The 144,179-nt window shown below is 36.1% G+C and overlaps 1 protein-coding gene across 3 annotated transcripts; it reads left to right on the top strand.

Moving 5' to 3' along the window:
• The first annotated feature begins 35,200 nt into the window (after window positions 1-35,200).
• LOC131049407 (receptor-like protein 4) lies at window positions 35,201-121,161 on the top strand. 3 transcript variants are annotated; one of them, XM_057983456.2, is made up of 9 exons: window positions 35,202-35,637; window positions 38,628-39,671; window positions 39,985-40,135; window positions 58,046-58,117; window positions 61,114-61,182; window positions 62,231-62,299; window positions 74,152-74,229; window positions 97,778-97,872; window positions 120,400-121,161. In XM_057983456.2, the coding sequence occupies exons 1-9, from the start codon at window positions 35,571-35,573 to the stop codon at window positions 120,513-120,515; spliced, it is 1,761 nt and encodes a 586-aa protein (XP_057839439.2). In that variant the 5' UTR covers window positions 35,202-35,570; the 3' UTR covers window positions 120,516-121,161. The 3 variants fall into 3 exon arrangements, with proteins under 3 accessions (XP_057839440.2, XP_057839439.2, XP_057839438.2); XM_057983455.2 differs by having other exon boundaries at window positions 35,203-35,637; window positions 97,778-97,992; XM_057983457.2 differs by lacking the exons at window positions 97,778-97,872; window positions 120,400-121,161 and adding an exon at window positions 74,530-74,951 and having other exon boundaries at window positions 35,201-35,637.
• Window positions 121,162-144,179: the final 23,018 nt, after the last annotated feature.

Raw genomic sequence — 144,179 nt, 5'->3', positions numbered from 1 at the left:
TCTGCAAAACACCGATAGTCTAAAGACTATAATACATAATACCGGTTGGAACAAATACCAGTTGAGCATAACTCATACATAAAGAAAGTGATCTCAAAACAAGTATGTATCCATCAATGATAATCACATCATCATCAAAATGCCAACAATCTCCCCCTTTGGCATTGATGACAACACTTAGGAAAAATTTTGACATCTAAGTGTTTTTGCAAAAAATATGCCATAATCAAAATTAGTCCCCCTAAGCATATACACTATCCCTTTTGCAGAAATGACAATGTATACTACTTCCTTAAAAAAGGTAACATAAAAGTATACATAACATTCACCAAAATTTCAAATACTACTCCCCCTTTGCCAACAATGACAAAGTAATGCAGAATAACCCCTGTTTCTCATTAACATTAAAATAAGTAAATGTTTATGACAATAATGAGTGAAACTTATCAAAAATAGATTTGAAATCTTGCACAAAAGTATTCATGGCTAATGACCGTGACTCAAGTAAGGAGGTAGCAACCTCATTTTCTGTCTGCATCTGTGATACATGTTCTTCCATGGCATCAATTGTACTCATCTCTTGAGTTACCGTTAAAGCTTCTAGATTGAGAAAGCACTTCTAAAGAATTTGCAGTCTGGGTAATAAAACCAGTTGAAGCTCCTGCAAATCTCTTGTCTGGTTGCTAATCTCCAATTCTATCCTGGAAGACTGAAGCTGATACCCGTGAACAGTTTGCCCATATATAGTGAAAGAATCATACGATGTCTTAAAGTTGCTTATGTATTCCTGCAAATTAGATTGCAGTTTATCCTTTTGTGCAAGCACATCATCACAAAATAGATGGGGTTGGATTATTTTTCTCAACAGTAGTTTTCCCTCGTCCATAGCATATCTTATATCCTTCTCCTATTTCTGAAGTTGAGACCGGAGCTCATTCAGTTTCTTTACTAAGGCAGTGTTTAGTGCCTTTTGATGCTTCTTCTGTGCATTAGCTTCAGCAACTTCTTCCAAACTTTGTACCTGGTCCTCTACAATTGTACATAGAAGTTTTAGTTTGGCCAGAGAGGAATCAGTACCGGGGAGGTTGGTACTTGGAATCAAACTGGTAAGGGTGTCAATCACAATGTGAATGAAATCCTGATCCTTTTTCCTCCTCAATGTTTCCAGTCTTTCTTGTGCTAGATTTATACCTTGCAGCAGCTCTAATTCATCTGCAGATTGGAGGTCAATAGGACTGGTGATGTCAGCTGATTTGGCTTGACCACCAATTATCTTTGGAGTCTCAGCTTGTTTGTTCTTTTCTGCTTCCTTCTTCTCTTCCGCTCTTTTCTTTTCCTCTTCTGGATTAGTGCAGGATCAAGGGGGGGCAAAAAGTGGCGATGTGAAAAAAATAGCCTTCTTCACTCGCCTAAAAACGCGAAAATCCGTGTTGACTTTTTGCATGGTCTGGGTGTCAGTACACCTTGGCTTGGTAATTACCTATGCAAATCGGATATCCGATTTTTATTTGTAATTTTAATTTAAAAAATATATTATATGTTACGTATTATATAATACAATATTATATTATATTATATATAATATTATATTATATTATATTATATAATATTATATTATATTATATGTTATATAATATTGTATTATTATATAATATATAATATTATATATAATATAATATAATATAATATAATATAATATAATATAATATATATAATATAATATAATACGTATTATATAATACAATATTATATTATATATAATATTATATTATATTATATATAATATAACATAATATTATATTATATTATATTATATATTATAATATATATAATATAATACAATACGTATTATATAATATATTATTATATTATATATGTTATTTAAAAATAATAGTGTTGAAATTGGATATCCGATAAAATCGGATATCCGATTTTTTGAGACTTTTCTATTTCGACAGTGACAGTCCCGTGAGTCATTTTTAACTCATGGGTCGCGCGAATTCGTCAAAATTTGATATCCGCTCCATCCGATATCTGGTGTTTTGACAAAAAAATGCTAAAAAATAGATTTAGAGGTAAGAATTTTGTCGTTTTGAATCATTTTCATTCATTTTTTGTATTTTTTGTGAATGTTTATTTAATTTTTCATTGAAAATAAGGTTTTTTTTCATGAAAACTAGGTTTTTTTAAAATCAAATACCTGATTGTTTAAATTTGTTAACTAAATTTAATTGTTTACATTCAATTAGGTTAAAAATGGGGGATAATAATGAAAACATTGACCAACCACAACTACAACAACCAAACCCTCATTTGCCAAAACCCCCTCAATTCAAGATTTGATTGCACAAAATTTGAATGAATTGAGGGGGATTGGAGAAGTATATCGTAGGATCCCTCATCTAAACCCATTGTTTGATCCTCTCACGTCGATCGTAAAAAGTATGGAAACCATAAATGAGGAGCACGATGCCGCCCTTTTGTGGTGAGATTCTATGAAGGAAAAATATGCAGATGGCTTGTCGTATAAGGATATCAAGGATCTTGAGATATCCAAAGCCGAAATCGCCTCATTATTTGTCAATCCCCGTACTGGTCAGCCCGTAGATCCCCAAAAAATAAAACTTTATATCAAATGGTGCACAAATGATGGGATTGTGAAAAACTTTTGGGATCGTTGGTGGATGGTTTTCGACAAACCACCCAACAACAATCTTGATATCCCCTTCTATTTCATAAAAAAATTGTATGTTGATTTTGTTTTACACAAACATGTGAACTACTTTGACATCCAACCTTTCCAGGGTGTAGGTTTAGGTATGCCCCAAAATAGACCTGGGGCAATCAGAGTAGTCCAGGGCCCATATGTCCCCCCTCCTCCTATTGATCCCCCATCTGCAGTTCAACATCCTGATATCATTTGTGAGGCGGCTTCACGAACCATATCGGCTATTCACTCTTTGAGTAGCCTTTTGGTTTCTCAGGCTGCATCAGTAGCTCAGCCTACTCTTGATGGTAGTGGGGCATCCGGTGCCAGTGACACGTCATCCTCAGCTCCACACATATGCGTGCCCCATAGTTGTGTCATGTGTGGGCACGTATGCTTGGGTCCAGTTGGACAGCCCGTTGATCCTGTTGTGGACAGTGCAAATTACGAGGTGCATGAGATGTATGATGCACCAGAGGTTATTACACAGACTGGAGGATACCCTAGGGATTCCTCACATGCTAGAGGCGAGGAGGCACCGTCATCATACATTGATGATGTATTGGTAAGATTTGTGTTTTCATAGTTCATGTTATATTTTAATTAAATATTTATAAATTAGATAATATTAAGTACTAATTTTTATTTACATGGTCTATTTAACAGTTGATGATCGAGGATGAGTTGAGATAGATTCAAGAGGGCACCTTGTCGGCCATTTCATTTGGCCTTGATAGCTTGACGGTACATATATTATTGCACCTAGTCGTTTGTATTTTATTGTACATACATGCTCATCATTTATATTTGTATTAATTAGATTATGTAGTAACTTGCATGTATATCTTATTTTACTCTTGTAGGGGACAAGCAGCACGAGTGCGATGTAGTGTGATCTAGGATCTGGTAGTGCAATTGGAGACAAGGGAAAGGTAATTGAATGCAAATATGATTGAATGAATAGTTTAAATAACTTATAGTGATTATACATGTCTAGACATAGATTGATAGTTTCATATACTTGTTGTGTATATATACAGAGAACTCTTGGCTTCACATCCTTGATGACTACACCCAGTATAACTGAAGAAGAAGAAGAGATGCCTCGAGTAGATGTGTGTCTATTTTAATATTTGATTAGTAGATATAATTTGTTATTATCAGTGACAATTATATGCTAACTTGTATCAATCTCATGTTTCTGAACATATGTACGTTGTGTATCAAAATATTCAAAACATACCTCCTCTACCAAAGACATACATCAAGAGTCCTGCAAAGCTGAAGAGAAAACGTGGAGATGAGGTAAACATGAATAGTTCAATTAAATAGTTCATTTTTATGTTAACTTTTCGAATGTGAACTATATAATATAACTAATATTAATTGTGGTTTGTTTTTCTTGTGCAGGATCCTTCAGAGCCGAGCAGTGCAGCGAAGAGGATCGATTTTGATGATCCATCAGCAACCTAGGATGTTATAGATAGTTTTGGGATGCTTACATGTCTAGTTGGCATGTATATTTTATATATGGACATACATTCACGTATTTAGACATATTTAGACATACATTTTGTTTCAGTTGGCGTTTATGCCATATTTGTGTATGGACATACATTTGTAATCATTCGACATTTTTATATATACAGAAGTTGATATTCGATCATATAAATTGTTGCTCATCTGTGTGTGGTGTTATCATGGAAATCTTTAATCTTCATTCCAATAATTAACAATGGTTAATAATGGCTATTTAATGAACAATACAATTCATTTCATTTCATCGTAAGTGTTGTTTTTATAATGAACAATATAATTCATTTAATGAACAATATAATTCATTTAATGAACAATACAATACAATGTATTTAATGAACAATACAATTCATTTAATCAACAATACAATACAATTCATTCAATGAACAATACAATTCATTCAATGAACAATACCCTACGCATGCTCCTATTTTGCACCCCCACTCGATCGAACACTCGGGGTCATACCCTACCGGCGTCATCCCTTGAGTGCCCTAAGTGCTCAAAATTGTCAAACTTTGATGGGCCCTAACTCGGAATTCGTGGCACCTGTGAATGATCCGTTTGAACCTACGGCGCCATGAGAGGGGTCCCTAAAAAAGCCTATCTCGATATTTCAAGTTTCCCTACGGTTTTATTAGGGCAACAATTTTTCGGTTGGCGAAAAAATCATTAGTATCACTCAATGGAATGTTGTCGCATGGTCGATTTCTCGTTCAGCTCATCGTGATAACGAATTGTTGGCTCTGACATGTGGAGTTAGGCATTATTACCCTATGTATACTCCTATTTTTCCCCCCCACTCGATCGAACGCTCGGGGTCATACCCTACCGGCATCGTCCCTTGAGTGCCCTAAGTGCTCAAAATTGTCAAACTTTGACGGGCCCTAACTCGAAATCCGTGGCACCTGCAAATGATCCATTTGAACCTACGAGGCCACGAGAGAGGTCCCTACAAAATCCTATCTTAGTTTTTCAAGTTGCCCTACAGTTTTATTAGGGCATCAATTTTTCAGTTGGTGAAAAAATCATCAGTCTCACTCAATGGAATGTTGTCGCATGGCTGATTTCTTGTTCAGCTCATCGTGATGATGAACCGTCATCTCTGACATGTCCAGTTAGGCATTATTACCCTACGCATGCTCCTATTTTGCCCCCCCACTCGATCGAACGCTCGGGGTCATACCCTACCGATGTCGTCCCTTGAGCGCCCTAAGTGCTCAAAATTGTCAAACTTTGATGGGCCCTAACTCAGAATCCGTGGCACCTACGAATGATCCATTTGAACCTACGGGGCCATGAGATAGGTCCCTACAAAAGCCTATCTCAGTTTTTCAAGTTGCCCTACAGTTTTATTAGGACAACAATTTTTCGGTTAGCGAAAAAATCGTCAGTCTCACTTAATGGAATGTTGTCACGTGGTCGATTTCTCATTCTGCTCATCGCGATGACGAACCGTCGGCTCTGACATGTCTAGTTAGGCATTATTACCCTATGCATGCTCCTGTTTTGCCCCCCCACTCGATCGAACGCTTGGGGTCATACCCTACCGATGTCGTCCCTTGAGCGCCCTAAGTGCTCAAAATTGTCAAACTTTGACGGGCCCTAACTCGAAATCCGTGGCACCTGCAAATGATCCGTTTGAACCTATGGGGCCATGAGAGAGGTCCATACAAAAGCCTATCTCGGTTTTTCAAGTTTCCCTACGGTTTAATTAGGGCAGCAATTTTTCAGTTGGCGAAAAAATTATCAGTCTCACTCAATGGAATGTTGTCGCGTGGCCGATTTCTCGTTGAGCTTGTCGCGATGATGAACCGTTGGCTCTGACATGTCTAGTTAGGCATTATTACCCTACGCATGCTCCTTTTTTTCCCTCCCACTCGATCAAATGCTCGGGGTCATACCCTCCCGGCGTCGTCCCTTGAGTGCCCTAAGTGCTCAAAATTGTCAAACTTTGACGAGCCCTAAATCGAAATCTGTGGCACCTGAGAACAATCCATTTGAACCTATGGGGCCATGAGAGAGGTCCCTACAAAAGCCTATCTTGGTTTTTCAAGTTGCCCTATGGTTTTATTAGGGCAGCAATTTTTCGGTTGGCGAAAAAATCGTCAGTCTCACTCAATGGAATGTTGTCGTGTGGCCGATTTCTCGTTCTGCTCATCGCAACGACGAACCGTCAGCTTTGACATGTCCAATTAGGCATTATTACCCTACGCATGCTCTTGTTTTGCCCTCCCACTCGATCGAACGCTCGGGGTCATACCCTACCGGCATCGTCCCTTGAGCGCCCTAAGTACTCAAAATTGTCAAACTTTGACGGGCCCTAACTCAGAATCCATGGCACCTGCGAATAATCTGTTTGAACCTATGGGACCATGAGATAGGTCTATACAAAAGCCTATCTCGGTTTTTCAATTTGCCCTACAGTTTTATTAGGGCAGCAATTTTTCGGTTGGCGAAAAAATCGTCAGTCTCACTCAATGGAATGTTGTTGCGTGGCCGATTTCTCGTTCTGCTCATCGCGATGACGAACCGTCGACTCTGACATGTCTAGTTAGTCATTATTACCCTACGCATGCTCCTATTTTTCCCCCCTACTCTATCGAACGCTCAAGGTCATACCCTACGCATGTGACATTCATGAGAGAAAAGCTTCATATGAGAGAAAAGCTTCATTTTATCTCAATATAGTTGTACCTATTTCATTATTAGAAAAAATAAATATACAAAGATCTGTTATTAGTATCCTCTATATTATGGATTTGAATTGATGTTCTCAATTAGTTATTATCTGTTCAGCTTTTCTTCATAAGGCACAACCATGTGGTGGTTATCATATTAGGACAACCATCCATGACTTTCCAAGTAATTGATATTTATTCCTACACCTCACACTCACAAGATTAATAATGAAATGACATTTACGATTCATCAAATGCTGACAAAGCCTAATCAAATTTCAACTTCAAGATGTATACAACATATCATATTCAACTTCAAGATGCATACAACTTACCATATTCAAGCTCATGCCAACCACCACTTGGATATTGTTATATGTCGATTAAAGTACAATTCATTTGTAACATGGCACACTCACAATCTGAAGTTGCAAAGCCCTGTGGGAAGCATCAAATTAGAAATTTACTAATCTAACTCATACTACTGTCAAAAGCATCAAAGATGCTACTGCTAGAGAACACCATGCTCCATTGTGGAGAGAATATTAGGTGCATCTGATGTCAGCGTCTGAAAATGAAACAATGTTATTCAATTGCTAAAATCTAACTGACTTTATTTTATAAACCATTAATGAATAAAAATAGACAATTTTACCTGAGTGAAAGTTCGATGACCACCTTGACTAGTAGGTGTTGATGTTGAAGGCCCAACATTAACAAATGTCAAATGTCAAATGTTTGATTCAACAGACCACCTTGACCATCAATGTCAAATGTTTGATTCAATAGATCATCTGTCATGACAATTTGATCCACTACAGATGTGTCCGGGCCACATGCATTTGAATCATCTTCATGATAATAAACACAACAAGACCCACAATTTAATCTCATTAATGCACAAAGGAATATGTACCATCACCAAGAGAGGGTCTTGTCAATGATGAATGATCTAGCATGAACCTGTATTTTTAAGAATTGTTAGTCTACACATAAAATGCATAGATGAACATAAAGGATTTATGACAATCACTTCAACTGAAATGCATGATAATAAATGAAAAGGTGGGATTATATACCATAAAAATACGTCCCTGCGAATTATATCAATAGAACCCACTATGTTGACGCAAAAATCGTAATGTGATACTGTTGTATATCATCAAAAAAGACCTTCATGAGCATAAAGGTTATGTGATAATTATATCACAAAAAATTATCAAATAATGTTGTCTAATAACAAAAATTGTAAAGCTCATCAAATGCATGATAATAAGATGTGTTGTAAAAATATGTCCCTTCCAATTATATCGAGTGTACTCGCTATGTGCATGCAAAAACCGTGTTGCCAAAAAAAAACGTTCATCAATAGACCTGTATTTTGAACACATCCTTAATATACACGTAACAAACTTGAACATTAAGGTTTAATGATCATTGTTTGAATTGAAATGCATGATAAAAAAAATAAGGTACCATTAAAGACCTACTACTCAAGTGTGCCTGAAGGGTCATTTCTTTGTTTAAGAGTATCTAGTATTGCTTCATGATCAGCAGTAGTCACTGTCCATAGCTCTTTGGTCTTCGGTTTCGCTTGATGCTTCAACAACTTGACATTTGTAGCTATAATAAGGTGTGAATACATTATAATGGTTTTGTGTCTCTCATAGTCTTCAAATGCAGGTATGCCATTCTTTCTAATCATGTATGTTCTCAACCAAGTTCCCACAACAACAACTGAACCTGTAGGATATGTGAACCCATCATCATCTGTCACTGGTTGTGTTAGCTTTTGTTTTCCCTGTACACATTGTGCCAACCAATATTCTGATCTCTCTTCATTCCCTTGCGGTGCAACAACTACAAAAACATGTCCTGGCTATACAAGATCTGATAGACGATCATACTCAAGTGAACTTTCCATGTCATCGTTTGACAAGGATATTGTTTGAGATAAAGGAGTTGGATAGTGGGTAACCCACGTATCAACCCACTCACTTGACTCGCACTGATCCCAATCACACCAAACACAACTCTAACAAAAACAAGCCAACGCTCGTGTCCAAATGGTCCATGTACTTGCATCTGAGCTAAGAAATGAATGCATCTTTGAAGAATCTTTAATTGTTTGACAATCCAATCTATCTCCCATTGTTCCCTCCTCAACCAACCAAAAGAATCTACTCACTGTTGAATAAATAGTACCTCCATGTGACAATGCTGAACTACACCAATCAACAATAGAACGTGCATCAGAGAAATTTGCACCTGAAATCCTCAATTGCTCCTTAACTAGAGCTCTCTTCAAACATGCACCTGCTCCATCATGCTCTCCCTTCCCATGCCCCGCCTAAAAAAAACACCAAATATGAGGTATATTCCTCTCCACATGCATTCTACTCAACCAATAAAACATACAGGCATTCTTGAATTGACCCGTACAGTTATCTAACCATATTATATGTCGGTCAATTGCAATATCTTTCTCATGCAAGAACTCAAAAAAATTCTTGAAAGAATGTTGCACATACTCGGAGGAGTGTGATCTATCATCACTCATATAAAAATGATACTTCCTGATTATCTTCCTATCCTCTTCTGTACTATCAGGAGCATGTCTATATGTAATGTGAACAAAAATAGCAATCTAGACTGAATTGTAGTACTGAGATTGTACCTCATTATGTGGTTGCAATGTATAGTTCTCTGCAAAATCAACCATCGATACAATAGTGCCAATCGCGAAAGAGTTCTTACGCATCTTGAATTGTCAATCCAACCACTGAGACCTATGGGTGTGCCTTGCATACTTGTAGAAAAGATTTTCCTTAAAATCCAAAATAAAATCAGCAATACTCACTTCTCTTGAGACTAATTCGCATCTAGAACCTTCACCTCCACTCTTCAAAGTATATTTCATTGTCTCGTATCTTTTTTTCTCAACATAATTATTTCCAAACTTGTGTTTGCTGCCCTCATGAAAACATGAAACAAACTTTGACAACCCACCGCATTCTGAGCACTTCTCATTCAAACAATCATTTCTATAGAAATAGCAGCCATCATCTCTAGGGCATAAAAATAGATCTTGCAAGTCTCTCGATGATCTTGGAAATAGCATTGCACCACACTCCTGCAACATCTCATTAGTATGCATTGTAGAATGAATATGACATAAAAGTTCATGGTACATTGAAAACTCCACATGGTACTTGCAACAACAGGTATTGCGAATCTTAAGAGGAACACAATAAAATGGTTTCAAAGATTCAAAGGCCCTTTGTGATATTTGCAAAGTTGGATGTAATTCACAAAAAAAATTGTACAACATTGTTTGGCTTGATTCCAAGAAATGTTTGGGATGCGGTGTGCGCTCCCGGTTGTCGATTCTTAATTTCAAAACGTCCTTTACATTGGGTGACACTCTAGAATTAGAGTGCCAAAATTGTTGAATCTCTTCCTTCACATTGTCAGTAAACTTTCTATCAACACGTGGAAGCCTCCCACCAAATGCCCATGTATCTTGTTGAAGTGGATCGCCAAGTCTTTGTCTTCGTGCAAGTGCTCTATCCAAAGTTTTACGGTTTATGTTAAAATCAACACAAGTTTGTCTCATTTGACGAGCCTTCCTCAATTGATGGCTTACTAAGGAGGTTGTAATCACTCTTCGAGCGGCTCTCTTATCTCTTTCTTTGGTATTCTTTCCAATAGAATTGAGAGCGTCAAATAAATTTTTTGCAATAATAGAATTTCTCTCTGTCTTCTTGTTCATACGAATCTTCAATTTATTTAGCAATGGTCTCATCTTTATCATCTTTAGCAATTGAACAAAGAGTTGGCATTGCTCGGTCAATGTCTTATTGCTAAAATTTTGGTTGAAAAGCTTTGTAGCCCACAACCGAATGGTTCTTGTTGACCTCTTGCCTTCAAGATTTGCAATAATGTTCTCATCGATTTCAAATAACCATTTTGGGGTTCTTGAAGGTCTTGGATTTGGAATTTGTCTTTCATCCATGAGAGGGTCTTCATTTCTAAAGTAATTAGGTGTTACATATGGTTCACTTGGTGAGGCAATTCCACCTTCAATGTTAAAGTTTTCCACATTTTCACCTCATATGTCAAAATTTTCCACATTTTGAGCATTTTCATTATCACTTTCAACATTTTCAAAATTTTCAATATTTTCACTTTCAAAATTTACATTTTCATTTTCAATAACTTGTGGCACATTTTCAATTTCAATTTCCTCTTCAGTTGAAGTAACATTAGCAATATTTAACATACCTTGTCTTCTCCTCCTATGACATTCTCTATCTCTTTCTCTATACACTTCAACTTGGTCATTTGAAAGTTTTCTTTTGCATTTAGACTTCCGATGACTACTACTCCCCATTTGCCTCCACACATATGCTCCTTCATGATTGACAATGTAAGTTTTCACTTTAAGAATCTCCCAAAAGCACAAATTTGTCTCTAGTTGTCTGAAACCTCGTGATCCTCGACAGAAAACATAGGACCCAGACTGTCGGTCGTTGGAATCTACAAAATGGCCCACAAACCCTTTTTTTTTTTGGATTTTAGTACTAAAATCGGATATCGAATTTTATCCGATATCCAATTTTTGTACAAAAATATGTGGTCCCCAGAAAAAATTCCCGTTGCCACCATTTATGAACTGTTGCTGCTATTTATGAACTAAACTGCCACATGGCAGAAATCCGATATCCGATTAAATCGGATATCAGATTTTATTGGTCATATTTTAGAGAGAGAGAGGGATAGAAGGAGAGGGAGGGGGAGAGAGAGAGAGGGAGAGAGAGCGAGAGAGAGAGAGAGAGAGAGAGACACACACACACACACACAATATGACACCTAACGACATGATTTGGTGTCTTAAGGGGTCCTATGGTGTCGTTAGGGGTCATATGGTGTCCATAGGGGTTATATGGTGTCCCATGAACCCTTATGACCTCTTAGGACACCATATGACCCCTAATGACACCATATTGTTGTGTCCTAAGGGGTCATATTATGTCTTAAGGGGTTTTATGGTGTAAATATGACCCCTAACGACATGATTTGGTGTCTTTAGGGGTCCTATGGTGTCACAAGACACCATATGACCCCTAACGACACCATAGGACCCCTTAAGACACCAAATCATGTCATTAGGGGTCATCTTGTGTCTTATGGGGTCATAGGACACAATATGACCCCTAACAACATGATTTGGTGTCATTAGGGGTCATTTGGTGTCCTGGGACACCATAGGACCCCTTAAGACACAATATGACCCCTTAGGACACAATATGACCCAAAGAGACCCAATATGGTGTCACTAGGGGTTGTATGGTGTCCTAAGAGGTCAAAAGGGTTCATGGGACACCATATGACACCATATGACCCCTTAAGACACCAAATCATGTCGTTAGGGGTCATATTGTGTCTTAAGGGGTCGTAGGACACAATATGACCCCTAACGACACAATTTGGTGTCTTAAGGGGTCTTATGGTGTCACAAGACACCATATGACCCCTAACGACACCAATCGACCCCTTAAGACACCAAATCATAACATTAGGGGTCAAATTGTGTCTTACAGGGTCATAGGACACAATATGACCCCTAATGACATGATTTGGTGTCTTAAGGGGTCCTATGGTGTCGTTAGGGGTCATATGTTGTCCATAGGGGTCATATGGTGTCCCATGAACCCTTATGACCTCTAAGGAAACCATATGACCCCTAATGACACCATATTGTCGTGTCCTAAGGGGTCATATTATGTCTTAAGGGGTCTTATGGTGTAAATATGACCCCTAACGACATGATTTGGTGTCTTAAGGGGTCCTATGGTGTCACAAGATACCATATGACCCCTAACGACATGATTTGGTGTCTTAAGGGGTCCTATGGTATCACAAGACACCATATGACCCCTAATGACACCATAGAACCCCTTAAGACACCAAATCATGTCATTAGGGGTCATATTGTGTCTTACAGGGTCGTAGGACACAATATGACCCCTAATGAAATGATTTGGTGTCGTTAGGGGTCATATGGTGTCTTAGGACACCATAGGACCCCTTAAGACACAATATGACCCCTTAGGACACAATATGACCCAAAGCGACCCAATATGGTGTCATTAGGGGTCATATGGTGTCCTAAGAGGTCATAAGGGTTCATGGGACACCATATGACACCATATGACCCCTTAAGACACCAAATCATGTTGTTAGGGGTCATATTGTGTCTTAAGGGGTCGTAGGACACAATATGACCCCTAACGACATAATTTGGTGTCTTAAGGGGTCTTATGGTGTCACAAGACACCATATGACCCCTAACGACACCAATAAACCCCTTAAGACACCAAATCATAACATTAGGGGTCATATTGTGTCTTACGAGGTCGTAGGACACAATATGACCCCTAATGACATGATTTGGTGTCTTAAGGGGTTCGATGGTGTTGTTAGGGGTCATATGTTGTCCATAGGGATCATATGGTGTCCCATGAACCCTTATGACCTCTTAGGACACCATATGACCCCTAATGACACCATATCATTGTGTCCTAAGGGGTCATATTGTGTCTTAAGGGGTCCTATGGTGTAAATATGACCCCTAACGACATGATTTGGTGTCTTAAGGGGTCCTATGGTGTCACAAGACACCATATGACCCCTAATGACACCATAGAACCCCTTAAGACACCAAATCATGTCAATAAGGGGTCATATTGTGTCTTATAAGGTCGTAGGACACAATATGACCCCTAACAACATGATTTGGTGTTGTTAGGGGTCATATGGTGTCCATAGGGGTCATATGGTGTCTTGGGACACCATAGGACCCCTTAAGACACAATATGACCCCTTAGGACACAATATGACCCAAAGCGACCCAATATGGTGTCACTAGGGGTTATATGGTGTCCTAAGAGGTCATAAGGGTTTGTGGGACACCATATGACACCATAGGACCCCTTAAGACACCAAATCATGTCGTTAGGGGTCATATTGTGTCTTACAGGGTCGTAGGACACAATATGACCCCTAACGACACAATTTGGTGTCTTAAGGGGTCTTATGGTGTCACAAGACACCATATGACCCCTAACGACATCAATCGACCCCTTAAGACACCAAATCATAACATTAGGGGTCATATTGTGTCTTACGGGGTCGTAGGACATAATATGACCCCTAATGACATGATTTGGTGTCTTAAGGGGTCCAATGGTGTCCTTAGGGGTCATATGTTGTCCATAGAGGTCATATGGTGTCCCATGAACCCTTATGACCTCTTAGGACACCATATGACCCCTAATGACACCATATTGGGTCGCTTTGGGTCATATTGTGTCCTAAGGGGTCCTATGGTCTCTCTCTCTCTCTCTCTCTCTCTCTCTCTCTCTCTCTCTCTCTCTCTCTCTCTCTCTCTCCTTCCTTCTCTCTCTCTCTCCCTCTCTCTCTCTCTCCCTCTCTCCCTCCCCTCCCTCTCCCTCTCTCCCTCTCCTCCCTCTACCTCTCTCCCTCCCTCTCTCTCTCCCTCTCTCCCTCTCCTCCTCTCTCTCTCTCCCTCTCCTCCTCTCTCTCTCCCTCTCTCCCTCTCCTCTCTCTCTCTCTCCCTCTCCTCTCTCTCTCTCTCCCTCCCTCTCCTCCTCCTCTCTCCCTCTCTCTCTCTCTCTCTCTCTCTCTCTCTCTCTCTCTCTCTCCTCCTCTCTCTCTCTCTCTCTCTCTCTCTCTCTCTCTCTCTCTCTCTCTCTCTCTCTCTCTCTCTTTCTCCCTCTCTCCCTCTCCTTCTCTTTCTCTCTAAAATATGACCAATAAAATCCGATATCCGATTTAATCAGATATCGGATTTCTGCCATGTGGCAGTTTACTTCATAAATGGCGTCAAAGGGAAATTCTTTGGGGACCACAAATTTTTGTACTCAAATTTTTAAATTTCAAATTTCGGCTCGGGAATGCTTTGGTAATAGGCTTGGAAGTGACAAGCCTAGAAAGTCAACTGAAAAAACGTGTTTTTCAATATTCCTTGATTTTCCAGACTTTACACTGGTGGCTAACGACTTTTTTGGTAGCCAAAATTGACAAAATGAAAAGGGTTTTTTAAGGACGTTCCTAGCTTTCCAACAATATAAGGCTTGTCTTATTTCGACTTTAGTAAATAATTATTGATGCCCTCCTAAATGGCACAAGATTAGTCCAAGATCAATCAACACAAAAACACACAAACCATTAGTGTTAGTCAATCGAAAACTAATCTAAAAAGGCATACCAAAAGAGAGACTAAAAGCATGCAAGCATATTTAACTATCAAAGCAAACATGATGAGGCATCTCCAAATACCTCCTAACATACTCCTAGCTTCTTCTCCCTTGTTCCTCTCCTCTCCAAGTTCCAAAATAGTGTAGCTCTCAGCAGCTTTTTGCACTATGGATGCTTATGGAGGATTGAGATTTATAGAATAGCTCTAATATGTGAAATAAAAAGCTATTTTAATGCTAAAATGAAGTATTTTACCAAAAAGACAAGATTTAGATTGTTTATGCTAAAATGCTCTCTAAAATGTCTATAGTCTAAATGCATACAAGTTTTCAGGATCTGGATTATGAAGGAATGGGCTCTATTTATAGGAAAAATGGAGCAATGGATGGTTGAGATTGAAAGGTTTAATCAAGGGTCAAGCTTGAAAGTTGGGGATCCATGTGCACAACTGGCACCAATAAAATAGTGACAAGTGTCAACACAGGATTGGGTTGAAAGAAAGGGGTTGGAGGCATTAAAGGCCTGAGAAGACCTCATGGTTATCTAAAGGCTAAGAGTCAAGCCTAAATTAGGATTACCCACTGGATTAGGAGTTAATCCAAGGATAAACCTTTGTGCAAATGATTAAGAGATAATCATGGTCAAAGCATTAATGGCCTGATGAGACCCCTGGGTTGGGTAGAGGTTGAGTCAAAACAAATGTTTTAACCATGTGGGAGAGTTGAATTAACCATTAATGGTTATTGAAGACTTTGGGGGTTAAGTGGTTGAAAGTTGGAAGCCTTTAATGGTTTTCAAAGACTTTGGGGTTTTTGGTGGTTGAAGGTTGAAAACCTTCAATGGTTATCCAAGACTTTGGGCCATTTGAGAAGTGACTCCATTTTGCTTAGGAATGTGACAATATTTAGGAAATGGTTTAGGCTAATTAGGAAGGGGTTAGAAGAATCTAGAAGGTGATTAGATTTTGCAAGTGGATTTGGTGGGTGAGGGAAAATAGGATTTTATTTAAAATAAAAATTCATTTATTTCAAAATGTATGCAAGTTGCATTTGTAGGAAAATGCAAGTGGGGTGGGGATAATGATTTAAATAAATGTTTTATTTAATTTATTTAAAAGAGGAATAGGGGGATTTAATTAAATAAATTGATTTTATTTATTTAATTGATGGGAATTTGATTTAATGAATTAATTAAAATAAATTGAATAATTTATTTAATTAATAGAAGAATGTTTGGGGATAAATTAATTAAATATTAATTTAATTAATTGATGGCTAGTGGATTTTTAATCAAATAAATACAAAATATTCATTTAATTAAAATGGACAGATTTATGTGACTACAATTATTATTTATTTTCTAATTGAATTTTGACAATAGTCCTGATTGATATACTAATTGAAAAACACTCATAACTTTCAAACAGTACAACATTTTTTGAAACCGAAACATGCATCACATCCTATGCTTCGTCTACTATAGGGAAAAAATTAAAAAAATTAAATCTCATAAGGTTTTGACCAAGTTAAGGTGGTCAGATGTAGGAGTTTCTAAATTTCTGAAAAGCTGTAGTAAAAAAATCATAAATAATTATTTAATTCATAAAAAATTTAAAAAAAAATGTGTCACATTCGGACATGAGTCTAATACTTATATTATAAATATTATAAAAAAATATTAAGATTTGATTGTGATTAGGGTGGTCAGACATACGTCTACTTCTTATTTTTTTCCTGAAATTTTAGTACCACTGCATTGAAATTTGAAATTTTCATCAAATAGGATTTTTTCCCCCCAAAAAACAACTAGTAGCATAGAAACTAAATTCAATTTTCTATATATTCTCTTCTTACATATTTTAAAAATAATGTTCACAACTTATTCAAATTTTCATGTCAAGTTGCATAACTCTGATTTTTCTAAAATTTCATTGCCACTTAAGGGCCTGTTTTGGCACACCATGATCCTGCACATACCCTTCTTTCTCCCTTTGCTCTGCTTCATGCTTTTCCTTCTCTTCCTCCTTTCTTTCTTCTTCTTTCCACTTCTCCTCTTCTTGTTCCTTCTTCTCCTTGTCTTTCCGCTTCTCCTCTTCTTTCTTTTCTTCCTCTTCTTTCCTCTTCTCCTCTTCTTTCCTCTTCTCTTCTTCTTTCCTCTTCTCTTCGTCTCGTTTCTGCTTCTCTTCCTCTTTCTCCGCTTTCTCTTTGTCAGCCTTTTCCTTGTCCAACTCCAGCTTCTCTGCTTTTTCTTTATCTTGTTTCTCCTTCTCAGTGTCCGGAGTGACATCTTCACCATCTAATGCATCCACATCAATAGTGTCAACATGTTCTGTAGCTGGTTCTCCTTTGCCATCAAATGCCTCATCCATTTTTTTGTTTTCCATTTCTTGTTCAACTTCTCTATTTTCTTAAGCAACTTGATGCATTTTCACAGCGGCTTTAGTATGGAAGTGTGTGTCTTTCACCACTTTAGAGGCTTTGTCTTCCAGTAGCAAGAGTCTTCTTCTTCTCATGAAGAAGAGACCTGTTTACCAGTCCATGATTTAAAACAATTCAGAGTTTAAAGCATCAGGGAAGTATTCTGCAAAAATCTTTTCTTTGAGCTCCTGTTCTCTCTCAATAGCAATGCGCCATTTATTATCTAAAGAATTGTATGAGGAATTAGGTGCCTCAGATCTAATTTCTGATGGCGACCGGTCATAAGCACATAAATAATTAATGATTTGTTGGTTAAAAATTTTATATACTTGGGGAAATATACAAAATTATGGTTTCAACCACAACACATGAGTAAAAACTCTCCTAATTAAGGGAAGGCTCCCCCTATCTAACTACAACTTGGAAAATAAAATAGGATGGGACAACAATCTTTCTTCTTCTTTTTTTAAGAAAGACAATATCCTTTTCTCTTCACAACAAAGGATAGCGATTGAATAACAACAGTAACCACTTTCAAGTGAAATAAAAGAAAGGAAATGAAGTTTCCTGAAAGCACAAAGACTTCCGTCACTTCCTTCGGGACGGGACAACAATATCAAGCTCAAAGACTTGACTATTAGAAGTCCTATCTACCCTTTTCTATACTAAATTTTACAACGAATAAAAGACAACAGCTCAAAGACTGGAATAATTTATTCTTTCAACACAAAGACAAGAACTAATGCAAGCTCAAACACTTGTTGCTATTTATCATCAAACAATAATTTTTCCCTCAAGAATAGACGCAAGCTCAAAGACTTTTTGCTCCTTCTAGAGATTTCCTATTTTAATTAATCTTCTCTACTTGTAGCTCAAAGACTTCAAATCATATTGGACTAAGCTCCTTTAGAAACACTTTGCATAGAAGAAATAAAAAGAGTCAAACTCAAACTTGTAGCTCAAAGACTCAAAACTTGAGTAATCCTTCTTTATTATTCTTCAAAAACCTTCAATTCACATACATAAGCTCAAAGACTTCTTGCTCTAAATTTAGTAGAGTTTTTGCTTGCTTTCCCAAAAGATAAAGATTACAAAGGACCCTCTCTTCTATTTATAGGAGAGGAGCCTTGCGAAAAATGTGGGAGGATCCTAACTAACTTGAGAAATTTCCTCAACCACCAAGACCTATTCACCAACTAATTATGACTTCATTAACTAACTAAGACTTATTCCAACTACAGTCCTAATCGGACACAACTTGTAGTTGCCTTACAAGTAATTACAAAAGTGCAAGTAAGGGGTTAACTTGCAATTACAAAAATGCTTTTACAAGTAAACTTGTCAAAAGGGAAACTACAATTTTGAAATTACAATTTCTAATTTACAACCGAGTGTTAAAAACACTTAAGTTGCACCTCTTGAAGATACAAACAATTCGAACTTCCGAATAACTTTCTGCAATTCATCAGGATCTGGTTCATGAGTGTTCATAGCCACCACCCTAGTCTTTACGATGACATCATGGCATTGGCATAGCGTGGAGTTGCCCTTTTCCAATGATGACCGGATTTCCTGCAACTCAATTTGATACTTAATTAATATTTGAATGGAAGCAACTGAGAATTGCTCACTTCTCCATTCATCATGAATCTTGAGTTGCAGCTCTGCAAGAACTTCTTCCTCGGGCAACAACTCATCATCCTAATTTAGAATGTCGCAGGAGGCCTTTTTACAACGGGAGGTAACATCTTGAAAGATTGCTTCACGCAACTTTAAGGTCTCATCAATTTATTTAATGAGTGACTTGAGAACAAGAGATTTGTTCTCTAGAAGTTCCTCATATTCAATGTACATGACTCTGGAAGGAATTATGTCATGCACCTAAAGAATGCCCAATTGATGTTGAGGCATCTTTTGCCAAGAAACCAAATTTCCCTCAACCTTCTCCAAATTTAGTTTGAAAGCACCCAAGATTTGATTCAACTTATCTTCAATGATCTCCAATTTAACCATTGTTTCAAATACCTGTCTTATGACTTGTGAATATAAGTCATGCAATTGATCAACCCAGGTGTCTAAGGCTTGAACCTTTTGGGCGGCTCTCTCGATACCTTGGATTGGTTCACTGACCCTAGAAGAAATAGGTACTTGGCCTTCTCCACTTGAAGGTTGAGTAATACTTTGGATGGCTGCCATGAGTCTTTGATTCTCTACTTCCAATTGATCTTTCTTGGTCAACACCTCATCATACCATTGTACTAATGTAGCCATTGTTTGTTGAGCATCATGTTTGACAACCTCATGAGTCTGCTTACCCAGTTGCACTTTTGTGATCTGATAATCAGCTGCTTGCATTTCTTCAACTGGTTTATCTGATATTGGTTTAGCAATTTTTGCCACTCTCATCCGATTTTCATCAACGATCACCCTTGAAATTGTCTTTGCCCTCTTAACAGCTTTAGGTTTTGATTGTTTCAACTGTTGATAATCAAAGGCATCAAGTGAGATCACCTGCTTCTTCCTCTTTTCAATGAAGGAACTGAACCATGGAGGTAAGGCCATTAACTCTGACTCTGGGAAAGAAGGAGAAGCAGTTTCTATTTGAAGAACTATGGTGACCTTGGGAGAAGTGTTTGTCTGAATAGCCACCATAGTCTATTGAGTGATGACAGGATGTGATGAAGATGTCATGAACTCATTAAAACATGTCAAAGAAGTATCAATATCAGATAAAGGTGAATATGAAGGATAATCTGAAAAGATATTTAGCAAATCTTCCTAAGAACGATTTTGAATTGGTTCTGTTACTGAAAGTGGAAGAACGTCTTACGAAGATTCTAAAACTGAAGGGGCAGAACGAGAGTTCACATCTATCACAAGAGGAAACATGGGTACCTCAATAGGAAGTGAAGAAAGAGAATTATGTGGGGACTCTGTAGAAAGCGACTAAGGAGCATTATCAGATTGAGTTTCTTCCTCTAAAGCTTCAGGATCAATCACATGAATTTCCAACCATGGCTTCTCCTTACCTTGGATTGTTATTTCCTAGGGAGGAAGCACCATTGCATGACTGACTCGCAATTTGATCCTTGTACTAGAAGAGGATGCACCTTCTTTATTGCCCAGTTGAATTTCAAACTTCCACCCAAGAGGACCTGTAGAATCATCTTCTTTCCCAACCTTAATCTTAATGAGCCTGACACCATTGTTCTTAAGCCAGATATTGGTATTGGTAAGAACTGACTAAAATCTATCCAAGATAGAAGTGCCTTCCTTATGGGACCAGTGGATAGAAGGAAGTGGAGCCTCATCAACATTCTGATTGACAAACTTAGGATCAAGAATGTTGCCATCATCAATCATCCCTTGTGGCATGTTCACGAGGTTTAGATCCACAATCTGTTTTGCAGTGAGTCGACAGTAATCCATCTTACGAATCTCCTTTTTTGTACGGAGATCAACCCAGATCTTCTATCTAATGCACATGGATGAAGGTCTTCTTGATCTTTTCCTTCATGCCTCGGTAATCGAAATCAGCTCTAGGTTTGAATCTTTTGAGTCTAATTTCCTGCAACTCGATCTCCATAGCCCTAGCCTTGATTGAAGTCATTAGAGAATATTGACCAATCTTCAATGGGTTGTTGGAAGAAATACCCATGCCAACCTTGTGCTTAATTGACTGATGTGTATGCACAGCCATGATTTGTCTTCCCAATTCCATGAGAATAATCTTATCGGTTGGGTATTGTGGGAGCATGTAAGGCTGTCCACCATAGCACCCAACTCTCATGTATTCTTTCACCCTTTCCCATGCTTCATCTGAGACTCTTTTGTTCTTCAGGTTCTTGTCAAATTGACACAAGTAATGACCAAAGAAAGCATCCTAAACCCTTCTGAAATGAGACCTACTTGATCTTAGAGGCAATTAATCATAGTATTCCCAAACCGATACAAGCATGCGGTCACCCTTGGTGGAAAGACCTGGGAAATGTCTAAGTGACGCAACAATATACACGAGATATGAATTCATGTAGAAGGTGAAAGTAGTAGGGACGACTACAAGTTGTTCACACAAAGCATCACTAATGATCTCACCCCAACAGATGTGCTGAGACTGCCTTATTAACATAATAAATTGGTACATCCAAGGTTCAAAAACATTGGAATGCTCCAATCCTATCATACGGCTCAGAAGAGTAATAGTATCACCGATCTCATTCTTGAAATCAGATCGATGTAACTTTTCCCATCTGGTAAGCGCAGTGCGAGGTTCATGAATCCATTTATTGATATGATGTTTACAGTCTTTCTCCCTTTTGGCAAAGTATTCAACTGCACTTTGCTTGGAGATCTCTATATAGATGGTTTCAGAAGGTATTTTGAAAACCCTCTCTATAGCTTCTGCATCCAGACGAATGATCACTTCTCCATCATCATTTTTAATAACTCGTGTCTCTTTATCAAAATGATGGGCACATGCTAGAACAAATTTTGGTTCTAGGGCAGCAACTAGAAAGGATGCGACATGATGGATATGGCTGTCCAACAACCATTGCATATCCCCCTCCTTCGGATCTTCAATCCTTTGTATGAATTCGGACATGTCAACATGCCCTATCTTAGTATCCTTGATACGATCAAGGGAGGAGGAAACCTGTGACTGAGGGACTTCATTTTGGTATTTGTCATACCTGTATTTCATCTTTTTTGGAGTGGGAGATGATGGTACATCTGTCATCTGAAAACAATTGGGAATGCTACAATGTAGATCCAAGAGTATCAAGGCAATATCAAAGTCAATATCTTTAGACATTTTTACTCCTCCAAATAGGAAAGTTCAACTTTCGTACTTTGGATTTGTGACAGGAAATATAAGAGGTGGAAAGATAAGCTTTTGACTTATGTTGGGTTTTGAAACATGTTTTGCAAGTACACAAGAGGGAAGTACAAACGTGCAATCGGGTTTCCAAATTCTGAATGAAATTATACTTGCAAAACACGAAGCATGAATAAATGGAAGGAGAATGAATTTTCAGTTTGGAAGTTGGGAAGAACACATTTGCAATTGGTTTTCTAAATCCAAATGCAAATTTACTTACAAACTGAAAATCGAAGGAATGGATGAAAAAATGGTATTTAGGCAAGTAGGAAATGATGGAGATGATAATTACGGATGAAGGAATTGGAAACGGATAGGTAAAAATGAATTTCAAGAAGATCACTTGGAACTTTTCCATGCAAAAATGGGAAGAAATTTCAACTTGCAATCCGGATTTCAAAACCCGAAATTGGGAAGAACTTGATTTTTTCGTCATTGAAACTTGATTTTTGGACTAAAGAAGGTTAAGTCTTTGTCCAAAAAGGGAAGAACACATCTTTAGGTAGAACTTTTCACACTTGCAAATTTATTTGCAAATTGGGAAGATTGCAAATTGGGAAGAGCACATCTTTCTTATTTTGAAACTTGATTTTGGATGAAAGAAGGTTAGACAAAAGAAGGTTAAGTCTTTGTAAAAAAAGGGGAAGAACACAAATTTTCCTCTTACTTGAAATCGGGTTTCTAAAACCCAAATGCAAGTAAAGAAGGAGATTTACAAAGGGGAAGAACAATTTTACTTTACAAATTTCCTTGTAAAATGGGGAATTTCCTCTCATAAACCCGTTATGAACATGAACAAAACTAAAACTAAACAAGAAAATGCAAGGAAAGAAATAAAAAAGAAATACAAAAATAAAAATTACCTTGCAAAGTTGAGAAGAAATCCAAACTTGGAGAATCAACCCAACATGGAAGATGAAGCCCTTTAAATATAATTTAAACAATGGAAAAAACTTAGCCACGCATTGTGACAAAAATAAAACCAATTTTCTATAAAAATGCCAAGGAAGTGGTTCGAAACTGATTTCATTCATCAATAAATACAAGACAAAGCAAAAACAATTTAGGATTGAAAGCATACCTCATAGGCGAAGAATGTTGCTTTTTTAGCAGAAAACGTAACTGTTTTTAGGGCCTTTTTTGCAAATCCGAAACCAAAAATGTGCATAAAATAGTTTGATAAATGCTTAGAATCCAACGCATTTATGGTTGAGTCAAAAACACCTTAGGAATAGATGGATTGACACCCCCAAACCATGGCAAATCGCATAAATGCATGATTCAGAAAAAACGCTTTGAAGAAGACAAATGGCGAAAAAATGGCTTAATGAATGCGTGGGAAATGGGTTTGAATCCTTCAAAGTTGTAGAAAATCCACACTTGGAAGGAATCCCTACATTTCCTCCAAAAAATTCGAACCTAAATCAACTTGCAATGGCATGGAAGAATTTCGGGTTTTGGAAAAAAAACAAGTTTCACAAAATGTTCATATTTTTGCCTCTAAGGCAAATTTCGGATTTTAGAAAAGAAATTACAAGTTAAATTACTTGTAATAGGGAAATAGAATTCCCTTTACAAGTGATTTCACTTAAAACGTGTAAAGGGGTTTTAAAATCCCATTTACAAGTTTTATTTTAACATCATAAAAATAACTTTAAGTTATAAAGACATGTAAAGGGGTTTTAAAATCCCATTTACATGTTTTATAAACACTAAAGTCAAGATATTGGTAATGGGGGTTTTAAAACCCTCATTACAAGTTTTATAAAAACTTGCAGTTGGAGAAAAATTCCCCTACAAGCCTAAAAGCTTCAAGGGGGTTTTGAAAAACAAATTACCAGTTATTGGTAATTATCGAAAATTTCCCCTACATTGAAGCAAAAACATAGCAAACGGACTCAAAACGTAGCTTGGGGATGGATCAATGATCAATCCAATCCAAGGATGGGGTGAATTTCTACCTCGGTAAGCATGCCACAGAGTAAAATTTTTCATTTTTTAACAAAAATTTCTATATGATAGTCCAATTTTTGAAATAAAAAATTGAGGACAACATGATTTCCCGCTCTACTTCTTTCTCACTATCGACAAAATCATCAAAATAATCCTTCAAATCACTAAGCAACTTTCTTTTAACATTCTTAATAGTCCTTTAACAATGTGTCATTGTCTTATAAGAAGAGACGTCAATATTTACTGGTGCTGATGATGCAGGTGTATTGCTAGTAGTTTTTGTTTTCTTCCTTGTTTGCCTGGTCTTCTTAGGCTACACTTCTAGTTTTGTAGCCGAGTTTCTCTTGGTCTTTCGCTTCCTTTCAAATACTTTAGTAGGTGCAACTTCCGGTTTCTTCTTGGCAGGTGACCGCTTGGTCACTTTTGGGCTGGCTGAGGTAACCGGTGTCGATACCGATGGCACTGCCTTTCCCTTTTTCATTGAAGGTTCTTCAACTGGTGTTACCCTTTCCAAGTAGGTGTCGGTTCACTTTGCCTTCGCATCTAGAGGCGAGGCTAGCAGGGTAGAGGCATACCCGTCTAAAATGTCATACATCACCTCATATCCCATAGGTTCTACTTCTTCCTGTCTTGGCTCTACTGCTTCCATTATGCACTCATCAACTTTAATGGTAAAGCAGATGTCCTCTTCATATTTCTTAAGAATGTCTTCAAATATCCTCATTCTCTGGCTCATCTTCCGCTTGAATTCATCAAAGTATTTATTCAAGACTTCAGGATATCTAGTTCCTACCGCTTGGAGACTTTCCCTAATTTGTTTGGTGACTGGTTGGTCAGCGGACCATTGAATATCACTGACTCCCAGGAAATAGCCATGAAAGTAGAAAAATAGACCTACCAAAAGTTGTCCAAATCTGAATCTTAAGGCACTATCTTGTTTCATGGACTTCAAGTTTAATAGAAGTTGCTTGTGCAAACAGGTGCATAGATCAAATGAGGCATCCTCCTTGATCATTTTGTGGGTGACATTTACCGCAGCAACAGGGACAAAGTTTATTCAACTAGCATAAAACACTCTGTAGTCAATCACCATACAAGCATACTTAACCAAGTCATCCTTGATGGGATTGGCAGTCATTCCCCTTTGGTCGCTCAGAGAACCGGTGAGCTTAGTCATTTCATTCTTGATGACCTTCCTTAGGGCCGACACCTCACCACTATTGCAGAAATTGGTGACGACATGAATTGCTTCAGGCATAATGTCATGCATCCTCTTGAGATATATCTTGTCGCCATGCATTTTTCTCAGGATGATGCGGATGTGCTCTTCTGTGAACTCTTCAAGAAAGTAAACCGCATTGTGAAGTTTCTTCCTCTCCAGGATGTTGTATTCTGGTTTGATCTTCTTGTCATCACCACAGAACAGACCTAGCTGGGAATGAATCGCTAGGGATCCTAGGTCTTCTAATTTGCAGTCGATGTACCCTGAAATATCTCCTTCGACAATGACTCCGATAGGTATTTGGGACAGGGCATTGTATTTCATTTTTCTTTGAATGAATTCAGTTGAGTTCATGGGTACACTAGAACTGGAGTGCGATGCAGAAGCCATGATTAACTGATAAACAAGAATTTCGAGAAATACCTTCAGAATATAGGGTTTGCTAATGCAATTTTGCAACACACCACTTTGGTTGCTGGATTACCGCTTGGTGTTCTTCACTTGATTGATTAACAATATCTTCAGATTCTTCTACAAGATTTGAATTCTCTCTTAATCGCAAGTCAAATCGCACTTTATCGCTCTGCACTTGAAAAATTCTTCGCTCAAAAACTAATAAGTGAAAATGACTTTGAAAATTCCTTTATATGAATTCTTCACCTACCATAATAAATGCTCCACCGCTAGGGTACAAACCCTAATTTTGCCTTTTACCACTTCACAATCTTCTACCAATTGACAGGTAACATATACTAGTTAAGGTCTTTACCGATATAAACTAGAGGCTCAAATATTTCACCGATATGCTCCCCCTAAGATTTTCTGTAGCTCAGTTTGTCGGTTCAGAGACTTCCACACTAGGTGCAGAAACCGGTTCATCTTGTGACACTTCTTTAGGTTTCTTTTTCCATGTTTTATTCATTCTCGCTTGAACAGTTTCAACATCAATCTTCCCTTCTGGAGTGACTGGTATATCATCTGATAGGTTCTTTCTTGTTCTGCAGATTCTGGCAGGGTGTCCCGGTTTGTTGCAATGATAGCATATCATTCCAGGTGTTCTCCATGGTCCATTGTTCATTCTACCATTCTTCCTTCTACATGTAGCAATAGTGTGACCGCTACCATGACAGATCAAACAAGTTGCTCTCCAACCAATTGCCGCTTGATAGCCACCACCACCCGACTGATGGTCATAGGCATTGTATAGGTTTGGATTCTGGTTCATAGTGGGTTCCAGGATAACTCCTTGAGTCCTTGGAGGGTACCTCCCAGTATTGTGCACAACAAACCTCCATTCAAATTCTTTATGCCCAAACTTGTTGCATTCATAACTATTTCCATTGAATCTATTGGATCTAGGCTTATTGTTTAGAAAATAAGGAAAATTATTGTAGGCCTTATTTCTACACACATTAGCAGTATGTCCTTCCTTGAGACAATTAAAGCAAACAGGTTTAAAATTTTGCCTACCTTTGTCCTTTGATGTTGGTTGCTTCTTTGATGCTACATCTTTTGTTCCAGAGGTCTCACCTTCCTCGTAACTGGAAAAACCAAGTCCAGTGGTATTCTTTACCATTTTTATTGATTCAAGATTTTGTTCTAGCTTGACAGTACTCTGATTGATTTTGGCAAGTATTTCCTTTGACTCAGTGAGTTCCTTGGAAATAGAAGCATTGGATTCCTTCAAGGTTGCATTCTCAGAAATAGCTATGTTTAGTTCACGTTGCGTTTCTTCTTTTTCCACTTTACTCTCTTGGAGATGAGTAGTAAGGGCACTGATTTCTTGCTTCAGCTTGGAGATCTCATGATCTTTGTCTTTCACCAGATCTTCAGCTTTCCTTCGGTTCTCAAGCTCTTGACACATTCTGATAGTCAGTTCTTCCAGTTCCCTTCTCAAGTTTGCATTGGATTCATTCAGTTTTTCAACTTCTTCAATTAGGGCATCCATGTCTGGTTCATCAAAAGAACTATTTTCAATAAGCTCCATCAGTTTCTCAGCATGCTCTCTTATTTTTGCCAGAGAGGATTTATATTTGACTTTGAGTTCATCATAGGATTTCTCAGTCTAAGTGAGTCGATGAGTAAGTTCCCTCACAATGTATTCCCCCATATCTCCTTCCAAGTGCTTAGACTTATAGAAAGGTTGGCTCTGATACCAATTGATGAATACTAAGAGGGGGGGTGAATTAGTATACCAAAAAATACCGACCTCAAACTCTTGAGTAGTTTAGCAGTTAACCGGTATAACAGATTTACTAACAAACCGATTAAGACAAATGCAAACCATACAACAATTAAAGCATTCACCCACAAGAGCACAATCACCATAACACAAGATGTTTTGATGTGGAAACCCAAATGGGAAAAACCACGGTGAGTAGAAACTCACAAGTAACTATCTGTAGAATAGAAACCAAACCGGTTAAGGTCATACAATGTTCTTCACCAGAATAGATCCTGTTAGGAATCTCGATCTTTGTTAGGAGATAAGTCCCGTTAAAGACTACCTTGTGAGAGGATTTCAGATTCATAGTTGTGAACCACCTTGTTAGAGGATTTACAAAGGCTTTGCTGGGCCTACCTAATTAAGGGTTTTAGACTTGTCAAAGATATGAGTAATCAACAAGTAGATGATCTAGATACTAGCACAATATGCTTGGTTAGATCCTTGATAACTCATTGTTAATGCACATTTAGCATTACTTCAGTCTTCAATATCTCCACACTCTGTTTCTTCACACAGACGATCTTCTCTTCTATATTCGCACATACAAAACCCTCATCTCCTGAAACCCTAGACATGATGTCCTTATAAAGGAGTCTGATTTCATGTCGGTCCAATAGGATTACATTACAAGTTCCTAGGTTCAGTACATCTAGACACATTTGGTAACACGACACAAAATCATCGCCAAAGTGTCAGTGGATGATAACTCATCACAGAAATACCGATTGGTAACTCATCACAGAGTAATACCAGTTCATACAATTTACCGATTACCGGTTGTCTAAAGTGAAGACTGGAAAAATATTAACTACCACTTTGTTCCTTCGTACCGCTTGAGATCCTCTAACCGCTCGAGGCCTTCATACCGCTTTAGGTCTTTAGTCAAATTGTGACCAAGAAACATCTTCTGCAAAACACCGATAGTCTAAAGACTATAATACATAATACAGGTTGGAACAAATACCAGTTGATCATAACTCATACATAAATAAAGTGATCTCAAAACAAGTATGTATCCATCAATGACAATCACAACATTGTCAAAATGCCAACAATTGCAGTTAATGTTTTTGGTGTTGGTTGTGTCATCATGTATTCAAGGTGGTCCAGAATACTTTTGGTTCCCTTTGTAAATGTTTCTAATTGTATCGTGGTTTAGTGGATCATATTCTTTTGATCTGGATATGCATTGGTAGATGTGTTGAGATGTTAATTTGGGTCTCACCATGGTGTATGGAGTATTTTGTATTAGAAGAGGTTATGTGGACGACTGGTTATTATATCTACACGTTACATTTTGTAACACCTTTGGATTATGTGTTAGCATGTGTGGATTTTTAGATAAATTGTGGAAGAATGTATTGTGATATGTTTTAGTTCCCTCTTTCTCCTGGAGTGGAACAAGTTAAGTATTTTAGGTCCGGGTGGCTTATTTTGTATAATATAGCTTATGCTATCTTGGCCAACCCTTAACTAATATTTCAATATTGTATCTCATATTTAAGATGTGTGGATGGATGAATTATGTGAGAAGTGTATGAGAATGATTTGCAAGCAGATTTGAGTTCTTGGTTATGTGAAAGTCAGCTTGAGAAGAGCTTTGAAGGTGATATATTCTACAAGATAGTGTGTTGCGATAGAAAAGATTATTAGAGATGTTTGTCATGATGTTGGTTGCTTGTTCCAGTTGTTCAAGGACAATTACACGTTCAGAAGAATCCTTCTCAATTTCAATTTATCTATTTCATTCATTGTTGATTGACAGTGAGTCATTCGACAACAATTTGTATCTTGTCATGAAGAAGTGATCTTTAGTTGTGCAAGTCCTTGTTGTATCTTTCCTAAGGTTGTGCAAGTCCTTCAGGTGTTGGTGCTCCTTGACAACAAGCCTAAAACGTTGTAAAAATTATTATATCGGTAGAAGAATGATAATGTGAGTATGGACTTTGTTGATGAGATGAAAAAGGAATTCAAGATGTCTCTAATGGGTGAAATAAAGTTCTTTATTGGATTATAGATCCAACAACTAGATGGTGGTATTTTTATCTGTCAAAGCAAGTATATTAAAGAGGTGTTGAAGACTTTTGACATGGAAGATTGTAAACCAGTAGGTACACCGATGGTAATAGGCTGCAAGTTGACAAAGTAAGATGATTCATCTGATGTTAGTGAAAAAGAATACAGGTCTATGATTGGTAAACTACACTATGTTGTACATAGTAGACCGAACATTGCTCATGTTGTTGGGTTAGTTGCAATATTTCGAAAAGAGCCCAAAGAAAGTCACATGGTGGCTATCAAGAGGATTTTTTGATATCTTAAAGGAACATTAGACTATGGATTATGTATCCCTGCAAAGGAAATTTTACTTTAGATGTTTTTACTGATGCAGATTAGGAAAGCAGTGTGGATGATAGGAAAAGCACAAGAAGACTTGTAGCATGGACAAACAAGAAACAAACTTGTTTTTCTCAAACTACAACTGAAGCCGAGTATGTTGCTGCATCCATGAATTGCACACAGACCATATGGATGAGACATATGCTAGAAGGATTCAAGATAGATATGTCTAAACCATTGACTATCTATTGTGACAATACGAGTGCAATAAATATTTCCAAGAATCTTGTACTTCATGCAAGAACCAAGCATATAGAGTTGAAGTATCATTTCTTAAGGGAAAGAGTTAAGGAGAAGCAGGTAAAGATGGAGTATGTGAAGAGTAAATATCAATTAGCCGATATCTTTACTAAACCATTGCCAAAGACTACTTTTGAGTTTCTCAGAAGTAAATTAGGGGTTAGACCCCTACACCAAAAGAACTAAGATGCTGGAGTTGCATCAATCCTGTGGATTTCATGTTTATTCTTCACTAAGGATTGATGAAGATGCGAGCTACTCCGTAGGGGGAGCAACTCTAATGCAGTATGATATGATTTACGGTTCTGGTAAGATTGAAGTCAAGTGATGCATTTTTAACTTTGGTATTGCTATCAAAGGGGGAGAAGAAAAATAAATCAGCTAATCAGTTATGGGAGAAGAAAAAGAAATCTGATGATCAGGCTTGAGGAGAAGAAAAGACAGTGAAGACCGGCAAATGCAGAGACCGACAGTTAATGTACAAAGATGCAGATGATTGACATATATGATTGTATACTAATTGTTTAACTGATTGGTGCTGCCATCAATGCCAAAGGGGGAGATTGTTGGCATGATTGGCATAACTGATGCAGATGAGTTGATGACTGTATCGGTAGAAGAATGATGATGACATGATCAATTATTTGTGTTGTCATTGATGGAAACCTATGTCAATTAATGTTTGATGATGGTTACAGATGAACTTTGGTGTCTGACTTATTGGATAAGTAATTTGGTCTACCGGATTTAGAATTTGTAAGTATGACAGGGTTTACCGGCAGGACCGAGAATTAGGACTTCTAACGGTAAAAGAAAAGATTTTGATGGAATCAGTAAATCGGTGATGGTTGGAGACTTGTGCTTTGAGACATAAAATTTTATGATGGATTTGTGTATGTGACCAAAACCACATCCTATGTTGATTACCGGAAGGCATGTTTTGAATTTCTGATGGAGTTGTGCTAGGGTTTTAGAACTGGTAATGATTTTTGATATGACAGTGATTGGTGGTGAATCTACATGAAGGAGATAACATGACACAACCCGCGTGAATAATCTGAATTATGTTTTGGCATGGAAGATGGTAGAATTTAGCGGGAATGTGCAAAGTGCTTGGCAAAATGTTCTAGGGGTTTTACTTCTGTACAGATCAAATTTTTGTGATGGGTTATGAATAATCAACGGTTGATATTGCATTGTAAATTGTTGTAATGATCTGGATATTGATATGATATGATCTGTATTGTAAATTCAAGATATAATTAGGTTTTATGACCGACTTAGTTGTTATGGCTATTTAGGGTGACACAACTGATGTTTCATGTGTTAGTGGCATTAGGAGAATGAGTTAAGTCGTCCCAGAGAAGATAGAGATCTGCCTAAGTGTTGCAGAATGTGAAGCATAAATGGATCTGATTTAGCAAGATGAAAGTGCAAAGTAATAAATTATTTTTCATTGTTGTTCCTTAACAGTTACAACAACATAAATCCCTTAACTAGGTAGGTCCTAACAGGCCTTTGCCATCTAAGTCCCCTAACAGGGTAGCTCATAAAAGAGTGTTTAAATCCTCTAACCAGGTTGAACCTAACATATCATTAAGCTCTTGGCTGGAGTGATAGGAAAATCCCTTAACCGAGTGACTCCTAATAGGGTCTACTCCTAACCGGGCATATTGTAAGCTCCTAATCGGGCTAAGCTCCTAATAGGGCATACTTTGAAAGAGTACAAATTATTGTGGGTACCAATCCCGACCGTGGTTTTTCCCATTTGGGCTTCCACATCAAAAAATCTTGGTGTTCATGTGTGGAATGTCTTTTCATAGTGTTTATGTTTTTATGCATTATTTTTGATTACTGGTTATGATAAGTTTACCGTTGTTTATCAAAGATCTATAAATGGTTACCAGTAATGTTAATGAATTGATAGGTGAAGTATTCTAATCTGATAATAAGTCAGTATGGGTATGTGTTGATCAGATATCTAGTTGGTGAATATCTTGATTAATAAGATTGCATAAGTGGGTATCAAGTGTATGAGATCTGCTAAAGGGATATATTCATGTATTAAATGATTTCAGATCTGTTGTAAATGGTATTTTGTTTTGAAGTTATAAATTGTGTTAATACTGATTCACCCCCCCTCTCAGTATTAACCAGATCCTCATAGGATTAACAGGTGCTCCTTGACAACAAGCCTAAAACGTTGTAAATATTTTTATTGATATTGTGAGTTAGATTCTCATCGTGGTTTTTCCCTGTTTTTGTTTTCCAAGTAAATCTAGTCTTCATTTGTTGATGGTTGAAACTTGTGTACTGATTATCAATGTGTTAATGCTCAATAAGTTAATATTTTTATAAATAATTGATTTTGAAGTTATGGATTGATTCACCCACACTCTTAGTCTTGCTGGGTGTTCAACATGGATTGCAATGTACCTTGTAATGATCACAACTGGCTAATGTTTTTAGGTGGAGGCATCTCAAGTATTGTCATTAACTTTGCTAGATCGACCTCTATGCCATTAGAAGAGAAAATGTATCCTAAGAGTTTCCTGGCAGACACCCCAGAGACACATTTCTTTGGATTTAACCGAACTTTGAATTTCTCAAGCCTTGTAAATATTTTATCTGAGACTTTCAAATGATCTTCCCTTGTTAATGATTTTCCCAAGAGGTCATTGACATCGTCTTTCACGAAACTATGCATCATATCATGAAAAATTGTGGTAATTGCTCTTTGATATGTAGCCTCGACATTCTTGAGACTAAAAGACATGCCATTCCAACAATAGGTTCCCCAAGGACATGTGAAAGTTGTTTTGTGTTGATCCTTAGGTGTGATCTTAATTTGATGATAACCAAAAAATCCGTTCATGAGTGATAACATTGCGTGTCTGGTTGCGAGATCGACAATTAAGTCAATATTAGGCAAATGAAAGTCGTCCTTAGGACAAGCCTTGTCAAGGTCTCTGAAATATATGTATACTCAGATACTTCCATATGGTTTTGTCGGTGGTACAATATTTGAGACCTATTCAACACAGTCATTAGGTCTAGTGAAACTCACATCCAATTATTTATGAAGATCAACTTTGACCAAGAGTGTTATTTGTAGATGCATTTTTTAGAGTTTTTGTTTAACTAGTTTTGTCCCTAGTGCTACGGTCATATGATACATGACAAGATCAAGATCTAGTCCAGAGACATCAACATATGACAATGCAATTAATCTAATGCTCGCAAATGAATGTGATGAAATTGGGACACTCTTCTTTTGTTAAGGATGTTGTCAGGTGAATGATGCGAGGATTGCCCTTAGTCCCAATATCGGTTGCTTCTATTTTCTCCACCAAAATAGGTGATCTCTCAAGATATGTTGTTAAGGGGAGGATGTCAAGTCTTCCATCCTTAGGCGCCTTAAAGAGGTTTTCCCCTTTGGATACACCCTTTTTTTTACCTTTTCTTTATCTAAAAGCGCCACAATGCGGCTTTCACTAGAATATCCTTTGTTTATTATTATATTTTTGTGACTAAAAGGCTTGACACCCTCTCCAAAGTATGCAACACTATTGAGTTCTATGATGAATTCAACTCTATGATCCTCGATAGGGAGGTCATCTCTCAATTCGAGATAATCAATAATAGTTTCATCATTTTGTAAGATATCTAGTTTAGGTGGTCCTTGACACCATTAGCAACATAAGCAGAAGCACTTATTTTCCGGATCGAGATACGATTTGTTTTCCAGATTGAGATGCAAATCTAGTTCCATAATATATCCCAGTCTATAAGTTGGGGATGGATAAGTGGAAGGTTATCATTAGTTTGGTCAAAGTCGAATATTGTGATGGTAAATATGGAAGAATCTTCAAAGAGGTCAACAATATTGTTAAGTAGCTAGCTAGATATTGATATAATTTCTATGCAAAAATAAACTATGTTTAAAAAAAGAAAGAGAAAATCCTCTTAGCCATGAGTTTAAGTAGCAAGAATTTCTATACATAAATCAAGCAAAGTTGTGTGTGTCTCTCTTGGATAATCTTTTTATATGAATATACATAATTTACTCCTATGACATAAGAACAAATCATACTCATTCTTACATTCGATAGTATATGACCCAATACATATCAATTTTCTTTGATATCATCAACATCCATTTTCAATAGAAGACCAAGATTAATGAGCGACTATAATGCAATAAATAGGGTTCAACAAATACAACAAAATATAAGCTTCCCTCCCTCCACATCATATTTTCATTGTTGATGCCTTGAGAAATGGGGTACAATAAATAAAAAATAAATATATATTAATATCAAACAACAACCTATTCTAGATACATTTATAACTTCTTTTAAATGTATTCATGACATGCACGTGACCATTTATTTTATCTTTTTAAAAATTCATATAAATTAATAATTGCCTTTTCAATTAATTTTATTTATCCCCACAATAAAACTATCTTAAATTTAAATAACATTTATCAAAATCGAAATACTTAAATACCATAATATACGTGCGTGCAACAGAAACTAATAGTAATAATTAATAAGTTATTTAAATTAATACAGCACTTTTAATATTTAGTGCTATATTGTTTGACGGCTGGCCCACTAATCTGACTTATATGTTCGAAGACAAAAATGGCATGAAAGCGAAAACTTCTGGTCATGACACCGCCAGTCACGGCGGGGAGCAACCACTACACTACGGCAGTTGAGCTTCACACACTAACTCGTATAATATTTATGCATTGACTCACAAAACTCATGACTGTACAGACGTCGCGAGTTCGAAATCCCTAGAATGCCGCTGTAGATGAATGGCAATGATATTAGGATTGATTATTATTATGAAACCCGGAGATCCGAAACCCTCAGACACGTTAGCTTCCTCGCAAGCTTGATGTACATACGATTTGAGGACAGAGATAAAACATATCGAGTTTATTTGTTGTGAATTTGTGCTCTGGATTTCTATCAAGTGTGATTTGGAGTTGGTTTACAGTCGTCGAAGTCAATGGCGCTTCTTGTTTGGCTCTGTTTGGCTTGTCTTTGTGCTGTCGTTTACGGTCAATATCCATTCGGTAAGGATTATCTTGCATTTATATTTATTTTCAAACTAAGTCCTCTGAAGTTAAATTCTGAGAATGTAAGTTGAATCTGTGATGATGATTGTGAATCGGGAACATAAATGCACTTCAATTTGAAAATTTTTAGCTGAATGAGGGAAAATGACACAGAAAAAAATGAATTGAAAATATGCTTTTAAAATAATAAATGTACATTATACTCTTAATTTTAAGAATGCAGCTCGAATCTGTGGAAATGTCTACGAAAAGATTAAAGGAAAAGACATGTTGTAAACGGTAATGGATATGATACTCATAGATGCGAGGTGAATATATGAAAATTGACCGGAAAAAGATGAATTCAAAGTGTTTTGTAAAAGGGAAGGCACTTTATTCTTCGATTCCTTGTTTAATGATTTACGTCCCTGGAAAGTTCTTCAGCCGTTCCCTTTTTAAATCCTTTGAATCTTTTTTAACAATGCAATGGAATCTGTAAAAATGTATAGGATATAAGAAATGCAGAGGAAATTTCCTTTTTTGAAACTGTGTTTTAATATAGTCACGCGAAATCTGTGAAATGAAGTCAAAGATGAAGTGAAAGAATATCGATAAATTTGCTCTATACCCTTAATCTCTGCGTTTAATCTACCTATTTATACTGGCAGTTCTCCAATTGTGTATTTATTTGTTTCAATTTGAAATTTAGAAGAAAACGCTGAATGACTGTAGTCAGTAATCTAGAAAAAGGAATTTAAATATAGACTAGGCTGATTTTGTATGCTGTTTTAATACCCAGTCAATTTATAATATTTTGACGCCTGAAAATTCGTTTGATTTGTGTTTCTTTAAATTGAAAGTGTGAAAATATAGAGGATCTGTTCTGATCTCTGCTTAATTTAAAACTGTAGTACTGCGGATATTCATTTTATCTGTGTTTTTGTAAATTAAGAAGCTCAACTGATTCAAAATGTGGAGGATGTGCTTGGAGTCCAGTACGTTCCGAATTTCTTAGTTTTGTTAAATTTTTCAATTGAAAAAAGGAAAAAAAATGCCGGATAGCCTGTTGTCTGGATTGCAGGAAACAGAACTTTAATATCAATTAGGTGATTTCTAATGATGGTTTTTATATTTTTTTCGAGTCCAAAATATGATTAATGTGCTGTTTTAAAAAATTTCCGAGTCCAAGAGATTGACTGACTTATGTTCATATAAACTGGAAGGGTAAAAATGCGTAGATTCTGCTCCGATAGATGTCCTTTCTACTGGAAAGTTATTAGTGTTGTTGTCTTTTGTAAATTCAAAAGTAGAAGAAAATGCTGAAGAACATGTAGTTAGGAATGCAGTAAGTAGAGATTTGCTACCCGCTAGGTTGATTTTGAATGCTTCTTATTTTTGGTTAACTTATAATTTTTTTGATCAGAAAATTTGTTTGAATTATATTGAAACTGCAATGAAAGTGCAAAGGAACATGGCTTTATTGTCGGGTTAGGCCTAGAAATTTGCGACAATGATTAGATTTAAGAGTCAAAACTTTTTCAAAGAAGAATGTAACAGAGGCACAGAACAAGTTTTTAATTAGCTGCCACAAAATTTTAGATCTCACCATGTTAGATTATGTTTCAGTAAGAGTACACACGCTACTTATCATGCATAGCATGTATGCATATCTTAATTTTTCCTAGGACAATATTGCCTGAGTCTTGAGAGTAGTTATTTGGCTTTCCTTCACTGAGTTATTCGCACTAGTGCTCGAGTTGTTTCTGTTTGACTGTATTAGGCAATGGTCCCATGGAGGGTGGTTCTGAGATTTGCTCAACATGCTTTGCAAGTTTATGATCCTTTCATAGGAAAATAGCTTGCTGAAATGAGAGATTTTGAGGCCTGCCACACGCTACAAATTTTGAGGATTTTGCCATTTGAATTATCACTAACTCGTTTGAAGGGAAATTCTGGAAGCACTCCACTCCTAAATCCTCATGTCTTCATCCCAGAAACCAGTCCCAAAACGTGTCAACAACATGAAAATCTTAAAAGGGCTTAACATCATTGAAAGATTTTGGCTACAAACTCTCATAAGTGTCACTGCAAACATTCCGCCTCATTCCCTTTCAGGAATTGCTAGAAATTTCTTTCCTAAATAGTGATTGCATTGGTCTTTTTGGGAAAAGATTCTACTTTTTTGCATTTCCTGGAATAATCACATTTAACAGGTACTCGGTTGCAGTGTTAAACATTATGGAATGACAGGAATGTGATTGCTTTCACCATCTGTGACATGATACTCTCCCTGTGGTGACATTGCTTCCTGAATCTACCGCAATTTACAAATAAGAGAAGTGATTGAGGTGGTAATTAGTCACATATTTCTAATCAACATCTTTCTAACATGCATCAACTGGATTGCCTTTGCTAACTTATTTACAGAAAAATTTCAGCATGGGAAGTTTACCATTTTACATAGCTAGCTAAGAGTACACTGTAATTGAAAGTTTGTTGTCACTTAATTTGCTGTGGAAAGCCACCTTGTGTTTATTTAGATTTTTTACAATCCCGTCAGGAGAACTAGTACAGAAGCACTGTCTTTAGATCTCAAATTGTAGAAATCTCTGTGGGTCCATCTGCAATCTTGATACAGATGTCTGTTTCACTTTTAATGTCCATAAGAATTCATCTTTGGCAAAAGTAAATAAATATAAATGTGCCAATGTTAATGAGATAAAATTGTGCAAGTTTTTTTTTGGCTTGAAATCTATGGAAGTGATTATTTAATAGACTTCATGGCAGATTTTTATTATTGGTTAAACTGATCCAACTGTTGTGGTGCTGTCTGAAGGTAGGAAATTTCTGTAACTATTACTGATAGCCCAAGTGACTAATGTCGGAAATACAGTCATTCTAAATTACTGTAATAGAGGTCGAAAATAGTAGCAGAGCTTTGAATTTGAGTTATTGTTTTGCATTCTTGCAGAACCCTGAAATTTGTGTGTTACTTGGAATTCTTACAGATACTGTGTTACGGATTGATTGTGGCGGATACAATAATTTCACAAGCAAATTCAATCTGTCATGGATGTCAGATAGGTTCTTTACTGGAGGTGCACCAGGATTAGTTTCAGAACCTCACAATTTTGTTCAAGAGCAGGAGAGAACGTTGCGGTTCTTTCCTATTGCAATGGGCAAAAAAAATTGCTATATAGTCAATGTTCCTGATGGCCGATATTACATACGGACATTCTTTGTATACGACAATTATGACAGTAGGAAACACAGTCCAAGCTTTGAAGTCTCAGTGGAGGGAACTCTTGTCTTCAGTTGGAGATCACCCTGGTTAGAGGAAAATGCCAAGTTTGGTGCTTACTCGGATCTTTTTGCTTTTATAAAAGATGGTGAAGCTACAGTATGCCTGTATAGCATTGCTACAGATGCCCCTGTTATTGGATCATTGGAAATCATTCAGGTTGATCCATTGTCTTATGCTTCACCCTCAATTGGTAAGGATGTCATCTTGGTGAATTATGGCCGCTTGACATGTGGCTCTCCTTCATTTGGTCCAGGTTTTAGTAATGATACAGATAATTTTGGGCGTGCCTGGCAATCGGACATTAATTTTGTTAATAGCCTCGATGGAAGAAAGGTTTTGTCAACCCAGAATCTAATAAAGAGTACCAATCAAGCTCATGACTATTTCCCAGTTCATTTGTATCAAACTGCTCGTACATTGATTTCTAATGGACACTTGGAGTATCATTTACCTGTTGATACAAGGTTGGACTACATGCTTTGGTTTCACTTTGCAGAGATTGATCCAAGTATTAATGCTGCTGGGCAGCGAGTGTTTGACATTATAATCAATGACATAAACCTACACCAGATAGATATCTTCAAGGAAGTAGGAAGCTTCACTGCATTTCGTTGGCAGCACATTGCTCACAACTTAACCAAACCAACAATAAGCATAAAGTTGGTACCTGTTACTGGAACTCCAGTAATCAGTGGTCTTGAGAACTATGCATTGATTTCCATGGATCTTGCAACTGAAACACCAGAAGGTAAGTTGGGATTCAAGTTTCTTACACAGATAGCCAGATAGGCAGATACAAATAAAGGAGAAAACAATATGTTTCATACTAAAAGTTGGATATTATTTTGGTAAGTAGTCATTTCATAAAAGGTGCTAGACTTGATCTTAGATTTTCCTTACACTGGTAGGTTTGCACAATTAGGATAGATTCAAGCAAGTTTCATGCATGACATTGGTATCTCTATGACACATGTAGGAAGAGGCAAACAAAATTCTATTAGTTTGTTTTTCTTTTATAGCTTCTGTATTGTAGCTTAAGGAGTTGGAGTTACTATTTGCAGTTGTAGCTATGAGAGCATTGAAAGAATCTTTTCAAATTCCTGATCGAATGGGATGGAATGGAGATCCATGTGCTCCTTCTACATGGGATGCATGGGAAGGTGTGACATGTAATTATAATAAAGATAGCTCAGCTCTTGTTATAACTCACTTGTAAGTTTCAATCTATTCTTCTTATTTGATTCTTTCTTATTTTCCACAATTTCTTTGCAATAGAATATATGCTACTGAGCAAAGATTCAGTTTCAGGGTTGACATTGCTTGCAGCATATAACTTGTTTGAAGGATGTTAAGGTTCATAGTTTCAACAATGAATCAAAATGGGCTATAGTTATAAGACTTAATGTAAATAACACATTACAAAGCTTCTTATTCTTTTACATACCTTAAATTTCTTGTTTCAAATGCTATTCCTTTGTGTGAGTACATGTAGCTTCATAAGCTAATAATCCAACCACAACATAAATGTATTATTGATGCATGACAAGTTCCTAAGGGAAAATGGGAGTGTTAGAACAGACAGCCATTTTAGTGTGCCTTTGGAGACACCACCCTTGGGACTCCCTCATATTGATAGCCTGCAAACCTCTACCTATTTCATCTTTTTCTGTATTTCATATCATGCAATATTTGGAAGAGTGCCAATATAGAAACTTTATCTATTTTGTGCCTTGGAGCCCTCATCTTCTGTATCCATCCCACTTCATCAGTGAATGATATTTCCTTTATGATCTTTCCTAATTGACAAGGTAGGCAATGGTCCATGTTCTTGGTCTGGTAAACTTATATAATGGTTACATAGGGAAAATGCTAACTAAGCCTCACTTCCTCATCCACTTGACTAGCAGGAAAGATACAACATAGCATAACTATCAAAGTGGGAGCAATGGATCTGGAATCAGGATGGTCTTATATAAGGATCATAGTGTGTCTTTAATCAGTCCCTCACACAGACTTAAAGAGCTATAGTGAAATGTCCTATATATATATATATCTTGTTCTCAGGTTATAGATCAATTAGAAATTAAGTACCACTGCTAACTTTCCCCTGGTCTACATATCACTGGTTAGACCCTTAAACATAATAGTAGAGTTGTAGATCTGAAAGAAAGTACTTAGATTTGGCAAATATCAATCATCAATTTTCAGAATGACCCAAAAGTTCAATATATAAATCTGTGATAATCCACCAGCATTTAATATAAACTAATTCAAAGCGACCTTACAGATCAAATGTACAACACAACACAGTCCCTGAAACTGCAAATTTTAGGTAGAGATCAGAATGACTGGCAAACTCATGTTTAGTGGATATATATGACACAGTAATGATCTGAGCCTCCCAGATTAGGAAATAGCCTGGCGTGTCTAGGTATATCCCTTCACTCAGGTTACGGTCAGCCAAGTCTCCTTCACTTTGAATTTATTCACTCTCCTCAATGGGTAAATTTCGGCTGTAACAACCCCTCTATACTGTACACAATCAGATCTAGAGCATTTGGGCTTGGTTGAGTGAATACACCTGGATCTGCAGGTTATGCCTGGTGAATGGTGGTTGTAAGGGTTCTATGTTGCATCCAATGCTTGGTGGACTGCACACCTTCAATTGACTGCTCAACAAGGGTTCTCTATTGCTCTGATTGCTTGGTGGACTTCACAACTTCAGCAGATTGCCCATCGTTTTAGCAGCATTTAGACGATTTACCTTAGATCTGACCCGCAACTGTTATCTAGCCTATAGCTGGTATAGACAGGTCTGCATTTAAGACGAAACTCAAAGTTAGCTTTACCCTGTGGTCAAGGTCAGTTGTTGGCAATAACAATGAGTGGAGGAGTTCCATCCTCATCTCATAAAACTCAACTCATGCAGTTTTTATCCTTGGCCAAGTCATTAAAAAAATGTAAAATAGAAGTAGAATTCCAGGATTTCATACCATCAATAATGAAAAGAAACTTGTAGATATGCTTTTGCATTTTAGGGTCCTTGGGTCACTTTTTGGCGGTAAGTCTTATATATATTAAAAAAGCACTTTTTAATTAAGGGCATTGAAGGTCACCTAGAAAAGAAGGTAGATGACAGTCCTCCCTTCCCCAAATTGCTTGCCCACAAGTAATTTCAAACTTTGATGCTCAAATATTTCCACTCCTTCCCATGTGGTGTCCTCGAGTGGAAGATTCTTCCATTTCACCAAGTACTCTAGAATGACCTTGTTTCTTAGTCTATTCTATCTCATGTCGATCATAGCTTTGGGCTTCAAGATCAATTTTCCTTCATCATCAAATGGTGTTAGTTCAAACAAACATGCGACCTGCTCTCTAAAAGCCTTGTTAAGGCATGACATATGAAAAGCATTGTTAGTCCTACTATTTTCTAGAAGTTCTAGCTCATAGGCAACCTCATCTATTCTCAAATTGCCTATAAGAGTGTAACCTCAAAAAAACAATGTTTCCCACCTCAAAAGTTCTCTCTTATCCTTGGTGATCGGCATACCGTTTGCTGATTTTGGGCCTGCTATAGGTTCTCCTTGAGTGCATTCAAGATATCGAGACTTTGCTGTACCAAATATCTAGTTTTAGTAATTCTACTATTTGAAAGAAATTATAATCAAATCCTTGAGTGAACATGCATCATAACCATATAGTGCCTTGAAGGGAATCATACCAATAGACATATGATGAGTGGAGTTGTAGCAATAATCGGCAAGGTGGAACCACTTAACCCATGTTGTTTGTTGTCCCCAAACATAATTCTTCAAATACCTTTCAGCCAATCTCTATTTGTCCATCTGTTTGAGGGTGATAACTACTACGTGGAGTCAATTATGTATTTGGCAACTGAAAGAGTACTTGCAAAAACAAACTAATGAATTTGTTGTCTGTATCACTCACAATATTCTTGGTAACCTATGTAGTCGAAATACCTCTCTAAAAAACAAATCAGCCAGTTTTGGAACCTTGTATTTTGAAGATATAACTTAAAAATGAGCATACTTGTGAGTCTATCTACTACCACAAAGATGCAATTCTTATGTTGTACTTTTGGAAGATCTGTGGAAAAATCCATGGAAATGCTCTCCCATTTCTGATTTGGAATGGGTAAAGGCTGCAACAAACCAGCTAGAAATACATGCTGTACTTTTCTTCTAGTGACAACCAAACACTCCTTAACATGCATCAGAACATTACCCTTGAGTCCCTTACATGAAAAATGCTTTCTTACTTGCTTGCATGTCTTATATTAACCTGGATGATCAGACAGTGATGTGTCATGAAATGTCCTCAATACTTTTTCCTTTATCTTTGATTTTGGAACAAGATACACTCGGTCCTTATAAACGATGAGCTCATCAACCACCTTCTACCTATCACCTTGTAGCTCGCCATCCGAAATGTCGATAGCAAATATGTCCTCGGGATACTCAACTATTATAGAAACCTTCCAACTAGCAGATATATTAGTTATGGAACACAAATAAGTCTTCCCAGATAACACATCAGCCCCAACATTATTCTTTTCTTTAATATACTCAATGTCAAAATTATAGGCCTGTAGCTTACTTACCCATTTTTGTTGTCTATCATTCAAATCCTTCTAATTGAGAAAGAACTTCAAACTATTATGATATATTTTCAGCACAAATTTTTCCCAAACCAAGTATTGCTTAAACTTGGCTAGTACATGTATGATGGCTAGCATCTCTTTGTCATAGATAGAAAAACTCCTTTCTAACTCCTAGAGCTTCCTATTTTCAACTGCTATGGGCTGTTTCTTTTGCATCAAAACTACTACAATCCTATCTTCTAAAGCATCACACTCTGAAACAAAAGGAAGTGAAAAATCTAGAATAGCCAAAATAGAACATGAACTCATTACCTCCTCGAGCTTATCAAAAGCTCTTTGTGCTAAATCACTGCAAGAGAAGGCTCTCTTATTTGTCAAATCTGTCAATGGGGATGCTAACTTTGAAAATCCGTTGACAAAGCTCTTGTACTAGCTGCAGAGATCAAAAAACCTTCTCAAATGTTTTATATTCTTAGGTGGAGGCCAATCCGCGTTTGCCTTAATTATAATGTCCCCATTTGTAAATGCACTAGTTTTTGTCCTAAATTCACAAATTTTATTCAAGAGATGTAAGATGGTTAGAGGTATAACTTTACCAATTAGATCTTGATTGAGACCCCTTCATCATGTTTGATATAAGATCAAATTTTCCTACAAGGGTTAGGAACATTATCTTAATCATCATTGTAGTTTACATAATGTGCATGTGGATTCCTTTTAGGTTCTTCCCAACGACTCATCCACACTATGAAGCTCATCAGAGATCATACAAGGTGCCTTGAGCCTATCCATCAAGTTCAAGGGCCTGGTTGTACATCCGTCATTCAGCCTCCTAGCTTAACTCGAATGGACTATTCGGCTAATTGCTTTCCTTATATGCCCACATCTCCCCTCCATAATGGAACGGTAGATTGGCTGAATCTTTACAGGGATCTTCCTCGTCATTAATTATGCACACATACATATACATATATATTATTAATAGAAATATATAAATATATATATTAACAATAATATGCTAATTACATCCATTGCTATATGGATGATGGAATAGCAAATCAGTAAGATTATGATCCGTGCATTATGCATCAGATCCAACACTCATGCAATGCAAAGGGACTGCATGCTGAATATTATTTATTTATTCAGATTTCTACTTGATCTCATTTCTCTTCATTTAAATCTGCATATTCTTCTAACATGATCTGCTATGATAAATCTTGCTCCAGATCTGCCCTAGATCTGCCTTAATTCTCTATGATGCTCCCTTTTTTCATACCTCTCATGCTTCTCCCTTTTTATATCTTCATATTCTATGAAGTGACATACCCCTTTGAATTTAAGCATCTCGAATGAGACATGACTTTTTACAAAACATATCTCTTCATCAACACAAATCAACTTTAATATCCCTTAAAACTGATTGCACCTTTCCTCCTTTTCTTAATGAATGCTTTTCACACTTAATAATTACTTTATGCACCTTTGCAATCAATCGCACCTTCTTGAAAGGAATAACTAATGTAATTTTGTGTAATATAACCATTGTTTTTAACTACTTCGAATTCACTACAGATCGCTGTCGAAGTGTTAATGTCTGCTCATCAATGATTACTTTTATAAGATATTGATTGCTGTAGTTTTATTGTACCAATCACTCTTGATTCCTGTTGGTGTGTTTTTTATGCACGCGCAACTCAGAATAAAATACCTAGAGATATCCTTTTCTCTCTTGATCAAAATCTTCTATGCTAAACAGATGGACTATGTGATCACAAAGATGACTCTAAGGTTCCAGATTCATGCAGATAGTCTCAGTTGGTTCGTTGTGATATGCCGGTAATCTCAAGGGGGACTTAACAATTGTTCGATGAGCCAATCAATCAAAGGATTCTACTAATTGCTGACACTTGTAACTTTCTCTTCTTTTTTGGAATGATTTTCAATAAGTTCAATGTCAATCCTACTTCTATTTGGACTTGGAAAAAAAAGGCAAAAGGGTGAGGGTTTAGGAAGATAATTCTAATCCTAACCTAATCCTATGAACTCAGGAGATTGAGATTGCAAATGTGGAATTCAAAACCAATTCTTGCTTCACCAAATTCAACAACTACGCAAGAATGGTGCAATCTTCTAAGGAATTCAAAAGATTTTCATATCACTCATATTCACCAACATTTTGAACAATGAATGTAGTGATAGAAGTTAAGTTTCATTTATTGGTTTAGGCTAACTTTGCACGATAATTGAAAATCATCCAATTATCAAAAGTATGAACACATCATTCCACATTGAGCAATTCCATCAAATCCTTCATTCAATCTAATAACTTGAAAATAAATCTTACTCTATTGAGAGCTGAGAAACTATGCTAACATGCAAAAGTAAACAAATTTCACCAATAATTGAACAATGAATTATGCCTTGGCACTTAAGAAGTATCACTACAACAATTTCTCATAAATCTCTCCATTTACAAATGAGAGGAGGAGGGTTTATATAGACACCCCATTACAAAGCAATGGCCCAGATTGATCCAAGATTAATGGCCAAGATTAAACACAAAACTTAATTAGGGCAAACTAGCAGAGTTATCCAAATTGGACCAATGAGAAAATTACAATGCTTTGGATAACCAATGAGAAAATAGGAGTCATTTAATATCTTCCACTTGTTGAGTCTGGTTCATTGTACTTGGACATGTCTGACTTGGAACCCTTGGATTGGCTGATTGATGACTAGGATGCCACCTTAGCTTGCCTTGCAGACTTGATTTCCATCATGAAGAAGTATTGATACCTTACTCTTGGATTTCTAAAGGAAATTCAGGATGATTAGAACATTTTCTTCATTCTCATTGTATCTTGGTGTGGAATCCTTTGATTTTGGATTTCCAAAAGAAATTCAAGGTCAATGTAAAGCCTTTCATCCTTGTATGACTTAATCTTCTTGAATGTCTTGATGGAGTATAAGTCCTTCTTTGTTCCCTTCTTCTTTGGATTTCATCTTGAAGTGTCAAAGTTGTCCCTCCATGTGTACTTGAAAATCATGAAAATTTTCTAAGTTAAAATCAAAGAGTTTGATGTTTACTTTGAGGGGATTATGAAGGATATTTCTGATTTACCCATGATTTCTGCCATGAATTTCCAGAAATCAGAATGAAAATCAGACTTAGTCAAGTCTGATATTAATGAAATTAGAATCAGAAATAAGACTTAAGAAAAATTTGGAATTTGTGAAATTGAGTCTGATTTTGAAATTTTCTTCCTTCAATTGTAAAAAGCACAAAAAGCAACACTATTTCTTGAAGAATTTGAGGTGAGAAATCATTGTGCAAGTCTGAGAATCAGAACTTTAGACTGAAAGAAGGGAGTCTTGAGGTGCAACATGAACTCGAAACTTTGAAAATCTGCCTTAGAAATTTTTATAAACCTGAAAATATTGAAGAAATTCCTCGAAAGAATTGCTTCCAACTTGGCCTGATTTCCTATTGCACCTGAAATCCACTCTGAAAATCTACTTTGCAACTTGAAAGGGATTTTTCTTAAGAGTTTGAATTCTCAAGTATGAGAGGCAACTTGTGAATAATGAATTGCCAAGGCTATGTTTTTAGAGAGTTCAAACTTGCCTTGCTCTGTTTTTTTTTGTGTTTTAACGAGTTTTGCTTGGAATGAATGTAGTCATGCTTTAGGCCTCACATCGAACTCCTCCTTTTTGTTCTATGTGTTTTAAAACTCACTGGCAATTCTTCCTTGCTTCCTTCTAGAAGCCTTGAGCGAACTTTTTGCTTTAATTGCCTTATCTCCAAACTTGGGCTCAACTCAACCGCTTATGCAGCAAGAGGATCATTACAAACAAAATATCACTCGACCATTTATTCAGCGGGAGGACAGAATTACAAAGATCAAATGTAGGCGACAAGCTAGCCTCTTCCAATTTTTCAGTGGGGTATACTTTACAGTCCAAAAGTGGTTGATAGTACTACTATTCAAGCTTACAAATAAGAGATGCAATGCATAGGAAAGAGAGATTAGGTTGTCCAATACTGCTGAATATCACCAAACTTATCACAATTAACAAACTCAAACCCACCTACAAAGAAATAACACACCAATAAACACTAAGCTGAAATTACAATCTGCTGTCCGCATAACACGCAGAAAACAGCCACTACCAAATTCACTATTATGCTCATAACTCACCCCAAACAACTCGGAATGACACAAAAACGGAAGCAAATGAAAGCTATGACTAAGGCGATGCAACCAAAGACTCAAACCTGGACCACAAACACCACAAACAGCCAGCACGCAACCCAAGGCAGCCAAGAGATGGTACAACCCAGCTAGAAAGTTCGATTTGCTGCCAAACATCAGAAAGTACACCAACAGAAACGCCAAGGTAGAAGATTGGTTGCCCTCTAGATACGCTTCCAACGAGCTATTACCCAGAATGATCGATTGCACAGGCAAGGAGATACAATCAAATCTTCACTTCAGCCACACCAAAAACCAGTAACACTGAAATCCACACCACACACTAAAAACCACACCATCCATTAGAAATCTGAAAATGCACACAGAAAACTTCACCACAATCCCACACTCAGCTAGGTACTATGTTTCAAGTACGAAACTGGCTAAACTAGGGAGCCACAACTTCGAAGCTCAAGTTCACTCACCATTCCAACAGCATAACAATATGATTACTTCAAGATACCCAAATGAGAGGCCAAGCACCTGTATTCATAGATTTTCCCCTCTGAAATTCAAATGCAAATGGCGCTCAAATCCATTTGAAACTCACTTCATTTCATTTTCATGTCCCCTCAAGACATGGCGTCCACTTTACCTAGTCTTCCTAGGCAAAAGTTCGAACTTTTCCTAGGTAAACACTTGGAACATAAAAAAATAATGCAAACATGAAGTGCTATAATATTCTCAACGCCATCAGACTTAGGAAATAATAATAATGACAACAAATATACATCTTTTTCCCTAAGTCGCCCATAATAAAATTAATCAGTTAAATATCTTATAACTTTAATACTGATTGTCATCAAAATCAAGGATGAAACTGAGCAATGAGAACCACTGAATTGAACTGGATCAGAGCCCTGCCCAAGACTGCCAAAAATAGCAATGCTCAAAGTGCCACCTATTAAAAATAGTAAGTCATGAAATGCTGCTCTGAAAAACATGATCTTCGCACCTAGAGAAAGAGCTTGAAAAGATTGGTAAAACTATACCATCCAGTCAGCCAAACCCTAACTTACTAAAAATAGTTAGTTCACACTTCATCGTAGAATCAAATGCATGTTATGCCACCTTGAAGCTCATGAAAAACTTGGAAGGAAACCACAAACAGAATTGAATAATTCCTTCTTGAGAAACCCTAAAAAGCTCGTGCAAAACTCCACAAAAGTAGAAAACCGTAATTCTCATTTCCCAATAGCCTACGGGTCTCCGGAATAGGCCACTGGATCACTGAATGAACATCACCGAGAAGGGGACATTACATAATATATCCTTGTGCAAAGATGATACAAAACATAGTACCAAACCTTCCAAAACAAGAAAGTATGACCACACACACTAGCAAGTAAGTGCCTTTAGATTTTGTAAACCAAAACTTATTTTCTTTGAAGCTCAATGGAAACCCTTGATATGGAGTTCCTCCTCACACCCTTGGCTGGTCTCTCACAATTGCAGATGTGCAAGAACAATGGAGGTTTCGGTCTCCAAGGTCTTCAAAACCCTAAGGTTGATAAGCTACACAAGGAGGCAAAAATAATTATCAGCAAAAACTTCCATAAGAAATGAGTCTCCAATGACCTCTCAAAACCTTTCCTCAAATTGCCCTAATTAGGGTTGAAACCCTAACACCTCAATCAAATTTAATTGCAAGAATAACAAAGATTCTCCAGATGCATCACACTGCAGTTCAAAAGGTTTGGTGAAATCAGGTAAAGCCAAAACAGGGTAGGAACTCATGATCCCCTTAAACTGCTCAAAAACTGTCTGTGCCTTTTCAAACCATTCAAAAGCTCCTTTCCTTGTAAGATCTGTGAGGGGGGTAGCCAACTGAGAATATCCCTTCACAAACCTCCGATAAAAACCACACAGACGCAAAAATCCCTTCAAGTGTGTTATGTTTTCAGGAGGAGGCCAATCAATGATGGCTCTAATCTTTTTAGGGTCCACCTTCACACCACCTGCACTGATAATGTGACCAAGGTAGATCAACTCTTCCATTCCAAACTCACATTTGGACTTCTTGGCGAATAGGGATTCGGTTTCTAGTATGCTTAGCACCTCATCCAAGTGTTGTAAATGCTCCTTCTAAGATTTGGTGAATATGAGTATGTCATCAAAGAATATCAGAACAAACTTCCTCAGCTGTTTCTGGAAGATTCTTTTCATACATGACTGAAATGTGGCGGGTGCATTTGTCAAGCCAAAGGGCATGACTAGGAACTCAAAATGCCCAAAGTGGCATTTGAAAGTGGTCTTCTCCACATCTGAAGCTCTCATCCTAATTTGATGATACCCCGACCTGAGGTCAATCTTAGAGAAGAACACTGCACCATGTAGCTCGTCAATGAGCTCATCAATTATCGGGATAGGATACCGATTCTTGATAGTTTTCTGATTCAGGGCCCTGTAATCCACGCACATGCGCATGGTCCCATCCTTCTTTCTCACCAAAACAACAGTCGAGCAATTCCTGGATTGCTTTCTCAATCTCATCCTTCTGCTTCTTAGAATATCGGTAAGGAGTAGTCATAACTGGCTTAGCTCCTTCTTCAAGATCAATGATGTGTTCGGCAGCTCTCTCAGGGGGTCTGCCAGGAGGTGGGTTCTCAAACACCTTACTTCTCTTGGTTATCAAGGCTTGAATGTCTTTAGGATAGTTTCGATTTTCTTTTAGTGGTTCTGAGGGCATAACCATGACCTTACTTCTATCCGTGATCATTGCTTGAATGTCTGTGGAATAGCTATCCTTATCTACCAATGGATTTGAAGGCATTATCAAATACTCTGCTGCCCACTCCACCTGGTTATGGTGGATCAGCGTCTCCATCCTTTTCAAAGATACAACTCTAAGTCCACCATGCGACGTTCCTCTCAATACTACCTTCTTCCCGTCAGACATGAATTTCAGCTCCATGGTTTGCAAGTTTTGTGTGATCTCACCAAGAGATCTTAGCCATTGAATCCCGAGGACTGCATCATCAGTCCCACCAATGCTAACTACAAAGAAATCATCTCTGATTTCATGATTCCCCAACTTCAGAGACATGTTGGAAATCATCCGGTTGCAGGATATAGTGGAGCCATCTACTACCATGACTTTGAAGCCTTCAACTTCCTCTGCCACTAGTCCCCTCTTAGCAACAATCCTTTCATCAATGAAATTGTGTGTCGCTCCTGTGTCAATGAGAGCAATGGCACGATGCTCTCCAATCACACCCCGAACTCTAAAGGACTCATTCTTGTGAATGCTCGAGAGTTGAGCAACCACTCCTCTATCTTCTGACCTAATTTCAGGTCCTTTAGGAGCCTCTTCATACTCGTTGTCTTCAACTTCAGTTTGCTGTTCTGAAATTTCAGAATCTGATCCATCCGTAGAATAGCACTCCATTTGATGCAAATTGTCCTTTCCATGACACTTATGTCCGGGGGCCCAAGGTTCTTTGCAAGAATAACAAAGATTCTTCCTTCGAAGCTCTTGATGAGTCTTTGGGATAGGCCAATGGACCACTGATTACTCCTCACTGAGAAGGGGACATTACAATGGCCCATTTCGATTTAGCTGCATAATTTTAAGTTAGTCTACATCAACATATATGCTATGAGTAATGGTTCACAAATATCCATCTCTCGTGAACTTGAATGGTCCACTTTGTACTTATTGCATTTGCTGGATGCTTATAGGAGTGAAGCATTGGAACTGCGTTAGTGGTCACCCATCCTAGCACTACTTTGGCACTTGGTAGTCACCCATCCCAATATTACTCCATTTTAGGATGCATAACTGTGGAGTTTCCCCACAATCAAGCCTAATGTAATTTGACTTTAAACTATGCAATTAAATCCCAAAAGTTCATCACATAATTTGATATTACGGAAAAACTACTTGTATAAAAATGTATACACTAGGTAGCTCTATAGTACATGGTTTATAAAGAACCCATCTCTTATGAGCATGAATGGCACACTTAGCATTCATTACATCTAGGTGATCCTGACCTGGGTGAAGCACTAAGATTTCATACAGGGTTACAGTAGTGATGTTGAGTTACCCTTTGCGATTATATGAATAATTATATGTTATTCCACCTTGGAGCTAACTCTTTAGGTACCTCTACTATTTTATATTATTATGTGCCTCATCCATATATTTGTCTTCCCTTAAGGTATTCACTTAGTTTGGTGTGTAGTATGCATGTCTATTGCATGGTTAATGCATTTTGAGCTCTGTGATGCTTTCTTTGGGGTTTGTAAGGAGATTTTAGTTGAGCGATGGAGGAGAATCCAAAACCTTGGAGAGTTTCAATTTAGCCTTGAACCTTAGCTCTGTACTTAGTCTGTTGGTTGAAAATTTTGTACACCTAGGAAGATGTGCAAAATTGTGGTTTCAACCATGACATGTGAGTTAAAAACTATCCTAATTTAAGGAAAGGCTCCCCCTTTTCTGCTATCACTAACAAAACACTTATCCAACTCGGGTGGGATTGTAAAATACCTGACTAGAACTGATTATAGATAGATATGCAAACTGTAAAATTCTTATCAAACGCTGAATGTTGGCAATGTGCATTTCCAGATTTGTATTGGTTTCAATAGTTTGTGTGTGATTTCCTTTTAATAATAAAGTCTTGCAATTCATAATTAACCATCTAACTTATTGTCAACAGTGCAGATATTGTTCATATTCAATATTTAGTCATTGTATTAATTCAAAATTTAATCACTGCGTTATTTGAACAAACACTTTAATCACATCATTTATTTAGGCTTTCCTGTGTGCACCTGTGAGTTCGCCTATCTGAGAAATGCCGGATTTGTGATGGTGTTTTCCCTGGATCCCTAACATCTCCTCACAATTGGTAGTGTGATACTCAGAAATCACGAACTCTGAGTATAAACTATCCCCATCGTGGCTCTATCAACCGTTGATTATGCTACGATCACGTGTTCCATGGTTGGAACTTCAACCGGCCGCACCCGTTATGAAATTTACCGCCACACGGCAAATGTGAAATGCCACGTGACACGCTTCCCTCGGTTTTCCATCTCGTCACAGCAATTAGGAAGTGCCAAAAGCGTGGGACTCTTTCTCGGCTTCCTTGTTGTCATGACAAATAGGGGATGCCTGGAGTGTGGGATTCATGTCGGTATTCACAACCTGAGACTCCTTTGCGTGGTTGAGCAGTTCCTATCTGTTCTCGGCAACTGTAGATTCCCGTCTAGCCTTCACTTGTACATGGTAATCAAAACTATCTTGCAGAGCTTCCGGGTGTTGCATGGGCGTTGGACCTGCGTGTGGGACTTGCTCGTGACTTCCTCCAATAGCCAAAACCTTCCTCATGATGGTGTGGTATAGAGATCACGTCTCTATAGTATTAAACTACGATTCCAATAGGCCAGGACAAATTGGCGAAAGGAATTCAATTTCCTACCGTTGATATCCCGTGGATCATCAACCTTCACTGAGTTCTTTTCATAATTCTGCTTTACTCTTTATTCGCCAAGCTTATTTATAAGATACAAATAGGTAAAAAATCCCGTAAGGAACCAACTCCGTAGATTAAATCATTAAATAATAGTTAAGCAACCAATATTTAACGTTAATCTTTATTAAAAAGAACTATTAAAATATATCATGCCTGAAATGATATAATATTAAGGAAGTTCACTTTATTAAAACCAAACTAGGCTTAATTTGACGGTGACTTTGACAGGGACATTACAGGGATAACATCCTTTTCTCTTTTTTCAGAAAAGATGATATTCTTTTCTCTTCCTAGAAAAGAAATGGCAGGTAAGAAAATAAATATAGCAACTTAAGGAACTTTAACAATAACAAGAATGCTTATACAAAAAGGAAGTGAAGTTTCCATGAAAGCTCAAAGTCTTCTATCACTTCCCTGGGACAAGAAAATAGAAACAAAGCTCAGAGTCTTTGCTTTCCACTATCCTATCTACCTTTCCAAAATGATTTAAAAAAGAACAATGTACAACATATAATAGCACAAAGTCTACTGATATGGTTCGCTAGTGAACTACTTCAAATGGGAACAACCACAAGCACAAAGTCTTGCAACTTTTCTTAGTTTTGAACACTAACTACAATAATTTAACCCTCAATGCTTGTAGCACAAAGTCTACAAGAAGTCAAATTAAAGTTCCTTTCAACAACTTTGTTAGAATCTCAAGCAAATGCAATAAAATACCACTATGACATAAGAACACAATGGATATAAGGGTAAGACTTCAACACAGTTCGAAACTCAAAGCCTTCTTGATATTACTTGAGAAAACAATTTACAAGTATGGAGCACAATGTCTTTATGACTCTAAATTTATGTAGAGTTTTCTTGCTTGCTAAAAAGATAAAAAATACAAAGAGCACCCTCCGATATATATAGGGGAGGGTCTGAGAGCAAAAAGTGGGAGAATCCCAACTAACTAAGACTTATTCCACAACTAACTATTACTTATTCCAAATTAAAGTCCTATTGTCTTTCGACTTGTAACTTGTAATTAATTACAAGTTACAAGTTACAAGAATGCAAGTAATGTGACTACTTGCAATTACAACTTTTGACATTACATGCAATTTGTCTAAGGGAAATTACAAATGCATAATTGAAACTAATCTAAGTGTCTGAGACACGACTCTACTTACATCATCCTCTGTCTAAGAGGTCTTCATGCTGCCGCAAGATGCTGGAACTTGAAGTATTCAAGATTGGTGAGGATATTTGTCCAGGAACATCAACTTGCATCATTGATAGTTCTTATGTCCTTTCACCTTTCAACTTGCTTGCCAATGAACTCCAACCTCATCTTCTTGCTCATTTGACCATGAATGGTAATGACAGTGACCTCATGAAGATCAACCATTGAACTTGAAGATAATTAGCATTCTTTGTTGGTCACTCTGACAGTGAAAGTCGCTACTTTTTACCACATAGAGCTGCTATAATGCATTGTAACAATGCATTCCTCCTTCATTTGTCAAGTTCCCTCTTACAATGGCATTGACCTCCACATAAAGGAAAAAAAATATTCCCAACAGTGAAACTAGAACTGTCATCCCTAATTTTAGATAGAACTTGACTTAGTTGTTGTTTTCTGCTTCATGGTTCATGATATTTTGATCCTCTTTGTACATATGACAGCATACTCTTTTCATTTGACATCATTTCTGCCATCAACATATGACAGCACCAGCTTTTGCTTGCTGTCCTCACATGCATTGAAATCCCCTACAATTGGGCCTTTAGGACCCAATTGCGAATATTGATCTTGCAAAGGGAAAATGTGGGGATGAGAGTATGTGGAGACAAGGCGAATTCCAAATATTGGGAGGTGGAATGCGAGTGCAAGTGGATTGCAGCGAACTTGGAATGTGGAAATTGAAGATTGCAATTTAGGGAAAAAAACATTGAAACTTACACTTGTAATTGAGTCTTGGAGACCCGAATGCAAGTAAGCGAGCTTGCAAAATAGGCATGAGCTTGCGATCGGTTGCAAATGAGTGGTGGGGACGAGCTTGTAATAAGAAAACGATGGGGCATAATGGGGAAAAACTTGATACGTAGACTTGCAATCGGGTCTTGGAGACCCGAATCCAAGTAAGCGTGCTTCAAATGATAGATGCAAGCTTGCAATTGGGTCTCCAAGACCTTACTGCAAGTAAAAGAAAATGCAAAGAAGTTTGGGTAGAATCAAGTTTTACAATTATCATCCTTGATTACAAGTGCAAAAGAGTAATAAGGATAAACTTGCAATAAAGAAAGTGTGAGTGATATACTTGCAATCAGGTCTTGGAGGCCTGATTACAAGTTGACAAGAATTGCAAGAAAGGCACAGACTTGCAATCGGGCTTTTGAGACCCGAATGCAAGTAAGTGAGGTTTGCAAGATAGACTCAAACTTGCAATTGGGGTTTTGAAACCCGATTGCAAGTAAGCGCATCGAAATGCTCACATAATAGTGACTTGCAATCAGGTCTTAGAACCCCGATTGCAAGTGCAATTGAACTATGAAGACAAGGAAATGAGCTAGAAGAACATACTAAAAGACCCGATTGCAAGTAAAACAAACTTTATAACAATGAGCTGACTTGTAAACGGGTTTCGAGAATCCGATTGCAAGTAAATATGACATCCAAAAGTCCCTACTTGCAGTGACAGCAAAAGGTTCCTACTTGCAGTGATTGACTCAAAACCCGAAATTGCACAAAAAGCTAGGAAAATGAAAGCAAAAACCAACGAAAACCTGGACATGGATGACAAACACACCCATTGATGATTTGACATTAACAAATACGAGTTTTAAACCTTGTAAAACGTGCCTTAGATAAGAAAACTACGAATTTTGAGTAAAAAATTGTAGGGATTGTCAATTTTTTGAATGTTAAAAAATTGAGACAGCATAGTCTAGAGTTTTAAAAGGACATAGTAATGTCATTGCTTGCCCTGATTGAGGTGGCAGGATTTGGAGGCATAGACTGACTACTATTTGGAGTGCCTGTGATTGCCAAACTTTTGAAAGACCTGATGAGTGTAAGGGTTGCTCCTACCAATCCTTTAATGGATAGCACTTAAGTTGTTAGTATGATTGCACTCCATTTTAAATTTTCTTTTCTATTTTTTGTGTTGTATTAAGTAGGTCTAGATGGCAGAGAAGCAACAGTATGATCATATCTAGGCTTTTGGGAAGAAGCATAGGGCAAGTTGGGGAATCTGTTGCTGCTTTTCAGAGAGGATAAATGGGACTTTAAGCAATAGGAAGCTGAAGAATAGTTACAACCTCCCCTTAGATATGCTTAGCTTTGTTGAGCGAATTACAGTAAAAAATAAATACATTAGTTTCATGGAAGATCTGAGAGGGAAGTCTGCTGAATTCTTATGGCTTGCACTAATATACAACAGAAAGAACCCTTGGTGAATGGATTCTTCAGCAAAAGGTCCCCAGGTAAGTAATGAAAATAAAATTTCCAGAATATGATGGCAGAGCGATTAAAGTGATGCGTACATCCTGCATGAGCTGCATGGAAATTTGTTCTGAAGCATGTGAAGAAAATGAAAGAGAAAAGTAACCTGATTATTATTTTGTCATGAAAATAATATTAAAAAGAATAGTCAAGGAATGGTGAACAGTGTGTTACCTGGTATAGATATAAAACATTCTCATTTAAATTCCTTAAGAGTTAAAAGCTGTTTCAATAGAAAGTTTTTCCCTACAGAAGGAAGGACTTGATTGTTTTCAGCAATGGATTAGCTTGTGTACCTAGCAGTATAATAATTTAGACATAAAATGAAATCCTTGATTTTTCTAGTTTGTATAGTATGACAAGAAAAGTGAAGCAATTTATTTTATGGACAGCCTAAAACCCTATATTTGAAATGTGTTCTTAATGGTTTGACTAAAAACCACGGAGAAAACCCTTTATCAGATAAATACAAAGGAATGCATTAGAAAATATTTGTCCAGATGGACCTTGTATATATTATAGGAATCCATGATTCTTTAAAAAATCAAAGTGCACTAAGGAGTATTCATATAATAATGGTAGTTCTTTTGCAGAGAATATTACTTGGCTAGGATGCCCACAAACGACTCAAAGATCAAATTGTAGCAACAAATAACCTGAGTGGAGAGCTGGCAGATGCACTTGGAGTAATTGAGGATCCAATAAGAATCATGGTTTAAGAAACAACCTACAGAATTAGCAAGAAAAGAATGATAGCAGGATTTTTTCACCAATGACAAAATATAATAGAGTTATGGATAAATTATTTTCTTGAGACTTAGGCCTATATTCTTTTCTTTTTAGGTCAAGCATTCTGGGACTATCCCCAATATATGACTTAAGTTGCTGAAACTAATGTCCTTATGACTACTATGTACTTATGACTACTGTGTACTAACCAATTTCTATGAAATGGGGGTTCTATATGTTTAACCTCAAGAATAGGCAAATGTCTGAATGATCTTAGTTATTTTCTATGTAAACTTTTATCTATGTAGAATTTGTCATCTTTCTTGACGTCAAAATTTGGTTAACTAGACATCTTCAGTCTGTTTACCGTATCATTCTAAGGGCTCAGCAAATGAGGCTTACTGTGAACTTATTATTATCAGTTTCAACTTTCATGCATGCAAGATACTTTTTCATCTATTGTTAATCTCTTTACTTTATAACTGGTTTCTTGATGAAGATTTGTAGTTTTTGACAATGACCAAACTTTTCATTCACTGGCAGGGATCTTGGGAGTCAAGGTTTAAAGGGATTTATTAGTGACAAAATCACCACTCTCTCAAACTTGGTAAGCCTGTAAGTATTCAACTTAACACCTGCTAATCGAGGAAGACATTGCAGTTTTTAATTCTTGCATTATTCTTCACTAGTTTTACCTATGTATGAGCAACTGGATTGTATTGTCTGATTTGGTCTTGTTGTCATAGGACTCATCTTGTAGCCAAAGAGATACAGTCCATGGAATATAAAAGTGGTCTTACCCTTTACATGTGATGCTTTTGGATGCTGCATTATTTGATATTTTCAATGTTTTGCATTGTGTGCATAAATGTGTTTGAGGACGGGACTGCATTCAGCCTACTAGTAGTCACACTTTAATTTAGCACAGAGTTCCAGCTAATGGCCATATAAATTCTGGTCTGAAGTGTAACTTTTGATAACATGATTGGAGGTCTCAGTTTAGCCCACTGATATGGTAGCAGAAAAATTATTCGAAGTATTGGTCACTTACAAGCAATGAAAAAGAGAACTTTTGTGATTACCCATGGAAAAGAGGTTATTGGAATTTTGTAATGAAGTGCTCGTAATAGTAATAAATAATCTTTGTTTGGGTAGGCATGAGTGTAAGTTCTATGGGCATGGCCATTCAGTGCCCGAGCATAGACCATTGAAGAAATATATGGCCTTTTGAATTTTTATCAGATCTCAAGGTTTGTCGCCTACATTTCAAGGATGCTACCAATCTGACTCAAAGAGATTTGATGTCTAATCAATTAAGAAAACATAATTTAGAAGATATGTATGGTAATCAAACTTATAGGATGCAATTTATGGCTTATTTTGATGTACATTACTTTTAATATCTCATTTGTGCCTCCTTTTCCCTCAGAATGCTTCCCTAAGGCTTTGAAAAACCGTCACACTTATCAATCTTTGTATTTTCTTCTGGCTGCTATGAGAAGGCTGGATCACTTCTTGATAACATCTCAAATGAGAAGCTGATTATACTTCTTAGGGTGCTCTCAACCCAGTAGCTTCATTGCTAAAATCTTTTCTAAGTTCCAATATGTTAATCCCTTAGATTTTTGCCTGTTTTTTTATTCATTCTGTCTCGCACAGTGCAGATTTAATGCTTGTTCAGGCTTGGCAGTTATTTGATTGAGACACAGGTTGGGTTTAATATCATAAGTTAAGGCTTATAAATTAGTATCCACAAGTCACTAGTATGATCTATATTAAGTTTTATGGTAGGTTACTGGGCTACATGGTTATGCAGGTTACTCCACGAAACTCCACAAAGATACTGTACTGTGAAAAAAACATCAGAACTCTAACACATGTCTTTTGGTGGTCTGCTGTGGGTGCTTGACACCTGTACCATGTAATGCGGATTAGGTGGGAGTTTTCTGGAGCAAGACATCTAAAAATTAGACATTTTGTTCTACTTCTTCAAGGAGACATTAAATGTATTATTACGAATTCAAGCTCTCCCTGGACTCTCCAGAATTCATGCAACCTATTCTAGTTTTTGCAGTAATTTGAAAGTCCTTAATTATGAGCCCTTTTCTGTGCCTTTACCTTTACGATATGTTTTGCCAGTATATAGCCTCAAGAAACCCGAATCTCCTACCTCAAATTTGTGCTCATATTGATACTGATTTTGTTAGAAGTTATCCTATTTTGAGGCAATTTGATGTTCTTAACTGTTGTTTCAATTTGTGTTCACTCTACTCAATGAAATCACAAACCCTGGCCACTTAGATGTCTTCAAAGGTCAAGGATCATAACTTAAACAACCTTCAATTGTGGCATTCGAAAAAGCTTTATGTTATAAACTATTGTATCAATTTTTTTCGCTCATGATATTTGCTGTTCGCAATATAATTGCTTATGCAATCTATATATCTTTGTTCATTAGACATTTTGTTCTACTTCTTGAAGGAGACATTAAATGTATTGTTACGAATTCAAGCTCTCCCTGGACACTCCAGAATTCATGCAACCTATTCTAGTTTTTGCAGTAATTTGAAAGTCCTTAAATATGAGCCCTTTTCTGTGCCTTTACCTTTACGATATGTTTTGCCAGTATATAGCCTCAAGAAACCCGAATCTCCTACCTCAAATTTGTGCTCATATTGATGCTGATTTTGTTAGAAGTTATCCTATTTTGAGGCAATTTGCTGTTCTTAACTGTTGTTTCAATTTGTGTTCACTCTACTCAATGAAATCACAAACCCTTGCCACTTAGATGTCTTCAAAGGTCAAGGATCATAACTTAAACAACCTTCAATTGTGGCATTCGAAAAAGCTTTATGTTATAAACTATTGTATCAATTTTTTTCGCTCATGATATTTGCTGTTCGCAATATAATTGCTTATGCAATCTATATATCTTTGTTCATTTGTTTGAAGGTGGCAGTGGTATTTGGACAAAAGGTGGCACTGACAAGTTTAAATAACTCCCAAAAATCACAGACAAGTTTTGAATCTCTCTCAGAAAACAATGTTATTTAGGAGCTCTTTAAGTTTATAGATAGCAACTTGTAAGTATTTGGTAGCATCAATTTTTGAGGAATATATAAATTTCTATTTCATAAGGTTCTCTTTAAATATGGAGACAAGCATCTTAGAAGATACACACAGTTAACCTGCATGACAGATGTGGTTTCGGAGCAGATGTCAAACTCCTTGACAAAGCATATACTAATTGTAATTATTTGACATTTCCCTTAGTTATGGCTTGATTATATATGGCGGATCCTCCATCCTGGTTGAGAATGACCTGGAAACAAGAAGCAAATCTTTGCTAGGTCACAAACTTAGACCTTTATAATGTGCTATATCTAGGCTTGAGCATACTGAATTATGAATGGTCACTAATTTGTATAATCTAAAACTTTATTTAATTTGTATTTTAATTTGTCTAGAGTCAGGAGGCCAATGTAAACTTCCTTCCTGGTTTTATTGAAAAACAGAAAGGATTAGATTAAGATATTCCCATATTATAATTGATGGATTCTACTCTTGAACTTGAGTTCTTATGCCACTTTGATTTTTGAATTAATCTACAGGAACTTGAGCTATAACAGTTTGAGAGGCACTATTCCGTTGGGGCTTGGACATGCATCTCTTAGAAAAGTGTAAGTATCAAAGCAGTTAATGCATTCTTCGTTCTGTGATTTTGATGGTAAAGGTTTGTGGAAAACTTCAATTTAAATTTCTACCACTGTCAACATGATAGAAGGTTTTGGCAAACAGTATGGATCAATAGTGATTTTTTGATGAAGGTAACACTATTATATATTGATCAAAAGAAGCACTAACTTAAAACACCATTGTTTCATTTGATTTTTAGTAACGGTATTATTTTCAGCAAGCAAATAATGCTTTCAGTGTAAATATTGTACTATTTCTCATTCAAATGGTTCAAAATGACCAGCATTCTGAACAGAAATACTATATATATAGCTTGATTACTATATAGGCTATCACACCTGTTATCATCTTTTTTTCCATATCTCTGTTCTATTCAAGCTTTAAACATTAGAGAGAAATCTCGAACATTCTTTTAATAGATATGGCATTTAGCTCATTAATCTACGTTTGGGAATAGAGAGGCCACAAGAAAGGCCTTCTAAAGACATAAGATATAGAAACAAAATTTAAGGCATCTAAATATGGGGCACAATAGGGATAAAATAGCAGGCATCTCACCTTTGACCTTGGAAATGCATTGTAAGAACTATAAAGTACATAGCCTAAAATAGTGTGTTTCTTTACTGGGCTTGCACCGCATTAAAGAATCACACCCATATTACTTAGTGCATTGGGTTGGAGTGATTTTTACATGCACACATGCAGAGAGACATATGTCTACATGCACACACAAACATATGTACATGTGCCGTCTTTTTAGTTTATCTCTTTCAATACTGAATGAGTGACATTGCCACTGGCAATATTCTTCTTACGGAAGATTCCAAAGCATCATTTGGGTTTATGAAGAGGTTAAGACAAATAATTCAAAATCTGTTGGATTGTACTTTTCATAACTATTTTCTTGTTGTAGGCACATTTCTTATAATAAAAGAGCAATAAAGTTGTGTGCACTATTTGGACTGTATGAATTTTGATTGCTTTTTGTTTATCTAACATGTTGTTTATTGGCTTTTTCTCTGAATATTCCAGGGATTTGTCAAACAATCAGTTGACTGGCATGATTCCAGACAGTCTAGGCTCTTCACAACTTAAGCTGGTGTAAGTTCAGGATATGTCTTCATGTTACATTGAAAGTAAAAATTTGAAATGAGAAAAATATTTTTTCTTTTGAGTGAAGCACAATTGAAATTTTAATATAATGTCTCCTATTGAGATATTCCTACATTTTACCCTAGAATCACAAATTAAATAAATAAGGAATGAAGTATATCCAAGAAATGCAAATTACCAGCTTTAAATCTTAATTTAGGTCCTGCAACCAAGTTAGTTATCATTTCTAATATGATTGATGAGGATTGTCTAATATCCATGAAAGATTGGAAAACATATAATGATATTATAAGGAGAATCCTAATCCTTACATCACCATTGCAAATTACATGATGTGCATTTGGGATTCAATTAAAGACTTTCCCTAACAACCAATCCACACTGTGGAATCCTTCGGTAAATCATTTAAGATGTTGGGAGCCTATTCTTTCCAATCAAGCCCAAGAGCACGGGATGAATACCTAGTCATTCGTCCTCTTGGCCCCACCTAGGGGTTGGCGTACTTGATGGCAGACTCAGTTCTGCTGCCTCCTTTTCGTGTATTTCACCCTTCACTCTACAATGGGATGGTTGGTTGGATAAAATCATTAAAGAAATCCTCATTAATATAATTAACTATGCATGTATTAAGAAATAATAGCAAGAAATAAAATATATATTAGAAGCAATATATTAATTACTTATCATTCCAAAGTATGATTAAATTGAAGACATGATAAACAAATCAACAAGATAAGTATTTCCATTCCATGATGATTACTTCAAATGAATTCTCCCTCCTGTTATATCGTCCAATATGAGGGAGAATTCATGACTCTTCAATATTTTTACCTCTTTGGAAGAGTCACAACTCTTCCTGTTTAAAACTTAATTATATTTTAATTATTTCTTATTCTAGGAAATCGCTGCCTTCTGATATTAAACATAATCACTACTTTAGATTAATCCCTGCCTCTTGAAAATATACTCACATAATCACTACCTCCTTTAATATGCCTTCACTAATATGGAATCGTGGTCTTTATGCATTCACTGTTCTTCTTAATATAATGTCTGCTCATTAACTAATGCTATAAAGGTAAATTAGTCAATGCAGCCCCTAAGTCTTCCTAAATCTGACGTAGCGTCATATTGTTTGATGCAAGTTTAAGGGAACCAAATCTGACACTTTTTCTGACATGCTGAAGTATTATCTGCTGCAAAGAAATACCAGCTGGTGCGTCCCAAATTCTGTCTTGGTAAAAATACAAAACTTATCATTGTTATCCTATTTTAAAAAAAAACTTTTTACCAAACAAGTTACAAGGCTCTTTATCACTTTCCTTGGCAGACAACTTAACCGTTTCCAAGTCATTCTTTATTGGATCAAATTAATTATCCTTGAGCTCTTGTCATATCTGCAGTATACCTTTAGCTTCCAGCAGAAAATTAGATTGTCTAACTAATTTTAAGTTCCTATTATTACACTCTTGAGTAAACAATGACCTTTGTTCTTACAGTAAAGGTTGTACACTTATCTTGTATCTGTATTCCCCATGCATGAAACTGAACTAATATGAGCCATATGTTATGAAAAGTTTTGTCTAAAGGATTATAATTATTGTGATATTTGGGATGGAGAGAGGGAGGGAAAGGTAGAGGGAGATGGATATAATCCAATTACTAGCGTCCCATTCAATTATTTCATGTAACAGAGTAAAATCTTCTCTTAATGAAATACAAAATAATAATGCGACCATTGGGTTTTGCTAGGAGCATGATGTTAGAGATCCAAAGGGAATAATTAATAGGTCTAATGAATCTAACCTCTAGGAACTTTTGAACTTCTTGCTTGACTAGTAAAGCAACTTTAGGAAGGAGAGGAGTGATGGAGAACGAGGGTGAAATGATGGAAGGTGAAGGAGTTACAAGAGACAGAGAATTGGACTACAGAATGTGTCCTTTATCTCCTTGGCAAAAGGACATGTAGCAAATGTGGGGTGGGGTTGTTACCAAGGGCACATCCAAGAAAGTGAAACCCTTGGATAATCATAAGCATGGAATACTGATGCATCTGGGAATAGTTTGCTGCTCAAGAGAGGAATTCAATCTCTTTTCCAAAAAAGGTATTCCAAAAGGTTTGTTTTCCATCAATTAGACCAATAGAGGTGCACAACAAAATTGTCAAAAATTGCACTTATAGAAGGAGGGTGATTTTTGGATTGTAAAAATTTTGCTAACACATATCATGAATGTTAAGTTTTATGATCAGATTAAATAGACAGTAAATCAAACACAAACGCACAGAATATATCCTGGGAAAACCTTCCTCTTGAAGGTGAAAAGACCCAGCAATTAATCTCTTGCAATATATATTAGCGAATGTCTTTACAAAGACTTCACACTTTGAAGCTATACAATAAGCAGGTTCAATCTAGAATCAATCAATACATTATCGATTCCATTCGCCTTGTATGAAGATCACAACTTGCTGACTAAGCTAACAATCTGTTAAACATCAACCACGATGTGTAGAAGGAGAATCCGAACTGCTGGTGTTAGAACACAGCCTGCTACTGATATATACGATGTGCTAGTAAGAGAAGAAGATATTTCGATCTGTTGTATTGGAACACAAACTGCTGATGGAGAGATATCGATCTGCACTTAGGAATACAAACTGCCGTGAGGTGTGTTGATCTGAATCACCAAGAAGAAATGATCGAGCCCATCTATATATACCTAACCATGTCTTATTCAAGCAACGCGACTTATCCATAAGTCGGCTTATGATATTAATCAACATGACTTTTCATTAACACGTCTTATGCCAAGGGTCACGACTTCCAAGGTGATCGATTATTAGATGTGTATTTATTAACAAGTCTTTTCATTACAAAGGATGGAAATGAGAAATCGGACACATTAAATGTGTAAGGCCGATTTGGCCCTTCACACATTTGAAAGCAAAGTCGGCCTTGAGGAGTTTGACTGAAGCTATACGTCAACTCTCCTTCTTAGCTAGGGAGGAATCCTTCTCGATAACTAAGTCACATAGTGACATCCACCATGGCTACTCCCATGTATGGACATATAAGTGAATACAAGTGCTTCATCACGGAGTCACTCAATGTGATGTAGTACCAAGATCAACATATCACCATTGAATACCTTGAAGTAAAGGTTTGGATCAGCATCATTCTTGTAGAAACCCAAACCCACTAAGTATCTGTCAATTCTTTCATACCAAGCTCGAGGAGCCTGTTTAAGACCATATAGGGTTTTCTTCAATTTACACACATGAGACTCTTTCCCATGAATCACGAACCCTCAAGTTGCTTGAGGTAGACCTCTTCTTCAATCACACCATTGAGAAAAACAGTCTTCACATCCATTTGATGCAACTTCCATCCCTTAGCTATTGCAATGGCAATGATGGTTCTAATGGAAGTATAGCGAGCAACAGGATCAAATGTTTTTCATAGTCTATTCCCTCTTGTTGAGAGAAGCCACGAGCCACAAATCTAGCCTTGTACTTTGCAATGCTATCATCAGCTGCATGCTTAATCTTGTACAACCACTTGGAAGATACAACAAAGTTCCCTTTCGGTCTAGGCACAATATCCCACACATCATTCTTGAGAATGGATTGATATTCCTCATCCATTGCATCTTTCCAAACCTGTTGTTTTGAGGCTTCCTCTACGTTGGAAGGTTCAGACTCAATAAGATTACACATCAATGCAACATAATTAGAGAATCTCTGTGGTCTTTTACTTTCTCTGAATGTGCCTCTAGGAGCGGCAAACAGTTATGCTCCCCGCAAAGTGTTTCTTGCCCAAAGAGCTCTCTTTCGAGACACAACAATATCTCTAGGCCCATCAGTGGGATCCAAAGGTTCAATTGGATCATCATTCATATCAGGTTCTGTAGACTCCCTCTGAATCTCAAGCCCATGATCAACATTCATGTCTTGAGGAGTCTCATCATCTATCTCCATGCATGAACCCTTTGATTTCCTGAATGCAACATCTTTCTCAAATGTGACATCCTTGCTTACTTCTATTTGCTTCTGACCAGGGATGTAAATACGGTAAGCTTTGGAGGTTTCACTGTAGCCCACAAATATCCCTCTCTTGCTAGAAGGTTCCAACTTGGTCCTCTTGTCCTTGGGAATATGAACATACACAGGACAACCAAAGATTCTCAGGTGACTGATATTAGGCTTGATCCCTGAAAAGGCTTCTTCAGGAGTCATATTTTGCAATATCCGATGAGGACATTTGTTCTGAACATACATAGTTGTTCTAGAGGCTTCTGCCCATAGAAAAGTCTGAAGGTCTTGATCATAAATCATAACTTTTGCAACTTCAACAATAGATATGTTCTTCCTTTCTGCAACCCCATTTTGTTGAGGGTTGTAAGGAACACAAAACTCCCTCTTGATCCCTGTCTCAATACAGAAATCATGAAAGCTACTCGAGGTGTACTCACCTCCATTATCAGACCTTAAAATTTTAATTTTCTTTCCAGACAAATTTTCTACTAGAGCTTTAAACTCCTTAAACCTACCTAGGACTTCATCAGACTCTTTAGACCTTAAGAAATAAATCCAAGTCTTCCTAGAGTAGTCTTCTATGAAAGTTACATAATACAAACATCCACTTGGGGATGGAATTGACATTGGACCACATAAATCTGAATGTACAAGATCTAGTATTTCTTTAGACCTATTTTCATTGCTATGAAAAAGACTCTTAATATTTTTACCCATAGCACAACCTTTACAAGTACCATCATGTACATGATTAAGTTTAGGAATACCTTTTACCATCTTCTCCAGTGATGGAAGAGCCCTAAAGTGGAGATATCCAAGCCTTTTGTGCCAAAGTTCCTGGAACTGGAAGAATCATGAATAAGAGCTTGAATTGGAAGAGTGGAGAGTTTATACAAACTCTCATGTCGATTTCTGATCACATGAGCGGTCTTGATGCCAGAGTTCTTAGGCCAAGCAAGAACTCTTCCTTCAGAAAATGCAATTTGATATCCCTTATCCTCCAAGGCTGAAATAGACTCAAGGTTTCTCTTGATCCCCGACACGAACAACACATCACTTAGGTGTAGAGAAACTCCAGATTCAAGGTTTAGAGATGTAGCACCAAATCCTGTTACTGAATAGCGTGCATCATCTCCAATAATAACTTGAAGATTTGACGACTCCACCAAATCAGAAAGGTGCCCCTGATAGCCGGTGATGTGTTTAGAGGCTCCACTATCAATCAACCAAGTATCACTATCTGTAGGAACATTGCTTGATAATGCTGATATGAAAAGAAAACCATTTGAGTAATCTTCAACCTCCTTCTGAGATGAGACTTCATTGATGTTTGCTCCTTGATGATTTGCTCTTGTCGAACAATCCTTTGCAAAGTGACCAAACTTGTCACACCTAAAACACTGGATGCGAGAGAGATCTTTCTTCTTCTTCCTAGAATCAAGTGCAGAATCTGATTTCAGATCTCTATTCCTTTTGAAGTTGCCCTTCTTCCAATTCTTACGTTTCTTGGTAGATTGAGTGGCAAGAACATGTGTATCTTCATTTTGAGAGGTTTTGATAATTCCCCTAGCTGTCAATCTTGATTCTTCTGGAATACAATCCACATGAAGTCGATCAAACTTAGGTAATTTAGATCTTCCACTTATGCTTTGGATAAATGGTTCCCATGAATGAGGAAGGCCATTCAAGGCTAGCATGACAAGGTCTTTATCAATCACTTGATCTCCAATTGCGCTTAGTTGATCTCTCAATTCTGAAATTTTCATGAAGTAGGTGATGACTGAATCTCCCTTTGCCATCTTCACTTGGTGGAGTTGTTGCCTTAAGGCAAGAGCCCTACTTACATTGTTAATCTCATATAAATCTTCCAAGGTCTTGAACATATCTCTCGCAATTGTCATCTTGGAGATGAGAGGCACCAAGTGATCCCTCACGGAGTCGATTAATATCTTCTTTGCTTTGTTGGCATTTTTCTTAAATTGAAGCTTCTCCTTATGATCTTCAAGTACGGATAAATCCTTTTCCTCCACAAATTGAAGATCATTTTCTTCAAGTGTAATGAGCATTCTAAACTTCCATGAGGTGAAGTTAGATGCACCTTCAAGCCTATCTTCAACTTTAAGGCTGTTCACCACTTTTGCGACTTAGTAGATACTTCTTGAAGGAGGGAGAGAGGAGAGAAAGCTGAAACGTCGTAGAGAATCTGATCACGATCTTCTTTCACCGTGGCTCTGATACCATATTAAGTTCTATGATCAGATTAGATAGACAGTAAATCAAACACAAATGTACAAAATATATTCTGGGAAAACCTTCCTCTTGAAGGTGAAAAAACCCAGCAATTAATCTCTTGCAATATATATTAGCGAATGTCTTTACAAGGGCTTCACACTTTGAAGCTATAAAATAAGCAGGATGATGGGTTTAGAACATTCTAATGTTTTTGAACCAATGGATGTTTAAGTTCATCATGCTCATAGGGCAGTCTCAACACATCTCTTGGGGTGAAATCATCAGTGATACCCTTTTTGAACAACTTGCAGCAGTTCCTTCCACCATGACGTTCTACATGAACTCATATTTGGTGTATATAGCAGCATCACTCAAACACTTCGCTGGTCTTTATATAGCAGCATCACTTAGACACTTCACTGGTCTTTCTACCAAGGGTGATCTCTCGCTTATACCTGTGTGGGATTACTATGACCAATTGCCTTTGAGAGCTAGCAGATTGCACTTTAGGAGGGTCCAGAATGCCTTCTTTGGTCATTATATGTGCCTGTTTGATAAGACATTGAAAAACAGAAGAGTATCAGATGCTGCATGGGAGAAGGTGAATGAATATGGCTGCCTATTCCTTCAATTCCATACTTTCACTTACATGAGAGTTGGATGTTATAGTGGCCAGCCATATATGCTTCCTAGATATCCAACTGATAAGATCATTCTTATGGAGTTGGGAAGACAGATCATGGCTGTTCATGCACATCAATCTGTTAAGCATAAGGTTGGAATGGGAATTTCAACAAATAACCCATTGAAAATTGGCCATTATTCACTCATTACATCCACCAAAGCTAAGGCCATGGAGATCAAAATGCAAGAAATAAAACTCAAGAGGTTCAAGCCAAGAGTAGATTTTGATTATCGAGGCATGAAGGAGAAGATCAAAAAGTCTTTCATGCTTGTGCATCGGATAGAAGACATTTGGGTTGATCTTCGTATAGAAAAGGAGGTTCGTAAGATGGATTATTGCAGGCTCACTCTTGAGCAGATTGTTGACCTAAACTTGGTAAACATTCCAAAGGGAGTGATTGATGATGGAAAGATACTTGATCCTGAATATGTTGAAAAGAGAGTTGATGAAGCACCACTTCCATCAATTCAATGGTCGCATAAGGAATGCACTTCCATTCTTGATAGTTTTCAGTCTATCTTAGCTAACACCAATCCTTGGCTCAAGGGTAACCAGTGTTCCACGGAAACACGTTTCCCCCTCCTAGGCCCAAGTCCCCCCGTCCCCAAAACCCGTCCCCGAAACTTTTTCCCTTTGTCCCCGCGTCCCCCCATCTCCGCGTCCCCCTGTCTCCCCGTCCCCAACGGCCGTGGAACACTGAGGGTAACGATGTTAGACTCATCAAGATCAAGGTTGGAAAAGAAGATGATTCCATAAGACTTGTCAGACTCAAGTCTGAAATCAAAGTAGACAAGGAAGGTGCATCATCTTCAAGTACAAGAATCAAGTTGAAGGTTAGCACAGCAATGGTTCTTCCTCCTTAAGAAGTGACAGTTCAAGGGAAAGAAAAACCTCAACTTCATATTCATGTAATTGATGCTGAAGATCCAGAGGAAGAACTACAATCATATAATGCTCTCGAGTCGCCCATTTCGGAATCACCTCATGAAGTTCCCCCTCAGATTCCTCTAGAATTACCTATGTCTTCTCTTGATGCGAATGTGGATGCTTTTTCCACTGTTCATATTGCTCCTGTTTCAGCAATTGAATCTCCTCAGAGAGTCATTCCACTTTCAGCTGCAGAGCCATCTCTTGATCATCCTCAAGGGAATTTGATGAATATTTTGAGGATAATCCTGCATATGCCCCTTTGTCAGTGATTGATACTTCTGCTTCAAGTTTTGATGAGTTCATGATGCAGTCATCAAGACCTTTTATTAATGAGCAGTCTATAGTTGTTGTTCAAACAGTAACTTCTCCCAGGATGACGACTGTTGTTCAAACAAAAACTACCTCCATAGCTTAGTTCTTTTACACCTAAAAGAAAGAAGCAAGAAATCTCTCCCGACATCTTTGATTTCCAGCATCTCAAACAATCAAAACCCAAGGTTGCCAAAAGGGCTAAGATGATCTCAAGGGTAACAATTGATAGTAATAGGATGAAGGTGGCTGAAATTGTTGAGCCAATTATAGACAAGCCATAGGAAGAGATGAAAGCTACTGATTACATGATCACAAGGGTGGAGTTGGGCAAACAATGGCATGAAGTAGTCAAACATGATGCTCAACATTCTATAGCTTCATTGGTGCAGCGGTGTGATGAACTTCTAGCAAAGAAGGATAAGTTAAAAGATGAAAATGTGCAACTTGTTGCAGCAATCCAAAAGATTACCTAGTCTTCAAGTGAAGGGTTCAATCCTTCAACTTTCACAAGTACACAGGAACCAATCCAAGGAGTTGAAAGAGCTGCCCAGAAGGTACAAGTGTTAGACTCTTGGGTGGATCAGCTTCATGATCTATGTGCGCAAGTGCTAAAAGACACATTCCAAATGATGGTTAAGTTGGAGACCATTGGAGAAAAGTTGAACCAGGCCTCCAAGACTTTCAAACAGAACGTGGAAAGGGTTGAAGGTAGCTTGACGATTTGGCGCAAGATGCCTCAATAACAGTTGAGTGTTCTTCAGGAGCATGACATTATTCTTTCCAGGGTCATGTATCTAGAATGTGAAGAGCTCCTCGTTCTCAAATCCCTCATTGAAGATATAGATGACACTATGAGATTGCGAGTTCAAGTATTCCAAGGTGTTGTTTCTCGCCGTGAGAAGGCCTCTTACAATATCATGGATCAGAATGGGGAGTTGCTACCAGAAGAAGTTCTCGTAGATCTACAAATGAAGATTCATAATGAGTGGAGGAGTGAACAATTTTCAGCTTCCTCAATTCAAGTTTTGATGAAATATCAAATCTTCTTGCAGGAAATTCAATCCACTTTGGAGAAGAACAACTCTACGCTTCTCCAGTGCCATGATACCATTGTGAAGACCATGATTGTTTCGAAGAACACCCACGAGCCGAATCTTGATGAGCTACGAACGGTTATCCAGAAGTTCGAAGGATTCGTGCCTAAACATGCGGCAACTTAAGTGTTTTTCAACACTTAGTTCTATTTTCAGAATTGTAATTTCATAGTTGTAATTTCCTTTTTGACATGTTTACTTGTAAAAGCATTTTTGTAAGATGCAAGTCATGACTTGCACTTTTGTAATTACAAATTGGCTAGTAACAAGTCGATTTAGAATAGGACTTGTAACTTTGAATAAGTCTTAGTTAGTTGTTGAATAAGTCATGGTGGTTGAGAGAATCTCTCAAGTTAGTTGGGATTCTCCCACCTTTTTCTCAAAATTCCTCTCCTATAAATACTTGAGGGGGTCTATTGTAATTTTTTTATCTTTTGAAAAGCAAGCAAGTAAACTCTGCTAAAATTTGCAGCAAGAAAGACTTTGTGCTTTTTATATGTAAATTGAAGTTGAAAGAAATAGAAGAAGACTGCTCAAGGATTGAGACTTTGTGCTAAATATCTTGACTTTGTGTTCAATAATGTCTTTCTTGCTAATGTTTCTATAAGAGCTTAATCAAATTTGATTTGTAGACTTTGTGTTGCAAGTATTGGAGATTAATATTAGTTAGGTATTCTGTTGAGAGAGGTTGTAGGATTTTGTGTCTACACTTGTTCTTGAGAGAAAGTAGTAGATTTTGTAATTAGAAATAGTTGAGAGACTTTGAGCTCACATTGGTTCTCATTGTTTTATGTAGAGAAGAATAAGATATTTCAGACTTTGTGCTGCCATACTTTGTTCTTGTTATCATTTATTTAGAAAAGGGTAGATAGAACTTCGCATATTCAAGACTTTGAGCTTGATATTGTTGTCTCGTCCCGAAGGAATTGACGAAAGTCTTTGTGCTTTCAGGAAACTTCATTTCCTTTCTCTCACTTTGTTTTATAAGTTGTTTTTGTTGTTATTTTCAATTGCTATCACTTTTCTATGAAGAGAAAAGGATATAGTTTTTCTTGAAGGAAGAAGAAAAAACTGTTGTCTCATCCGTCTTTAGTTTAAGAATAGTTTATAGGTAGGGGGAGCCTTCCCTTAATTAGGAGAGTATCATACTCACATGCTGTGGTTGAAACCACAATTTTGTACATTCCCCAGGTGTACAAAATTTTCAACCAATAGGTCTTGGATTCTTGGGTGGAAATTCATGTCAGTCTTGGATTCTTGGGCAGAAATTCACCTTGGTCTTGGATTCTCTTGGGCGGAAATTCACTTTGCTCTTGGATTTTTGAGGTAGTTCTTTGGAATTTTCCCTTATGACAATCTGGAATTTTCCCTTATGAGGGTCTTGAAATCATGGAATTCTCCAGATTTCTATCTTCTTCCTTGTCTTATTCCATGAAAAATAAATCATTATCCCTTTTTTAAGTCTTGGACAAATTCCTAATTTCATTTTCATTCCTTGGATAATTTACTTGTTTCAACTTTGAAATTCTTCATTGATCCTTATCTAAACTTTGGAATTTTCCACGATCCTAGTGTGGATTTGTAAATCTGTCCAAGAGCCAATGTTAAACGCTGACAGAAATCTTGTCAATCCATGCACAAAACACTCAATATAAGGCAGAAATTGAAGGTTATCTTGCATTTTCCCATCAGAATTTCAAGAGAGAGATTGAAAGTGGTCTTACAATTTCCCTTATGATTTTGAAACTCTTATAAATTTTGGAACTATTTCCACCTTAGAACTTCCTATTTCTTCTTTCCATTCCACATTGTTTTCTCCCATTTTTCCCTTTCAAACTTCAAGTTTTGTGTTGTCACTTCTATTTCCTTCACTCCTTGACCTAAGATTCCTAGCTTGAACGTACACTTAGACCCAAGACTTCATTCCACCCTTTTCACTCCCTAACTGACTTCCATACTTGACAAAACCAAACTGGTCCTAAGGTTAGGAACTATGAAAACTAACTGCTGGAACTCAACAAACTAGGCAAACAACTAAGCTATCAAACAAAAAGAGGGGGTCCCCATTTGCAATGGAGTGTGTGTGTTTACAACACAAGAAGTAGTTAGTCCATTGTTAATTGTCCAAAAGCATTTCAAATGCTAATATGCATGCTAATCATAAGAGATTACTAATCTCATCATTGATTGCATCTAATTATTGCAAGAACTAATTGAACATGTTCATAATAAATTCTGCAATAAAAAATAACAGTTACTCCAGTTATTATCCATCCAATAATAACTTAGTCTTTACAAATTGGGATGTGACATTAGGCTAACCTGCAAATGTAAATGCCAAGGTGAAATTAGTCAAAGTATTTACCTCATGAAGTTAATATGTTCTTGATCTTAACTTTTTATGCGTTTTATACTGAATACCATCAATTGTTTGATTCTTATGAATGTCTTATAATAAGTTCGGTATTCTACTTATAATACTTTCACAGAAGCAATTTTATTAATGTCTGGTTTTTCTATATAATCTTTAAGCTCATATTTTCTAATGCAGATTACTTAATGACAATGAGATGGAAGGACGAGTCCCTGAGGATCTCTACTCTATTGGTGTCCGTGGTGGAACTATCAAGTAATTTTTTCCATGGCTTTCTGTTTTCTTCTGTAATAATTGCAGTCATTTCTGCTTAATGTATTTGGAGAATGGGCTTTGAAATCGAGTTCGCTGTATACACATGAATGAATAGTTAGAAATTGACTGCATCTTTTCATGACTAAAAGACAACTTTCCACTTAATTATGTTAAAAATTGAAGTTAAACATGGGGTGGATTTCAGTCTTATACACCTATAACCAATTTACAATGTTACATTATAATTTTATAACAGTGATATGTTGGAATCCAGACCAATGACATATTGTAATGCAGCAGAATGCACAACATTATTGGATAAGATGCTGTAAATCATGTAACCTTGCTGAAGTAATGCATCAGAATACACAGTAGCATGCCAAATGCCAGTTTTCTTATTCTAAATCTATGGGTTTGGACCCACAAACTGGCAGGTCGATTGACAAGAAAATCTATTCTAATCCATACCCAGACCAGCGGCTACAAATTGGTGTACCATGGGGCCATTGCTAACCAAGTTAAACAGAGAACTGGCAATGCCATAAATTTTCCTTCTTGTGACACGAAACCTGCATTTCAGGTTGATGTGCTCTAAATGTTCCTGTGTTTTATTTAAGGGCTATGTAAACCAGACTTTCTTTTGATATTCTGTCATGTGCTAACGTCAATGTTGATTGCTTCTCTGTTATTGACCAGAAAGGGGTTCTTATTCTGTTTTGTAATTAGAAAACTCTTGCTCAATGCAGCTTTTCCTATTTTGCTGTTTTAAATTACTCGACTTTTGTTATTGCCTTTCCTTTAATATATGAATCTTACTGTTTATCAAAAGAAAAATGATAAATCTGAGCATCATGTTTTTATGGTTCATTCTTTCGAAAACTTTTTTGTACTTAGCATAAAAGTTAGGTACTGTCTTGTAGTTTTTCATCATTGCTATATGTCTATAGATTTTACCAAAAATTATATTGTTTCTCGATGCCTGGAAAGGTAGATGTAAAAATATTGAATTTTTCAACAGATCTTGAACTCTGTACTTATTAGCTATAATGAGTGCATTTTAATGCTGGAAAGAAAGTGGACATTTCCTAATTGTGACTAATTTTAATGTTATCGACTAGACTTGTCTAAAAAGCATTTTTATCATGGTATGGTCTATAAGAACATGCGGCCTCACCTTTCAGTCAAAGTGGAAGAAAGGATGATTATATGGCAATACAAATCTGTACAAATTTCTGCTTCTTTTACTCATATTGTTTACATAAACGATACAGTAACTATTTTACTGTTTTTTGTTATTAATTTTTCAAATATTAATTTCTATATATATTTAACTCAAATCTTGAAAAAAATTGCTGTCAGCCAATAACCATCTTCTGTCCTTAAAATGTGAAGGAACGCTGATGCTTTTTTTCATGCTCTAATATTTCTCCCTTGCATCTTTCTCTAGTTAATGCTCATCCTTGTTTTTTGCGTAATATTTATTTGGCACATATAATACATGTAGATTCTCAGTTTAGAGTGTTACCCCCCAGATATCTCCTCAGATCACCCCCTTCTCCGACATAGGTGTCTGGAATTGAACCCTTAGCATATTTTATTCTCGTGGGCTAATTCTAGGGCTTGGAGAGGGAATATTTTAACTAATTAAGTTTAAGTTGTTTAACATTACAATTTTTCGAACAACTTAATTTAATTAATTATTTTGTTTAAAGATGACCTTGTGTGTTTTAGTGACTTCTTAGGGGCCAAAGCTAATTAAAAATTAAAAAAGGTCACTTTATGTAATATAAAAAATAAAGGTTCTCGAAAGTTTGCAGAAGTAGTATAAAAGGAAGAGCAAAAGGAAATTAGACATCTTGGTTATTTTTATCTATTTCATTTGCAAAGTTTGGACTGCGAGTTCAACTTTGAACCCTAGGACGAAAACCTACGGGTATTTGGCTTCAGAAATGAAAGATTTCTTCCTAGTCAAATCAGAGGTGAATTCAGATAGAGTTCACTAGTGTGCATATTGATGAAGGATTGAAGAAGATTGTGCTGAAGAGTTATATCTTTTACCAAGGACTTCTTGCCCTTTTTAATCCAACCACATCATTGTTAAGAAAGGCACCATATTTGAAGTTTCTGGTGGATTTGACTGTAATCTTTCCTTGGGCTTATTCATGCTGTTTGAAGTGTAAATTGGTTGGGAGCCATACTTATTTGCTGGTCGTATCATTCAGGATTGCAAATTTATATGTTGGAGCCATACTCATTTGCTGGTCATATAATTCAAGGCTGTACATGAAATAAACATTTAAGTATAAGTGACATTTACATATGGACACTGAATTCCTTATGCTTTAAATTATATTTCATGTATATAGTTTTAGGATGTTTGAGAATAGTTTTGAATATCTAGAAGTTGCAATGCAGCTTCTAGTTTTGGAGGATCTTATAATTTTTCAGACTTGGTCAAATTTCAGTAATCAACATACTCTTATCTAGCATTTCTTGTGCTGTTCACATTGTTACGTCATCTTGGTGTTAGGGTTTCTAGCAGATCCGAAGCAAATATGAACTAACAATTATATGCAGATTTAAATACAAAAGATAAAGAAATAAAACAGGACACAGATAACACAGAGATTTAACGTGGTTCACTCAGAATGGGTTACGTCCACCATACACAGCCGTCCAATCTTTCTTATTATCCAGCAAAAAATAGTACATCAACCTTACAATGCCTTAAGCATCCCAGCCGCTTATAACATGCGTTTTTAGGGCAACAAACAAAGTCGGCCTTTTTTAGGGTTTTATTACAATGTCGGTTTTCATCAACAAAAAACGGCAAAATTTTTTTTCTCGGGGGCTGCCGCCCCCGAACCCCTGCCCAGCCCCAGACCCCGACGAGGATACGTGCTGAGTGTACAGTACTTTGCTGATCAGTCACCACATTTCAACAATCTCCCACTTGGAGACTGATCAAGCTCCACACCGAACAATCTCCCACTTGGAGACTGATACTACACGACACCACTGTACATGCAACATCCGCTAGATAAAACACTAGGACTTGACTGGTATAAATTCCACAATTATCAATCAAGAAGACCAACAGAAACTGATGAAGAAATCAACATCTCCTGTGGAACTGCCTTTGTGAACATATCGGCAGGATTCTCACTTGTGTGAATCTTCTCAAGCCGTAACTGACCCTCCTCCAAAATAGTCCGGATGAAGTGGTACCTGAGTTGAATGTGCTTTGTCCTTGAATGAAAAGCAGAGTTCTTCGCAAGATGAATGACACTCTGGTTATCAGTATACAATGGGCTATCCTCTTGTGTCTGACCCAATTCCTTCAAAAAACATTGCAACCAAATCATCTCTTTGCTGGCTTCTGTAGCAGCAACATACTCAGCTTCAGTGGTTGAAAGTGCAACAACCTTTTGCAGCCTAGAAATCCAACTGACTGCAGTTCCCCCTATAGTAAAAACATACCCTGTAGTACTCCTCCGTGAATCAATATCACCCGCCAGATCAGAGTCAACAAATCCACTTAGAGCAGCATTAGATCCTTTGAAGCATAATGCCTTTGTAGTAGTTCCTTTCAAATACCGAAGAATCCATTTCACAGCATTCCAATGTTCCATACCCGGATTACTCATAAACCTGCTCACAACTCCCACTGCATGTGCAATATCTGGCCTTGTGCATACCATTGCATATATCAGACTGCCAACAGCTGATGAATACGGGATGTTAGACATTTTATTAACCTCTTCCTGTGCCTTTGGGCACATCTCCTTAGTCAATTTGAAATGACTAGCCAAAGGTGTACTAACTGCTTTTGCATCCTGCATGTTAAATCTTTTCAACACCTTCTTTATATACTCACTTTGGGACAAATTCAAGGTTCTATTTTTCCTGTCCCGTGTAATCCTCATAGCGAGAATTTGCTTAGCTGCACCCAAATCCTTCATAGCAAATGACCTGGCTAATTTCTGTTTAAGATCATTTATATGTTTCATGTTAGACCCAGCAACAAGCATGTCATCAACATAAAGCAACAGGATAATATAACTGCCATTATCAAACCTCTTAAAATATACACAATGATCGGAATGACATCTATGATAACCGTGTTCAGCCATGAAACTATCAAATTTTAAATACCATTGTCGGGGTGCTTGCTTTAGGCCATACAGACTTTTCTTCAACCTGCACACCAAGTTCTCCTTACCTTTGACCTCATATCCCTGTGGTTGCAACATGTAAATTTCCTCCTCCAAATCTCCATGGAGAAAAGCTGTTTTGACATCTAATTGTTCAAGATGTAAATCATCTGCAGCCACAAGACTAAGTACAGTTCTAATTGAAGTCATTTTTACAACTGGAGAAAATATTTCATCATAATCTATACCCTTTTTCTGTGCAAAACCTTTTACCACAAGTCTGGCCTTATATCTTTTCTGACCTCCTTCCTCCTCCTTCAGCCGATAAACCCATTTGTTAGGCAAGGCTCTTTTTTCTGCAGGTAAAGGGACTAAGTCCCAAGTCTTATTTTTCATCAAGGAGTCCATCTCCTCTTTCATGCCTAGTTGCCACTGTTGTTTGGCATCCACCTGCATTGCTTCTTCATATTCTTCTGGTTCACCAGAATCCGTTAATAAAATAGAATACAAAGAAGGAGAAAATCTTTCAGGGGGTCTACTTGTTCTCGTAGAACGTCTAACACTTGCAGGAGTTTGTGGGACAATCTGTTGTTGTTGAGCATCAGGTACCTGTGGCATTTCATTTTCAGGAATCTCATCCAACACCACATATTCTTGTTTCTCCTGTTCATGCTTCTTTTCCTGCATCTGTTCTTTATACATAACCTTCTCATTGAATATAACATCTCTACTTCTAATTATTTTCTTATTTTCAAAATCCCATAGCCGATAGCTATATTCATCTATCCCATATCCAATGAAGGTACATTTCTAAGATTTAGCATCAAGCTTGGTTCTGTTTTCTTTATCAACATGGACAAAAGCTTCGCAACCAAAAGTTTTTAGAAAAGAATAATTTACCTTTTTACCAGTCCATGCCTCCTCTGGAATACCACCATCCAAAGGGGTTGAAGGTCCTCTATTTATCAAATAGACAACAGTATGTATAGCATCTGCCCAAAAATGTAAGGGCAATCTAGCATGCAATCTCATGCTCCTCGCACGTTCCATGATGGTCCTATTCATTCTCTCTGACACACCATTTTCCTGTGGAGTTCCTGGAACTGTCTTCTGCTTTCGAATCCCATTTAAGGAACAGTAATCTTCAAATGCTTTGCTGCAATACTCACCTCCATTATCCGATCTGAGACACTTCAACTTTTTTCCTGTCTCATTCTCAACCAGAGCTTTCCATTTCTTAAAAGTTTCAAAAACATTTGATTTTTGTTTTAGGAAATATACCCATGTTTTTCTGGTTGAGTCATCAATAAAAATAACATAATAACAAGAGCCACCAAGAGATGATACCTGAGCCAGTCCCCATACATCTGAATGTACAAGCTCTAACTTCTCACTTTTCTTCTCTTTCCCAACCTTGAGAAATCTGACTCTTTTTTGTTTACCATAAACACAGTTTTCACAAAACTCTAAATCAATCTTCTTTAGTCCAAGCAATAGATTTTTGGAGTGAAGGATTTTCATCCCTTTCTCACTCATGTGCCCAAGCCTATGGTGCCACATTATCGAATCTGTTCTTGCAACATTTATTGTTGTTGTCCCTGCAGTAACTTTATCTGTAGCAGCTAAGGTAGAGTAAGTGTTACCAGTACACAGATATAATGTGCCTACCTTCGCACCTTTAGCTACTACTAACGATCCTTTAGTGACCTTCCACATACTGTCCGAGAAGGTAACTATGCAACCTTCACTACCTAGTTGCCTTGCAGAAATTAAATTTCTTCTTAAATTAGGAACATGTCTTACCTCCTGCAGAAACCAGTCATTACCATTCTGCAACTTGATCTTTATCTTTCCTTTTCCAACAATTTGACAGGGCTCATCATCACCCAAATATACCTGTCCAAAATCACCTTGAACATAATCTAGAAAATATTTTCTATGGGGTGTAGCATGAAATGAAGCCCTAGAATCTATTACCCAGGAATCATTAACATTATCCAAACATAAGATTAAAGCATCTTGTAAAGTATTACTTGCAATATTAGCTTCCTTACTGTCATTTTCATTTTTGTCTCCTCCTTTGTTTTTCCGAGACCAACAGTCTTTCTTTAGATGACCAGGCTTTCCGCAGTACCAGTAATCTTTCTTTCCTCTAGATTGAGAGCGTCCTTTCTTTGACTTCCCTCATGACTTCTCATTCCCAGGGCCTTTTCCTCTTTCCTTTGATCTTCCTCTGTCTCCACATTCAAAACACTACCCGATGATGTTGGAGTCTCACTTGTGCTTTTCCTTCGCATTTCCTCGCTTAGGATAACACCAACAATATCATCAAATACCAAAGTATTTTTACCAGAGACAGAATTGCTTACAGTCATAACCAAGCTATTCCAGCTTTTTGGCAAAGAACATAAAATCAAGAGAGCCCTAACCTCTTCTGCAAAGGTAATTTTTACCGAAGACAATTGACTGGTAATTGTATTAAATTCATTTAAGTGCTCCGCTACAGATCCTCCCTCCCTCATTTTCAAATTAAACAAACGCTTCATAAGAAATACCTTATTAGAAGCCGAGGGTTTCTCATACAGCTTAGCCAATGTTGCCATCAAATCTACAGTCGTTTTTGCTTCTGTTATATTGAATGCTACAGACGACGCAAGGCACAATCGAATGGATCCCAGTGCCTTTCTATCTAAAATGTCCCACTCTTCATCTGATATTGTGGTCGGTTTCTTTGCCTTTCCTTCCAATGGCCGCCACAAATCCTTTTGATACAGGTAATCCTCCATCTGCATTTTCCATAACTAATAATTCTGGCCGTTAAACTTTTCGACCTTGAATTTGGAATCCTCCATTGCTCCCACTCAAATCTGAAAGTCCTGCCAATTTACAGAAAACCTCGCTCTGATACCAATTGTTAGGGTTTCTAGCAGATCTGAAGCAAATATGAACTAACAATTATATGCAGATTTAAATACAAAAGATAAGAAATAAAACAGGACATAGATAACACAGAGATTTAACGTGGTTCACTCAGAATGGGTTACGTCCACCATACACAGCCGTCCAATCTTTCTTATTATCCAGCAAAAAACAGTACATCAACCTTACAATGCCTTAAGCATCCCAGCCGCTTATAACATGCGTTTTTAGGGCAACAAACAAAGTCGGCCTTTTTTAGGGTTTTATTACAATGTCGGTTTTCATCAACAAAAAACGGCGAGGATACGTGCTGAGTGTACAGTACTTTGCTGATCAGTCACCACATTTCAACACTTGGAACATACTGCAAATTTATTTGACATCTTTGGATGTTAGATATTAAGCATTCTACATCTTGTAGTTCTGATTTTCTTGGACAGCGAGTTGTATTACTTTTGTAAATTGCAATCAGTCCCAGCTATATAGAAAGCTTGCAAACTGTTTGAGAAAATGTCTATGTTAAACTTTTGAACACGGGCATGGTTTAATGATGAACATATGATTCAAAATTTTATTTGCTGCTATTATGCTTTTTAGTTTCATAAATTCTTCCTATATGGTTGTAGTCAGCATACAATGTATACTATTATGTTTTGATAATATTGGTTATCCAACTATATATTTATTGTTTGTTAGTTTTGGGTAGTTATAAGCATCGGTTGGTTGATAGTTGTGTTCCTCTTGGCAACTGTTGGGTCTTTTAAATAGATTATGTTTTGCCAAGGAAAGTAGTATGAACCAAAGATGTAAATATTAAATCCGCAAATTTATCGAACATTTAAAAATATATAATTTCTTAAAATATTATTAAAAAACACTCATATACACCAAATTTATAAAACATAATAACATATTACTGATTTCTGTCATATGTAAATCATAGTTAGAGTTAAGTACATATTATATACCAAAAAACAAGTGCAACCTTTGAATAAATTTACAGCAGAACTAAGAGGATAAGCTCTACATTTTCTAAAATATATTCTGAACATTAAATATAAATTATTTAATAAATTAATAAATTACATTTTCATGTTAAACTCATACATAATTAATTATTCAACTTTTCTTGAGCTAGAGTTTATTATGCTTAAAGAAATTAAGGAAAACTTTAAAAAGGGATATTACATAAAGTGTGCCAGCTATACTATGTGACTTGGAAACTAGATAAATTAGGCTTACTTATATATGATTAATCCTTATGCTCCTTCTGTCTCATTGAATCAAATTGATATTCCAAATTGAGGCATAGCCTCTCAGGCATAGCGAAATTATTATTATGACTCCTGAAATAAATATCAAATATCAAGACAGCGAACATAGCAATCATCGATAATTATCAAACTTTTCCTTTTTCGGGTTCCACGGTCCAAGAGATAAAATTCTCTCACGACTCCAAATCTATCATCTTTTTGAAATTTGGATGATTTTTGATGCTCGAAAATATATTTTTCAAAATTTTTCCCTGGGGGAAATTTCTTGTTCAGTTCATCCTTGATTTCTTCCTTGCCTTAGAACTTTTCCCTGGGGGAAATTTGTTCCTTACCCCTGAGGAAGGAAATTCTTCATGCCTTGGCCAATTTTCATGGTTTCCAAGAGCTGTCCCAAAGGAAGGAATTTCCAACACTTAGTCAATTTTTCACTATTTCCAAGAATTTTGTCCTGAAGGAAGGAATTTCCATCACTTAGCCAAATTTTCACCTTTCCAAGAATTTTGTCCTGAAGGAAGGAATTTCCAACACTAGTCAATTTTTCAGCTTTATTGGAATTCTGTCATGAAGGAATTTCCAACACTTAGCCAAATTCTCACCTTCCTTGAATTTCTTCTTGTTGGGCGCAATTCTTCCCTGAGGAAGAAATTTTTTGAATTTTGAACCTTTCTTCCTAAACCTTGATTTTTACATCTTGCTCCCAACCTAGGACACATTTTCGAACTGGAGAAGAAGTTTTGGAAATTTGTTCCTTGTGGAAGGAATTTTTTGTGCTCTTTGAATTCATCACGTCCGCAGGGAGCTTTTTTTTCACATCTACTATTTTTTAGGAACTTTCCTAAAATTTAAGACTTGAGTTCAAGAGAGAGAATTCTCTCACAAGTCCAAATTTGCCAAAAATTCAGATGAGATTTGGTGTCTAAAAATAGATTTTTCAAAATTTTTACCGAGAGGAATTGTTTGCTTTTTCATTCAATTCCTGACCTCCAAATTCCCCTTTTCCTTGGAAAATTTCCACTCTTGGGCATGGAATTCACCTAGTGATGAATTTTACGTTGTTTCACGAATTCCATGGCACATGGATTTTGGCACCTTCCTGACTCCTTGGGCGGAATTTTGACTAGGTCTTGGATTTTACGTAATTTCATGAATTCCATGGCACATGGATTTTGGCGCCCTCCTGAGTCCTTGGGCGAAATTTTGACCTGGTCTTGGATTTTACGTAATTTCATGAATTCCATGGCACATGGATTTCAAAGTGATTTTCCAGACTTAAGTGATTTTCAAGCTTTCCATTCCTAGACTGAATATCCACACACAGTCAAATTTTTTATTACTCTGCCTGCTCTTTGACTTTCCAGATTTAGAAATGATCGTGCATATCTGGTCTTCAGTGTCAACCTGCAAGGACTTGGCACAAGTAGACTTTCCAAAAATAAAAACTTTTTCAAACATTCTTCATTAGAGCAAAACAGGACGCAGAGACACTTTCTAGAAATAGATACTAACTAAAAATAGTAAGTTTGATTTTTGGTAAAATGAAGACATTCTGGGAGGTAGTGAAATCCCTAAAAGATAGAAACATTCTAAAAATAGAAAGTTGCTCAGAATTCTGCCGCAAAAGACCCAAAGAACAAAAGCCAAAAGACCAAGAGGGCCTAAAAAATAGGGGGTCCCCTGTCCCCATGTCCCCACATCACTCCTTCAGCAAACTCCATGGAACATTGAGGCATACTGAAATAATAATAATTAGTCAAAACACATACCAAGTCAGTGCCAAGAGATATGCAACATAGAACCTACAAAGCCAACGTAATGTCCCCTTTTGATTAATTCAGTTTGGAAAGGTTTGATCCTTAATTCCTTGATAACAATAGGAAACATTATTTTGATTTTGGGGTTTTAATACTATTTTAAATTGATGATTTACTACAAAAAATTTACAGGTTACAATATAGATGTGTCAGGGAGATCACATCAACCACAAACTGATATAAAGTCCCATATAATGCAAATAATGAAGCCAAAAGGCTCAGCAGTTTACAGTCCAGCTATATATGAAAGTTTAGAACATCATTATATATGAAAAAATATAGTGATACAGCAGCCTCAAAAGACAGTAATATATCAGCAACTATCTTAGAAAGAAAAGATGACCTGGGCATTATATTCTTTTTGTTAGCTACAAGAAATGACTTGCATGAATAAATGATAAGTGTTACAATAACATTATATAGTTTCAACTTGCAGCTACAAAAACAATTTATAATACGATAAAATAAAATAAAAAATCACAAAGATTGTGATAAAACACACATTTAATTATCACTCCAGTGCAACAAATTATAAAATTAAACATAAATCAAATCAAAACACACAAAAATAATTACAGAAATAGGTGACCATCAACATAAGGAATCTTGCGAGTGGGCCTTGTGTCATGATACCATGTTGAAGATGGTCTTTTAACTTGAACTATGATGCTTGTTTCAGAACTGCAATAATCAGTTCATGTAGAGGAGAAAACAATACGGTATTTTATTTATTTCTGATGTACTTTCTTATGCCATTACTGAAGGCATTATATAAGAAATGAACATATAACAATATACTAACTTTACATTGTTTTTCACTAACTTTTCACAGTTTTTCCTCAGCACATGGCCTAATATTTCTCCACAAAATCAGATTTAAAAATGAGAGCATCATGGAAATATTCATGTGCTTAATATGGCCGAATTGTCTAAGCAAATCGATCTTAAAAAAAAGATAAGACATTAAGCTCCAAACAAGTATTTGAAAATTCAAATAGTTAATTCTTCCATAAAAATAATTGTATCATCCATAATGTTTATTTTTTACTATTCATCCAACTGTAGATTATTGACTTGAGTAATCGCCATTTGAATATCAACAATTTCTCTTATTTATGTATACCCATGTTTGCAACTTCCTTGCTTGGCATTAATGCTGCTACAAGAGTTATTATTAGCAATAGCTATAGCTTCAGGATGGTGACTATTATTATTAAATACAATTAAATAATTGTTTTCTCTAATTTTAACTCAGAACTTAATTAAATATCTCTTATTTCTGTTTATTCATACGCAGTGGAAATGGCAAAAAGACATGATATGATATGAAAAAGGAGTAGAAAGGTGGTCATTATGGAAATTTTTTAAAATATGGGATAAATGGGACATAAGTGAATCTTGTAACAAGCTACTCGTATGGCAAGAATAAGAAAGCAAAACTATGCAATTCAAGAATAACATATGAACAAATCATAGAGCAATTTTGTATTTTTGAAGAAAGAAATGAAACTTATCTTTTCTATAAAGCAAGTAATAACAATTCTTTAATCCAATAATGACTACATATTCGTATAAACAAGTCAATGTTTCTAACTCTAACATTGTACAACATTTAAATAAAGTGCAAATAGGAGTTTAGGGTTTACTGTAAACGGATTCCTTTTTGAATATTTAAGAACCTTTGCAAGCTGATCAGAGGGAGAGTATCATCAAAGCCCTATACCTCTGACCATAGACCTGGCAGTCCCCTGCACACCTTCCTACTAGAAGTGGCCCTACCATTCACGAGGGTGCAAACAGATGTTAGGTCTAATGCCATCCGAGCCTGGTGTTTTGACCCTACATGACTCTAGAGTCTAGTCAGTCACACACTATAGGTACCCCCTAACTAGCATGACCTCTAACAAGGTAGTGCATCCGGATCATGTGAATTGACAAATGCTTGCAAAGAAATGCACCACCTTGGCCAAAGGTTTTCATAGATGCAAGCACAATTGGAAGTGCAATGAATGTTCACCACCCTACTCGGCTGGTACAACATTTCTCAGGTTCTGTCATCCTAACAAAAAACTAGGTTGTTTCACATGGTAAGCTGCATACTATGCATACTATCAAAGGATGTGTAGGACATACTTGTCTCAATGTTTAATAGTTTATCTCTTGACCAACCTTGGAACAATCTTATATTGTATCACAAAGCATTGAATACCACCATTTTTATTATGTCTATAAAGTTCTTATTAGAAATCAAATAGTTGCAAGAAACTAATAGACACCATGCACGTGCACATGTACCTGCAACCTTGCACTTACATGTATACATGCATGTGCCATCAACACAAGTGTTTCATATTGAATATTACTTCATGTTAACAGTTTAAATCAGCATTAAGGTTCTCAAACCCAAGTAGATATTCTGCTTATCCAAGCTTTTGTTTTACAAGCATGCCTTTATAGTGGTCTTCGACCTCATAATAATAATGCATGAGTATTGCTAAACAATTCAGAGTTGTTTAATTTCAATTCATCTCTTCCTTTAAAAGTTTTTCTAAAAAACATTAAGACATAAGCAATGATTCATATTATATTTCCCCATTCATTTAACATTCTGATTAAATGCAAGGGAAAAGTATAATTCAGCATCAAGTTACTATTTCAAGTCTTTCTCAGTTCATTGCAGAGTGGTAAAAGAGCATTCAGTTCAGTTGAATGCTACTGCTCATTTAAAGAAAGACTAGAAGAATTTTTCTTTTATTTAATTTCAACTGTATGATATGGGTTGGGTACATTTTCTCTGCTTAGCATTCTTTTCAGATTGAAGTATTGGAAATTTTATAAAACTGATCTTTTTAATGAACAATTCTTATTTCATTCTGCTCCAAAACCATAGGCTAAACAGAGTAAAAATTCATTACTAAGAAAGCCTTGAACAAGAACAACAAAGGCCTCAAAATCTGAAACTTTATATTTCTTGCTTAAGGAAACTATGTAAGTTTGTGAAAAGGAACACTGTCGACCTCTATCTCTGGTCAAGAAACCAAATTACTTTATGCAAAGCTTTCAGCATTCAATCGAAAGCACCATTTTTGGTTTTCTGAAAACAAATGTTTTCAAACAAAAGCCACGAATTACATGCCCAGCAAGCAACGTTGGTTGCAGCTGTAAGCACTTTCACAACTTTTGAACTTAGTCTCAACCAGCTCTATCACTGTATTCCTTAGTTGCAGTTTGTTTTTCTTCAGCTTCTGTGAATAATAAGAAAAGAAGGGTTCATAATAACGTTTTTCCAAACCCTCTTCCTGCATATCATAAGGAACTCAAAAGTCCTTCCCTTTTAATTCTTAATTCCAAATTCAGTTACACGAATTCCATCTTTTCATTTGAATCTCACTTAAGTTTCCATTTCATTCACCCACAATGATGGGTTCTAAAATAAATTCTTTGAATGTAGGAAGGTGGTGACTTGGTATCATGGCCAAGCTTGCAATATATTTAAGAAAATTCACCTCTTAATGTCTAGCATTGATGCTGATACATTATAAATATTGAAATGTTTTCCAAACCGGCTTAACATGAAATTCAAACTATTAAATACATATATGATTATGTTTGTGTGTGTCTATATATATATATATATATATATATATATATTGTAATGCCCCCATTTTTGGAGAGGAATTGATTAATTAATTTAATTAGTTAAGTTGTCCAAAATTATTATTATTTTTCATGGATAGCTTAATTAATTATTTTAATTAATAATATTGAGTTAATTATTTATAAAGTTATCAAATAAATTAAAAATTAAAAGATGACTTTATATTTAATTACTTTAATAAAGCGACTCATTAAATAATATATCATAAGGTCACTTCTAGAAGCTTCTAGAGATGGAATGAAGTAAAGTATAAAGGGAGATCTAGCTGAAGCTTCAAAGTAGCTTGGTTAATTGATTTGGATATTGATTGGATTTTGTGGAACCGAGGGGTTTTTGCAGATCTTCATCTTTGGGAATGAGAACTCCCATAGATTGTATAACTGAGGGAGTGGAAGACCTTCCGAGGGGTTGCAGCTGAGAGTGGGAGACAATTCAGTCTTCCATATTGTGTCTAATGTGTTTTGTTATATATTCATGGTAGCTGGTTTAAAGGTGTTTTCAAATTATCCTATTGGTCATCTTATGTGCATCGATTCTTATTGGAGGAAATAGGCAATTTATGTGAAGCTCAATTGAAGTGAAAATTAGGAGGTGGCTGCCCTTACTGCAGATCTGAGATAATTCGAAACCTCTCCCTTCATACCCACGATTTTGCTCATTGCTTCATTGTTGGGCATTGAATCCCTTCAAGATTAGGACGGCCACTTAGGAAGGGTGTGCTGATGAGGTTAGAAGTTTGAAGGGCAGCAAATGAGTTGAAGATTATTTGTTTGGAGACTCACAGCAGAAACAGGGGCGATTTGGATGAATAAATCATTTTGGCACTAGGAAGGCTTCAAGACCCTTGTAATTGTTTGCTTCTTCATTCCTGCTTCAAGGCAACTCTACTGAAAGTGTTAGAAGAGAGTAACAAGAAGAATATTGCATCTATATCAGTTCTGAAGACAAGTTGAATCAGACCATTGGTCCTTTGATTTTGCTTAAAGCTTCCTATATTGGCATCGAACCTCATCAAAAGGGATAGCGCCACACGAAGGGTGAAGGCCAACATTTTGGGTGAAGAAATTGAAGGTTAGCAGCAGATCAACATTAATTCTCAGACCTTCATGACAGCAGCAGGGGCGATTTGCAAGGAGGGTCTAATTTGACATTGGAGGCTCCAAGGTTGATGATATTGCTTGCTTCTTCGAAATTTTAAGCTAGGCGATTTACCAGGTTCATTTTGGGCATCATAGTCTCTAAGTATTTCTCAGTTGTATGCATATATTAAAATAATATTAATGACTGTCATGTAGTCTTCAGACATTCTGAAGTTCACTGTTAATAGACAAGTATTTGGCATTCATTTGAGTCATTGTAAGAAGACTATTGATCTAAAATCAAGGAGTAATAAGGTTGCATTCAGATCTTATGCGTCACCTAATCATATAATGGTATGCCAACTGTTTGATTAAATTACAGTCTGTTGTAGCTTCATGTTCTTGCATATCTATTCATACTATTGCATTGGTAAACACAAATACAACGTGCACCATCACCCTAGAGGCTTATAGTGTTGATTAGTAGTCATCCTTTGATTATTCTTTGTGGTTTATGCTTCCAAACACAAGCCTGAAAACTTGCAACAGTCCTAACAGCATAACACGCAAGTTATATCGCAGTTTAGAAACCACATAACACACAGGTTATACAGACTGAGACTTGGAACAGCAGGCTGCCAGCTAAGTGTTTGACGATATCCCTTGCATTTTTAGTCCTATAACAGCAGGGGATATTTCATATATATATATATATATATATATGTTACCCCGAGTTTCTGGGATGGGGATGGCAGAGGGTGGGAGTATGTGTTTCCAGGACGCTGATTTTTTTGCCAATTTTGGGGACAACTAGGGGACGGCTATATAAAAATAGGGAAATTTAAAATATTCATATGAAAATATGGATAAAATGTGCACATATACATTATAGAACCTTAACATATAAGAACTAGCATAGTTCTTGTTGGTTGAAAATTTTGTACACTTGTGGAAATATACAAAATTGTGGTTTCAACCACATCACACGAGTAAAAACTCTCCTAATTAAGGGAAGGCTCCCCCTATCTAACTACAACTTGGAAAATAAAATAGGATGGGACAGCAATCTTTCTTTTTTTTTTTTAAGAAAGACAATATCCTTTTCTCTTCACAGCAAAGGATAGCGATTGAATAACAACAGTAACCACTTTCAAGTGAAATAAGAGAAAGGAAATGAAGTTTCCTGAAAGCGCAAAGACTTCCGTCACTTCCTTCGGGACGAGACAGCAATATCAAGCTCAAAGACTTGACTATTGGAAGTCCTATCTACCCTTTGCTATACTAAATTTTTACAACGAATAAAAGATAACAGCTCAAAGACTGGAATAATCTATTCATTTAACACAAAGACAAGAACTAATGCAAGCTCAAAGACTTGCTGCTATTTCTTATCAAACAGTAATTTTTCCTCAAGAATAGACGCAAGCTCAAAAACTTGTTGCTCCTTCAAGAGAGTTTCCTATTTTAATTAATCTTCTCTACTTGCAGCTCAAAGACTTCAAATCAGATTGGACTAAGCTCCTTTAGAAACACTTGGCATAGAAGAAATAAAAGATTCAAACTCAAACATGTAGCTTAAAGACTCAAAACTTGAGTAATCTTTCTTTATTATTCTTCAAAAACTTTCAATCCACATACATAAGCTCAAAGACTTCTTGCTGTAAATTTGGCAGAGTTTTTGCTTGCTTTCCAAAAGATATATTTACAATGGACCCTCAAGTATTTATAGAAGAGGAGCCTTGAGGAAAAGGTGGGAGGATCCTAACTAACTTGAGAGATTCTCTCAACCACCAAGACTCATTCAATAAATAACTGAGACTTCATTAACTAACTAAGAGTTACTCCAACTAACTAAGACTTATTCCAACTATAGTCCTAATCGAACACAACTTGTAGTTGCCTTACATGTAATTACAAAAGTGCAATTAATGTGTAACTTGCATTTTACAAAAATTACTTTTACATGTAACTTGTCAAAACAAAATTACAACTAAAGATTACAAAAGAGGGAAAATTCAACTAAGTGTTGAAAAACACTTAAGTTGCATTTTGTGAAGACACGAATCCTTGAAATTTTGGGATGCTCGCTTGTAATTCCTTAGGATTCGGTTCATGGGTGTTCTTGGCAACAACCATAGTCTTCACAATAGTGTCGTGACAGCGGAGGAGCGCGGAATTGTTTTTATCCAGGATAGACTGGATTTCATGCAAAAAGGCTTGGTGTTTCATCAATGCTTGAATTGAAGCTGCCGAGAATTGTTCACTCCTCCATTCATTATGAATCCTCATCTGTAAATCAGCAAGAACTTCTTCTTCTTGAATCAGCTCTCCATCCTGACTTACTATATTGCAAGAGGCCCTTTCACAATGTGAGACAATACATCGATAAACTTCATCCCGGAATCTCCTTGCATCACCGATCTCCTCAATGAGGGATTTCAGAACAAGGGTCTTGTTTTCTATGAGTTCTTCAAATTCCAAGTACATGACCCTGGAAGAGATGATGGCGTGCTCCTGCAAAATACTCAGCTGTTGTTGGGGCATGGTACGCCAGATTGTCAAACTTTTCTCAACACTTTCCAGATTCTTTTTGAAAGTGTTAAAAGTCTGATCCAGTTTCTCCTCAATGGTTTCCAACTTAGACATTATTTGAAAAATGTCCTTTACTACTTGTACACATTGATCATGAAGCTAATCAACCCAGGAATCCAGTGCTTGTACTTTCTAAGCAGCCCTTTCCACTCCACGAATCAATTCTTGGGAACCAAAAGAACCTATGGAGTTACTCCCTTCAGCAGCAGGTTTTGTGATTTTATGAATGACCGCCATAAGCTGTCGATTTTCCTCTTCTAGCTTGTCTTTCTTCGCAAGAAGATCGTCACACCTTTGCACCAGTGAAGAAACAAAAAACTGAGCATCATGTTTAATGACCTCATGTGTTTGCTTGCCCAATTCTATCCTTGTAACCTTATAATCAGCAGCTGACATTTCATCAAGTGGCTTATCTGCAATAGGTTCCACAATTTCCTCTACTTTCATCTTGTTACTATCAACAGTTACCCTAGAGATAGTCTTGGCCTTCTTAGCAACTTTGGATCTGGACTGTTTGAGTTGCTGGTAGTCAAAGACATCAGGTGAGATCTCTTGCTTCTTCTTTTTCGGGGTGAAAGAACTAAGCCATGGAGGCAAAGTCATCAACTCACTTTCAGTAGCAGCCGTAGGTAAAGGAGGAGCAGTTTCTGTTTGAATTACCGTGGTCACCCTAGGAGGAATATCTGTTTGGACAACAACCACGGTTTGCTCAATTACCAATGGACATGAAGATTGCCTCATGAATTCTTCAAAACCAAAAGTGGAAGTATCAATTTCTGATAACTGAATGCAAGTGGGATTATCTTCAGGAACTTTCAACACACTTTCTTGTTGTCGATCAGGTGAAGGCTCATATGCTGAAATGGGAACTGCATTCTGAGGAGACTCATCTACGAACAAATTAGGAGAGAAAGAGGCGTCTCAATGGAAACTGGAGGAATGACCTCGTGAGGCGAGTCTGAAACTGGAGACTTAGGAGCATCGCCAGATTGCTGCCCCTCTTTTGGATTATCCAGATCGATCACTTGAACATGGAACCGTGATTTCTCCTTCCCACGAATAGTCGTCTCCTCAGGAGGAAGCACTACTGCACGACTGACTCGTAACTTGATCCTTGTGCCCAAAGATGAAGCACCCTCCTTGTTATCAATCTGAATCTCAGACTTTCGTCCAAGAGGCACCGTAGAATCATCTTCTTTACCAACCTTAATTTTGATAAGTCTAACAGCATTACTTTTCAGCCATGCGTTAGTGTTGGCCAAGATAGGCTGAAATCTGTCAAGGATGGAGACGCACTCCTTCTGTGACCATTGGATCAAAGGAAATGGAGCTTCCTCAACCCTTCGTGAAATGTATTCAGGATCAAGTATATGCTCGTCATAAATCATCCCTTGTGGGATATCTGCCAAGTTCAAGTCAACAATTTGCTCAACAGTGAGCCTGCAGTAATCCATCTTCAGAATTTCGGCTTCTGTGCGGAGATCTACCCAAATGTCTTCAATGCGATGAACATGCACAAAGGATTTCTTGATCTTCTCCTTCATACCTCTATAATCAAAATCAGCTCTAGGTTTGAACCTCTTAAGCTTGATTTCTTGCAATTTAGCCTCCATGGCCTTAGCCTTCACAGATGTGACAAGGGAGTATCGATCAATTTTTAATGGGTTTGTGGTAGAGATCCCCATTCCAACCTTGTGTCTAGCAGACTGAAAAGTATGAACAACCATGATCTGTCTTCCCAACTCCATAAGAATTATCTTATCGGTTGGGTATCTTGGAAGCATGTATGGCTGACCATCATAGCATCCAATCCTCATATAAGTGAAGGTGGGAAATTGCAAGAACAAACACCCATACTCAGACACCTTGACCCATGCCTCATCTGATACTCTTTTGTTCCTAAGATCCAATGCAAACTGACACGTGAAATATCCGAAGAATGCATCTTGGACCCTTCTAAAATGCAGTCTGCTGGGTTTCAATGGCAACTGGTCATGATATTCCCAAACTGGTATAAGCGAGCGATCACCCTTGGTAGAAAGACCTGGAAAGTGTCTAAGTGATGCTGCTAAATATACCAAATAAGAATTCATGAAGAAGGTCATGGTGGTAGGAACTGCTGCAAGTTGTTCGCACAAGGCATCGCTGATGACTTCCCCCCATGAAATGTGATGTGACTGTCGTATGAACATAATGAATTGATACATCCATGGCTCAAAGACATTGGAATGCTCAAGGCCCATCATCCTGCTAAGAAGAGTGATGGTGTCTCCTATCTCCCATTTGAAATCACAACAGTACAACTTTGCTCACCTTGAGAAGGATGGTCGTGGCTCTTGGATCCACCTATTGATGTTTCGCTTGCAATCTTTTTCCCTTTTCACATAATACTTTGCTGCACTTTCTTTGGTGATTTCCATATAAACAAGTGCAGGAGGTATTCTGAAGACCTTCTCGATTGTATCCGCATCAAGATGAATTATAGCTTCACCATCATCATTTTTGATGACTCTTGAATCCTTGTCAAAATGATGGGCGCATGCAAGAACGAACTCAAGATCTAGGGCAGCCATTGGGAAGGAAGATGCATGATGGATATGGCTGTCCAACAGCCGTTGCAAGTTGTTATCCTGTGGATCTTCTACCCCGTTGATGAATTCTGCCATATCAACGTGCCCTATCTCCGTGTCTCTAATGCGATCCAAAAGAGAAGAAACCTGGGAAGGTGCAACCTCATTCTGATATTTGTCATATTTGTATTTCATTTTCTTTAGAGTTGGAGATGCCGGCAAATCTGACATTGATTGTGAACTTGGAATGCTGTGATGAAGACTTAAAAGAGTTAAGGCAACATCATAGTCAGCTGCAAATATCATTCTTCTTTCTTCAAATGGGTAAAACTTTGATTCTTGAATTTCACGATTTTGTGAAAGGAAGAGGGGAAATATGTAGAAATGGGAAAATCTTGACTTTGACCAATTTTGGATCTTGGGAGAATTTTCGCAAGTATACAAGTTGGAAAGGACATACATGCAATCGGGGTTTTAAAACCCGAATACAAGTACACTTGTAAATTCGAAAATGGAGAAATGGACGAAAAATGAGATTTTGACTTGCGGGAAATGATGGAAATGGAAAGTACGGATATGGGGAACATGAATGGATAGAAATGGGAAAATCTGGGAAAGTCATTTTAATGAAAATGGGAAGAATTCTTCAACATGTAATCCGGTTTTTAAAACCCGAATTTGCAAGGGAGGGGTATTTCACACTTTTCAACTTGGAATTTTAACAAAAAATGGTTAAATTCCTTAACCGTAGGGGAAGAACAAGAATTTCCAGCAAACTTGTAATCGAGATTAAAAATCCCGAATACAAGTAAAGAGGGAATTTTGGGAAGAACAATGCAATTCAACAATTGCATACCAAGGGGAAGATTTCTTTCACAAAAACCAATTTTTGGGGGAAGAACAACACATGCCAAAAATGCAACAAAGAACGAAAATAAAGAAAACAAGAAAACAATAAAATGAAGGAAAGAATGGAAAGAGAACATACTTTTCTTAAAAATGCACAATGCTTCTCCAATAATGCAACAATTCTTGGAATGAAGAAGCAAAACTGGTCAACAAACCCAAAACGCAATGCCAAACCCTTTACACGTTTTTGCAAGAATGTCTTATATGGCAGCAAAATGCAAACTTGGAGGTACAAGAAGAGGTCAAATCTACCTCAAATCCCAACGCCTTAGAATGGAAAGCAAAAACGATTCCTCTTATCAAAGATTCGTGGCATTTAAACCCTTCAAATTTGCAGCCAAAGGAATCACGTTTTTGCTAAAAATGTGGTATTCAATGCATCATCAATGGATCATTAAATGGCTCGAATCTTATCCCAAACTCCACGCCTAGGTGAGAGAGGGCAAAACGCTTTAGGAGATTGCAGATTTATAGAGTAAAAAACGCCCAAAATGTGGATTGAAAGAACCACGTTTTTGTTGATTTAGCTCCAAAAACCAGTAATATTAAACCTAAATGGCGAAAATGGTGTTTGTAAATGCATGAGAATAGGATAGAATCCTAAATGCCTTACATCTCTAGCAAATCTCCCCAAAAAATCGCTTTGACATCTTCAACAAATCCATTTTTCATGCAAATCGGGTTTTGGGAGACAAACAACAAGTTCGAATTACCCAAAATCATGCAAATCGGGTTTTGGGGAGAAAATAACAAGTTCGAATTACCCAAAATCATGAAAATCGGGTTTTGGGGAGAAAATAACAAGTTTTATTTTCACTTTTTCCACTTACAAGCCAAAATCGGGTTTTTTTGGACAAATGACAAGTTTAAAATTGTCAAAAATGCACTTGCAAGGCAAAATCGGGTTTTTTGGAGCAAACTGCAAGTTTAAAATACTTGTAAAAGGGAAATAAAATCCCTACAACAAGTTAGAAACAATTGCACATATGTAATGGGGATTTAAAATCCCTATTACATGTAAAAACCATTAAAGTAGGGGTTTTTTGATTGAGCCAAAAAATCCCTATTTTAACTAAACATGACCAAAAAACAATAAAAAGATAAAAACAACAAAGGGGAAACTTAAAACAAATTACAAGTAACATATTTGAAATAAAAGTGCACATGTAATCAGTCAAAAATTCCCCTACAAAGACAAAAACAATGAATATCATTAAAACTTGCAGTTTGAAGAAAATTCTCCACCTGCAGTCGGGGTATTAAAACCCGAAATTGAAGGAAAGACATAGCAAACGAATCCAGAATTGGATGAAATTCGAAACATAGTTCGAGGATGGATTGAGGATTAAGCCAGTCCAAGGATCAGTCGAAATTCTACCTCGGGAAGCGTGCCACAAAGTAATTTTTTTTCATTTTTCACAAAAATTTCAACGTAGTGGTCCTTCATTTTTGGAAACAAAAATGAGGACAACAGTTCTTATGCCAAATTTGTGTTAAATTGAGAGTCAAAGTCAAATTGCTTATAGAATTCATTGCCAAAATTCATTGTCAATATGCAGAATTAATGGAGACGTCCCCTAGGAGTCCCCGGGATGGGGACGCCTGAAAAAAAAGCCGGGAATGCGTCCCCAGGTAAGGTGTGTATATATATATATATATAGACACACACACATATTTACATAATCATAATTGTATTGAATTGTTAATTTAATTTAGAGCAAAAGACAACACAAATTTGACAGACATGATTATTATCTTGAACTTAGTTAAATGAAAGCTCATGCTAACATTAAAAGTTCACACTACAAAAGGAAACCCTAATGACTCACTGTCATTCTAGGGCTTGACAAACTTGAACCTAGACCTTGACACTACAACACTAGGCATTGACAGCCCTAGATGTGTCAAATACTTACAGGCTAATGCGATTCAGATGGCAACTCGACCCTTCATCTATTTACACCATCTACTTGATGATACTCCCCCTCCATTCTCAGAGGACATTGAATTTCCTGCAACCACTTGGTCTGGTCATAGGAATGTAGTTAGCCTGAAATCTCATTAACATTCAAAACATATATGAATATATGTATCATAACTTCATTAATTGTTAAATGATAACATTTCTCAAAGGAAATTTTGAACCGCTGTTTAATATAAACATTGTCTAAACATCAGATTTCAATGTATATTAAACATAGCAAAATATCTGTGAGAAAGAGGGATGTAACAAATCTCATCAGATGTATGCTAACTTCTTCCCAAATAATTGATTTTTTTAGTAATTTATTAGCTAGAGTATCATATGGCATAATTGATCTTTGTGTAACTCAGTCTAGATCTTAAAAAAATTTCAGCAATTATTTCTTTGTTGATGTAAATGCTTATTTGTATTCAACTCATCTTTATTCAATTTTGTTTTATTTTTTGTGTCCATATGTCAAAAGTTAAAACTGATCATTTATTGCTTCATTAAGGGAAATTCTTATTTGCACATATTCTTGTCTTAGTTGTCGATTTTGTTTTAAATTTCTTCTTGTTAAATCCACAATCAACTGGTGTCAATTGTTTCTTTCTAACAGTTTGTCTGGAAATCTGGACCTTTGTGGAGTGCCTTCTTTACCTGATTGTCCAATCTTTTGGGAAAAGGGTGGCTTGACTGCTGGTGCAAAAATTGGTATAGCTTTGTCTTCTGTGCTGTTTATTATAATGGTTATTTCAATCATATACATCTGCTTCATTCGCAAGCGGAATAAGGACTATGACTTCAGCCTTGGTCTGTCACATGATCTTATCTGTAAGTCCAGTTTTCCTGACTAGAAGTTCCTTTTTGACAAGCATAGTCCAGATTAATCTTTATGTTTATAATTTCTCTACCAGCAAAGAAATATTGGAGAATCATGGTTCTGTACTGTTCTTTGCAATGCCATATTTATCAGATCATTGCTTGTGCATAACATAAATACAATTATATTGTTCTTGCATTCTTAGCCAGGGTTGTATGTATTTAAGAAGGCAAACAAGTGTCAACAGGAGCAAAAAATGTAGAATTGGTTTCACAAAAAATACAACTCAATCTTGAAACATTCTGAATAAAATCCTTAAATTTTAAAAAGTGAAGAGGGAATTAAAGAATTTTTTATACTTTCAGTACCACCATTATCCTTGTTAGAAACATCAGTTGAAAGAGAAATCAAATATCACTAAAATATGGACTAGCTTCTTACCACCCATATTGTGAGATAGGCAGACAGATCGTAGAAGAATTCAAAACATGTTGAAAAAATTGACCATGTAATCTATGTAATAAAAATGAGGTCCAGGATGAAAGGAATCTATTTTCAAATGTATAATCTAGACGAATATGCCCTATAGACAATATAATGGTCGCTTCAAAAACTTTTGAAAGCTAAAGTATGCATTTAATTGGCCAAATGTTTCAATAGAGATCCTTGACAATATATTAAAAGTCACGATATAAGTCTTAACATAATTGTGGTCAGTCTGATGGACAACATTGGGTCTAAATGAATGTCAAGAGGAAAATAGAAAGTTCAGATATTGAAGAAAAAATGTTAACGAAAAGTGTCCCTAAGGGGCTTCCTTTGTCGTGGTTATTTGTAATCTTTTAATACAATGCCTTGTTGCATATTCACATGTGAAGGATGTATCTACATTGGTTTCGCCCACCTTGGTGAGCTAGGCTCTTTATTATTTACATTTTTGTTTAGTTTTAGCTTTTAGCCTTCTTTTGGGAGCTTCTTTTTCAGTCCCTCATTAGTTCTGCTGTTATGCATTCGAGTCCTGTTGACCTGTTATATGTTATTAGATTGATGTCAAAAGTTTACAAAGGTGCGTATGTCCAAAGTGGACATAATTTTTTTAATAAAGTATTACATATTCAGATTGGCACCTGAGCTCAAAATAAGGTAATACGAGATTTTAAGCCTTTTGTAGATCACTAATTTCGAGAAAAATAGAGAGAAACTTAAGCAATTTGGCCTGGAAAAAGATTAACATCTGTCAAGCTGTAGGCTTAGAGAAATCGTTGTTCATAAAAGTATTAATATTTGCAGCATTTTTATCACCCATGTTATTTGTACCAGGTCCCTATGCACAACCTCAAGTCCCTCTGCAAGATTAATCTGGTTCAAATGTTTTCTTGGCTGCTTTTCATCCAAAATATTTGACTCCAGAGACAGTTTTTATTATGTCATGAACTATGCTCTCAAACATCTCCTCTAAGAAACTAGAGAGCACTTTCCTTTAGCCAGAGTTTGGAAGAGGAACATCAACCAATGAAAAATCGTATGAAATAGAATAGTCAGATTTCTTATTGGATCCACCATCCCATGTAGTAAAATCAACAAGATCATAGTTTGGATGACCTGATTCCTCCTTTACATTCTATTCATCACAAACAACAGAGCGTAGTACACATCATCAGCATTTCTTGTCTGCTTTTCATCCAAAATATTTGACTCTAGAGACAGTTTTTATTATGTCATGAACTATGCTCTCAAACATCTCCTCTAAGAAACTAGAGAGCACTTTCCTTTAGCCAAAGTTTGGAAGAGGAACATCAACCAATGAAAAATCGTATGAAATAGAATAGTCAGATTTCTTATTGGATCCACCATCCCATGTAGTAAAATCAACAATATCATAGTTTGGATGACCTGATTCCTCCTTTACATTCTATTCATCACAAACAACAAAGCCTAGTACACATCATCAGCATTTCACTTGCTTGCGCATGAGAAAAAACAATTGAGAAGCCTCGAGGCCTACAGTGTGTACATTAACTTGACCTCAAGCTATTGGACTCTACACACGAAGAACTTCTCACCATTGCTCTTCCCCAATGTTATCTTGAACAACCTGTTCTATAGCCCCTTCTTTACCAATCTTCCATCCATTTAGCCAATCACAATGTTTGGAAGCTGAGAAACGCTTACAGATCAAGTATGGAATTTTATGCATGATTGGGAATTTGCTTGTGCCCATAAGATAAATGAAGAAGGGCTTCAAGAACCCACCATCTAGAAAGCTTTTAAGTCTGATTCCAGCATTGTAAGCAGCAAATCCACCTACAAAGGAGTTAGTGGGAAATCTTTGTTTCCCTCTAAAAACATTTGTGTTCCTTAATTACAAAAGGAACCAAAAATTCTTCATATCATATAGTGTTTAACATTATCACGTGAGTAAATTATTATTATACCAAACAAGACTGTAATGTTCCCATTTTCAAGTTTTCTAACAATGCAGTTGTCGCTAATTTTCTGGGTTTGTGTCAGCTTATTCAGAGGGGTAATTTGATGTTATCAGTGAGCTCAAATGGTTTAGAGGAGTCACGTGATGCTTTCAAATGTTATTTATGGCTTATGGGTTGGGCTCCAAGATTCTTGGAGGGAGTGTCTATTTTTAGTAGGTCACCCAATTGGGTCTGTTTATCATCTTTCATCATTGGGATCACTCCTATGCACATCAGAAAAAGAACAAAGCGTTTTAAATATTGACACATTTAAAAGTGACTTTGAGTGTTGGAAATGTTTAAAAATAAATTAAATCTCTTTTTAGCAGAGCTTTTTAGAGTTAAAAAGCTTAATAAATTAATAAAGTGATTTTAAAAGGAAGTGTCTGAAAGATCCCTAGAAGGCTTATAAAAAGGTGAATTGAAAGCTTATTTGGTATGTTGAGTTTGGATTTTGATATTGCTTCTATTTGGAGGAGATTACTTCTTCATCTTTGGTTTGTGAGGACAAAAAGCCTTGTAGGCAACATTCTCTACATTGTTGAGAGATACAATCTGGAGAATACTTAGTGATTTCATTCAGAGGTCACAGCTGTGCTCATTGGAGAAGATCTACATTTCAATTTTGGAGAGTTTATTGAATATTTGACTGATAGAGATCGATTTGGAAGGTGATTTGGAGGGTTTTGTTGTTGTTCATTGCTGGTTATACTTCATAATGTTAGCTGCACCATTTCAAGAGCTTGGATGTGAGGGTTTTATGGCAGAATATTGGTCTTTTGAGGGTTTAAATCTGCGTTCTTGGTGTTTATTATTTGCTGCTAATCAGTTCAACTCCCAGCCGTACCATTTTGGAGTCACTTGGTGAAGTACCTAGGGTTTCTGGACATCGTATTTGCTGGTCATTGCTGTAGCAGACCTTTACTTCATCAAATCAGCAAATGGGTATGTCGGAAATAGATATGTAATATCATTTTATGATTTGGGTTGCTCTTACATTTGATAGATTTTGTAAAATCAAATCAGAAATTAATTCTGGAATTTTTCAACCACTTGTATTTCTGAGTATCTTTAATTTTCTGAGTTGTTCATATTTGCACTTAAATTGGCAACTCAAATCCATTGCTAAAACACTCAAAATATAAAAAAACACACAAACAAAATCAAAGTAAAAACAAGGCCATGAAACCATAAAAATAATTGCAAAGCATACATGCCAAGCTCTGAAATATTGTTTCCAAACTAGTTTTGTAAACATGCAATCAAAGAAAGTGAGCTTAACAGTTTTCTCACGGCCACAAACAAGAACAAACAGCAACAATGATATCACTCTCAGCCTAGATGGATCCAACAACTTTCTGATGTAAGGGAAGCCATCTAAAATGAGACTTGTTTCACTCAATACATGATTCCCAAAGTATAGTAAACTTATCTGACCATCTTTATGACTAGTCCAAAAAATTTGTATCTAATTAGGTTTCAAGAAAAGGAGACTCTTTTATCCATCTAACATCATCCCAGATTTTTGAGTCAAGTCTAGAAACCAACTGCAAATAATTGGTGAGCATGGTATAAATCCCTCTATGGGTAGGAGAAACTTTAAAACCATACATAATCTCTGCCCAAGAGATCATATTACCATTAGCAATAATGTCTGAAAATGTGTTAATCCCCTTGTTGGACCAGTATCTAGCAGAGCAACCCTTGACATAAGTCAAAGGTTTGTTCTTGTGTTGTAAATTCCACTAAATCCAACAAAATGCCTGAAATATAGTATTGATCCAGGAAAAAATACATTGTCTGATCACAATACGTGTTACATATTCCCAAGCTCTCTAGAGAGAGCGAAAGATGTTTGAACTAGCAAGTTGCACACTAAAAGCCCCAAATACAAGTCAACTGAGCCAAGTTCTTTCCATTCAGGTTTTCTGTTAGGGACACCATTTATAATTTTATGCCTGGCTAACACCTTCCAAGGTCCATTTACATAGAAAACACTCAAAATCCATGTAGCAGCTATATTATCTTGGAATATTAAGGTTTTTAATATGTATTTCTTCAAGCTTCTAAGGTTTCACACAAGTGTCCCAAGCAACAGTGACTTTTCTTGTATTCCCTCCCATCTAACCATAAAATGTCTCACCGATTCATGAAGTTGATCAATCCCTGAAATATTAAAAAGCTAGCAGTATATATGCTATATTCCATAGAAAGATCGGACTTTTTGATAGATCTAGAATCTGCCAGCCATAGAAAAAAAATGGCCGTCACTTGGTTTAACTTTCTGTTTAGTTTTTCAAAGGTTCACTAACACGTCTCTAGATGAATTTTTCAAGGCAAACACAATGTCTTATATATATATATATATATCAGAGAAACAGGACTCGGACTCGGCTGGACTCGACAAAGTGAAAAATGTTAATTTTTAGACTTTCAGATTAATACAATGTTCAGAAAATAGAAATCTATCTAAATTTCCAGATTAATGTTGAATGCTGTTAGTGTTAGGATTTTCCAGAATTAAGCATAAGTAGAGAAATGAACAAGATGAACTCACAACACACAAGTATCCTAGGAAAACCTCCTAGGAGGAAAAACCCAGCGAGAAGGATCCTTGGATCTGATTATGTATTAAGCATAATGTTCTGATTACAACTTATCTCTTAGGGCTTTGATGAAGGAGTTCACTCAGCAAATAGGTCAGCACACAAGCTGCTTCTTAGGTTGTCTCCAATAGGTCTGTAGTCTGTTGTTCAGGTCTGCACTTCTCCTTAGTGGGTGAATCAACAATCAGATCTGTTCTTTCAACATTCATAGGTCTGCTATAGTTCTGAGATTATATGCAGGGCCAGCACCTCTACTTGAATGGAGATCGCACTTTCAACAGCAGAGATGACAATGAAGGAGGAGCTACAAAGTTCGCACTTGACTGGAAATGAATTCGCACCTTTTTGATGTATTTCGTATTAGCTGATAGCAGACCGAATTTCACAATTGATGTATGTGTTGCAAGTGTATAATGTTTCACTTTGCATCTTTATTTATATCCATCTTACCCTTAATTAGGTCGGCCTTTGAATGTGGTATTTTGGCGCCAAGAATATTAGTGTAGCGTGTCCTTTCAAGAGGCTGGCCCTATTTGAGAGTGGCGTGTGAGAAGGGGCCCAGCCCTATTGGAGGATGGCGTGTGGGAAAGGGCCCAGCCCTAGAGAGTGGCGTGTGAGGAAAAGGGCCCAGCCCTAAAGGGCGGATTCCAATGTTGCCTTAGGCAATTGGAATCCGCTCTTCACCCTAATTAAAAACCAACGCTCCCTCTTAATTAGGGAGAAGAGAATATAATCAGAAAATCACTATCTTCCATCTTGCACACAAGCAAAGAATGGATTACATAATCAGAACATAGTAGACTTCCATCTTGCACACAAGCATAGAATGGAATTACATAAGCAGAGGTCTTCCATCTTGCACACAAGCAAAGATTGGAATTACATTGCCCGCAGAGGGTGGTGAGGATCTTTTCTACCATCTTACATTGCCCGCAGAGGATGGTAACAATTATTCTTCTCCTTGAGAAGACTACCACCTTACATTGCTCGTAGAGGGTGGTTGATGCAACACAATGCATCACTGGGGATGAGACTCCCTCTCAACCAAGGTCTCATTTTTTGAAATCCCAAGCTTGTCTCTGAAACACACAAACTTCACCTTGGATAGAGGCTTGGTGAGGATATTTGCAATCTGATCATCATTGCTGACATACTTAAGCTGAATAGCACCTCTTTGCACCATATCTCGAATGAAGTGATAATGAGTTTCCACATGTTTTGACCTATCATGAAACATTGGATTGACAGACATCTTGATACAACTTTGATTATCAAAATGTATAACTGTAGCTGCCCAAGGTTGTCCAAACAACCCAGCAAGAATCTTACGAAGCCACACTGCTTCTCTAGAAGCAACACTTGCTGCAATATACTCAGCTTCATCAGTACTTAGTGCAACAGAGGATTGTTTTCTGCAAGCCCAAGAGATCACTACGGATCCTAAGCTAAAACAAATGCCAGAAGTGTTTTTCCTGTCTTTGACACTTCCAGCCCAATCTGCATCTGAATAACCTTCCAAGGTTATTGAAGTGTTAAGTGAATACTTTAGCCCATAACCAACTGTGCTTCGCAAGTATCTTAGGATGTGCTTGGCTGCAACAAGATGAACATGTTTGGGCATGCTCATGAACTTTCCGAGGGCATTCACTACATAGTATATGTCTGGTCTAGTGTTAACTAGATACATCAATGATCCAATCAACTGCCTATACTCCGATGGATCTGCAGAATCGGAGTTAGCTGCAGAAACACTCAACTTCTTTAAGTTAGATCCCATAGGAGTAGACATAGGTTTACAATCCATCATTCTAAATCTTTTCAAAATATCAATAGTATACTTTTCTTGACTTAGAAAAATTTCGTTAGATCTTTGCCATACTTCTAGACCTAGAAAATAATGCATTAGACCTAAGTCCTTCATTTCAAATTCTGAAGCTAATTTTTTCTTACATCTAATGATAAGTTTTTCTTTACCAGTAAGAAATAAATCATCCACATATAGAACTAGAATTAGCATTTTATCATTAGATATTTTAAAGTAAATGTTAGAGTCAGCATCATTTTTACAAAACCCTAAACTTAACAAGTACTTATCAATTCTTTCATACCAAGCATGAGGGGCATGCTTGAGGCCATATAGAGCTTTCTTCAATCTGCACACATGAGTTTCTCTATCCCGAATCTCATAACCCTCAGGTTGTTCAATATAGACTTCTTCCTCAATGACACCATTAAGGAAGGCAGTCTTAACATCCATTTGATGTAGCTTCCAACCTCTAGCTGCAGCAATAGCTATTATAGTTCTAATAGAGGTATATCTAGCAACAGGAGCAAATGTTTCTTCATACTCTATGCATTCCTTTTGAGAAAAACCACGAGCTACAAATCTAGCTTTATATTTTTCAATACTACTATCAGCATTATGTTTAATTTTAAATAACCATTTAGAGGAAACAACAAATTTACCTTTGGGTCTAGGCACAATGTCCCAAACATCATTCTTGATGATTGACTGATACTCTTCATCCATAGCTAGCTTCCAGGCATGTTGGTTCAAGGTTTCTTCAACATTGCATGGCTTAGACTCAATGAGATTGCACATCAATGCAACGTAGTTGGAGAATACTTGCGGTCTCTTGGTTTCACGAAAAGTGCCACTGGGAGCTGCAAATTTTTCAGCTTCTTAAATGGTGTTTCTCACCCAAAGTGGCCTCTTTTTGCTAACAACAATGTCACTAGGTATATCAGTGGGATTCATAGGCTCAGGTGGATCATTATGCTCTTCTTGAGGTGGCAGTTCAACAGGCTCCCTCTAAATCTCAAGGTTAGTATCAACATTCATATCTTGATTGTCATTAATTTCATCAATAACAAGAGAACCTTTTGATTTCTTAAAGGCAATATCTTCTTCAAAAGTAACATCCCTACTTACCTCAACATACCTTTGACCTGGAATATAGATCCTGAAGGCCTGTGATGTGTCTGGAAGCACCACTGTCAATCAGCCATGTGTTACTGTCTATGGGTATGCTGCTTGACAGGGCAGAGATGAATAAGAAGTCATCATTTTGTTCTGAGACTTCATTTAGGTTGGCTTCTCTTTGCGTGGGATCATTCTAACATTCTTTAGCATAGTGACCAAATTTGTCACATCTGAAACATTGAACACGAGAGACATCTTTTGGCTTCTTCCAAAAATGCTGAGAACTAGGTGGTCTGAAATCTCTATTCCTCTTGGGATAATACTTCTTCCAATTATCACCTTTCTTGCATTGCGCTGCAAGCATGTGTTGATCATCTACTTGAGGACTTTTGAGTTGCCCCCTTGTGATAAGACTCGACTCTTCTTGAATGCAATCATTCTTAAGGCGATCAAGGGTAGGTAACTCAGTTCTTCCACTTATGGTTTGAATAAAGGACTCCCATAAGTGTGGTAGACCATTTAGGGCAATCATAACAAGATCCTTGTCAGCCATGTTATGTCCAATTGTACCTAGCTGATTCTTTAGCTCTGAAATTCTCATAAAATAAGACATAACAAAATCTTCTTTTGACATCTTGACATTAAGTAATTGCTGCCTTAAAGTAATTGCCCTACTGAGATTGTTAATTTCATAAGTACCTTGTAGATGACTGAATATTTCTCTTGCAGTAGTGAATGAAGCAATGGAGGTGACTAGGTAGTCTTTAACCGAATCAATAAGGAGCTTTCTGGCCTTGACAACATTCCTTTTGAATTGCTTTAGCTCAACTGCATCTGTAGGTTCAGTTAGCTCTTTCTCTTCTATGAAGTGAAGAAGATCTTTTTCCTCTAGGGCAACCATGATGCGAACCTTCCATGCAACAAAGTTGAGATTTCCATCAAGCCTATCTTCAACTTTCAGCCCCATTGACCTGACCTGTGAATGAGACAACAATCTGGAAATAAAGGAGTACTGAATTCTGAAATCTGAAAGTTGATCTAGCCTATAGCTTTGATACCGTGTTAATTTTTAGACTTTCAGATTAATACAATGTTTAGAAAATAGAAATCTATCTAAATTTCCAGATTAATGTTGAATGCTATTAGTGTTAGGATTTTCCCGAATTAAGCATAAGTAGAGAAATGAACAAAATGAACTCATGACACACAAGTACCCTAGGAAAACCTCCTAGGAGGAAAAACCCAGCGAGAAGGATCCTTGGATCTGATTATGTATTAAGCACAATGTTCTGATTTCAACTTATCTCTTAGGGCTTTGATGAAGGAGTTCACTCAGCAAATAGGTCAGCACACAAGCTGCTTCTTAGGTTGTCTCCAATAGGTCTGTAGTCTGCTATTCAGGTCTGCACTTCTCCTTAGTGGGTGAATAACAATTAGATCTGTTCTTTCAACATTCACAGGTCTGCTACAGTTCTGAGATTATATGCAGGGCCATCACCTCTACTTGAATGGAGATTGCACTTTCAACAACAGAGATGACAATGAAGGAGGAGCTACAAAGTTCGCACTTGACTGGAAATGAATTCACACCTTTTTGATGTATTTCGTATTAGTTGATAGCAGACCGAATTTCACAATTGATGTATGTGTTGCAAGTGTATAATGTTTCACTTTGCATCTTCATTTATATCCATCTTACCCTTAATTAGGTCGGCCTTTGCATGTGGTATTTTGGCGCCAAGAATATTAGTGTAGCGTGTCCTTTCAAGAGGCTGGCCCTATTTGAGAGTGGTGTGTGAGAAGGGGCCCAGCCCTATTGGAGGATGGCGTGTGGGAAAGGGCTCAGCCCTAGAGAGTGGCGTGTGAGGAAAAGGGCCCAGCCCTAAAGGGCGGATTCCAATGTTGCCTTAGGCAATTGGAATCCGCTCTTCACCCTAATTAAAAATCAACAAACTCAAGAAATCTAGAGATTTTTAAAGATTTAAAACTTGTTTCATGCAACCTTTATTAAATTCACCTTAAAGACACAATAACATCATCAAATAGAAGCTAATTTGATTACATACACAAGTATACTTCAATCACAGAAGCATAAACGCAAATTGTAGCTAAAGGAAATAACAAACATAGATATATAAATATTGTCAAATTTATACAATATTACAAAAATCATCGAATAAAAAATCCTTGTCATCATATGATCAAAAGTTCCATACAAATATCAAAAGTAAAAACAACTACAAGCCTATGGCTCAGAGGAGCCTGCATCCCTCCTACGAAGGCGTCTAAGGTAGGTCTTGGATGATTCGGCAACCATAGCCTCTGCTTGTGACACCGTGCCACCCTCACCAACATCAAGTATATGAATATCTGTGTCTCCCTCTGGCTCTGCTGTCTCTACTCACGCTCTATGCTCCTCCTCTGCCATGGCTACAACCTCAACCTCTCTATCTGCTTGGTCAACCCAATCAATGTCGTCATCACTAAAGATAGGTTTTGTAGCCTCAGTGGTCCACTCGGCTTCAGGATCAACCTCCTTTAGAATGATAGGGGAGATGTCATTTTGTGCACTCCGTTTCTGTTTGAGGCAGAGGTTATAGTGAACAAAGAGAAGATCGTTCAACTTCTCCACAAATAATCTATTGCGCCTCTTGGAGTGTATGTGCTCAAACATACTCCAATTGCGCTCACAACCAGATGCGCTGCATGGTTGGCTCAAAGTGCGAATGGCCAACTTCTGAATATTTGGTGTTTTTGGGCCAAAAAAGTTCCACCAATTATCTGAATTCTGAAATGAGAAAAACAAAAAAAAATCAGTCCAAGTTTGGATCCCAGACTCGGCTGAGTCTGGGCGAATCCGAGTTTGGACCCTAGACTCGGCCGAGTCCGAGTTCGAGCCCCTTGGACTTGTTGAGTCTAGGCGATTTTGGGCGATTTTCATTTCTCTAATATATATATATATATATATATATATGTCTCTAAATGAATTTTTCAAGGCAAACACAATGTCTTTTCAAGGAAAACTCAATATCAAGATATCTTACTGTCTTATTAGGCACTATCTATTCTCGACCATGTTTACTAACCAACTCTTGTTCCATCTCAACATAGAAGACTTATGAAATACAATCTGAGATGCAGGAGCTTGACTGTAGACTGAGATGCTCTTTTTCATTTCTTCACTATTGCCCTTTCCCAATTCAGGGAAAAAAGTTATGTATAATCATCAAAGATGACTTCAATTGTTTGTCACATTTAATGAGAACAATAGGTGAAAAATAGAAGCTCTCTAGGTACAATGTAGTGTCCCCGAAACTGAAAATTTTCTGTTTTTGCAATTGCATGGTGAACAATGCATGAACCTTGACACCTTTTGAATCACTAAGAATCTGATGTGGGCAAGGTGAGATCATACAGTAAAAGGGGTTAAAATAATTATTATAGAAAAATACTTCTTGGTGGCAAGTAGCAGAACTCAATATAGCAACTAATACAAAGATCTGAAAGTAATGAAATACTTATTCTAGTCACAAATCTTTCAGAACAAATTACAAATACTGAATTTTGTAGAGAATTGCACAGATTAATATTAAAAACATAAAGTTGAAAAGTAAATTATTTATTATTGTTGTGGCAGAATAGCCATTCAAAATTACAATGCCCAAATCATCAACTTCTAAACTTATAATATTTCTAGCAGTATACCACACATAAATTTACAAATGTAAATATTATTTCACTAATTTGAAATATTGATTATTATCTGCAGATATATGATTAAGAATTGATTACCAATCAACAACAATATAATGTCAGAATTTGAAATAAACCTTACACAAAATATATGCAGCATTCCCTTATGGTTGCCTTAGAAGAATGTACAGCTGGCTGAAAGAATTGGACAGCAGCTTTACATTAATATTTCACTACATACATGAAACACCACCTTTTCTCATAGCAATGTTCGCATAGCAAACAATGCTTCAAACCAAAGGAAATGTGAACTTAGGAAAGCTGTGGCTGGGTTAATGTATAGAATAATACGGCATGACTACCTAGTCTTGATTTAAAACAACAATCAATAACTACTGCTGAGCCTAGGAATGGTATGACCAACAGTACCAAAAAAAAAGAAATTATAACTAGCAGAAAACTGAGTATTAAAGGTGCAATCAGCTGTAAACCAAAATCTAGAACCACACAAATTCTGAAATATGTTCTATAAATTCCACACAACCAAAATAATTGAAGTAAGAACTTTACATCTAATTAGCACAAAAATATTTTCTAGATAGAAATATTTGAATGAATACAAGGGTTTTCGTCTTTGAGTAGAAAAAATAAACAATGTTGCCAATTCTGGTACAGGGTTCTAGTATGCTGGTATGACCAATTTTTTAAAAGTACGATATAGTTGGCTAATAGATATACATACATACATATATGGGACACCCCACTTGGTCTTGCAAAGGAAGGAATTGCCCAGCTTAATCATTGGTCCTTAGTTGTCTAGCCTGAAGATAGGGTTGTGGTATGTATATGATATTTCACCATTAATCAATGATAGTGATAAAGATAATTGCCAATGATATTTCATATATCATATGTGTCTAGGACAATTCAAATGAAAATCATTACAATTACAAAATTTGAAAATGATAAAATCAAAAATTTGTATCTTGGTCTTCAATCTTCATCAAAAACATTTAGATCAAAGTCATTGCTTGGTTCAATATCATTTGAACCACAAGAAAATGGAGTGCCACTCTCACGAGGTACATCATGTGTAAGAGCCTTGTCATCATCGATATTGACTCTAGCAAGCTCTACAATAGATGCATCCAAGTTGGTCCACAGGGGGGTTATATTCCAATTCTTCGTTGCCTTTTCTTTGTAGTCAACTTCTTTATGTAATAGGAGACACAAACTGGAAAGGACATATACAAAGTCTACTTTTTTGCAGCCAAGGGGTTATGCTTCATTGAGTGCATAAAGGAGTATGTACTCAATTACATTCATTTGAAGAACTTGAAACCTATTGAAATTGAAGAGAAATTTGATATAACATAAAAATAAAAAATGCAAATGAATGGTAAGTTTCTAGTTAGTATTTGTAAAACTTGTGAAGTAGAAGTGACTGGCAAATAACTTGAGTTTCTAGTGAGTGGTCAGTGAGTTTTGGTGAGTACTTGTGAAACTACCAAAAATTTGACAGCTAGAAGAATATAATATAATTTAATTTTTTTCCTTCCTTGCCATGGATTTGAATGATTTTTTAACAATTTTCTTTGCTATGCATTCTGCAAACATATTTCTTAATCTTTGTAACAGTCTTTTGCATATTATTTAATAAATTTCATGAATTACTATATATTCCGTAATTGATGAATCTCTAATCTGAGTCAAAATATTGTTTGCTGAGTTTAAGTTTTAAAACTGAGTGAAATTATTCTAAAGTCTAAGGGCATAGAAAAAGAATTGCAAGTCAAATACATAGGAGTTTTGGGATATTGTGCCCAACAATTTAACTACTTACACTAACTTGAAAATGGCCAAAATAACCTTGCTGACTAACCCATATATTATTAGCATTTTGATTTGCACCTTTTGATGCAACACAAATTGAAATGTGCGATGATAAACCTCCTTTCAAATTTGACTTGAAAATCCTTTTAATAGAAAATATAAAACAAAACCCTAAAACTTAAGGGTGTGACCTTTGGCTTTTTACAATATATGTTTTTAACATACCTTGCAAAAGAAAATAACTGCCTATCTTTTAGTTTTCAAGCAAGGGCCCAAGGCTTATCAGCACTTACGCTCAAGATGAGAGATCTTTATGTCTTTCTCTTAAAGAAAATGACGTTTAGTAGCTAATAAATGCTCTTTTCTCTTAGCTAAAATAAGAGATAGAATAAGCTGTCCTATTCTATCCTCGAGACTTATTGCACAAGCGTAATTGACTAAAATGGGGTTCTTCCTCTGTTTTTGTAATAAAGCAACTCTTGCTCAATGCTAATGCTCCTTTTTGGATATTTTAAAGGACTTGACTTTGTAATTGACCCCCCTTTCTATCATAAATTTATTTTTGTCATAGAAAGGTTCTTTCACAGATCAATAGATCTCAATGATAGCTCTCACTATCACTAGACTTCATATTTCCTCTTATAGAAACATCAATAGTATCACTAGCAATGATCGATGGCATAACTAGTTATGTAGATTCTATTGGCATTGGCATACCCTTAGACTTTACGTAGCCCTCCATAAACAATCTATTGACGTCTATCTTCTCAATTGTCTTTATTTTTGGACGAAACTTAACCCCCTATTCTTCAATGCCCAAGAGGTCTTTATCAGCACTTACACTCAAGATGAGAGATCTTTATCAGCACTTACGCTCATGCTCAAGATGAGAGATCTGTCTTTCTCTTAGAGCAAATGACGTATAGTAGCTAATAAATGCTCTTTTGTCTTAGCTAAAATAAGAGATAGAATAAGCCGTCCTATGCTATCCTTGAGACTTATTGCACAAGCGCAATTGACTAAAAAGAGGTTCTTCCTCTGTTTTTGTAATAAAGTAACTCTTGTTCAATGCTAATGCTCCTTTCTGGATATTTTAAAGGACTTGAATTTTGTAAGTGACCCCCCTTTCTATCATAATTTTTTTTTTCATAGAAAGGTTCTTTCACAGATCAATAGATCTCAATGATAGCTCTCACTATCACTAGACTTCATATTTCCTCTTATAGAAACATCACTAGTATCACTAGCAATGATCAATGACATAACTAATTATGTAGATTCTATTGGCATTGGCATACCCTTAGACTTTACTTACCCCTCCATAAACAATCTATTGATGTCTACCTTCTCAATTGTCTTTATTTTTGGATGAAATTTAACCCCCTATTCTGTAATGCCCAGGAGGTGAGTATGTAAACTGGTGTAACTCCCTCTAAAATCTTTGTTGCAATTTTGACACCACACCTTACTCAATTTTTTTTGTTGCCTTTGTCTATAGCTGTCACAATTAGAGAGGAGGTTTAGAGGTTTTAGAGGGCCCTTGACATAAGGTTTCAAGAGGGTGGAAGGGCACTCAAATGGATTATGTGGCTGTCCTCTTTCATCCATATCACTACTGCACTTTAATGAATTTTTAGTTGAAACTCTTATATTTCATTCTTCCATTGCCCATGTTATTTTGTGAAAAAAAAGAATGCAAGTGCAAACTGAAAATAGGAAAAGGAAAAAAAATTATTCCTTGAAACTTTTTGCAAAAATAAATAGATAAAAAATAAGAAATGTACACTCTTGCCTCTATTAGTGCCATATTTCTTAGTGTTAACTATTCACTAATGCTGCACATAGTTGCCTTAGTTTTAATAACTCAAGCTGTCCTTTCTTCAAGCAATTGACAATGTTTTTTCCCTCCAATTCTGCTGCTGTGATTTTTTTAAGGCATAAAAATGTGGTTTCAAATGGACAATGGAGCTCTGCTCTGTGCATTTAAGGCTGAGTGTGGAGTGGAGGCCCACAACACAAGGCATTATATTTTTTTTTTTCTGGACTTTTTTGGAGGGGGGCCTTGAGACGTTTTGACATCCCCAATTGTCCCTGTTCATCTATGCCATTTTCAGTCCATTTTTTGGATGTTTCCAATCATCTTTGAGGATCAGAAGAGGGGACATTTTTTAAAGATCCTTGTGTCCTCAGAACGTGCCTATTACAAGTACACATCAAAAAGGGTAGGGGACGTGTCCCCAAGGAATATAGATATTTTATTTTAGGTGAATTTGCATATCTCACACATAAAAAACACAACAACGATGGACAAGGGAACATTCAAGCAAGATTAACTCCACTAACACAAGAGCCAATTAAAACACTCATCTGATAATGAATTCAAATTACTATTAACATCAATATAGAGCATAAACTATATCTATAAACCACTTTCCAACATGAGTACATAGTAGGCCTATATATTGCATATCTAAGATTTACAATTATGATATTTCAATTACCAATCAAAATGTGATTCCAAATCATATGTCAGATATTACAAGATTTTAAAGTGGTGATCACATCCCAACATGGATGGAAAACACTCTAATACAATGATGAGATAAATATATGATTAAAACATTTCCATGCCTTTACAAAAGATCTCCAACGATCACAAGTTATAACTTAACAAATTTCAACAATACGAAGCCATGGAGAGCTATAGAATCCTTGTAATCTCCACGATGTTCTGCCATGATCTTGCATAATTCCAATGGTGATCAACGTCACCTAACCATGTGGGACACTCATGCCAACTCACAAGTTTTGGCCACAAGTAAAACACACAAGTTCATAACAGATGTTTCTCATTTACAAGGTGGACTACGCAATTCCAAACAAATGAGGAAGATGAGGCTAGTTCTACTTATTTTGACAAAGGAGTGGTGTTCCCTTAGTTCTTCAAGACTGAGCTAGAACTAGTTAGACCCATGCTCTCTATAATAAGTTCTCTAATGGTGACACTTGTCCCATGCAATACATCCTATTTCAGATGCATTTTTCAGAAAGTGCATGCTTATGTTTAGTTATTTATTAACTGCACAACACTCTATTTGAAGTGTTGTATTTGATTAAACTTCTGTTTGCTATTGTTATGCAACACACCCTATTTCAAATGTAGCATGATTAAATTTGAATTATTTATTACGATGACATACATCCTATTTCAGATGTTGCATTCACAATTAAATCCATCCACTTTAGGCCCTAACTTCCTAATCCTTCCTACCACACATTGTAAGATGACTAACTTATGCAATTAGCCTTTGGAAGGAAAATGCATTATTGACACACACCACACATCCCAAGGAAAGTACATTTCTTCGGCAAAAATCACATTTCCCCAAAATAATTTCAATCCAAAAGTTGCAAATTTCAAAAATAAATAATTTAAGATTTTATGAAATTCCTCAAATATCCTGGGCACTCCATTGATGAACCTTAAAAAAATTCAAAAAAATTAAACACCCAAATTTCAAAATTCTAAAAATACCACTCTGTTCTAAATCTGTCTGATTAACATGAACAATTATTCAGTTGATTTCTAGAATTTTTATTTTCTTTGCAAGAGTTTGTGTACAAATTTATATTTTCCAAAAGAAAACTTCAAACTAAGATCTACCCAATTCAAAAGAATTGCTTCCTAATCCCAAATCCAAGCAAACCATCAACAATTACCATACATCAAGATCTCCATTCTGTTTGATTTAAATTCATATCAATTTGCAAATAAAATGACAAGATGAATACCGCCAAAATTAGTGACAAATAAGGTTGTAAATCTTCACTCCACAAGAAAAAACAAGCAATCTCCAGCACAATCCAAGTTTTTAGCTTCAACAAATCCTTCTCAATCCTCCAAGAAAGCAAGGGTTTTAAGAAAAGCTTTCTCTTTTTCTCTTAATTTTGCTCTTTCAATTTCTTACTTTCTTTTCTTCTTTTTCCAAAGGAAAAGTGCATAATTAAAGAATAGAAAAGCCTTTTGCTGCTTTGCATATATCCAAAACCTAAGACAAATGGCATTTCCATTTCCCATTCAAATTAGAGTTTTTCCAAAGGAGATATTTTATAACTTCAGAATGCAATATTTCCCAAAATTACTTTTATCTTATCTATTTATTTTGCCTTTTCAAACAATCTAAAAGCATAGCATTATTAAGGAAGCTATTCAATCATTTCGACATATCAAGCAAAATGCACAGACGAACTAATTAAAATCACCCAAGAGAGATACATTTATAGGTATAACACATACAAAATCCGAAATCATGATTGATCTGGATATTGATTTCATAAGTTTCACATTAGACATGTCATTTACTCTAGATGAGTATGATGGGCTAATAAAAATAAACAAACCATGTGAATGTTTTCAATTAACCACAATTAGGATTTTACCTATGCCTACACACTCAAGTCAAACATTACACACATCTGCCCAATACATAACAATAGCCGAAGCACAGTAAAACCAACAAATCAACATATACTTGACATTTTCATAGTAATATTACAATTATGACATCATCATGATAATATGAGCAATACATTATTGAATATGATTTAATCATTTAACAAAGCAATATTGCAAATCATGGAATCAACTCGACTAACATAATCATTTAAAATGAAAATAATGAAAATGAAATGATTATGCACATTAAAATTTAATAGAATAACACACACATGTACAACATGAAATTCCAAGTGGCAATACAAAACATAATTGAATATCACATATGTATCTGTTACAAAAACTGTCACATGCAGAAGGCACGGATGCCTATTGGGCCTTACATCCAATGTATGTCCACCTCCCAAAATCCTTATTTGAGTAACTAAAACAATCTTAGAGAGGATTTTGTAATATTTGTTAACTAAGACCTTATAGGAGACATTCAACATTGTAGTAAGCCTCCAAATTTTGATTTCGCTATAATCCATATCTTTTGGGATCAATTCGATGACCTCCTATTAATATAAGATAGACTTTAACCTCTCAATACACTCCCAAGTTCCCAATAACTCTCTAGCCACCTTAGTATGCTTTGTAGAACTCTCTATAGAATTGTTTGTGACTCGGGGTTGTTCCTCTTGGAGATGATCAATAACACGGGTGATTTTATCTAAATATTTGCTATCTTCCAATGATAAGGCTTCTGAGAAGAGATCTCTTCAGGAACACTTCAAGCAAATATATTCTTCTCACAATAGTTTCATAGGGCCTATCTGTGGAAAAGAGGCCCATATAAAAGGAGTAGGCCTTCCCTTTTCCCTATGTCAGAGGAAACCCTTGTCTCCTGTAATTCAAATGTAGTGTAACCCTAGCTCTTTGGAAAACAATATTAATTTTAATTCTAATAGAGTGCTTTCATCTGACAACATAGTGTTATGAAATGTAGTCTTGTAGTGGTTGGTGGCACTCTTCAGTCTTAGTCAAATCTTCTTGGACTTTCGTAGCAATATTTTCTCAAGCTTTAGCCTTAGCTCTACAATGGATTCTCATATTTTTTTGAGCAGCATCAACACAACATTGCCAATACTGAAAAGTGAGATCACAACCTTTCAAAGTGCTTAGAAAGATTCTAGACAGCATTCAAACCATTCATGCAATCCCTATTATCTAAGGCTTAAAAACTTGACCAAGATCATGGGGGGTAGGAAGCCACTTGGAAGGTAATCTCAGTAGGGTAGTGATACGTTCCTATTTAAATTATACAACCACAACATTACCTTGTAGGATTGCTTCGTTGGAGAAGTGATAATATGACATATAAACAAATAATCTATCTAGTCTTGAGTACAGCGTGCCTTTTCCCTTTCTATTGTTACACCATGTAATACCAGATCCCTTTACAATCATTTTAATAACCCAGAGAGGAGCAATGGTTTTTAGCAACCATCTCATATTACACTAAAAAACAATCCATTCCCCTTCAACTCAAAATTAGAACCACCTAGTTTTATGCTCAATGTCTTCAACCATATTAAAATCCCTTCCAATCAAATATGGAAAATGTTTGGGATTAAAGGCCAACCAATTCTACAAATTGGTTCTGTCTCCATAGTCATCGGGAGTATAAATGAATCACACTTAAAATTCAACCCCATCTTGCTTCAAGATGGCCCAAGAAAGCCTAGACAAGGAGACGATCTGGCTGCAACAATCTTATCATCTTAAGATATGTCAAACAAGATCATGGGCCCTCTTTACATTTCTCATGATTAGCACAAATACAAATGGCATCCAGCCAGATAGACTTGAAGGCACCTCTCCGAACTACTCAAATTAAACTGAACTTCTTGTAGAGGAAGGAAACCTACCTTTTCCTCAATCCTATACATTCTGACTATTACTATCCTATCACAAACTTCTAAGACCTAACATTCCAACAGACAAATTTCAGTAATTCTTGATCGAAGTGGTTTTAGGCTATTAAATCTTCTGAAAACAACTAGGAATCTTTTCTTTGTTTCCGTTCTCTGCTCCTCTTGCATCAGGGTTAGGGGAATCTTTAAGCTTTCTTTTGATTTCTGAGGATCAACAATTGGAGCATTCTCACTCATTTCAGCAGAGACAAACAATTGGCCTGAGTCCCTGGCTTCATTGGATTCTTCTTTTGGGATGGGGATAGGTAATCTGCCATTGTCCATAAGTCAACTTGCTTGGCACTATTTCTTGGGAGGGAAGTGTTAGAAAATCCCTTTTCACTGATACTACCTGCTAGTTCAAGCATCTTAATCCTCTGTGAGGGGTCCACTTTCTGTCAAAAGCTTGCTGTAGCAAACTTGGTGTTCTCAATCTTGTGAATTTTCTCAAATAACCTTCTTCCAAGCAATGGAAATGAGTTCATGGATTCATAATTAGCATCTAACTGAGAGGTAGCCTCTTTCAATGTGGATTGTGGTTCCTTATGAAAAAATAACCACATATTCATCAGACACACGTCCAACAGAATGTTTTATGAACAGGAAAAGAGGCAATAGAAGGGTCGGGATCCAGGCAAGGAGCAATGAGACTTTCTTTTATAGATTAAATAACCACCTCTTTTGGAGGTCCCTAACTGACCTCAATTTTATTTGCATGATTTTTACTACTAGTACTGAGTATTACTGGGAATATTTTACTAATGTATCTCCTTTTTTGCCAGAAAAAAAGGAATAAACCTTAGCCAAAAATCTCACACAAATGCTCTGATATTATTAAACAAAATTTTAGTACCTCTGGCAAACCCCAGTCGACCACAGGGATGTAAGGATGTGAGCGTTCATACAAGGAAGGGTAACTTTGACCTGATCACTTTCAAAAACTCCTGAGGATTTCAAGGCCTGAGGATGGAAACACAACAACTAGATGTGCACATGGGCAAATTTGGATTCATTGGGGGATAGTTTACTTTCAAATACTTTTAAGGTTCAAATTTGGGTACCAATCAAAGCTAAAAACAGAGAATTATCCATGTTTCAAAACTATCTATATATGACTCACTTGGTCATGCCAGAGCTTTTAGAACACCACAAAACACTTTTTTGTATCAATCTACAAAGCTCACATAAAAGTCCAGATTTCTTCCCCTGAACAGAATTATCGTATTCATCAAAGAACCCATGTGAAGGTAAGCTTGTAAATTCAAAAAAACAATATGGTCCCCACTTTCTGAAATTAAACTTCTGAGTCTAATCTCCCTTTTAGTTAATTGCTTTCTGCATTTCTTAATTTACCCAGAGAGAAGAAGAAATCTATCATATTCTCCGAAGTCACTACTTACTTCTATCCCCTTTTGCTGCCACTCATCACATTATTGCATATCTCAAATTCTACTCCTTTTGAGAGTATGAACCTTTCTTCCTGCACAACTTTCTTGAACAATTATTTCCCCTGCAAAATTTTCTTCCCTTCAAGTTCAACAATACAAGAACATACCAAGATAGCCTGCATTGGCATGTTATGATGGTTAAGTTGTGGTGTTGCTGTTCTTGCCATCAAGGTTCAAATCCCATTGGGGAGTTATTGTTGAATGTTTAAATAGGGGGATGAAGCCCCCCATTTGTGACCTCACTGGTTCATAGCTCCGGGTCAAAAGTGTTTACCCCTCTTTAAAAAAAAAAGAACAAACCAAGATAAAACCCATTTCAGATTTATATGGGAGAGTTCCTTTTATGCATTGTTATTGATTTCAGGCCTTTGCTCTTCCCTGATTACTGCAGTGGCATCTGCTCCTATCTACCTAGAATATAAGTTTTATCCTAAGGTTGCTTTTGCATCCTCTTCCCTTCCCTTCACCTTTCACCTCACCACTTACATACAATCCAGTACACCTACCCAAAAAGAACTGTATAGTTTAAAACATTGCACGTACTCCCCACAAAAGCAAACAAAATGAGCAAAATCAAACAACAAAGACAAACGTAGCTTGTATTCTAACATGCAAGAGCTAAGAGAGACTAACTTCCAATCACCATTGAACTATCTTTGTTATCCATTGACAGTAGCTTAACTTCTTTCTTAATCCCCTTGTACTATGCAGAATTACTTGAGCATTAGCCATTGTCCTTTTTGATGACTTCATTTGCTTTGATAGCAACATTTCACTAGCAATCATAAGAGTTGCAGATTTTTTTTGTCTAATGTTGCACTTCCATTTACATCCTTCTACTTAAAGTCAAAAATATTTTCTCAGCATTAAATTTCATGATTTTCGCTCTGTTCTGAAGTCATCAGACTAAATTTAAGGTTCTATTTTTCATGAGCATTTTAAATGTTTAATACGATTTTAGGTTGTCTACTAGAGCTATCATAAACACGTTTTCCATTTTTTTGTATTGTCAAATAATTTGCGTTCAATTTTGCAGTAAGGAGCACTCGATATCAAAAACATAAAAACAAGATGGTTTTCGAATCTGAAACTCAGAATATGAACTCTGTTCCCACTGCCTACGGATTTGCATCAAATTTAAATCCCTTATAGGATATTTCAAAGTTGCATTCACAATTAATTGAAATGTTAGCTGTCCTAACTTTATTTCGGTCACCAATATTTATGGGGTTTATTTGATGTTCTTGGGCAATGCATCCAAAGCAACCCAATACTATTGTAATTCATTTTACCACAGCAAATAATGTATGTGACCAAGGTACATATGATCATAAAATTGTATAGTAAAGCAAAGGGTAGAATGTAATCTCACAGGAAGGTGTAATTTATATGCAAAGTGGAAAATATTTCTTTATAGAGATTCTTATTTTGAGAGAATAAGAGAATTACAATAGACCCTTTTGCAAATGGAAGGAATCAAATTTTAAATCACGGAGTTCTATCATCTCTTAGAAGGAGACTGCAAGGTTTGTAACATTCAATGTCCGATCCCCGAAGTGATTATTGACTATTTAAGCTATTGTTTCCCTACACTCAGGAAAAAGCAAATGGATATAATGTGTATCCATATAGAGAAATTCTTATATTGGAGCTTAAAGAGTTTCCAAGAGGATGAAGTTCCTGAACTCTTATCATTGGGAAATGTTGACTCAGTTGTAAATTAGGTGAGCAAAGCTGCTTTTTTATTATTAATGTACTGTTCTCTTTTTCTTATCAATTTTCCTTTTGTTGGTTGACTTTCTTATTCTTTCAATAATGCAAATTTACTATAAACACAACAGTAATTGCAGCTGAATAAGACATGACCACTTATCTTAAGACAAGCATAAATTAATATTTTTTCTCATAAATACTAGATTTCACCATACATTCATCCCAATATGCTCACTACTTTTTCGTGGCACTTGTTACAGAACATACTACAACCTTTTTGAACTTGTAAAAATGGGAATACAGTTATATTAGAGAACTTTGATTCATCTCACACGAGATTTTCATTTTGTGTGGAAGCTAGTTTTACCTTGGCTGTTCGAGTCATGAAAGAAGTAAATGCAAAGATAAAATTGGTGAAAAACAAACCAAGCAAAAAAGAAATAGGAAAAGTTGTATGAAGGACTTGGATTCATTCATGCATAAATCATGGACTAGATTAATACAAAAATAAGTGTTCAATAAAAAACCAATTACATAGAAAAATAAAAGTGTTAGAATAAAAGTAAAGAAATATAGATGTTGTAACTTATGCAGCCCAAAGAATGCTTAGAATAAAAATAAAGAAATATAGATGTGTAATTTTATGCAGCCCAAAGAATGCTATTATATCTCTTACCAAGGGTGAGGAGAATGAATTACATAGTCATTTCTTAACATTTTGGAAAGTACTTTTATTTGTATCTAATTTATGATCAAGAGTTGAAGTTGTGAAGCTTCCTTCAAGCAATGTAAAAGATGAATATTGTAGAATTTATCCTTGAAGGAATTTTAATGCAATTTATAATAGTTGCCTAATGCTTTTTTGTGTACAAAATGATGCTCTAATAATTGCTCTCTATAATAATTCATCTTTATGATTACTGATTTATGACAAATATTTAAATATGACAACCCAAACCTCAATTCAAATAATTTAGTGTGCAAGATGATGAGTAATGGTTAGATTTTTTTAATTTAATCACCTTGGAATGGATAGGAAGGGAATTTAAAATTGTGTAGATACAATCACGCCATCAATTCAATGTAGAGGATAGAAAATTAGGTTGAATAGGAGAATAATCACAATTTATCTTCTCTAAGAAGTCAACATGACAAATGTCAAGTGCCAACCCATTATCAATTAAATTACCTCTTATATTTTGTTCATAAATGTGAGGAATAATCATAAGGTACTCATCTCTATTTTTAATCTCTGTATAAGGTGATTCAACTTATGAGAATGTAATATCATTTGGTTTAGAAGAAGGATGATGAACCATAATTTGGTTTAGAAGAAAGATGAGGAACCACCAGTTGTAAGGCTTCTTAGATCAACTTATGGTATGAAGGTGAAGTTTGAATGAAATCCCAAAGGTAGATCTTAGCTAAGATACAATGGAGTTTCTTAACAAGATGAGGTTCCCTATCAACATGTTTCTTAGGATGAGGAGGGAAAGGAAGGAAAGTAAGAAGAACATTGGAATCTTGTTTGTTGTTTCTAAGGTTAGGTTAGTGATTGTGTTAGGGAGGTAAATATGGATGAAAGATGGGATGTACAAATGAATAAGAAATGTCAAAATTTGTACATAGATAATCTAAATTAAGTGTTAAATCAACACATTTCAAGATATGGCTAAAGTGAGCATAAAACTAGTAAGAAAAGTATGAACTATGTAAGCGTTTTTCTCCTTTACATTTCTCCCCACTTTAGTGTGCATGTCAATATGTATCATGCATGTTAAGGTCATTTAAAACAATAAGTAAAATAACAAGCATGTCTTAAACGAATCAGTTTCTCAAAAAGATCTCCTTTACATTTCTCCCCACTTTAGTGTTCATGTCAATATGTATCATGCATGTTAGGGTCATTTAAAACAATAAGTAAAATAACAAGCATGCCTTAAACGAATCAATTTCTCAAAAAGGATATGATTTGCAGGGTGGTCAATAGATGAAAATACAATAGTGTGTTCCACTTTTCAACATAATAAGGTTCACTAAAATCAATTTTTTTTACATTCAGCACATTTTATCAATTATATAAAAAAAAATCTATAGATTCACTATGTAATTTTTTTAAATTAAGAAAAAACAAAATCTACTAGTCACTTTTCAATATTTTTTTGGTTATTTATAGTGAGTACCATTTTACCATGATGCATAACATTTACAAAAATTTCAATAATTTTTGGAATTAGGTCATTAACTCTAGTATCTAGTGCATGGATTTTTTTAGTAATTTTTTATTAAATATTTTATTTATTATCATTTTTTCAATTTGTACAAACAAAGGTTAAATATATATTTTATTTGTCTATTAAATGAAATTAATTTTTTTGGTTGAAGTAAGAACATCAATGCGAAGTGCAATGCATTTTTTAAATTATTATTTTTTACCTAGTATACTATTTTTCCTACTATTTTGAATAGTTGTTTTTATTTTTTGTAATAGGTTAGAAAACATTGATAAAAACAAAGTAGAAGAACACCAATAGTAATCAATGTTACACCAATCCATGGTGGTTGTGCCCAATACTATGGATTAGGTGGTATATGAGTGCCTTCACCAGCGACATAACGATGAATATGAAGACTATATTTCCAAAAATGGCTTGTGTTGAGGTCACTTTATAGGCATTTGGCTATAAGATTAGATGGGTGGGTTTAAAAAGAGATCAATTACTCAAATTGGTTGAGACCTTTGCAGAGATGAGGATGACAAATTCCCTTATTTGTTTGGTGGATGGTGAGGGGTCCAAGATCAAGGGGGGATCTATAGTGGAGAATCCCCTTCAAGAAATTGGAGGGATGAGATGGAAAAGGTGTACTTTGGTGTACCTTAGGGGGATGGACAAGTCCTTTGTCCCATGTGACATGGTACCAAGGCTCATGTCACATGTAGAAAGGGGTCATGCCTTGTGTAAAAAGGCCATACTTATGTACTATAGATAATAAGATAATATCTACACTTTCAGGGGTCAATGATCAAGGCATTGGTTGAGACATGTCAAAGTCAGTCCAAAAGAGATCTAGAGTTGTGCAATGGTGATGGACCAATCAGAGGCCTTTCCGATGGTGTAAGCGGTTTTAGATTTCGGTGTCGAGCGGAAAGTTATGATCTCGCCAAGTTGAGACCAATTAGTTGCCCCTAGTGGAGAGGAGGTATGAGTGCACCATGTGTCAGCATGGAGCGATTTTTAGCAAGCCAACGGCTTCTCACTCTCCCAAAGGTGCGCGGGGGTGCCACGTGTCGGCATCGCGGGGTTCTCAAAAGCTAAGGGAGAAGAAGGCTCTAAAAGCTTCGCCAACATGTCGCAAGTCCACAAAACGCGGGCGCAGAGATGTTTTGAGCCCGAGGAGATTTCAAGAGCATGCCTTTGTTTCTTTCAAAGGCAGAAGGCCTTAGGAGGCGTCGCGAGGTGAAGCCAGAAGGAGCAAATGAAGAAAAAGCAAAAGGCCACTTGATCAAGCGGTTGCAACAGAAAAAGAGAGAATTTCCAAGTGGCGACCATGTCGCGCGCATAGAAGGAAATAGTGATGCAAAGATCAAGCTCACGACAACTACAACAACCTCCATGATGGTTGTGGACACGTGGCGAGTATGCATAAATTTGTTCAGTTACGATCATCCTTTTAGATCCAAGAGGTTTTCTGTATATAAGCCTGAGGGAACATTGTAACGGGGGTTCCCAATTGTTTACCATTTTTCGAGAAGAAGAACAGTGAGAAAATAGCTACGAATTCAATTCAAACCTTAGCATTGTAATTAGTCAATTGATAGAAAGAAAAGCATATCAAATTGTGCTCAGTTTGCCTCTTATGTATGTTTATTTATGTTTTATGGATGAATTTACAGCTTCGTGTTGTCTCAAATGAATGTAGCTATTAATTGTTATGGTTTTTGGCTTTTATAATTTCATCATAGATGCACGAGTCATTGAATCATGTTTTACTCTTTCAATTATCTGTAGTAATTTGTAATTTGGAGTTATACTATGTCATTTGGTAAGAAAAATCCATGGGGAATAATAGTTCTAGCGAGATAATAGGAATGTCCCTCGCAAGCCTTAGCGGGTGCTTCTCACATAAAGATCTGAATATGTTGCCCTAAGTTTATGTCACTTTGTGCATTATGTTCTCTTTCCACCAATGAAGAGTTTGTGACGTTATGTGCTCAGTCCTTTGGGGTTGCATGTTCCTGTTATTTCTAAAAGGGATTTAAAGTGTTGTAAAAGCTTTGGTGCATTGCCTTAGGTTAGACTTACTTATGTATCTCCTCTTTCCCTTTCCATCCCCTCTAAAATTTGAAGAGTCGGCTTCTAAAATCCCAAAGGTCGTTTCACAGGTCGCATCTGATCCCACACCTGTGAGCAAGAGGAGAAGCTTCATGAAAGCTTCATGCATGTTTTAGTTTCCAGTTTTCCTCCAAGTGTAGTAGTGCACATGTTTTGTGGATCCTTTTAGTGACTTTGTGCCCAATGGATAGCTACTGTGTCCCCTTATGATTCGTCATAAAAAAACCAATCTGAGATATCTGAAACGAATAAGCAAGGTGAAAGCTCCCCCATGAGTAAGGCATTTCTGGTGTGTGAAACCAGAAACTTTGAGTTCAACCTCTGCAGGCAGAGGTTCCCCATGAGTTGCCAAGAACTATAGATAATAAGGCAGAGGTTCCCCATGAGTTGCCAAGAACTATAGATAATAAGATAATATCTACACTTTCAAGGGTCAATGATCAAGGCATTGGTCGAGGCTCAATCCAAAAGAGATCCAAAGTCGTGCAGAGGTGATGCACCAATCAAAGGCCTTTCTGACGGTGTAAGCAGCTTCATATTTCGAGCACCGAGCGGAAAGTTATGATCCCACCAAGTTGAGACCAATTAGTTGCCCCTAGCGGAGAGGAGGTACTAGAGTGCCACGTGTCAGCATGGAGCGATTTTTAGCAAGCCCATGACTTCTCAGTCTCCTGAAGGTGCGTAGGGGTGCCACATGTTGGCACCGTAGGGTTCTCAAAAGCTAAGGGAGAAGAAGGCTCTAAAAGCTCCATCAACATGTCGCGAGTCCACAAAGTGCGAGCCCAGAGATGTTTTGAGCCCGAGGAGATTTCAAGAGCGCGCGTTTGTTTCTTTCAAAAGCAGAAGGTTGCAAGAGGCGTCATGTGGCGAAGCCAGAAGGCGCAAATGAAGAAAAAGAAAAAGGTCACTTGATCAAGCGGTTGCAACAGAAAAAGAGAGAATTTCCAGGTGGCGACCATGTTGCATGCATGGAAGGAAATAGTGATGCAAAGATCAAGCTCATGATAGCTGCAACAACCTCCATGATGGTTGTGGACACGCGGCGAGTATGCATAAATCTATTTAGTTATGATCGTCGTTTTAGATCCAAGAGGTTTTCTCTATATAAGCACGAGGGCACATTGTAATGGGGGTTCCCAATCGTTTACCAATTTTGGAGAAGAACACTGAGAAAATAGCTACGAATTTAGTTCAGACCTTAGCATTGTAATTAGTCAATTGATAGAAAGAAAAGCATATCAAATTGTGCCCAGGTTGCCTCTGTTATTTGTTTATTTTTGTTTTATGGATGAATTTATAGTTGTGTCATCTCAAATGAATGTAGCTATTAATTGTTATTTCGGCTTTTATAATTTCATCATAGATGCACGGGTCATTGAATCATGTTTTACTCTTTCAATCATCTGTAGTAATTTGTGATTTGGAGTTATACTATGTCATTTGGTAAGAAAAATCCACAGGGAATAATAGTTCTAGCAAGATAATAGGAATGTCCCTCGCGAGCCTTAGCAGGTGCTTCTCATGGAAAGATCTGAATATTTTGCCCTATGTCTATGTCACTTTGTGTATTATGTTCTCTTTCCACCAATGAAGAGTCTGTGGGATTTTGTACTCAATCCTTTGGGGTTGCATGTTCCTGTTATTTCTAAAGGGGATTTAAAGTGTTGTAAAAGCTTTGGCACATCGCCTTAGGTTAGACTTACTTATGTATCTCCACTTTCCCTTTCCATCCCCTCTAAAATTCGAAGAGTCAGCTTCTAAAATCCCGGAGGTCGTTTCACAGGTCGCGTTTGGTCCCACTCCTGTGAGCTTTTCGAACTAGCCTTGAAAGTTGGCAAAAGCCGATTTTGGGGATCAACATGTAAACATGGGGATGTGCGAGATTTGAGGGGTTTGACTAGGATTAGGAATGTGCAAGTGAGGGGTTTCTAAGGGTATTAATTTTAACTAATAGAAAATGAATGGAAAAAGGTAATTAAGTAAATGGGTATATTTATATAATTTTTGGAAAGGGGACAGGAGTCTTGGGAAAAGAAATAAGATTTATTTACCTAAGGTGAACATTAGAAAAAGGATGATTAAGTAATTTTAGGCTAGAAATGAAGTTGGATGAATAGTGATTTTATTAATTGAATAATAAATATTTAATTAAAGGGATGAAATTTGAATAATTAATTGGATAAGTAGAGATCTATTCAATTAATTATGGAAGAAATGATCAAGTGATTAAGTAATTAACATGTATCAATTTTAGGTGTCTACATTTTTTCCTTCTTTGAGATGTTACAAAGTTTCATCATTTTAAAGAAGAATAAATCTAGTTGGAAGAAAATGGTTTTAGGGAAGATGCCCCCGGTATTTGAAAGATGGGTGACTAGGAGGAAAGATGGTAGAGATGATGATGTCTCCTTGAGAGGATAGGTTAACTGGGAGTACATGGGTGTGCTCTTATTTATTATTGCACGATATGTTATCCACCAAAGTATAAGGAACTAGAGTGACAATGTGTCTAATACATGAGATAAAAATTCACAAGAAAGCCTATGTCATATAGCACCATGATATTGGATACCATAATACCATTGTGGTGGGTAGGTTACAAGGATCGATATAGATTCAAATAAAAAGATAGTTCGCACAAACGAGAAAGAAAGAATACATAAAATGATACAAAGAAATAGATGATGTTGGCTTCGTCAAGGTGAAAGCCAAAATTGATTGATGGATGGTAGAGAGTGTTGTTGATGTATGATGATATATCTCTAACAACATAAGGATTAGGAATTATATATCTTGATGATAATGATTAGATATGGATCAAGGCTTGTAGTTGGGCTACGAACAAGACCAAGTCTTGTGATTAGAGTATTTTCTTAGACTACATAGTTAGATTGCATGAATTAAGATTAGATTGCAATTTGGATAATTAGGAGCATCAGATTGTTAGGAGGGTTATGCTTATGAGATGATTGCATTGGTTTATTGGAGGTAGCGTATAACTTGATACCAATAATAAGGGAGAAGCATTGTCAAGGGAAAATGGATTGTGGTAATAATGAGACGGACATAAATGGATTTCTAATAGAGAATGGAGATTCATTGGGGATCATGACAAATCAATGAGGGTAGGAATCTCAAAGGGATAGGTGGTGAGGAAGTACATTCCCTCTCTAGATATAGTTATCATGAGGCATTGTGATGCATAATTGGATTATGTAGGACAAGGAGGATGGAAGTGTTGGCATGGGAAATTTGGAGGAAACAAGAGTATAAATAGTATTAAACTTATGGATGGACAATATGGAAGGATTGGTGAGGTAGGGGATGAGAATATGAGGATTTAAGTTGATAAGAGGGATATGGAACACATGAGGTGTAGTGGGGATGTGCTAAAATAACTATGGTAAAGTCTAACAAATTCATGGAACATGGTAGAGCAAGACAATGGGCTTGAGGGAATAGCTTGATGGTTGAAGTAGCAAAAGATTAATGGATTGAAAAGGAACAAGGGAGATGGTGTGGATGGGAATGGACAGTAGACAAATTAAGGTTTTTATTTTCCAAACAATGCTTAAATTTATCCCTTTTCTTATCAAGATTGTAAGGGGTTGGAGGGCTTGGAAAAGATGGGAGAGAATGGGTAGATGTAGATATGACTAATAGGAAGGTGAGAGGAAAGCGATGATTAGAATAGAGATGGTTTAAGCTTTCCCCCAAGTGTAGGAGTCTAATTTGACGGGGGAGATTATGTATGACACCTATTTACCAAGTTTTCATCTCAACATTTGCCTAAGGTTTTTATTTTCCAAGTTTTTGTCTTTGGAAAAATGATTTCCCTTTAATATTTTTTGGATTATTTGAATTTTTTATTTTTAGTTTATTTTTTAGGATAGGTGGGAGGAAGGTGGATATGGATTGGAGATAAGGAGTTCAAGGAAGGATGAGAAACCATCTTCTTTCTATATGAATGTACTGACATTATTTGCTTTGTATGTATTATGTTTCTCTTCATTTGTGTATCTTCCTTTGAGTGCTCTTGTGTGAGTTGATAGGATCCTAAGCTTGGGGGCTTGTGCATCCCTCAACTTAGTGTCATCTTATCCCTAGTGTGTCTTGTTCTTAGCTTCTCTATTCTTTTATAGTGAGTATAAGCGTAAGTTTGTACTCCTACTAAAGTGGGGGCTAAATTAGTGTTGTAAATTGTTTACACTGACAATTTCACACCATATTTGGTACCTACTTTAGTGTTATTTTTCCTAGATCATTTAAAACCCATTTATGATCTATGTTACCCTAAAAATTCATTGTTAATCTTCCACAAATTTCATCGTCAAAAGCCAAAATTAGGACCAAATCTTATGTCATGCGCCTAGACATTTGTGTTTCCCTTTTTAACTCATTTTGGGTGGACTAGGGTTCACAGCTCCTTAGTCCTAACAAAGCCTCTTGAAAAAGTGGTCACTTAAAGTGTCAAAATTTGTATTTTAAAATGTGGTCTCGATATTTGCATTTGATCATTATGAGTTAGATTTGTAACAAATATTAACCTTGTGATCCCTACATAAAGAACATATTCTATCATTCCTAAATTCAGTGGCATAATGATCTATCTAGCAAGCACTACAAATTTATTCTAAAGCAAATGGATTACAAAGACGCAAACTACCAACATTCTACATTCAAGTATGGATTCATATTTATCATTTATTATCATTATGTTATTATATTTAACACTTTCATGACTTCTAAAGAGCATTGCATCATCACCTTTATGTGGAGATCCACGAGAGGATTTCATACTTAAGGTAATCTTGTCATTTCAACATTTATCATTTACTTAGCCTTTGTATATGCAAAGATAAGCTCTATTTTCATCATCATAGTTGTTGTGGAGGTAGGAACACTAACATGGGGTTTGACTTAGGCAAGCCCCTATGTAGTACAACAATTTTATCCCATTTTTGGTGTGTGTTGGTTTAAATCTGACGGTAAGACAGGTATAGATGAGTAGAGAAAACAATAACATACATTCTCAAATTTCAAACATATGGAAAACCGTAAACTAGGGTGCCAAGCACCCCTATCCTACTACAGTGACCCGTATTTTTGGAAGACAATTGTACATAACCTCTTGATTACATTCATTATTTTATTTTGCAATTTTGGACACCTCATAGTTAGGGCACCTAGCATCACTATCCTACATAATCAGCTCCGAATTTCAAATCCAAGTTCCTTTTTGTATCTCCTTTTTACATTTATACCTTTCCTATGCATTTATATTTTGTACTTTATTTATTTTGTCAATCTTGCTTAATCTTGCCTTCTTTAGCCTAGTTCAACACACACGTGCGCGCGCGCACACACACACACACAATCAATCAATAAGAGTGTGAGTAGAACAATGTGGCTCTTCGGTGTGGACAACAAGCCAAGCCCACTCATGGCTCCAATGTTGTGTGGGAAAAGAACTGATCCTAGGTTAATGCACATGTTAGTTTAGGATCATTTTTTCTATACATCAAGAATATTTGTTTTGATGATTTCTCCATCAAGTATAAACTTTAGTTTTCTCGACTTCCTTTTGTGTTCCTTGTGCTAAGTTCAAATAAGATATATACATAGGGTAATTGGTTTGTCTACCAACAATTCTAAATAATAAAAAGAACTCACAAGTATTCAATGATGATTAACAAGTCATAGATTTTCTTGAAAAACTAATATTTTTAGCTCATTCTACTTTGAATGTAGTTCTTCAACATATAGAGAAGCATTGTGAAAATTGACGAGGATATAAAAGATGAATCTAATTTAAATTCAGTTATAAGGGAGTAATATTTTGAAAGGTTTAGTCCATTTGAAAAATGTGTTTGATAGACATGACTATATGTTCAAGAGAAAGTGGAATCACATCAAGTGTCTACAAATTACAAACGAATTGTTATGTGGTAATGATGATCTTAGATTTATGAATTTAGTAAAGTGTTGCACAATCAATAAGAAATAAATGTATAAAGAATTATTCAAGAGGTACATGGATGTGTTTCCTTACTCATATATCAATTTTAATTCTTTTTGGCCTAAGTAATTTTCTCACACCGTTCCATTATATTGAGAGTGAAGCCCAACAAGTAAATGCATAGCTCCTACAACTCATGCTTAACTAATACAATGTATAGCAAGACTCAATAATTTTGGATGCAAGGATCAATTGTTGATACATCACTCTATATGGGTTTCAAAAATAGTGTCAATTAGAAAGAATGGCCAGAGAATTATATACGTGAATTTTAGAAACCTCAACCAAGCTTCACTAAAGGATAATTATATTTTGTCTAGTATGGATCATATTCTATAAATAGTTATCTACTTCAAGATGTTCATTGCTTGATGGTTTCATTCTACTTTTACAACTCCATGGGAAAAAAATTCTTATGACATGATGTTATTTAGATTAATTAATGAAAACGCAATTTTTTAGAGAGTGATAGATTCAACATTTGGTGATCTAAGGGATAAGGTGATTGTGGTTTATTTAGATTCTTACAATTCTCTCCAAGTAATAATCTTGATCATGGGGTTTGAAAATTGTAGATTTTATGGAATTTCCCTAAATCATAAAAGTTATATATCTTCTATAACAAAGGAGAAATTATTGGGACACATTGTAGCACAAGAGATAATAAAGATTGATCCAAGTAGAGTGGAAGAAATTCAAAACTTTTCCTTGCTTGCCAATAATATTGGAGTTTATTCTTTCTTCAAAAAAGTAATCTTCTTGAGGAGATTCATGTCTAACTTTGCATAGTTGACATAAAACATTATAAACATGATGACGAATGTAAAAAGCTTCGAATAGATTGAATAAGGAAAGAAAGTGTTCGATGATATTAAAAGAAGTAATAGATACAGCACTAATATTAATTCACCCAAAACTTTCTAGTGAATTATCATATATTGTTATGCCTCTAAATTCACTATGATAGATACTATAACCCAAAAGAATCATGAAGGGATAAAACCACCCATTGATATGATTCAAATATTATCAACCATGGTATATGTGTGCATGTAAAATTCATCTTATAAAATATCAATTAGAAGAAAAGGGAAATCACGAATCCCTATCTATTCAAAGAATTCTAACAAACAGACAATAAAATAACACAATCAAGCAAAATAGGAACTATAAATGAAATCAATTAAAGACTCCCTATTCCGTGACTACGTATAACTTCCATTGTTCTTTTCTTCTTTGTGGTATGATGGCTCTCAAATATTGCGCTGGCAACCTGCAAATGACACAAAGATTCAAAGTTCGTGATTATTGAAAATGGATATTGAATGCTCAATTTATAGATTTTTGGAGAAGATTGATTGAAAGGTGGAACAGATTGATCAAGAGATGGAACTCAGGTGAGCTCACATGAAAATTGATAGTTGAACTGCTAATTTGGAGGTGAAACAAAATAGATTGAATAGATTAATTAAGTTAATTGATTGAGAAAAAGCTAACTGAAGGAAGAAAAATAATGATTGGAGGAAACAAAGAAGATGACAAAGAAAGCTTTATTTAGAAAAAGCTAAATAAAAGATAGAAATAGAGATCGGAGAGATAATTGATTGAATTAATTAATTTAGCATGTGTTTGCACTTTGACTTAGATTTTCAATTTAATCTTTGCATGACATTTTAATTCAAATAATTCAATTTAGTATTTGAATATATTTAGAACTTGACTTTGATTTTCAATTTGATTTTTGAAATCATGCACATGTAATTGAATTTGGAAGAAATTAGAAGAAATAAGAAATTAAATGAAATTAGAATTTGGGGAACTAGAAGAATTAATTAGTTAATTAAATAATTTAAAGAAACTATTTAATTATGCTAGAAATGAACTTTAATTAAATAATAAAGATTATTTAATTTAAAGGATAAAATCACAATTAATTAAATAATAAATATTTAATTAATAAAAAGGGTTAAATGATTAGATGATTAGAGATAGAAATTGAGAATTAATTCATTTAAATAATAAAGATTATTTAAATTGGGCAATTAATTAAATAATTAATATTTAATTAATATTTAGAAAATGGTTAAAATGATTAAATGATGAAAGAATAAGAAATATAATAATTAGTAAGATTATGAGGAAATATGAAATTAGAAGAATTAGACTAATTAAATTAATTAAAGAATTAAAGAATTATTTAACTAATTGGACAAATAATTAGTACATGATCAATGAGACATTTTTAGGTGTCTACATTTGCCCCTCTTTGAGACAATGTCGGATGACATTGTTTCAAAGAAAATTAAACAAAAAAATTGCCCCAGTATGCCTTGGTAATACTTAGGGTGTAATGCCCCCTCGAGAGATTGTTTGTGCATTAAAGACATGAATGATCTCTCGAAATAAGAAGAATGTGAGATGAAAGAATAGTTAGTTGATTAGAGATAGAGATAAGTGATGTGAAGATGATATTGAGATAGAATATGAGAGAATGTTGAATGAACCTTAGAATGAGATAGAATAATGTTATATGAGAGAAAATGATTTAGAAAGAGATGATGAGAGAAGAATGTTTAAAAAGAATATATGATTTAGAGAGAAGATGAGAAATCAACAGACTATCAAGAAACAAATGAGATGAGAATGAAATTGAATGAATCACAAACCTGTGTCATTTATTTTATTATGCAATATATATTCATCACTGAACCTTATTATTGAACAATGAAGCCTAGCACATCAGGGTATAAGGAACCAAGATGTAAAGATATCTCATTGAAGAAACAAACACGTAGCAGACAAGCAGCAAACAAAGAAAAAGATAATACCCATCATGGCTCCTCTAGTCACTTGTGGACATCCTTGAGTAGCATAGGAACATAATATGTCGCCAAATGATAAAAGATAAAGACTGACCCGAACAAAATTCAGCACCTATACTGACCTTGTGCCTTCATTCTCATTTGCTTGATGTGATGGTTGATAATGTCTGATCTCAAAAAGTTGTGGACCCTGTTTAAGACTGACCTGTCTGATTTCGAGTGTATCCTCCTTTGTTTAAGACAAGATAATGATCACTTGATATGGATATGTTATGATTGATTAGACAACTTTTTTTGCAAATGTTTGATTGGATAGTTGTATCCTTTGTTAACTTCGTGCGAAGTGTTTGCTGGATATCTGCTAGGGTATTTGTTTCTCACAAGACATTTTATTGCAAGTTTTTCTGATTGATTGATTTTCAACTTTTAGTTCTTTTCCAAGAGCTTTTTCAATGTTTTTGGATTATGTAGATTGACATTTGAATGTTTTTGATTGATTTTTTCAAGACATTTTGCAAATGTTTTTGGTTGATTTTTTTAGGACATTATATGGATGTTTTTGGATTTTATGGTTTTCACTATTTTTGGATTTTGAGTTTTTCAATGTTTTTGGATTTGGAGTTTTTCATTGTTTTTGGATTTTTTCAGGACTTATCTGATTTTTAGGATTTTTGAGTTTTTCACTGTTTTTGGATTTTGAGTTTTTCATTGTTTTTGGATTTTGAGTTTTTCAAGACTTTATACGATTTTTTGGATTTTTTCAGGACTATATGATTTTTTGGATTTTTTCAGTTATGCCTCCAATGTGCAGACCTGTATGACATGATGATCTACATAATGCATGTGGAGACAATGAATTTTTGACATGACCTATATTAATGCAATATGCATGATGAAGCTGCATTTCCTATTCGAACAAGGTTGACTGTGTTTATTGTATCATTTGTAATACACCAATTGAAATGGAGGTGCAAAACATTTCATATATAAGCGGTCAATCGATCCCTAAGGTCCCTTGGAACATCCAAATTAACACACTTAATGACTAGGATTTACAAATGGAGACGCGAAAAACTTCCCCATTGATTCTTGAAACTTTGATCTTCTTTTGCCCATGTTTGTGCAAATGAGTTAATTCATGCTCTTATGTTCACTAAAGATCCTTAGTATCGTACATGACTAGCTACCTGGATTATCCTAACTTCAAAAGCATCCCGAATAGAGCCTCGCTGCCAGCAAGCTTTTAGAGCTTCGACGAGGTTATAGATTGTAATTTCTCAAATATTGCTCCATTGCCAGTAGGCGTCCATAGCCCTGATGGAGTTACTTGCATGTTCCCATAGTCAAGCTTTTTATTGCATTTGTATACATGATATTTTAGTTATATATCATTGCTCTTTTTCCTTGAGATGAATATTTGGCATAGCATTTTTTCTTTTTGTTTTCTTGCCTTGACTTGTAAGTAATGAAACCTATTTGGGTGTGACAATTACAGTGGCGCTGAAGTAGAATTTTAGATTTTTCACTAGTCATATGATCAACTAGGTGTCTAGAATGAATTAAAGATTTATTGTGTTTGATATATAGCAATTGATATATTTTGGGTAAACAAGTCTCAAATAGTGAAATTACTACCCAACCACAAGTAAAGTGTTGTCACAAGGTAATGATGAAAATGAATGACCTTAGGACCTCAAAGACTTCATGTCCGAATATCTAAGAAAGGAAATGACCCTTGTTTCTCTTAGATGCAAACAAATGACAAACTTGGACAGTTGCCTTGTTTTATTGATGTTGATATATGAAAATGCAGAAATTTTGCGAATGTGATATATTTGAAAAAGAAACTATATGTGATGCAATGCTTTAAATAAAATGAGATGCAATACGGAAAGTAAAACCTAAACTAACCCAACCCTTAGACATAATATCTTTTAAGGTGCATGTCGTTCACAGGATCAAAGAGTTTTGTGTAGGTAGTTCATTGGTCTTTGTTTGAAGAGTTGGATAAAGATGTCTTTTCCAATAGGATATAAGGACTCAGCTAAGTGTACACGTTCAGCATCTCCAATGTTGATTTTATTAGTTTTTGGATTTTGTGGATCATCAGAGGGAAATCCAGCTCTGGAACCCCTAGATTTAGCTATAGCCTTATCATTTTCAAAGAAAACCAACTATGGTAGGTTCTCTTACCCCCGGTCTTTCAAGTGTGGTGTATGAGGCAAATTGATTCTAGTTCTAAAGTTGTGACATGAGTGGGTGTTATGCTTGTTTTTATCCCTACATTGGCATTTGATGATGACTCACATACAATTGTTGGCAAGATGCTCTGTGTAGTATGATCTGGATTGGTGATTTCATTGATAAGGGGTTCATGACCAACTTGTGTAGAGGGATTGGGATCAATAGGAGAAATGGTAAGTTTGTTTGAGAGGGAATATTGCGAAGAACATGGAGGATTATGACATAGAGATGAAGGGATGGAGGGACCTTGATCAATATTTGGAGAAATAATGGGATCTTGTTTAGGACGTGAAGGTAAAGGTATGATTTGATCTTGGTTTGTAAAGGGATTATTAGGGAGGATGGAAGGGATGTCTTGATCTTGCTTAGGAGGTGGATGTTGAATGGGACTTGAAAGGACACTTTGTTCTTGAGATGGAAGGGTTTGATTATGATTGGAATAGAAAAGAGCGAGGGGATCATCATAAGATTCTTGGTCCGTAGGATCTTGATCAAAAATTGGGTAAGATGAAAGTGGTTGTTCTTAATCTTTATTTGTTTCAAGGTTCATTTCTTCTGATTTTGGATCATCCTCTTGACATGGGGAAGGTGTTTGGAAATGCATGGGAGATTGTTGGAATGTTTCAACATTTTGGCCTGATGAAGAAGGATTTTGAATGAGATCCTTTGAATCATGACTTGAATTAGATTGGATTTGTACGATGGATAGCCATTGGGAGGTTGTGTTATTAGATAGAGATGGCATGGATTGGTATTGTGTGACTTCAGGGGATGATGAAATGGTGGATAGATATGCTTGATTTAGGATTTGGTTAAAAGGGATTTGATTTTGGTTGAAAGGAGTATGATTTTGGGTGAAAGAGGTTTGATTTTGGTTGAATGAATTTTGATTTGGACTTTGGTTGAAAGGGGTTTGATTTTGGTTGAAAGAGGTACTTTGAATCTTGACATGGGGAAGGTGTTTGGAAATGCATGGGAGATTGTTGGAATGTTTCAACATTTTGGCTTGATGAAGAAGGATTTTGAATGAGATCCTTTGAATCATGACTTGAATTAGATTGGATTTGTACGATGGATAGCCATTGGGAGGTTGTGTTATTAGATAGAGATGGCATGGATTGGTATTGTGTGACTTTAGGGGATGATGAAATGGTGGATAGATATGCTTGATTTAGGATTTGGTTAAAAGGGATTTGATTTTGGTTGAAAGGAGTATGATTTTGGGTGAAAGAGGTTTGATTTTGGTTGAATGAATTTTGATTTGGACTTTGGTTGAAAGGGGTTTGATTTTGGTTGAAAGAGGTACTTTGAATCTTGGGTTGATGTGAATTTTGATTTGGACTTTGGTTGAATAGGGTTTGATTTTGGTTGAAAGGGGTTTGATTTTGGTTGAAAGGGGTTTGAATGTTGGGTTGGTGTGAATTTTGATTTGGACTTTGGTTAAATGGGGTTTGATTTTGGTTGAAAGGGGTATTTTGAATGTTGGGTTGGTGTGAATTTTGATTTGGACTTTGGTTGAATGGGGTTTGATTTTGGTTGAAAGGGGTATTTTGAATGTTGGGTTGGTGTGAATTTTGATTTGGACTTTGGTTGAATGGGGTTTGATTTTGGTTGAAAGAGGTTTGAATTTTGGATTGATATGAATTTTGTTTTGGACTTTGGTTGAATGGGGTTTGATTTTGGTTGAAAGGGGTTTGATTGTTGTGTTGATATGATTGGTATGATTGATATAGTGGGTTTAAAGAAAAAGAAGGTTTACGTGACTCTAATGTTGGTGGAACTTAGGTAGGAACGATTTTGTTGAAGAATGAAGGTTGGCATGTTTGAATGGTCTCACAAGAAGAAGAAGAAGGTTGGTTTGATACTGATCCCCTCATGGCCATCACTTTTGTCATCATTTTTTCTAACCAGCCCTTATGGTTGTCAGGACTAGTCATGTCAGTCACTTGTTGTTGCAAAGTTTTAATTTGTTGAGCTAAGGTTTCTATGGATGGTGATGAAATAGGAATGGAAGGGATGAATCCTCCACCTTCCCTACAAAATGTATAATTCCAATCCATGATGTTTGCTTGTTTGGTTTGGACCTAGGATCACAACATGTAAGATGTTTTCTCCATTTCTCTGGATGTGATAATGTTTGATTGAACTTGACCAACTTGTTTGAGTTGAGGTTGAGTTTGATTGATCCTCTGATTGTGTTTTGGACGTTTGGGGTATGACTTTCTAGGATGATTATGCAAATGACGACGGACTAAGACAAACATATATGAGGTCTAGACAAGGACTTATATGAGGATGATGGACGATAATAAGGACGTAAATGGGGACTATGCAAGGACTATGCAAGGACTATGGACGATAATAAGGACATAAATGAGGACTATGTGAGGACTATGTGAGAACTATGGACGATAATAAGGATGTAAATGAGGACTATGCAAGGATTATGCAAGGACTTAGGACGATAGTGAGGACGTAAATGAGGACTATGCAAGGATGATGCGAGGACTTAGGATGATAGTGAGGACGTAAATGAGGACTATGCAAGGACTTATGCAAATACTTAGAACGATAGTAAGGACGTAAATGAGGACTATGCAAGGACTTCCTATGGTCAAAAGTGTATAAACCTTTGAGTTTTGACATTTCAAAAATGGACTTTGTTTTCAGTAATTTTGTGTGTAGGACAAGTTTTGTGGTTTTTCAAGTCTGAGAACAATTGTTTGGAGGTAAATATAGCTGACTGAACTGGTTTTTTAAACAATCTCAGAGAATTCAGAGATATGGAGGGTAGGGCCTGAAATAGCCCAAATGACTGACTCAATACTGGTCTGATACAACGATACATATAAAGACACAGAAGACAAGCTTAGGCTGGAAATTGGAAACCATTCAATGAGGCCCCCGCAGCAAAATACCGAAACAAGATGGACAAATAGAGAGTCTGCCAGCACTGGCTCCACTCCACGGCACACACTTCTCGGGCATGCCAATCTCTCTTACCCCGAAGATCCGAAGATCTTATAACCGAGGGATTTTTGTCTCACATTGTAAGGTACATGAGGGGTATCTATGGGGTATGGTCCGCACTCCTAGAATCACTGAATGTAGGATTTGGGCTACTAAGTTGGTTCTTATTATAAGGTTTCAAGGGGTCCCGATCCAACAATGGATTCTCAGAGTAAGCCACTTAAAACTTTAGTTGAGCTTATCGGTGCAGGGAAGGCCCCCACATATGTCAAATTCACTCAACACTCTAGCCGCCTGACCAGTATATTTATATAGCGGCTCGAAAAACCCGCTCGAGAGTATGCTAGGAGAGATGATATCCCCAACGCATCCCAATTCGAAGTACCTCTGTGGGGTGATGAAATCCCCAATCAAAGATACCCCTCTCTACGTGAAATAAAATAAAATTGAGTTTTGTTGTCACCTCCTTCCTTTCTCCCAAGACCCCGAAGGCGGGTGGAAAGTTAGTTAATGCAAAAGTAGGTCCACCCCAAACACAATAAAAGTTCTTTCCCTTAAGAAAATCAAATGTGATTTAATCTAATGTAGCCTGATTCACGTTCATTTTAAAGCCCAAATTGAGGTGTTGAATACGCATGTGCATGTCCATTTTAAACACCAAATTGAAATATGAAGGCATGCATGTCCATTTTAACCATTGTTGATTTTAAGCCCAAAAGACGAAGTGTGAGATTATGCATGCATGTCCATTTTAACCATTGTTGATTTTAAGCACCAAAGGACGAAGTGTGAGATTATGCATGCATGTCCATTTTAACCATTGTTGATTTTAAGCACCAAAAGACAACGTGTTATACATGCATGTCAATTTTAACCAATGTTAATTTTAAACACCAAACTGAAGTGTCATGCATGGATGTCCATTTTAAACCCAAAATCCAAAAGTGACTTAACCCTAAAGGATCTTGCAATCAAATTGTTAATGGTGTTCAAAATAATCTGGAATGATCAAGCCTTCTCTGTAATTTCGCCACACGCTGCAAACAAACAATTAGTAAGAGAAATCAAAATAACAACACTAAAAAAAAGCTTATTTTTTTAATTTTATTTTTAACCCCAAAATAAAATTACAAAGAAGATACCCCTGATGAATTTTAGAGAGCTTTCTAAAAATGTAAGAATTTTAGAAAAGGACATTAATTTGCACCCTGGAGAGCAGATTTATGGAAAAAAAAAGAATTTTTAAAGATATAGTTTTATGTTAATTAGTTGACATCAAAATCAAAATTGTAAATAAGATAACCCCTGTGAAATTTCAAGAGTTTTCTAGAAATGTAAGAATTTTAGAAAAATTCTATGATTTGTGCCCAAAATTCAAAATTTAGTAAAAACATTAAAATGATCATATCTCGGTCAAAACAGATTGTACAGATCCAAATTTTTTACTGTAGATGTGTCTCGGGATCCTTAACCTGTTGTAAAAAAATCTCATAGAAACTTGTTTATTTGAGCAAAAAAAAATATTTATGAAAATAATTGAATCTATCATATCTCACTCAAAAATGATGGTGTAAAGCTGATTTTTTTACTATAGATCCATGAGATGATCATTAACATGCAGTAAGAAAATCATGAATATATTCGCAATAATGTGGAAGATATGATAAAATCTTTGAACAGCCTGCAATCTTGCATGGAACCTGATCTGCACAATGTTAGTCTCGAATTTTTTTTAATAAAACACCAATTAAGATCAGAAAACCTCTTAGAATATGAATTTAAAAGATAGGTGTAGCTTACAAGATCCAATACCTATACCTGCAAGCATATACAAAATTCCAAATCAGAGTGATGTTGATTCACGTCGGGTTCACCAAAATGTGTGCATGTAAAATTCATCTTATAAAATATCAATTAGAAGAAAAGGAAAATCACGAATCCCTATCTAGTCAAAGAATTCTAACAAACAGACAATGAAATAACACAATCAAGCAAAATAGGAACTATAAATGAAATCAATTAAAGACTCCCTATTTCGTGATTGTGTATAACTTCCATTGCTCTTCTCTTCTTTGTGGTATGATGGCTCTCAGATATTGCACTGGCAACCTGCAAATGACACAAAGATTCGAAGTTCGTGATTATTGAAAATGGAGATTGAATGCTCAATTTATAGATTTTTGGAGAAGATTGATTGAAAGGTGGAATAGATTGATCAAGAGGTGGAACTCAGGTGAGCTCACATGAAAATTGATAGTTGAACTGTTGATTTGGAGGTGAAACAGAATAGATTGAATAGATTAATTAAGTTAACTGATTAAGAAAAAGCTAAGTGAAGGAAGAAAATTAATGATTGGAGGAAACAAAGAAGATGACAAAGAAAGCTTTATTTAGAAAAAGCTAACTAAAAGATAGAAATAGAGATTGGGGAGATAATTGAATTAATTAATTATATGATTGAATTAATTAATTTAGCATGTGCTTGCACTTTGACTTAGATTTTCAATTTAATCTTTGCATGACATTTGAATTCAAATAGTTTAATTTATTTTAATTTAATTTAGTATTTGAATATATTTAGAACTTGACTTTGATTTTCAATTTGATTTTTGAAATCATGCACGTGTAATTGAATTTGGAAGAAATTAGAAGAAATAAAAAATTAAATGAAATTAGAATTTGGGGAACTAGAAGAATTAATTAGTTAATTAAATAATTTAAAGAAACTATTTAATTATGCTAGAAATGGACTTTAATTAAATAATAAAGATTATTTAATTTAAAGGATAAAATCACAATTAATTAAATAATAAATATTTAATTAATAGAAAGGGTTAAATGATTAGATGATTAGAGATAGAAATTGAGAATTAATTTATTTAAATAATAAAGATTATTTAAATTGGGGAATTAATTAAATAATAAATATTTAATTAATATTTAGAAAATGGTTAAAATGATTAAATGATGAAAGAATAAGAAATATAATAATTAGTAAGATTATGAGGAAATATGAAATTGGAAGAATTAGACTAATTAAATTAATTAAATAATTAAATAATTATTTAACTAATTAGACGAATAATTAGTACATGATCAATGAGACATTTTTAAGGTGTCTACAGTATACACAATTGGAGAAGCATGTCTATGTAGTGGTATGTGCTACTAAGATTTTTTTCACATGATTCATTCTCACTTCAAATGGAGGTACTAAATATCGCAATAAAATTTATTCTAACTTAGTAAGAAATGGGTACTAAAAGAAGAAATTGGATTGCCAAGTTTTAATAATATGATTCAACCAACTAATTTCATATGGAGAGGGGGTTTGTACAAGTCGATAGCCAAGAATGTTGATTTAGAAAAAGGAAAAATTCATATTATAAAAAAAAAAGTCAATTTCCAATGGTTTTATTTATTGATGCAAGTTATACTTGGTATCAGGATATTGTCCATTTCTTTAGATATGGTAATTGTCTAAAGCATTTAGATGGAAAATAGAGAATAATTTTGAAATTAAAGGCAAAAATTACATCATCTAGAAAGATATATTGTATAAGATAATTATGGATGGTACTGGTACAATTTTAAGATGTGTAATAAAAGAACAAATGATGTTGCTTGAAATTTTTCATAACTAGACATGTGTTGGTCAGTTTTCGTCATGCATTGCAACATTCAAGATCTTGTGTGCTTACTATTATTGAACTACTTTGTTCAATGATTTTTAGGAATGGATCTTGAATCATTATTCATGTTAGTGGTTTGTTGGGAAATTGAATTGGTTAGCATACCTTTGGAGTGTATAGTCATTGATGCCTTGTTTCAACAGTGGATTTTGATTTTCTAGGAAATAAATCCAAATTTCATTAAACAAAACATGTATGTACTTAGTTCCACATTATTCCACCAAGTGGGTGGAAGATATATCCACTAAGATAGCAACATCTTGTTGGTGTGAATAAGATATATTACCTAACGAATTCATTAGTGGGTCATACTCACAGACTTAAGTTTACTTAGGTACTAGGAATCTTTCTAGAAGGTTTTAGTTCTCATAACATCTTATCTTATTTTGTGACATTTACTTTTAGTTACCAAGGCCATTTAATAATTGACACTTTTTGTTTTTGTTGCCACAGAGGTATCCTCGTGATCTAGCCCAGTGCCCAACCTGCCTTACATATTGCCAAGTTGGGGTTCAGGAAGGGGTGAGATGGTGCAAGACTAATCCCTTAGGGATTTACCAAGATGCCCACAAGCTAGGTTCATCGAGTGAATCTAGGCCTTGGAGTCAAACTCGTGACTAATGGGGAGCAAACCGACAGCCCAAGCCAACTCCACTACCTATGCGGGCTAATAATAATTGATACTTTAGTTGTCTCAATGCATATGATTAAGATACATGTCAAAATATTGTTTAATCCTATCTCTTAACCTTCTCTTTATAAGCAAGGCATCTTGTATACATTTCATATTAAATAAATCATTCAAGCATCAATAATAAACCAAGCTATTCTTGTCATTTTTCTCTTGTAGAAGGTTATTTTTTCTTGCAAGTGATCTTGGGGTGTGGGGAGTTCAGAATCCAACTCCTACACAAATAAGGTAGTTTGTAGCTTCCTCAAAGAGAACATCTTATCCCATTTTAGGTTGCCTAAGAAATTGTTTTTTAACAATTATTGTATATTTTCATCTAAGTAAATTATCT

This window comes from Cryptomeria japonica, chromosome 1 (assembly GCF_030272615.1).
Source record: "Cryptomeria japonica chromosome 1, Sugi_1.0, whole genome shotgun sequence".
Taxonomy (NCBI): domain Eukaryota; kingdom Viridiplantae; phylum Streptophyta; class Pinopsida; order Cupressales; family Cupressaceae; genus Cryptomeria; species Cryptomeria japonica.
This window is presented reverse-complemented; position numbering and strand designations above follow the sequence as displayed.

Excerpts from the sequence above, each read along its gene's own strand:
- LOC131049407 (XM_057983455.2), top strand. The coding sequence starts at position 35,571 with ATGGCGCTTCTTGTTTGGCTCTGTTTGGCTTGTCTTTGTGCTGTCGTT. Across the intron at positions 35,638-38,627 it reads TTACGGTCAATATCCATTCG|ATACTGTGTTACGGATTGAT; the intron begins GTAAGGATTATC and ends GAATTCTTACAG. Across the intron at positions 97,993-120,399 it reads TCTGTCACATGATCTTATCT|TAAGGAGCACTCGATATCAA; the intron begins GTAAGTCCAGTT and ends TCAATTTTGCAG.